Here is a 144,179-nt window from a genome sequence, read left to right as displayed (position 1 = left end):
CCCCAATCCTTTGAGGAGTGAAAAGCCAAGTTTCAAATCCCATAGGAAGGGAGATTCAGGTAAATCCAGCTTCGGCACTGGATACACAACATAGCATGAAAGCGCATGGTGGTAGGAAGCTTAATGCACTAGAACTTACCCTGACTGCTGAAGCGCCCAGGGGAAAGATCTCAACCCTCTACAAGCTCCTAGTCAGACCAGAGACCACAGAGGAGAGCTACATGTCCAGGTTGGAGGGACCCATTTCTTTATTTTGCATTTTTAAAGCACTCACACAGCCCAGGGGCATCGAGGCACTGTTACAGGAGTTATCTTAGTTGCATATTTATAACACGCTTAAATACCCAGAAGTTTCTAAGCGCTGACCCAGGGAATCAAACCTGTGTTGCTTTGTGTCGTCTTGCTTCCAAGGCGAGCACGTTGCCGCTGAGCTATCCTCCCGGGACCTAGGGAGAGAGGTGGGGGTGGCAGAATGGAACCAGATCTGGGCCTGCACATTCAGAAGCTCAGAATGCATCGCAATCTGGGAGAAGCAGCGAAAGTGTGCTATAGGTGGTACATCACGCCAGAAACCTTGCAAAAGAGCAACCCCTCGCTGTCTCCACTGTGCTGGAGGGGGGTGTGCAACCACAAGCGTGCTCTTCCACCTCCTGTGGTCTTGCAGGAAAGCTACCAGATTCTGGTATTGGCGCAGATCAAGCACATAACTGGGTTGACGGACCCCTGGAATACAGTGGTAGTACTGCTAGGTTGGCAATGTGATTGTTCCTTATGCGGTTTACTGACTTCACTACTTCTTTGTTCCTTGGTTTTGCAATACAAAGAAAACGCTGGGGAGAGAACAAAGTTGACTACAGTCAAGTCTGGCAGGATAGTGACCCAGACTTAATAGTTACTTTACAAACTGAAGAACAAGGGGAAGAGACCCCCATCCCCAATCCCTTTGACACTTGGGAACTGTGAGGAGTTAGTCGTAATTTCTCGTCAAGAATTGATTATTATAAGTCTGCATCCAGAATAAGAGCAGCTTCCCTCTGGATCAAGAAGCCCAGTTTTTCCTTAGTTTAGTGTCATGGACAAAAATAGGTTTGGCCGCTGGAAATTTTACTTCACAAGACATCCTGACAGAATGCTTCATGTTTTTGTTGAGGTAGGGCAACCATTCACAAAAATAGGGCAAGATAGTTTTTTCTTTTCATACAAAATAGGTCTTTGCCAACAAGCATGCCACCACTGTGTCAGACTCGTACTTCTGCATCCTTACCCTTCCAAACAGGACATACTGCCTGCAACCTCTAGAGTAGAAGCTCAACGATTGCTTGGCTGGCTGTGTTAGAGCTAGGCCCATGGAATTAGCAGCTAACTTGGAGTGCTTCCATTACTCAAAAGACTTGTTGGCTTTCTGGCTGAACAGGTGCTCACCATCAAAAACTATGTCCAGGAGCTTGGCTTGGCCATTAGGTGAGAACACTGAACTGTTGGGGGGAGGAGGGGTTGGTAATAAGCTGAACTTAAGTACTGTGGACATCCCCATGGCAAGGCCTATGAATCTGCAGTGTCATAGCACACCTGCAGGGCTCGACACACCACCTCCTTGCCATCATCATTCAAATAATAAAAATAAACATCCCTCATCTCTACAGCTGGGAGGTGATCTGCCACTTCTGCTATAATCCGCCACATCCCATGGGAGTATTCAGCAAAGGAGCACAAGACATTGACTGCCTTCAGGGCCAGGTTCCGTGATGCAAAGGTTTTCTTGGCCAGAGCATCAGTTTTCTTGGACGCCCTGTCCATGGGGAACTTGGAGGTGGCTGTGGAATGATGGGATATATTTTTCATTTATAGCGCACCTATACACAGGTGTTTCAAGGCGAAACGAGGGAGGGGGTCGGGGGGGGGGGGACAAGACAACGATCTTACTAGGCCCAGTGACATTGAGCTTGCGCGAGTGCAGGGGAGAGGAAAGGGGAGAAGTGCCAGGGGAAGGAGAGGAGGAGCAAGTGCAGGAGATATCAAAACATTGGAGGAAAAAAAACAAAATATAACAAAAAGAAGAGCAGCCGGCAAAGTGGCAGGGCAGAGGGGAGTTAAGTGCAGAAAGCAAGTGTAGGGTTAGGGGGGACTGTAGGGTTGCAGATACAGCCCAAAGTGTAGGGTTGCCAGGAGGCAGTGCAGGTGTGCAACTGGGAGAGCAGGGACCTGGTTACGAGGGTAGCCAGGAATCCAGTGCAGTATGAGACAGGAGATCAGCAGGGGAGAGGAATAGAAGGCGGAAGCAAAAGAGGAAGGTCTTGAGCTGCTTCCGAAACTGGAGATGGTTCTGTTCAAGTTTCAGAGGGGCAGGGGGACTGTTCTATAGGGAGGCGGCAGCGGAAGGGAGAGATCTGCCCCCAGCTCATTGCTTGGAAAAGCGATTGACCATCAAGGAGTTGGAGGAGCGAAAAGCTTGAGAAGGAAGATACCTCCGAAGAGAAAGCTGGAGATATTTAAGTCCCAGGCCCTAGAAGGCCTTGTGGACAATGCAAAGGGTATTTTGATCCTTGCAGCCACTGGAGAGATTTCAGTGCTGGAGAGATACAATCCCTGGGCTTGGGGCCAAGAAAAAGTCTTGCAGTGCTGTTCTGTAGGAGTTGCAGAGGACGGAGAGTAGAGGCGGGCAGAATTAAAAAGAGGCTGTTACAGTAGTCAACCCTAGAGAGTACCAGAGGTCTAGAGAGCTTCTGGGGGGTGGGGGGGGGGGGAGTGGAAAGGAAGAATACCTCCGAGGAGGGGTGCAGTTGGTAGTTTGACTTCTTAGAGACAGATGTGAGGAGAGAAGGAGAGTGTTGAGTCCAAGATAACCCTGAGGTTCTTAGCCTCACAGATGGGAGCAGGAAGAGGGAGGCTGGCCAGATAGTGAAGGGAAAGAGGGGATGCAGGTGTGCTGAGGAGGATCTCCATCTTGCTGGCATTCAAGTAGAGATCAATGGTGGCGCACCACTCTTGGATTGCAGACAGACAATCCGGAATGAGAAGGAGAAGGCAGCAGAGGAGAGCCTGAAACGAGCTGGTTGTCATCCCCATAGCACTGAAAATTGCAGCATAGAGCAGCAATGCAGAGGGCGAGAGGTGCAAGGGAGAATATTTTAGACTCCTGAGGAACACTGCAGTTGGGGAGAGAGGAGGAAGGACCAAAGTTGAACCCGAGAGGGTCAGTCAAAGGAAAGAAGTCAGCCAGGCCAGGGCCTAATCGGTGATGCCCAGGTCATCACAGGATGGCATGGTTGACCGTGTCAAAGGGCGAGGAAAGAAAGTAGGATGAGGACAGAGGGGACATTAGAGTCAAGGTTAGCAAGTAGGTCTTTCAAAAAAGGTAGCAGGTGCGCCTTTCCAGAAAGAACATGGCATGATAACCTGTTCTGAGATGAGTGCAAAACACACTTATTGATCACTGTACCGGATGCTCAGGAGTGCAGTTCCTGTGCTTCTGGCTACTATGAAGCCAGACTGATGGTCATGGAGACGCTCAACAGATTCAGTGTGAAGATTAAGCTGGGAGATGGCCAACTATTCCAGGAGTTTGCCTAGGAAAGGAGTGATAGAGATCGGGCGATAGTTAGCCGGAAGGAAGGGGTCTGCTGAGGGTTTCTTGAGAAGAGCGTGCACAAGAGTGCTTCAGGGGAGGGGAAATTCCAGAGGCAAAGGAAGAAGTCAGCTAAGACTTGAGCAACTGTGTCAATGTGGTCCTCTATGGTTCTGGAAGAACAGGGAAGAAACTGTTTTGATGGGATTTTCTCATGTTTTAAAAACATTTTTTATTATTTGCATTGAATCAATAAAAGATTTTTTACAAAAGACAGCGTTCTTCATGAAGAAGAAGTTCTTGCTGAAAAGTTCTGATGAGGCTACTTGGGACACGGCTCTCAGTTTCTTTTTTCAAAAGTCAAAAGTCAGTTTCTCCGCTATCATCATCACACTGATCTATGACCATTTGAGATTTCCCAGGTTTGCTTTTTTTAAAGCAATGTGCAAAAGTTTGGCTGCAGCCCTCGACCATCTAGCAGAGTCGCCAGAAATAAGCCGACACCAGCCTATCTCTTCGCTTACTACAGATGGATGAGATAGTAGCGGTGCCAATTACGCCTCTCTTTCTGAAGACAACGCAGAAGACAGCGCAGAACAGGACGTCAGAAGATGTCTCACAGTTTCAAATTGGGCAGGGTTCCCACATAATAAACATGAGGCTATTGTAGATTTTGATCTAATAGACAAAATTTCCCTTGTGTGTAGGGTATTTAACCATGCTCGCATGAACATTTTTCTCAGAGCGTTTTCAGGGAATTTTTCGCAATATTTCAGTGGGGTTTTTGGTTTATTGTGTCCAGGCGGAAGATCCTTCAATAGTTTATATGACAGAAATTTTTCATTTGTCACGATCCAGTCTTGCTGTACTATTTTTTCCTTCACTCTGCCAGGATTTGAGATTAGAAGCTCTTCCGTGCAGGCTCTCTCTTCCAGTTTGTCTTTCCGTTTCTTGACCCAAACAATTACAGGTTTACATCCTCCTCTTTGGATTTCTTCTGCTACCACCTGAAAGATGGGGAGGGCGTTTGGCGAGACAATTTTTCTGAAGAGTTGAAGTGCCCCTTGCTCCACTGTTGAGGCAAGGGACGTGAGACCAAGGTCCTGTCGGATCGCCGCCATGGGGGCTGATTTAGGGAGGCCCAATACAGTCTTCCACACAAAGCCTTCCAATTTTTGCCATAATTCTACAGGAAGGTTTAGATTTGCGCACATTCCATAAGCTAGAGCAGGAAATATTTTAGACTTATAAAAATTGAAAGCTGGTGTCCATGAGAACTTTCCAAATTTTCTATCAGCAGCTTTAGGTTGGGCAGTCAGATTTCTTGTTTTATCCCACAAAGCCTCCGTAGTGGCGTTTTCTCTCAGGGAATTGTCTATCCACACCCCAGGATATTTATATTCATTGACCACTTCCAACTTGTTGTTTTCCAGGAACCAGGCCAATGGGGATTTTCGGTCGACTATCGATTTGGTAAAGAGCAAAATTTTTGTTTTCCGAGTGTTGATTTCTAAGTTATTTTCTTTCATATAAGCAGAGAGATTTGATAATTGTCGCTGTAGACCTATTTTTGTTTGGTCCATCAGGATCAGGTCACCGCGTACTATAGCCTGGGTACTTGAGACAATCCCACTTTTGGCGGAAATGAGCGTATTTTTTCTTCAGTGTACTGGAAGTCGCCTATAAAGGCAATGAACAGAGCCGGGGTCAGGGGGGCAACCTTGCTTAACCCCACGGTTGGTGAGAATTTTGTTTGACAGGTGGCCTTGCTGGCTCAGACGAACTTGCATGGATGTTTGATTGTGTAAGGCCATAATTGGATCCAATATAGGGGTCGGGCAGTTCCAGGTTCTCAGTTTTTCCCCAGAGTTTCTCATGATCCACCATATCAAAAGCCTTTCATAAGGTGACCAGGGCCAAATGAACTTTAGGGGCACCCGATTTCACCCTTGCTTTGATGAGGTTTTGAATAAAGATGTTTATCGACATCCCTGTGCCCTTCTGGAAACCTGTCTGGAAAATATCAGTTGCAGGGGAGGCTCTTGCCCACTTCTGAAAGTACGCGAGTAGCAAAGTCGCAAATATTTTTCCCCAAAATGTCCAACAGAGCAATAGGTTTATAGTTTGACGGATTTTCCCTAGATCCTTTTTTAAAAACTGGGACCAGTACCGCCTCCGTCCAGGATGCCGGGATCTGTTTGGTTTTGTGGCAATAGATAGAGATTTCCCTTATGACTGCGGCCCAATCTTCTGGATGTTTTCTGATGTCTATGTTGGAGAGGCCATCAGGTCCCGGGGCTCTTGAGGTTTTTAGTTGTGTTATTACTCTCAAGATATCTTCCACGTCGGTCAGCGGGATCCAATGATCATCTGACTGCTGGATTTTCCGCTCTGCGGATGTAGGTGGTGGCTGAAAAAGGGCGCTGAAGTACGACGTCCAGCTTTGTTCTGAGACTGCATTTGCGATAGAGGGTGCTCTTTGCCCGTTGGTAGTTTTTAATAAATTCCAAAAGTCTCTTGTATTTTTTGAGGCGAGGGACTTCTGCATGGCTTCTGCGTCCTTCTGATACAAGCTCGCCACGTGATGTTTTATCCACAATTTATAGTGGATTGCACCCTTTTGGTACTAGGACCATGCCTCTGCAGTTTGGTGCCTTCTTGCAAAGTTTTTCGGATTTCTTACTTCACGTCTCTTGGTCACCACCAACCCGTCATAGGTACGATTATGTGCGGGTTTCTTACTCCTTGTTCCTGAGAAGGCCACCCTGTGGGGCGACAGTAGGGGTGTGTAATCTAGTCTTTTAGCAACTGTGCTAGTTGTTCTGAACTGAGGATCCGTACTCAGCCTGGCCTTTATGGCTCTGATGTTCTCAGCCGTAAGGCGCAGTCGAGATTGTTGCTTGTTTGGTTCCACTTCTGAAGCGTATATAGGCCTTTCCGGTCCATGTGCTTCCCAAGCTAATTGTAGCAGATTGTGATCGCTTTCCAGAGTTTTCACGACTTTGAAAGATGAAACAAAGGGAATCAGACCCTCAGTTACAAAGATATAGTCCAAGGTAGCAGAGGATTTGTCTCTTTCCCACGTAGGAATCTGGGGTTCGTAGTCTTTTAACATGGCTGCATTGAAAAGGTTTCTTGATTTCATCAACTTTGACCATGCGGAACCTCTTTTGTCTGCCAGAGTGTAAGTCGATAGTGGTTTTTCAGATATTGCAGAAGTTTTGCATTTAGCATTTAGGTCACCGCAGACTATGATGTTATCAATGTCGAAGTCTGCGGTGATGGTGTTGATTGCTTCTGCCACTGTACTGCAGAATTATTTTGATGAAGTTCTCTCCGGGTTCCAGTATAGGTTTATTATCACAAGGTCTGAAGTGATCCATGCAGCCTGCCCAGGGTCAAAGCGCTGCCATGAGGTCAGGGTTCCGAGCATACCATCAACGATTTTAGTTTTCGGCGTAATCCCTGAGCCTGTGCGAATAGCGGTTAAAAAGGACCGAAGATGGTCTTCCCAATAGCGATCTGTAAGCTGGAGAAATTTCTATTGTGAATCCATCTAATGTCGGAGGGTCTGTTAGCCAGGTTTCTTGTAAACACAGGATATCGAAACTCCCTAAGTTTATGTCGCTCAGGCGAGTAAGATGGTTGAAGCCTCTAGTGTTCCACAATGCCATAACCAGTTCTTTTTTGGCCAATTTGAGGGTCAATTTCTCTGTAGACGTCGGAAGCTCTAAAGGACTTCTTGTTCATTGCTATTTCTTATGGGATCGACCAAAAGTGTCCGCCAACCACTTCCACGACCCCTCTGAGACTTTTCGCTTTTGCTGACACGTTTGATTTTTCATGGAGTCTTCCCATTTGTCGATCGGGTTGTTTCTGTCTGTTGGGGTCCGCATAGTTTTATAGTTGTTTCGGTGATGCAGGGTCTGACCGGTGTTTTCCCATTTTGATGAGGATTCAAACCTGTTGTCTTCTTTTCTCCGATCAATGTGTTTGTGGCCATTGCTCGGTAACTGATGCCGAATAATTTTGCTCCTCGAGGAGTCTTGCTTGCGATTTTGATTATACAGTGCTTCAGTTCTTGAGATGTAATGGGCCCTTGCCGGAGAAGCCCTCTTCCTAATTTCCTTTTCTGGTTGCTTTCTTGCCTGTTTGGAAACTGAGAACAAGTCAAATCCTAATTTATGTAAGTCTTTGGAAACTTCTGCAAGGGCTTCGTTTTTTATATGAATGAATGCTTTTGCTCTATGGTCCCGATGATAAGGTTACACCAACTTGACATCATATGTTGTAAATTCTTAATTTTGGCTATGGTTTTGAGAACCATTTTCCTGTTTAGGACCATGTACCCTTCTTTAGATGACATTTGTTCAATTTTACAGACTGTAGTTCCTGAGAGTTTTTCATCAAGTTCCTTTGTGCCTTTTAACGCCCATGAGTTTTCTACGTGCTTCGTGTGCCTTCGGGCGATCTCACGTTCTTCAGTTTGTTTTTCTGGGGTCATCGCCTTTTTTTTTGTCTTTGATCTCTAAGGCTCGTTTTGTAATTAGTTTTGGGTTCCGTTTGGTCCTCAACAGCCTCAGTTCTCCGGTGTCTTTGTATGGGAGCTTCTTTGTCATCCTCCACTTCAAGGTCATTCGATAAGGTAGTTTTTGCTACAGCTGATTTGGCTTCTGGTTGGGGTGATATTGTCCTGATTTGGGAATCTTCTAAATTATCGTGGTGCTAGGACAGGTTTATTAGATCGCTATTTTCTTGAAATTCCTCAATCGTTTTTGGAGATGTAGGCATAAGCTGTTGAAACGGTTTAGCAGATGGAGTAATTTGAGAGCGTTCAGTTTTTCTTACTTTGGTCTCTTCATGCTCCTTTCCTTTTGTTCCGGAACCTAAAACCAGCAGTGAATGGGTTGACTTTTCTTCAGTTTTCTTTGGTTCAAGTATCAGTGCGTTTTTCGGTTGCTGAGTTTGAGTTGGATTAGTTTTTCGCAACACCTGCTCTGTTCGCTCTTTTTTGGTACTCGATTCAGATATTTCAGATGGGTTCCCTGATGGTTTCAATCCAAAAATGGGTGCCAAATCCTTATGGATAGGCCCTTCACCAGTCTGTGAGCCAATAGAGATTGAAGGTAATGGTATTTGAGCGGAGTTGTGCTTTTCCTTAAGTTGGGCTTCTAACTTGGCAATTTTTTTCTCCATAGTCGCCTGTGATAACGTGCTTTTTCTGTCCAGGGCGGTTATAAAGCCTTCAATGAAGGTCAATTTGGCCAGCATTGCCAGTGACATAGAAGTGTTATCTTTGAGAGTTTCATTGATGGACTCGTAGAGCTTAGCGAAGGGATTTAAGGCAATTGTAAATGACATTATTTGCAGCAGATCTATTTTATTCCTGGGGGAGTCCTTTTGAGCCGGCGCTGATATTTCACTAAGTCTTCGACTAGAGACCGGCGTATGAAAGCCCTTGTCACTAGTATGTACAGAGACTCTGTCCATACTTCTGTCTGTGGGCAGTAGTAAATCTTGTGTACGAAGTTCTTCTGCTTTGCGGCCTTGTGGGGGTTCTGGTATGTGGGCTTTAGTCCATGCGTGTCTATCTTCCATTTTGTCCCGCTGCCTGTTTTGGAGAACACCGTGCTTCTAATGGAGTATTTGGCAGAGGACGACTAGCTACACCCTGAGTCCAGGGAGCCGCTAATTTTTCCTTTGCTTCTAACCTAGGAGGCCTCACTGCTGCTATGAGGGCTTGAAGGAGCTGGTAGCTGAGAGGGCAGCTCCACACAAGGGTCCTGGGCTGTTGTGCTTGTTGTTTTTTCAACACTTTTTTCCTTTTGGCCTAATGCCTTTGGGTCCAGCCTTGAGAAACTTTGATTGGTCTTTCTGGCTTTGCTTACAGGCAAGGGGTCTTGTACCGCCTCCAAGATCTCTGCGTCATAAAGTTCCGAATCATGATCCAGCTTCCTTTTGTGTTGGTTCAGAAAGTATTCTTTAAGGGAGGACGATATTAGGGGAGTTGAAAGACACACTACACTCCCTTGGTTTTTAGGTCCCAATTTTCTTTGTTTTTTCGCGTACATTTTATTTGGAGTTGACTTTATTTTTGTCAGTCCTTTTGTGTTTGGCTCCATTGTTGCAGAGACGGCGGGCTCGTTTTCAACTTGATTACAGATTCCCTGACCCTTTAGGGAAGCCATTGCCAAGATTGGGTTTTTATCTCTAGGGGTGGTCACATTTGCCAAGTCTTCAGGTTTCTGGGTCTGATTCACCAACCGTGTGGGCGCTGGAGGTTGGTCCAGGGGTCTTTCTTTTTTTGACGAACAAGCACCAAACGCTTCCTCATCCGAGGTCCTAAGATCGTAAATTATAGATAAATCTTCTTGGTCCGAGGCCAAAGAGACGCTAGATGTGAATCTTAGAGGCCGGTTTGATGGAGAAAGTAGCATTTGATTTCCACTGTGTGGATTGGCACTTCTGTGAATCAGTACAGTCGTTTGGGCATTTATTCGTGGAGGTACCCAATTTTCAGTATCTCCAATTTTTGTTTCCACCCAGTTTTCCAATCAGGGGGTTTTGAGGTTGGTGTAGCCGGGAGTCTTCTGAAGCGAGACACACATTTTCTGACCCCCGCCGTTGAGGTTCCGGCCGAGGCCGACCTCCGACCGCCTCAGGCAAGAGACCACTCGTCAATACAGTGGAACGGATGGGGGTCTGTAGATCAATTTGATCGCTCATTCGCTCTTCTTCCGTGACGGCCGTTTGGTTTTGCCATTTGCTCTTACCGTCGCCCTCATCATCCGCCTGCCAGGCGTCCGCGGGGGGCAGAACCCCCCCCCTGGGCTGATCTATCCACTCTGCACCCCGGCGTTTGTCCCATTTTTTTCTTCGCCACCTAATTTAGAGTGGAGTGATGTAGTTGTCTGGTGGTGTTTTGTTGTCAATAAAGATTTTTGAGCCGCCGTTGTCTTAGGTGGATTCACCACAATCGGGCTTGTTTCCAAGTCATTATCCAAAGCAATCATGGGTACAGCTGACAGGACACTTTCACCCCCAAATTCATTTGTGAGGGTGTCGCTTCGGAGCCACCGTTTCTCAAGGGTTGCCTCAGTTGGAATGGGTAGCGCCATATGAAGTGGCAAATCCGGAGGAGCAGAGAAAAAGGAAAAAGGCTAGGTCCGAGGTACAAGGCTGCAGGACGTTGTGTTTATTTTTGTAGACAACCTGGCCAGGTTATTCTCAGGCATGTGCGAGTTAAGTTATTTGGACAGTACTGTTGTAGATTCACTGCACAAGGGGAGAAGCCAAAAAGGGGGTAGGACCCGCTTACCGCTACTCCCGACTCCAGACACCAGACACACTGCTTGCACACCGTGCAGCGCTCCGCGCATGCGCAGTGTTTTTGTAGATGGAAGCTGGAAACTTTTTCAGTTGCTGTAGAAAGCGAACTGTCCTCAGGAAGCAAAAGGAGCAAAAGCGCAGCGGTCTGTCCACCAGACACTGCTCGCACACCGCGCAGGATTTTCATAAGTCGGACTAGTCTAGGAAAAGGGGCGTGGCTTGGCGGCCATGCGGTAGGAGGCACGATTGAGAAGCTCCTTCGAGATCCTGAAGCAGATCCGATCAAACTGGTACCAAAACGTTGGGGATTTATCTGAAAATGACAGAATAGACGTCGGAATATCTGCATAACATTCAGATTCTCCCGAAGGAAATCTGAGGTCGGATTGCAGAGAAAAGGCAAAAGAAGAAGCTGCCCGCGTGAAACAAAATGGCGGGCGCGAGGAGCTGAACGGCCAGGGAGAACGCCAGAGCCTTGTGAGGGAGGAAAATCATAGGCGTGCAGCTGCGGGCCGGAGATAAAACATCCAGCTGGCCCAGGGGTCTGCCGGAGAGGGGGATCGACGATCGGCACAGGCGACCCAGCAACGAGCCCGGCCACTCAGACACGGAAGAGGTGAAAGCAGAGCGAGCACGCCGGGGGCCCCACCCTGATGCAGCAAGGCGGCGCACGGACTGTATCGCCCTCCCGCAAGCATCACAGCCGCAAGGCGGGAAGAGGCGGCAGCAGGAAGGGGACCCGCATAGACCAGTAATTTGCGGCAGACAGCAGGCGCACATACGGCCAGGAGAGCGGACTCTAACTCGGCAGATAGGACGCCGGAACATCTGCACAAGCGAGGAGTTCCCCAGAACAAAATCGGCGCTCGGGGAGGAGGGGAGCGGCCGGCCCGAAAAACAGGCAACACCCGGAGCAGCGGTTGGAGACCCAGGAAGGGAAACCGTGCGCACAGAGGGGGACATCCAGGAAGCAACGACCCCGGGCACGGTCGGATCCGGATTAACTGAGGGCCGGGCTGCACCAAGTGAGTCCCGACGATATAATGCCGAATCGAAAGACGGAGGGGAAGGCAAAGCAGATCAGCATAGAAACGTTCACTACACCACCTGGAAATAAACAACCTGCCCAGCCTACGACAGCAATGGCCTCCTCAGCTACTGGACAACAAGCAGGAAACACTATGGAAGGACCGATCCTGGAAGCTATAGCCGCTCTGCAAACATCCCTTGGAGCCAAGATGGACGCGGCAATAGGGGGCCCTCAAGGCTTCCTTGGAGAACAAACTGGACACTGTCATGGTTGACGTGGGCCTTCTTCGGCAGGACGCCAGAAACTTGACAGAAAGAGTAACAATGGCAGAACAAGTACAGCAAAACACCACGGATGTTGCGGCCACACAAACGTCGGAGGCAGTACAGAAGATCAAGATCCTGGAACAGAGGGCAGAGGACGCGGAAGGAAGGGCACAAAGGAATAATATCTGCATAAATCGGGCTTCCGGAGGGCGAAGAAAGCAGGGATCCCACAGAATATGTCGAATCTATGCTCCAAGAGATTGGTGCCGGATCACTGTCCCAGGGCTTTGCGGTTGAGAGGGCACATAGGGCATGAGAGCGATGATTGCCAAGATCATGAACTTTAGGGACAGGGAGAAGATACTAACATTCTCAAGAGAAGGGGGAGAGATTATAAGGAACTCCTCTAAGATCGCTATTTACCCTGACTATACGGTCATGGTCCAGCAACAAAGAGCAAGATTCAGCCCAACCAAAGAACGTCTCAGGTCGGCAGGAGTGTGATACATGCTCTTATATCCGGCCAAACTTAAGGTACCTACACCAAGGGAAATCATGGTTCTTTGACTCAACGGAAGAAGCCCACATATGGATGGACCGGCAGGGCCTCCCCCAGCAGGGACGGAGAAACCTGAACAATAACGAGAATCAGCCCCGGTGAAAAGGAGCACAGACCCCCAGGAACAAGACATCAAGGTGATTTGACCAGGCCAGATGTATAGCACGAAGGAGCGACTCGCTTTAACCCAGCTGGGATGGCACAGGAAAACCACCCCCAATTCAGAAAGTTCTACAAGTTCGGATGCCAGTTTGGAGGCATCACGCTGTGGCGACCCAGTCCCTCTTCCAGGGACAGAGGGAGCGAAGTGGCGAGGCCCGAGCAGGGGGAGGGTGGCTGGGCGTTAGTTTGAAAGTTATGGTTTATGTGTTGGTTGGTTGTAGGCATGGCCGGCTGGCACACAGCGTCAATGGTGGAAGGAACAATGTATATGTACATGAAACAGCTCGAGTGAGCAGGTACCAGATCGACAGACCGCAATCTAAGAAAGGAAATCACCCCAAGCGCAGAGGCAAAAAGGACATTTGGGGGGGGGGAAAGCACGCCCCGAAGACCGGACGGAAAGAGAACAAACAGGGGAAAACACTAATGGAAGGCAATAGGACAACGGAGCCAGAGTAAACAATACAAATATTGGCCTTGACGAAATAACTATAGCAACCTGGAACGTACGAGGACTCAATGCTTATGTCAAAAGACTCAGGGTGTACGCCTGGCTGAACAGAGTGAAAGTCAAGATAGCAATGCTACAAGAGACCCATCTGACAGCGGATAAACAGGCCATGGTGAACAAGAAATGGGGAGGACAAGTATACAGCACAACATACTCGAACTATGCAAGAGGAGCATTAATATGGATTGCACCGGGAGTACCGTTCCAGCTGATAAAGCAGGAAAATGACCAGGAGGGGAGAATGGTGCTGGTGTACGGGATGCTTGAAATCAGGGAAATATGCTTGATCAACACCTACGCCCCAAACCACGACGCCACCGCTTTTTTCAGGAATATAGCGCCCAAACTGGCTCAGTACAGGGGAGCCACGTTCATCTGGGCCGGTGACTTTAACTGCACCTTGAACCCGCTTCTCGACAGGTCGGATGACGAGCACAGGAAGCCAGCAGCCCCTGCCAGGGAGGTTCACAAGACCCTCTCACGATTGCAGCTGGTGGACGTCTGGAGGCAGGTACATGGAGACGGACGGGAGAGGGTACACACATTATAGCGCACCCCATGGGGTATTTACACGAATAGATTACCTATTCACTGGCAGCGACTCAGATAGAATTTACGGGAATCGACATTAAAGCACATACACTTTCAGATCACGCCCAGATACTGGCAACATGGGCGCACACACACAGGAAAACCCCAATACCAACATGGCGCCTCCGCGCAGAAGCACTAGGAGAGGGCGAATTTGAGGCAGATCTGCAGGAGGTGATAGATTACTTTGAACAAAATGAGGGGAGCGTGGCGAGCAATGCCACGCTCTGGGACGCCTTCAAAGTAGTGATAAGAGGGGCAGCAATGACAGGGTTGAAGGGTGCAATCGTGGCTGAGCTGGACGAAATAGAAAGACAGGTTAAAACAGGAACGAAGGGCGGAAAAGGCGGGCCGGGAACCCATAGTACTCTGGGACAAACTGAGGAAGCTGAATTATGGGAAATACACAGAGATTGCATGCAGAAGGGGATAAACCCAGTAGACTACTAGCGTGGCTTACCAAACAGGACAACAAGATGGACCCCATAGCAGTGTTAAATGATGATACAGGAACAGAGGTTAGGAATCAGGAAGATATAAATAACCTGTTCACCGGCTTCTATGAGCGGCTTTATGCTCCAAATCTGGAAGTGGAGCCAGAAGACATCCCAGACGCCCTAGCAGAGATTAGGTTACCGAAGCTGACAGCAGACCGGGCCCAACTATTGGACGCCCCGATTACCGTAGAGGAAATTGAAATGGTGATCTCTGAGCTCCCCTCGGGTAAAACCCTGGGCCCGGATAGGCTCCCAGGGGAGTTCTATAAAGGCATACAAAAGTACCATTGCCCCGAAACATATCAGGAGGCATACAAGGAAGCACAATTGCCAAATAGCAGGTCGGAAACGATAATAGTCCCGATCCTAAAGCCAGGGAAATCCCCAGTAGAATGCACATCATATAGGCCGAACTCCCTTATCAACCAGGACACCGAAATAATTACAACGGTTCTAGCGAACCATCTGTAATCGGTTATATCCACGTTGATCCACTCAGACCAAATGGGCTACGTCCCAGGGCGAAACACGTCATGGAACCTCTGCAGATTACACTATGTGATAGAACAGACGAATCAGAGGCGGGAGGAATGCGCAGTAGCTTCATTAGACGCTGTTCAGGCCTTTGATTCTGTGAGTTGGAAGTGGTTGCTGAGTGTCCTCGCCCACTTTGGTTTGGGGGAGGGATTTCTCAAATGGATTAGACTGCTGTACAGGGACCCTAGAGCGAGAGTAAAAATGGGAAGGCACATTTCAAAAGCTTGGAGGATATACAGGGGAACCAAACAAGGCTGCCCACTGTCACCGATGTTGTACATACTGGCTTTGGAGCTGTGGGCAGTCTTCCTCCGGGCAGAGTATGGGGACACAGGGATAGACAGACGGGGTGGTCCATCAGATCTCGCTGTACGCGGATGACATCCTTTTCATTGAAAATCCGCGCGCCAACCTAGCCTGCCTACTGGAGGCGGCGGACGCATACACCAGACTTTCAGGGATAGCCATCAATGGAGAGAAATCGGTCTTATTCCCCTTGGCGGACTTAAGACAGGTCCCCCGAGACAGACTCCCAGAAATGGGGCTAGCTTGGGCTCAGGGCTCCTTCCGATATCTGGGAATAGAGATACATCACAACACTGCAGAGTCACACGAATATAATACACAGGCAGCCCTAGATAGAATACAATAGGCCATGGGTTTCTGGGAGACACTCCCATTGGGGATGATAGGGAGAGCGGCCATCCTGAAAATGGCAGTACTCCCACGGCTATTCTACGAACATTCCCCATGCCATACCCAGAGCTTTCTTCATGAAGTTGAACAAAATGACACGGAGGTTCTTATGGGGAGGGGGAAGGTGTAAAATTGCCATGATGACATTGCAGAGGGACCACGAGGAGGGGGGCATCAGAGTACTGGACTCTGAAAGATACTATCTGGCAGGGCAACTCCAATACGTAGTTAAATGGCTGGGAGAAGATGAATCAATAGACAAAATACTCTTCCAACCAGCACCGAGATCCTTTTACCTACGGGAAATCCCATGGATAGACAAACCTCTGCTCAAGCCCCTACCCAACATGCTTAGGTTGGCAACAGAGCTCTGGTCGAGGGCGTGGAGACTCCAGGGGACCAAAGACCCTTGCTCGCTGCAGATTCCACTAGCAGGAATAATAGGCAAGGACACAAATACACTTGCAATGTATAGATCCCACTGGGAAGCCAAAGGAATAGCACAAATGGGAGACTTGAGGAGGGAAGGCCAATGGGCGGAGTTCCGAGATATGGTGGAAGAATATGACATTCACGAAGGCCAATTCCTCCTATATAATAGAATGATGCTGACAATAAAGAGGAGGTGGCCGGAGTGGCCAGAACAAGAGGACACAGGAGAACTAGATGCATGGTATGATATCGGGAGGGGGGACACACAACCTCCAGGCTATACGAACAGTTGTTAAAATCCAAGAATTCACAAGTCCTACAAACAAGAGGGAGATGGGAGGACGAACTAGGAAGACCCCCTCAGTGATCACGAATGGGCTAGAGTGCTGAGATACCCCAAAAAAGTATCAAGGAACGCAAGGTTCAAGCAAGCACAATTATACACTACACACAGGGCGTACCTCACACCTAAGAGAATGAATCGGATGGAGCTGGGAGATCCCTGCACATGCCCCCGCTGCCCGGAAGAGGACGCGGACATGATACACATGTTCTGGCCCTGCCCAGTGATACAGGTCTTTTGGGATGGACTCAGAAGCAAGGTGGCGGGAAGTGGACTCCAAATACAAGTGGGAAATCCAGAAATGTACCTGCTGGCCTCTTCCCAAGAGGAGGCAAGAATAGGTCGCACCTCGCAAAAATGAAAGACTTGATATGCATACTAGCCAAACTGCGGATAGCGATGGTTTGGAAATCGAAAGAGGGCCCGAGGATAGACTCATGGTGGGCAGATTTTCAGAAATGGGCGATGACTGAAACGGCAGTGTGGGTGAGGGCAGTGCAGAAAGGTGAAGGGGAAAGAGGACAAAAAAAAAAAAAATAATGGCATGGAACTCACCGATGCAGAGCTTATTTGAAAGCAGGGAGGAGAGCGGAGAGGAAGAGCCAGGAGGGGAGGAGGAGCGGTAAAGGGGGAAAAACACAAGTCAAACCTCCAAGTAAGGGTGGCCATGAACTAAGACACTTTCAAAACCACTGCGGGGAAAGGAACACCTTAAAGCGAAGAGATTCCCTGCTTACTCGAAGACGGAACAGGCAAAGGAATACCCGCGCTTGGGGCCCGACAGCCAGCCTTGTTTGTTTATGTTTGTTTGTAATGTTATCTAAAAACCCAATAAAGAATTAAAAAAAAAAAAGTCTGACAGTCTAGAAACATTGTATGGGGAGAAGAGAGGAAAGAAAGAAGGTAGGGGGGCTGGCTGCAGGGGGGCCGGCGGGGGAAAGACTGGAGGGAGAAGCTAAGAGGGTGGACAAGATGTCCCGGGTTTTAGAGATGAAGTGGGAAGCCAGGGCTGTACAGAGGGCCTGGGAAGGAACAATAGGTAGATATTGTGGCAGGATTGGCCAGCTCCTTGCAGATGGAGTTCAGCCGAGTTGTTAGATGCCGCAGACATGAGAGCCTGTATGCGAGCTCTCTTAGTGAAGACAGAGAGCCAGTATTGCTTTTCAAACAGGCGGCAGGCCAGTTTGTCAGAGGATGTACACGATGCCAACTATTTCCTCCCAGCCACCCCATATTTGCGTTTGAGGGCGACGAGATCGTAGTAGTACCAGGAGTTGCACTTGGCTTTAGGCTTCATGCGAATCCTCATGGCAGGGGCAAGTGCATCTAGAGTATGACCTCAGACATACTTCTTGGGTCGAATGACTGAGAAGGTGGGCGGCAGTGTGGAAGTAGGCTTGACCGGAGGGGTGTGTGGGGGGGGGTAGAAGAGAGTCGCAAAGGTCACAAACGATTCCTGTGGCGGCACAGGAAGCATCCAGGTGGATGTTGAAATCTCCAAGGAGGAGGAGTTCAGTGGTCGAGGCCAGGAGGGAGGAAGAGAGGTCCGCCCACTCGGAGAGGATAGGAATGATAGAGAAGGGAAGATCAAGGCTACACCCCCACCGTAACAGTTGGATCTGGGCAAGAAGAGGATCTTGTAGCCATCAGGAAGGCGCGTGTCAAAGCTTGTGACAGCTGTCCGTGAACCATGTCTCGGTGAGACCAAGGACATCAACGTAGAGTTCTTCCAGGAGACGGCAGATAGATAGAGTGTTTGACCGCTGAGCGAGAGTTAAGAGTGGCGAGGTGGAGAAGGTTACCATCCTTGAAAGACTTCCAGGAAGGGGTACAAATCAGAGGTAATCCGTGCATAGGTGTAGAAGGAGGGAGAGGAGAGGGCAAGGTAGCCAAGGAGGAAGAGGGTGCCAGAGTAGTGGCAGAGGGTGGAGGCAAGGATGCCGAAGAAGGGAGCGATGGGATAGCGGGAGAGGAAAGGAAATTGATGAGGCGCAGGAAGAGGAGTGGGTTGGCCTGAGGGCCTTGGACCAAGACGGTGCCATTGAGGTAAACATGGATGATGACCTTAGATGAGAGGAAGGAAGCCAGGAGGGCCTCCCACCGGGTGCCACCATTAATGGAGTAGGGCAAGCACAGAGACCATATGAGGAGTCCATAGGTCAAGCGAAGGAACAGAGGATGTTGACGAGGGTCTTTCTGAAGGAAGCGCTGGTGTAGGCATCAGCGGTAGGGAGGCCTGGGTAGGAGACCATATCTTTTGAACCACTTCCTACCAGACTTAGTGGAAGAGGGGTATGAGGCAAGAGAAGGTGGGTGGGGAATGAGGGAAGAGGGGGTGGGGACAATAGGCAGGAACACAGGGGAGACCAAGCAGAAGAGAGAACAGACAGGAACAGCAGAACAGATGAACACAATGCAGTCACTGGGCACAGCTAGAAGTAGTGAGGATGGAAGTCCAGGTGAGACGGAATGAGGGAGGGGAAAAGTCAGAGGGATAGGAAGAATTGGCGACTAACCCACAAGGAAGTGAAAGTGTCACAAAGTTTCCAGTGGGCTCAGAAGAGTGCAGGGTCACATCAGCCACCATGTGATTGTGCAGGTGTAGAGGCAGACCCCCAGAGCCTTAGATGTGGGCCAGCTCTCGCCTCCTGGTCCACGCTACTGGCTGATATTAAGCCAGGCACCCAATCAGTGGGTCACAGTGGCTCAGGACCAGAAAGGGGAGTGTGGGGGGCGTCAGACCATCGTGCAGGACGGCCATCTTGAAAAGGCCAGGCCATGCTGAAAATAAGGACGAAGTTGCAACGAAGTATTCTTTTAAATATTCTGTGATTGAGCAAAGATTCTGCATGGGTATGGGAGATGGTCTGTGCCACTAAAAAGAATAATGTGGATAATATGGATATCACTGCGGCAGCTTGAAACAGCAGACCTTCTGGTGTAGGGTGAGACGACAAGAAGGGTAAGTCTCCCGAAGCTGGTTTGTATTATCAAATGGTCTCTGCCACAGTGTACTAATGGGGTCAGATATGGTCGGATTCAATGGTAATGCCCTCTCAGTCTGCCATTCTTTGTTCAGAACAAACTTAGTTTGTATGCCGCAAAAGGTTTGGTCAGGGTGCCCAGACCCAAGCCAACAACCTCCTTTTCTACAGTGTTCCTGTACTGGGCATTGGGGTGACCATAGAGGGATGCCTGCTGCAAATAGGGGGTCATGAGAGGTTTGCTCCGCGCAGACCTTCAGCAGGGGACAGCAAATCTGCCTGGTCCATGGGGAGGAAAAAATAAATAGAATTCAGCGCCCACAATTGGCTCTAAACCAAAAGGGATCCGATTTCTCCCCCGCCCCCCATCGTACATTGATCTCATGGAGTCAAAGAGCATTGATCGAAACTCATGGACAAAAACGCTCTACCGTCAGTGGGATCGATGCCAGGCCTCTCGAAGTTGACTCCAGCAGCTCTCATGCACTGGCTCTAGTCTAGGTTGAGCTCGAGGACGTAGGACCAGACATGGTCACCTTGGTGCCAGAACATCCAAGGGAAACCAATGCCTTCCTCACCTGCGGCAACAAGGCCAGAGCCGTACTCACTACTGCCTTCTGGAAGAGTTGTAGCATTTGCTCCTTAAGTGCCTCCCACTGTCCTGTTGGGGCACCCATAGCTGGACAGGACTTACCCCTTCTCTGACAAATTGTGGCACCAACAGCGTCTCTTTCACATGGATAGACGAAGAATGGCTCGACCCGCTTCAAGAGTGGGAGCACTTTTGTTTTCTTGCAGTGTCTGTACTTCACAGGTGTGGGGCCTTAGGTGTTGGGGCCCAACGACCCAACAGTCATGTGCCAGAAACCTCGACGGAGGCTACCCGAAAAGTAGCTTCTTGGACTGTTCCGATAGACTTCTGGTTCATCTGCTGACAGGGACTGCACTACTCAATGTAGTGTTCCTTCCCAGAGACACCACACACGCGCATACTGTGCAGGTCCGTGATCGACATCTTGGAGCCACAGTCTTAGCAGCATTTCAATTCTGAAAATAAGGCCAGACATCGGCGACAAAAGAACAAAAGAAGCATCCGGAAAACAGCATGCTGAGTGTACAGAAAAAAGAAACTTATGTATGGGGTGTAATGACAAGTTACATTTTCACAGACATGTCCCGAGTCAAGACGTTGCACAGCAGCGTCAAGATGAATCGATGGTAGAGGTCGAGTCGTTCTACATCCCATGCTGAAAGGTTTCCAAGCAGCTGACACTGGAAGGTATACCCATCGGAGAATGCAATCCATTGAATATATCTTTACATAGAAAAGGGGAACAATATCATTGCAGTTCAGCGTAACTTAAGCAATAGTTCAAATTCTCTGGGCCATTCTGGAAAAGTTTTTCAGAGAATGGAGAGAACTTTTAAAGAGGTAAATCAGGTTGTCTAACTATTCAGAAAGGAGGTAAGGCAGCTTAATTTTAGTGGATGGGAAAAAGGCTTGGAGAAGGAACAAGTTACTTACCTGTAACTGTTGTTCTCCAGCATGGGTCTGGCATGGATTCACATGCTCATGAATATTTGGTTGTTAGGAGAGACAGTTCAGAAATCAAACAAACTGATTTTTTCTATACCGAAGATTCCCAGCCCGACGGGGAATGTTCATGAGCATGTGAATCCATGCCAGACCCCATGCTGGAGAAGCTCTCTCCTTAATAAAAAGTAACAACAGATGCAGTCCTAATGCCCCAGTTGGATCTGATCCTTGGATCCAAAGAGCAGACCCCAGATGAGGAAGAAGTCCTTCAGCAGCACCAGAGGAATGAAAGATGTGCTAGTCTCTGTGCAAGTGCATTGTGCAGTTCCAGTGTTCAGGTTCTCCAGAGACGCTTGAAGCTGCAGTGATGGAACAGATCCCACCATGAACCAGCACACCTGGTACAATGGTTTAAAGGCTCTCTGCTAACTCAGCTTGTCAGGACTTGAGATGTGGTTAGTCGTCACTGGAGATGCTGTTCACAAATCATCCAGTGGCTCAGGAGGATTCCAAAGATTGAGTCGGTGTTGAGAGGTCCCATGGAAGGTGAAGAATTTGTCCTTGGGACTACATCAGTTAGGAGTCAGAATCCTTGGAGTTTTGGGGTTACCTTTGAGCAACAGCTGACAATACAAGCCCATGGAGAGGGGAAATCTGATCCAGCATTTATGGAGGATCACCAGGTTATCAGCAGTAAAGGGCTCCCTCTTCTGGAACAGGTAATACAGGCTAAGCCAGGTGCTTTAGGTAGGGCCTTTAAGCAGGTGAAGTGATCAGCTATCCATGCCGGATCAGAGGGAAGGAGCACGAAAGGCTGTTGCTTCTTAATCAACGGACAGGCATAGATTCACCTCAGATTCCTTGGAGTGTTTGCGATGTGGGCACAGAGCTTCAATCTCCTTTGAAGAAGAGCAGTCCTTAAAGGAGTTTAGCTTTGGATTCCAGCAGCAAGGAAAGTGGGTTAAGATGGCTTCTTTTATCCCCACAGGTGTCTGGGACAAACAGCGGTCTCTGATCACACACCAAGCTGCATTCAAAGATTTGACAGCCAGCTAAAGGTTGGCCACCAACTTGGGCTTCCCCAAGCACTTAAGGAAGGGATTTAAAGAAAGGCTAACATTCACATTCATCCCAGACAGCCATCCACATATGCCAGTAAGGACAGATTCAAGCCAACATCCACAACTCAGAATGGCACAAATACTATGGCAAATAGTATGGCCAAAAAACACAAAGGGGCATGGCACACGACCCCTCATGACTGACAAAGCCAACCTTTAAGAACCTGGAGAAATGTGTTCAAAAGGACCGTAGCTAGACAACATGATTGAACTTGGGAGGGGCATTTTGCACAAAAGGCAGCGGCCACCAGCCTAGCAACAGGACTGCACAGGGGTAATAAATCCACGTTTGAACATTTTGGGGCACCCCTGCCTTACAAGTGTGAAGGCAGAGCACAAAATATGCAGGGACACTATCCCATAGAAGGATGACTACATCCTGGTTTTGAGCGAATTCTCAGGGGGGTTGGGGCTGCGGGTGGGGGGAGGGTAATGGGGCAGGGGAGCGAGCCAGGGAAGAAAAGCATTCAAAACAGTAGGGTAAAGTCTTATAGAGCAAGCATGAGCAATTTTGTCAAGCTGTGAAGTCTTTGGAAAACTCTACATAGAACTTCGGGGCACGAGCAACATCCAGCAAGTGCATGGCTCTTTCAGCCGGAGACAGAGGTTTTGGGGAAAAACAGGTAACAAAAGGTTCATTGAGGTGGAATTCCAACGGAACCCAGCATGAAAAAGGTGAGCGTCCGTAGCACCACCCTCGATTCGCAGAAAGTCAGGTTTGGCTTTTTGCAGGACAGGGCCTGTATCTCACCCACCCTCCTGGTGGAGGTGATGGCCAGGAGGAAGGCAGTTTTCCATGAGAGGAACGAGAGGGGACTGATGCATAGGCTCAAAGGGGCCCTCCCACCCCCATGAGCTGCATCAGAACCACATTAAGTTCCCACGCCAGGGCACGGGCCTTCAGCGGTGGGAAAGATCAGAAAAGTGCTTTGAGGAACTCCTTGACGAGCCGTTGACACCAAAGTGAAGACCTTCCTGGAGACGTGGTGCAACAGGCAATAGCGGCAAGATGTACTTTGATCGAGGCGTGGGTCAGTCCAGCCTTGGCCAAGGATAGCAAGAACAGAGGAATCTGCAGGGCCATGACCCTCAGAGGGGTGATCTTCTGCGACCAGCAGCACTTAGCAAAACGCTTCATGTGACCGTAGCACTTCAGAGTTGACGATGCCCTGGCAATGGCGAGGACCTCCTTGCTGTCCACCGGCAACTCATACCCTCCAAACTCTAGGGCTGCAGGAGCCAAGCCCTCAGGATAAGCGATCCTGGGTCGTGATGCACGTTTGTGCCTCCTTCTCTGGTGTGAAGATCCGGGACCACTTGTAGCTTGACAGGCTGATAACGTCTGTGTACCAAATCTGCCTCGGCCACGCCAGGGCGATTAGTATCATCCTGCACTGACACTGCCTGAGTGTGTTGACTCATAGCATAGCAGCAGAGGCAACAGAGTAAACACGTACAGAAACATTCCTTCCCACAGGAAGGAGAGGGAGTTCCCCCCCCCCCTCCCCCACAAGGCTCCTCGGCTGATGGAATCTGCTGGCGAACCTCTAGCATTAGAAATTTGCTGCCGTCGCAAACACGTCGATCTGGGGCCTGCCCCACTTGGCGAAGATGCAGTCCACCTGGTACTACCGTCCACTCGTGGCAGGAGTGCAACTCCCTGCTGAGGTAGTCCGCAATGGTGTTCTTGACTCCTTCTGGGTGAAGGGGTACTGGGAACATTTCTTGTCCGACCGCTGAGTGCCGCAGTTCCTGCACTTCCTTGGAGAGGGCCAGGGAGCGAGTGCCCACTTGTTTCCAGATGTAGAACATTGTGGTGATGTTGTCTGAAGATCCTCACCACCTTGCCCTTTAAAGACGGAAGGAATGACTTGAGGGCCCAGAACACTGCCCACAGCTCCAGGACATTGATATGGAAATCCTTCTCTAGCAGTCATAGGCCTCTGGCGTGAAGACATCCGGTGTGGGCTCCCCAGACTTCCAAGGAAGCGTCTGTTGGGACAGTCTCCTGGAATGGAGGGTCCTGAAACCCTGTGCCATGTTGGAGCGGTCGCCCCACCATCTTATCCCAGACGGAACGCGTCATGCCGAGTGATCTTGTTCGGGAAGTTTCCGGACACCTGCACCCAGCAAGCATCCAGTAACTCCTGAAGAGGTTGCGTCAGTAAGCTGCAGAGCCGGATGAGGTAGATGCAAGACATCATGCCGAGCAACGACGTGATGGTCCGCGCAGTGGCCGTCGCAGCTGCACCTTTCCCTGAATGGCCGCTACCTTCTCCTCCGAGAGTGATGCTAGGCAGGACACTATCGGTCCTGCCTCCCAGGAACAGCACGTGCTGCAATGGCGTCAAGCAGGACTTCGGATTATTGATGAAGAATCCTAGATCAGTCAGCAGCTTGACAGCCGCCGCTGTGTCCCCGACAACCAACTCCCACAAGCAGGCTAGAAGGATCCAGTCTTCGAGGTACGGGTATACGTGAATACCCCTTAGACGCAGAAGGGCTGCCACCAGTGCCAGACACTTCGTAAACACTGTGGGTCGATTTTAAGCCAACGGTTAGGGCCTTGAACTGGTAGTGCTGTCCCTGCACTATGAAGCGTAGAAACATGCAGGGTTTCCTGTGAATGGGGATGTGGCAGTAGGAGTCCTCCAGGTCCAGCGATGCCAAGAAAACATCCCTTTCCAGTTGGCCGAGCACGTGCTGCAAAGTGACCATCCTGAATTTCTGAAACTTCATACTTGTTTAGATGTTGCAGGTCCAAAATGGTCTCAGCCCCCAACCTTCCTTCTTACCAAGAAGAATATGGAGTAGACTCCAGAGCTCCAGAGTCGCTGGGCAACCAGCTCCATTGCCCCTTTTCGCATGATGGCCCGTACTCCCTCCAAGAGCTGAGGGACATGCTGCTCCTGACCGGCCACCGGCGGGATCCGCAGACTCCTATGCTGAAATTCCTGCCTGGCTTGCGACGCTGACCACCTCCTCTGTAGGCCTGGGAACAGCCTCTGCAGGCTTCCCGGGTTGCGGATCTGGAAGGCCGACGGTACAAGTAGGAGAAAACCTTTTGACGACCTGCCCGACTTTCCTCTAGAAGAAAAAAAAAACGAAGAGCAGTGCTGTTGAGTGTGCCCAAGGCACGGGCTTGTCTACGTATCCGCCTTGATGGCCTGTAGGGACCTCCATATGGAAATTCTTGGCCTTCATGCAGGCTTGGCGACAAAGGCAGACACTGTTCCCCATCTGGCGGAACCCTGTGTCAGCAAAGTACAGCACCACCGTGATGGCGTGATCAGACACTCTCCCCCTCCTGGAAGCGGGTGATTACCTCCATCCTCTTGTCGGGGAGGAAATCCAGAATAGGCTCCAGCTTGTACCACAGCTCCCTGTCGTACCTGGCAATGTTCGCCAGTGCGTTGGCCGCCTTGATGGTGGGCGCCGTGGTATAGTTTGCCTTCCTCCCCATAGAGTACAACTTCTTACCCTCGCTGTCCGGGACTGAAGACGAGCACTGGCTAGATGACTGGTTTCTTGCGGTCGCCGAAACCACCCAATCTGGCTATGGTTGCGACCTCAGGCACTGTGGATTCCGGTAACTGTTACTTCTTCTCCAGCCTCCCTCGATGAGCTGGAGCCATGCAAAGGTTCAAGAGGGCCAGGCCCTCCTCCCACACGTCGTCCATGAGGGATAGTCTTCCTCCAAGCCTCACGTCTTTGGTACAGGCAATCCTCCATCCTGGTCTCCTTGGGCACAAGCTGGAACAGGTCAGAGGCTTTGGCGATCATGGAATGGAACGATCCCACCTCATCTGGTGGGGAACACCCTAGGCTGTGGAGACCTGCTGTCGTAGTAGTCAGTTGTCGTGGCTGTATCCGTCCCCATAACAGTGTCTGCTGGGGGAGATGGGACCCGACGCAGGTGTGGGGGCGTCAGATGGTGCTTTCTTTTCTTCGTTAACGGTTGATCAGGGCCCCGTTGCAACAGGCCCTTGTGGCTTCCTCTTCTGGATCCCTGACACCAAGGTGTGGAGGGTTGACAGGCTGTCCAGAGACTCCATCTGCAGGACGGGTGTGATCAGAACACTGGGCCCGGCGCCCTCGTCCTCTTCCACATTCTTCGTGGACCGTGTGCAGGGACTCCATATCCTTGTCCTCTTTCCATGGCTTGAGCCCTGGCCTGGGACTGATTCAGGGCTTCCTTGTACCCCCCTCTTTTCTATCCTGAGGGGCTGGAACCGTGTTCTGAGGGGGTGTCCCCTTCTCCAGAGTGCCAGCAGACCGTGTCAAAGCAACCACTGTGGCTTCTCGTCTCAGAGGGAAGGATACCTTCAGCACTGTGGGGGCTACCCTCTCAGGGTCAGCCCCTTTAGCTTTCAAATGAGCAGCCACCACCAGCTCCATCGTCGACAAAGACTTTTCTTGTGCTGCCTGGGCCTTCTTGGGAAGCTCGGCCTTCCCCTCCGTCAACGGCTTGTCTGGTTTCTCCCGCAGTTTAGCTGGGTTGGACTTTCTGTTCGAGTAGGAGTACAATTGACGGCTGGCAATGGAGGCGCAGGGTGATGTTGATCGCGCTCTGCCTGCCATAGAACCCGCTTCTGCAGTGACCCCGGAGGACCCAAACTTGCAGTGCTTTGCCTGATCTTGTCCCCCACCGATGAGGTCCCCTCACAGGACTGAAAAGCCTGCTCCTCTGACCGACCAGTCTTCGGTGAGGCATGCCCCTGCTCAGGGCACCGGGTAGAGGCCTTGGGGTTCAGCCACGCCACCATTCTGCAGTGCATGTCCTTTGTCGTCGTCTTAGAAAATCCTCGGCAAATCTCATATTTCTCTTACTTGTGATCTGGATGCATGCAGTAGAGGCATTGTAGGAGGATTGTCCTCCACAAACTTGTTCAGGAGCCCACACTTGGTGCAGGGCTTGAAGAGGGATCTTCTTTCTTCTCCGTCATGGTCAGAGGGCGTGAAGTAGGCACGACGGCCTTTTGGAAACTCTTCGCCCTTGAGGGGCCCTGAACTACACAGACAACGGATGCCCGCTGTCGGCAGATGGAGAGAAGAGTACACAGGCTCTTTTGGAACAAAAATAGAATCTTTTGCCACGAAAAAACCTAGAAGTAGCTCGTAGAGCAACACTTAAGGACTCCCAACAATGACGCGTGCAGAAAAAAATCTGAAATTGGCTGACAGGAGACGCTTAGGGAGAGGGCTGTCATTGGCTGGGAGCAGTATGACCCAGAGGACAGCGATTAGAAGTGAAACATTCCTTTAAAAGAGGTTTCCCAGCCTGACTGGAAATCTACATGAGCGCATGTGAATCCATGCCAGACCCCATGCTGGAGAACACCAACACTCCCACCACTCCCCACTGGTTTAAGGTGTGATGCTAATATTGTCTCCCATGTTTTAGTTTAGTCACCCACCATGCATACATGAGGATTTTTCCTCGCTAGTGCCGTTGGTACCTCATTTCTCATTTTCACTGCCTATCTCTGCTCCTCTCACCATCCTTGTCATGTCAAGACATTTGTTACCTACCCTCTTATTTATCTGCATCTCTCACCTGTCTGGCAAAAGATTTGTGTAACCACGAACCACAGGGCCACTTTATAAGTTCAAATAAATAAAATAAAAATGTGGAATAAATTCTGCTTCCTGGTGAACACAATGGGGGGTGGTGGGGGAGGAGGCTGCTCCGGGGCCAATCTGCAATGCTGCACAGAAACACTCACACCACACTCCAAACAATGTCTCTTGTATTTCTGGATCAGTTAGTATGGAATTTAATGAGATTGCTCTACGGTCACAAAGACCCAGAAATTCCATATAAACAGGAACTCACAGCCAGGATGGACCCTTGTAAACTTACCACAAGAATACGTTTCCAGACCATTTGGAGGAACAAGCAAATAAGGAGGGCCACTCTCAGAATCCCCTTCTCGGATTGAAGAAAAAGCAGATCCAGAAACTCAATTACAGGTCCTGTAGGACTGTGGGGAAAGACTCTCTGGGATGCGAAGTACCATCCCCACCATGAAGAGGACAGTTCTGGAAAACCCCAAAGCACTCTCTCCCAGGAAGAGGTCCGATAATGATTAAGGTAACAGAAACATGGATCCTTTTGCAACAACTAAATGCACAGGATTCAAATCCTTTTCCCCACACTACAGTGCAACCCCAACAGGAAATCTCCTGCAGCCTACACCACTATTGGTCAGTGGAGAAACAATTCAAAATGGTTTTGCAATCTCAGTCCACAAAAAGGACTTTATAAAACAAACGAGCCTACTTAGTACATGAAATAGTTGGAGTGGACACCCTGGAAGGGAAGTCCAGCAGCTCCAAATGAACAGCTTGCAGCACCACACAAGAAAATAATCCAAGGCGTCAGCTGGTCTACTTCAAAGCTTACATCACAGACTTTAGAGCTACATAACACCTCTACCACTGAGCACACTCAGAAATGACAGTTGACCATTTCAGTCCGGTATCAGCGAGTTAAAGAACTGTTGGATATGAATCAAAGGACTAAGGAGTGGGGGAGGGGAGGGGGTTGATAGGAAATCGCCTGTAAGACTTGGCAGGCGGAGAGAGAAAACCCAGAGTGGAGGAAGTTAAAGGCTGGAGAGTGAAGGCAGGGAAAAACTGGTAACCCCAGAAATGGGGTTAAAGGGACAAAACATCTGTAAGTGGAGGAAGGTGGAAGAGGAGAACACTAAAGAGCAAATCAGCATGAACAGGGCAGCTTACCCTGAAAAGAGGCGATGGCGAGTGGGGCATATTACCCCCATGGAAGAAACACAGGCTGTGGCATGTGAACAGGCAAAGGTAGAAAAATACTGTGGTCATAGAGAAGGCAGACAGAGAAATGTTGGTACCTCAAGTCAGATGGTGGAAAGAGAAGGAGGAAGAAGACTTGCCCAAACACAGAGGCAAGAAAAAGGCCCAAGGAAAGGACAAAGGAGGTGGCAGAGAAAGAAAAACATTGGAAAGGAGACATGCCAGAAGGGTGGTCAGGGAACACACACAGAAAAGACTGGCAACCCATGAGAACTAACATGAAAAAAATGGTTTAAAATTTTACTCGTCTGCTTCACTTATTTACACCTTGTTACATAGGCAACCCAAAGTCATCCAGTTGATCACACATACTCCAAAGCGTAACGTTTCTGCCTGTGGTAGGTTAACACCAAAAACCATCTGCCTAACTATGTAGATGACTCTGGTTCATTGAACTATCATTAGATGGAAATTAATGTAAGGGTTGGAAAAATGAAATAAAGTATACGTACGGCAAATAAATTCTTCATCTCCAATGACAGACATTTGACTGATTTACGAATGGATTGCTTCCTTACACAAAATAAAAAGCAGACAGTTTGCCTCCAACATCTTTATTTTCCCCTGCCCCAATACACGCTAAAAAAGGAAAGAAAATCCATCTCCATTTAAAAAAAAGTTTTAAAAAAATCTTTAAATCCCAACTGGAATCTTCCACTAGGACCAGTGCATTCTTCTCTGACCTCCCCTAACTCCCCTCCCTCAACCCCAAAACAAAGAAAAAAAATGCACTGAAAGGAGACAGTCGGAGCCACTGCAGGCACAGCAAGTGTCTTCTGCTTAGCAAAACCTGTGAAGAGAAAATTCACAGCAAAGCAACATCACAACAGCAAAGAAGCACAGATGCACTGAATGCAGGCCTTCCCCAACAGCATGCCAAGCTTGCACTTCCCGTGGCAAAACATTGTGTGCCCTCAAGCATACAGTAAACCAGTCCCCAAGAGGGGCACAGGAGAGGAAGGAAGATGGGAGCAATAGCCAGCAACAGTCACAATGATGGGAAAACAAACGCAAGGAGAGACTGCCTGTAGGAATGGCTTCCAGAAAGAAGCAGTAGAGTCCCAAAAGCCTATGAGAAAGTGAGGCACATTGAATAAATAAATGCCCATTGACAAGGGCAACACTGGGAAGAATTAGAACAGGAAGCAGAGACAGAAGCTACCAAAACATAAACACAGAGGCAGTGAGTGGCCAGGTGGTGCTAGGCAATACAGGAGTGGGAAGGAAACCCACCTTTAGTCCAACACAGGAAACTCAAGGTGTTGAACTTTAGGGAATGAAGTATCAGCGCATAGGTAAAGAAACATGGAGAAACTGCAGAGGAAAGGCTGGGTTGAAGTGGATAAGGGCAACAGCAGTGAAGGGACATAGAATGCAGCAGGGGCAAGCACTAAGCATATGAAGGAGGAAAGGAAAACAAGACATTGCCAATTTATCCTTACACAGGAACCATTTTCACCACAAGACAGACATCAAGTACAAGAGAGAATTGTCCAGAAAGCAGCATCCAACATCTTACCAGCATATATTATGGCTGTGCAAGTTTACACTTTCCAATGGAAAAGGAGGACCTTGGAGAGGGAAAGGGAGAGGGGCTGTAGGAGACCGTCTAAAAGGAAGGTGGTAGGGCAGACAGAAGAAAGAAGGGATTTGGCACGAAGAAGAAAGCAGAAGAGTGGCAGTCAAGAGAAGGGGGAAGAGTAGGGTTGAGCATAAGGGAAAAGGGTTTGGGTGAAAAAACTAGGCATAGAAGGCCAATCATGGCGAGAAAGCAAATGGTCAAGAGATGAGTAGTAAGAGAATGAAGCAGAAAGAAGCTAAATTAATGAACTTGTGTTGAAGTGGTTCTCAAAGTAGACAAGCAAGTTAAGCAGAGGATAGACTCAGAAGAGGGAATTTACAAGTACATGAGAGAAGAGATGGGCAGAGGAAGAAAACTGGCAGGAGACAGCAGTGGTCTGGCAAAAGGAGCACCCTGGGATTTCCCCCATAACTTCTGAATACAGTTTTTTTTGTCTTTTTTCTTTTTTTTTTTTTAAATATTTCTTTCCAAGTCTTCTTTTTTTCTTATTTTTCTTTTTTGTTTTTTTTTTGTTTTTTTTTTCTCTTTTTTTTTCCACGTCTTCCTAACTTAATTTTAGTAAGGGGAATACCATGATGTAGTTCTAGCACGGCCCCTAAAAGAAAAGAAGCAGAATAGAAGGTAAGTGAATTGAAGACAAATTCTTGATTTACAACCCTACCTTCCAAGGATCTTGTACTTCCCTCAACTCCAACCCATCAAAAGCTGCAGCCCCACCACAGCCTACTCAAACTAATCCACTGTAGAAGCGCCATCCCGCTCCACACCACAAGTTACAGACACGGCTTATGTTATGGATAGATCCACTTGAGACTTTAGGTGGCTTTAATTCCACTGCCACACAACTCTCCCCAGAGTATGCCTCACAGCATAAGGTACACTTCTGCTACTAGGCAATGGTTTTATCAAGTTACAGTATTCCCAGAGAAAAGCCAACGACAGACAAAAATTCATCCCTTGAGCTGGTTTTCCAACCACAAGGACAATCCGTGCCGTGTCCCACCCTCGGCTCAACAGGTGTTGCTCTGCTTTAATACTGCACCAAATCACCACTGTAGTAGTTTCAGAGCGCCGATCCTTATCTGTGACTTATTGTGACCCTGCACGGGTCCGCCAAACCTTAATATGCTTGAAGAATAGGAAGCAAAATGAGGAACGCAAGAATAAGTGCAGGGAGAGAATAATGCCATTTGGGCAAAGGAAAGTACTATGAGGAAGAGATTTAATCTTCAAACATCAGAAAAGAACACCCCCCCCCCAATCATCTCCCCCACCATCATCACAGGATACCAATACTAAAGAGCTGAGCTACCTAAACCTGCAAAAATATATAGGGCTGTCACAATAACCTGCCATCCTACAAGCCACAGAGGCACCAGGTTAACATTGCCTCCCAACAAATGTTGCGCCAACTGACCACTGAATTGATTATCGTTCGTCATGTCCCACTTATGATACAAAAGAGGGGAGTCGGCTATTCAAACCTGTTGCCTCACTCTTGGGTATTCTCCGCCTCTGCTCATTCACAACAGCGTTCCTTCATGCAGGCACTGAGCAGGTCCCCAACACGATAACTGCAAGTCTACCCAACATTCAGCTTCTAAATAAAGCACACAGCTAATCAGAGTACACCTTTCTCTACAACCTTTACTCACTATTACACCCTATCTCCACAGCCCCAGTCAGCACAGCCTCTCTGTGCAGCATCTGGATAAGTCAGCCATTCAACTGGCACCCTGAGCCACCAGGGCTCAGGCTTCACCTTGTCCCATAAAATATTTGACCCCATTGCTCACAAAGTCTCTCAGTGGCCAACTGTAACCTTCACCCCTTGTCTATTAAGTACTGCTCAGTACCAACACTATGCACCATCACTATCCCTTAACATTGCTCAGCAAGTGGAAAAGAAGTTTGGCCCGCTGGGCCAAGGAGACCATCTAGTCAGACCTGTAGACTCTCCCTCTCGGCCTCGGTGTGAAGGCACTGTAGAAGCGGGAGCGGGAACTGTAGGAGGCCGCCCTGGCTCGGTACCGTGCTCGCGGGAATCCCCGGTCTGTGCTGCTGATTCCTGGACGGTTTGTCCTCTTATGCACAACCTACAATAATAAAACAATTAAAATTACCATACTAAGAAAAGTCAAATATGCAAATCAGACAAACCAAAAGTGAAAGCATGAACAAAGGTTACAAAAAAATGGCAATGACAGGTGTACATGGAAAACGTGCAATAAAATGAACTATATATTGGGACAAGAAACTGTGCCAGTAACATAGTATTTGCAGCTTGACCTCAGTTACATACTGACCTGTTGTACAATCTCCTGCCATGGAGGTGATATCACTATTTGTGGTGCAGCTGAGGGTAGCGCTTGCCCACTGATGCCACAAAGCATAATTGCAATCAGACTAGGATTGCTCACAGGTGAACCATTTCAAGTAAGCCTCTCTCCAGCACAAAAGGAGCAGCAACATCGCCCCACAACACTGCCTCATGAAACACTATTCTATGATCAGCTGACTGGGCCCGGGAAGTCACGTAGCAATAAGCAGTGCTCCGCTTTATTTCTGAACCTCACAGCACCATTTCTATCGTCCGTGCGCGTTGTGCGCACTGGTGCAGCAGTGGGCTGGAGGACCACCAAGAGCTCAGTTATTCGACCACAGTAAGTGGGGGCAATCTGCCTATTCAAAATGGATGCCCACTTCATTGGCATTTAGGAGCCTCCAGGGGTATCCATGGCAATGAGACACCCGATTGGCCACTGGCATCTACAACAGGCCAATGGGAAGCCAGCCCTCGATTCAAAAGCCCAAACTAAAAAGCCCCATCTGGGCGGCCCCCCTCTCCCCAAGCTTTGTGCTCCTTCAAACCATGCGGTTGCCGCTTGTTACACCCAGCTCCCGAATGAACTTGGCTCCTGTACCTCTTCACACCCTTTTGAATTGTGTGAGTGATGGCTGAACCTTTCTACCACCTCCTCTTCCTCCAACACCTGAACCTTTAACTATTGTCCAAGACCGTGTGAACGGACACCATATCCTCTTTGTCAGAAGAATAAATATCTGCCCTGTAGCATGGTATAGGCCTCCACTGCTCCCCCACCCCCTTTGTGTCCTGCAGAGTCGGAGCTGGGCTCAGGGCCAGCAGCCTCTTCTCCAGTGTCTTCACCACCGGTTTGGCCTAAGCTTCCCGCCTGGTAGGAAGAGCCACTCTGGTCGCCGCTGCGGCCCCCTGGGCCGCGTCAGCCCCTTTAGCCTTGGAGAGGGCGGCCGCCACCAGCTCAATCATCGAGGATGCTGTAGTCTGGGCCACCTGGGCCTTCAAGGGTAGGTCGGCTACATACCATGTGCCTTGGCCTGCTCCCCTGGGTTAGACGTCTTCCTTTTAGAGGAGGAGCTGGAGCAGTGGATTGAGAAGGAGGCCGATTAGCGCGCCCTGCTCATTGAGACCCGCTTGCGCTGCAACCCCAATGGACAGACTCAGTGCTTGGCCTTGTCTTGGACCCACACAGATGGGGCGACCTAAAAGGACTTAGAGACCCGCTCCTCGAACCGGCCAGTCCTGGGTGAGGCATGCCCCTGCTTGCCGCACAAAGTAAAGGCTTTGGCATTGAGCCACGCCACCAATCTACTGTGTCAATCCTTGATGGTGCGTTTGGTGAATCCATGGCAAATCTCGCAATCCGCTCCTTTGTGATCCGGATGAAGACAGAGGCACCAAGTTTTTGTCCTCCGTAAACACGTTCCTTAGTCTGCAGCTGGAGCAGAGCTTGAAGGACGAACCTCCGTTCTCCTCCGACATGCAGTGCAGGCCTGATGGCCTTCTGGAATCTTTGATGAAAACTCGACTATTCTTGCCTGTGAGGGGCCACAAAAGACGCTGACAAACGAATCCCTGCTTGCCGGTCTAAAGCACGAAGAGCACACAGGCTCGATTTGATATATTTTATTTCTATCGCGCTCGTACGCAAGTGTTTCAGAGCGCGACAAGGGAGGGGAACAGGGGAGAACAAAACAGTGATCTTACTAGGCCCAGTGACATTGAGAACACGCAAGTGCATGGGAGAGGGGGAGGGGAAAAGTACATGGAAGGTGGGAGAAGTGGAAAGTGTGAAGCAGAGAAACAGATAATAAATAAATAATAAAAGCAACAGTAGTGCAGTCAGCAATTTGCAAGTGCTAGGTTTAAGGCAGCAGACAGGGTAGGTCTAATAAGTGCAGGAAGAAAAAGGGGGGGCTGTATGGGTACAGATACAGACCCCAGTGTAAGGGTAAGGAGGCAGTGCGGCAGGGTGAGCAGGTACCTGGGCCCGGAGGACAGAGGGTGGCCCGGTGCACGGTGCCAAGAGATAACAGATCAGCAGGGGCAAGGGGGAGCAAAGGCAGAAGAAAAGAGGAAGGTATTGAGGTGCTTCCGGAACCAGAGATGGTTCTCAAGTTTGAGTGTGGCAGGGAGGCTGTTCCCGAGGGGGGTCCCAGCCAAAGACAGATCGACCCCTAGCTCGTTTCTTTGAAAAAAGACTGACCCTGAGGGAGTTGGAGGTAGAGGAGCGAAGAGCTTGAGAGGGGAGGTATTTCCAGAGGGAAAGCTGTAGGTATTTTGGACCCAGGCCCCAGAAAGCCGTGGACAATGCAGAGGGTTTTGAATGTAATCCTTGCATCCACTGGGAGCCAATGGAGAGATTTCAGAGCTGAGAGATACAATCCCAGGGCTTGAGGCCAAGGACAAGTCTTGCAGTCCTGTTCTGGATTAGTTGCAGAGGGTGGAGAGTCGAGGCAGGTAGATTTAGAAAGATAATAGTCCAAGCTAGAGAGAACCAGAGCTTGGGATACCATGAGCTTCTGGGGGAAGGCGAGGAAAGGCAGAGTACCTCTGAGGAGGTACAGTAGGAAATTTGACTTTTTAGAGACCTCAGATGTGGGCGGAGAAGGAAAGGGTGGAGTCAAAGATTACCCTGAGGTTCTTAGCCTCGCAGGTAGGGGTAGGAGGGCGGCCAAGGGAGGCCGGCCAGAGAGTGAGGGGAAAGGATGGTGAAGGAGTGCCGATGAGGAGGATCTCGATCTTGCTGGCATTCATACAAAGATCATTGGCGACACACCAATCTTGAATGGCAGTTAGGCAATCAGAGATCAGAGTGGGAGAGGAGGTCGCAGAGGGCAGCCTGAAAATGAGTTGAGTGTAGTCAGCGTAGCACTGGAATTTTGAGCAGAAGTGGCAATGCAGTGGGCGAGAGTTGCCAGTTATTGGTTGGAAAGCCAGGGTGAGAGGTTAGACCCCTGGGGAACACCACAGGTAGGGGGGGAAGATAGATGAAAGGAAGGACCCAAGTTGGACCTGGGAGAGTCGATCTGAGAGGGAAGCGGTCAGCCAGGCCAGAGCCTGATCAGTGATACCCAGGTTTTCACAGAGACGGTTGAGCAGACAAAATTTGGAAATTAAACAAACTCAAAAACGCAGAAAACATCTTACGGAGAAAAACACAAGGACTCCCAACACTTGAACTTGCAGTAAAAATCTGAGGATGGCTGCCAGGAGGGACTTAGGCAGTCAATGGATGGGTGCAGTATGACCCAGAGCTCAGTCATTGGTCTATAGGAGAAAGACAGTTTTTAAGTGAAAGTGAAACTTTTTTTCTTTTCTGAGGATTCCCGGCATGACGACAGGGAATATTCATGAGCACGTAAATCCATGCCAGACCCCATGCTGGAGAACGTTTGATGTGCTGTGAGGGAGGAAAGTTTGGCTCAAGCTTTCAGTTAATATGTCTCATCAGGTGTGTGTGTGTGTGTACATATACACAGAATGCCATTATCAAACTTTGAGAACAAGCCTAAACCGGGCAACCCTGTTGACATACATTGTGCTTGAGTATAATATTTGCCACCTTTCTGCATCCTCAGTGCCAAGACAGTCCGTTGCCAACTTTGCTGGCTGCCTTATAGTGTCAGGTTTGCAGGTGTTAAAGCTATCAGCGTTCATCTTTGTGCACGGTGTGTCTTTGGGGACTTGCATGCGACTGTTGCGCCGTTTTCGTGCCAGGCTTAATTGGGAGGTGGGGTTTGACTCCAAACAGTCAAGTTTTTGGCATGTCAGGGATTTATTGTTTCAGCTTTTTGCTTGGCATGCAGTTTCTTCTCCTTGGCTGCCTTATAGGTAATCCCACTAGAGATGAGATGTGACTGAAGGAGGTGTGTGTGTAATTGGGGTGGGACCAGTGTAATTCAACATTTGTAGAGCCTTAGGCTCACCCAAAATGTAGGAGTCCCCCCCTCAGATTCCCACACTTCAGAAGTGTCTTCCTACGCTCCCACAGAATATGCTGCCCAGCACTGTTGCTTGCATCTTTTCAAAGTTCTTGGTTTTAACATCCAACAGGCTCTGCAAGTTTCTACCACATGGAAAACAGTGAATGTAGATCTTGTGCGTCAATCCAGGGACATTAAGAATTGCACAATCGACAACATTTAAATGGAGGTTTTACTATGAGGCCCATCAATAGAGATTCAAGGCCAAAAATAAATTAATTTTAAAAGCTCACGCTTTCACACACAACCTGTCCCTATGCCAGCTCAATGACTACAATAGTTGTCTGCATCAAAGCATCAGCACCATGGTCCCCGAAACTTTCACTTTTGCACTTCCACTTCATGACCAAACTAATAGAATATGAGGGGTGCAGTCTTTGAACCTGGAGGGCATCTTACTTTTAGTGCAGGGGCAGTATCACCCCTGTTGACACCCACCGTTTAGTTTCAGTAAACGGTGTTGGCTTGTGTATTAAGTTGGAGGGGCATAAATGTTTCCCATAAATGTGCAGAAGCGACCCTGAGTGTAGAGCGGGAGCCGGAACCAACCAAGGTGACCATGCCACAATAAGAAAACACATCAAGACTGGCTGCACCAACATAGGCCAGTCTAGCCACGGCTGTGTCAGAATATATCCAGACTGATGCAAAGTAGGCCAGTATTGCCATGTCATATTGTGCTTTACTCTTGATGCCCATTAAACCGTGGTCATGTCACAGCAAGGACTTCCATCCAGACTAGTACACAAACACAGGAGAGTTAATACTAATCGCCCTACCCCACCCCCACGCATAGAGGCTAGCTCAACTGCCAACAACAAACAAGCATCCATCAATACACCTTCATTTCTCCCTTTCACTTGCACACAACTAGAAACCAACACTGGCAGGAACAGAGATTGGGAGATTTTCTTCTCCTGAAGCCCTGATCCGGACACCACCTTGCACCAAGGCCCTCTGGTTCCCACACAGCATTACTAGAAACCAGGAAGCTGAGCGCTTCCGGGTTCCTGAAGGCATGCGCAGTAGAGCCAGAGCACCTCAGTCATGCTGCCCAGGAGGACCTAATTGTGCGAGGAGGCGTGGGCATGCCCCTAGGCATATTTAGGCCTGCGGTTTCCCAGTCTGCATTCCCAATGGGCTGTGCACAGCTGGGAAAGCAAGAACACTGCCTGGGCCTTGCATGGCACAATGGGAACTTAAATTGTCAAAGGGAAGCCAACCCAGGAGCGCCTGTTATGGGCTGGCAATGGCTTGTCTATAATGAATGACAGTGGTGGGTGGGCGCCTTGACTCCCATTAAGGACGAGCCTCCCCCATCAGTAAACGTGTAATACTGGCGACAATTAGATGCTGCACTATGCATTGCAAGTCAATTGAAGGAATAAATGGATACTTTGCGAACTCTGCATGGATATATTCAGCTCCAAGACAAGTAAAGGGGCCTCATTGATGGGAAATCTGACAACCACCTTACCCCGAAACCAAAAAATAAAAAAAAAATTAATTGCCAACAGTAATGATTCTTGTATCAAAGGACGTTTCGTGTAAGCCATTCAGGCAGCTTATGGGAAAAGCTGCAAAACAGATTTAGCCAAACAAGCCCAATATACTGCTTCAGTTAAGACATTACCACAGTGCAGTGCTAGGTTGAAATGGCAGCATTGCAGGTAGTCTAGGGCCGTGCAGTCAGTTTCCGCAATGGTCGAGAGATTTGGTATTCACAGTAGTCTCCAATGAGGAACGTGCTACAGATGAAGATCCTCCTGAGTTATCAGGACTATTTTTGTTCCCAATTGTTTTGGCTTGAAAATAGTGTTACAGGTGTTAAACTCCTATTCGAACAGTATGTCAACCCCCGACGCTGCAAGTTAAATTGGCAGGTTACGTTTGGCTTATGACATACATTACTTACCGTAATAGAATTTCTGATTCTATCTGCTTAGATTCACATGCTGTGCATATAGTCTGACATCTAGGGGTAATCGCAGCGGAGTATTGCATCTCGTCTTTGGAGAATCGAAAGGGGACGTCGACATGGGCATGCTTGTAAAACTATCCCCAGCGTGATGCGTAGTGTACCCAAAACCCCTCACGCAGAGAGGTCCCTCTGGTTGTGTTTTTTCTGCTGTGAGGGAGCCTTATGATTAATGGGAGTACAGATAGAGAAAGGAGTAAGAAGTCTATGTTCCTTCTCCTGCGAGCAGGGAGGAAGGGTGGGCGCATGTGAATCTAAGCAGATACCATCATCAGAAATGCTATTACGGTAAGTAATGCATGTCTTCTGATGCTTGTGAATCTGCTTAGAATCACATGAGCATAGACGAGCGAGCAGTACCCAGAGCGGGTGGTGGGATGTGAGAAGGAACTGTAGTAAAGAGATGTCTTAGTACGCTTATCCCACCTGAGAATCAGACCTATAGTGTGTATCTAGGCAATAATGTTTGGTAAAGGTGTGTACAGAACTCCAGGTTGCTGCTTTGCAAATGTACTCGAGAGGAACATTTGCACTGAATGCTATGGAAGCCCCAGTGCCCAGAGTAGAGTGCTCTAGGCTTGAAGGGCAGATCTCTTGGCAAGAGATTAGCACAGTGATGCAATTTACAGTCCACTTTGAGATGGCTGATTTAGAGACAGGCTCCCCCTTCTCTACCAGTTGCTACTGAAACAAAAAACTGGTTGGTTTGCCTTAGTGGTAGGATTAAACTGTGGGATCGATCTGTTGGATGTGTGCCAATTACCACTCTGTGAATAGTAAGAAATCCAATATTAAGATTACAATACTAAACAAGAAATTCCGGGCACGGGTGGCAGCGAGTTAACCCAAGTCTCTCAAACCTCCCACAAAGCTTGCCTGGGCACAGCAAGTGTGTGGAGGCTTCTTTCTGACACGTTAGAGGGGTTCTGGAAGAAGGTGGGTAGTTCTATTGATTGGTTCACATGGAGCTTTGAAATGAATTTAGGCGCAAACCGTGGGCGAGTGCGCAGAACCACCTTATCTTTGTGAATTGTGACAAATGGGTCTTGAACTGAAAGCGGCTGTACTTCACTAACTCTTCTTATTGAAGTGACTGCCACCAGGAAGACGGTCCTGAGTGCTTTAAGGCTAGCCTTATGCCTAGGTTATGATATATGATATGGCATTTATAACATGTCTATACACAAGTGTTTCAAGGCGCGAAGAGGCAACGGAGGGGAACAAAGGGAGGGGGGGGGGGGAACAGACCACGATCCTACTAGGCCAGGTGTCAGTCAGATCGTGTAAGTGTGAGGCAAGGGAGGAAGGGAACGAGCAGTACACGGGAATAGATAATAGTAAAAAAACAGCCAGCATGTGGTAAGTGCGGACATCAGAGTTTGAGATCTGGTAGGGGGACTGCAGGGACACAGAACAGTCCCCAAGAGCGGGGGTTGCCAGATGGGCAGTGCAGGTGTGTGACGCTGGTGGGGGCAGGACCTGGGCCCGGCATCAGAGGGTGTCCAGTGCAGTACCGGTTTCAGCCAGGAGGTCAGCAGAGGAGGGGGGGGGGGATGGGGGCGAAAGCAGAAGCAAAGAGAAAGGTTTTGGAGGTGCTTCCGGAACCGGAGATGGTTCTCAAGTTTAAGGGAGGCTGTTCCAGAGGGAGGCACCCGCCGAAGAAAGATCTACCACCAACTCGTTTCTTGGAGACGCGACAGACCCTGAAGGAGTTGGAGGCGGATGAGCGAAAAGCTTGAGAAAGAAGATATTTAGGAAGAGCGAGTTTAAGGTCCCAGTCCACAGAAGGCCTTGTGGACGATGCAGATGGTTTTGAACTTAATCCTCACAGCCACTGGGAGCCAGTGTAGAGATTTCAGTCCTGAAGAGATACGATCCCTGGGCTTTAGGCCAAGGACAAGTCTTGCAGTCCTGTTCTGGATTAGTTGCAGAGGGCGGAGATTAGAAGCAGGCAGATTTAGAAAGAGGCTGTTGCAATAGTACAAGCTCTGGAGACAGTGAGCTTCTGGGGGAAGGAGAGGAACGGCAAATACCTCTGAGGAGGTGCAGCTTGTAGTGTGACTTCTTAGAGACGTCAGATGTGAGGAGAGAAGGAGAGTGTGGAGTCGATGACCAAGGTTTTTGGCCTTGCAGGTGGGAGCAGGAAGAGGACCAAGAGAGGCTGACTAGAGAGCAACAGGAAAGGAGGGAGCGGGTGTGCAGATGAGGAGAATCTCAGTCTTACTGTCATTAAGGCAGAGGTCATTGGCGGCACACCACTCCTGGATACCAGACAGTCAGAGATGAGCGGAGGAGGAGGCCGAGGGTAGCCTGAAAATGAGCTGGGTGTCATCTGCATAGCACTGAAAGTTGGGGCAGAGAGCGGCGATGTGGTGGGCAAGGAGTGCCAGGTATTGGCTGAACAGCCAGGGAGAGAGGTTAGACCCCTGGGGGACACCAAAGGTAGAGAAAAAGATAGTGGAGATGAAGGACCCAAGCTGTACCTGTGAGGGTCAGTCAGAGAGGAAAGAAATCAGCCACGCCAGAGCCTGACCAGTGATATCAAGGTTATCATGGAGACGGTTGAGCAGGATGCATGGTTGACAGTGTAAGGCAGATGAGAGATCAAGCAGGATGAGGACACAAGGGGTGTGGAGTCAAGGTTGGAGAGGTGGTCTTCACGGATGTTCAGGAGAGCAGTTTCCGTGCTTCCGGCAGCTCTGAAGCCAGGTTGATGGTCATGATGACAACCAACAGATTCAGTGTGGAGATTAAGCATTAAGCTGGGAGATGGCCAGTTTCTCCAGGAGCTTGCCCAGGAAGGGAGTGATGGAGACTGGGCAATTAGCTGGGCATGAGGGGGTCAGCAGAGGGTTTCTTAAGAAGGGGGTGCATAAGGGAGTGCTTCAGGGGGGATGTTATGTTGAAGGTACTTATATAGCGCACCGTCGCCAACGGAATTGGTCCCCAGGCGCTCTGGCGGATCTGTAAACAGGAAGGACTGGTATGGTTAGTCTGGAGGGGGGAGCAGGAGAGTGGGAGAAGTGATGTGCTGTTGGCAGCTTGAGCTCAGTATACACTGAGTGCTGGGCTTTGGTGCTAGTACCGGACCGGGCGAGACCACAAGTGCTGTAGGTGATGTTTATGTGTTGTTCATGCGGTGTGGTAAAGTGCGTGCGGATTGCTGAGCGAGAGATGGTTATGTGGTTTAAGTATGCAGAAGATTGAGGGTTGGGTTAAGTAGGGTCTGTGTCCTGATTCAGGTACTTTCTGATTCCGTTAGAGTTGTATCCCTGTCAGTTTGGTTGATGCTGGTTCCTCATGGGCCGACTCGCTTTGTTGGTGCTGCGCTGACCCTGCTGTATCATAGTGAGTTGTTTGGATCGATGGGTGCGTCTGAACCTTTCTTCAGGTGTGGGACCGAGTTGGTAATCTCTATTCTCTTGTTATCTGGCGTGACACTGGTCAGTTGAGGTTTTGAACGGTTCAGAGTGGTGTTGATGTGGCGTTCTAGTGATTCCATCTTGGTGAGCCTGTGTATTCAGTCGTAGTCTTAGCTTTTGTGTGATGGGGCATTGTGCATCCCGCTGTGTCGTAGGTGGACAGTGTGTATTGATGAAACATTCTGTTGCTCACCAACTGGATTGGGGCTTGTGGTGTAGTCCTTCCTTTCCCCCTGTCTGTTGTCCTTAGGTCTGTTGGGAGCGGCTATAGTTTAAGTTCATGGTCTCCTTGATGATTCGTCCTGGTGTTCGTCTTTGTCTTGCTATGTATACGGTCTTTGGTCATATTGCGGTTGTCTCCCGGTTAGTCGTTTAGTATGTTGTGGGATATTTTCCTGAGTGTTTGCCCCCCCCGCCCTCCCCCCATGGATTGCTTGGTGTGGATCCGGGTCTCTCTACGTTCATAGAGGTTTTGATTGTGTGCGTGCCCCTGTGGCTGGTCTTTCTAGTTACCATGTGAAGAGCCAGGTTTTGAATAGTAGGTGGTTTCTTGTGTTGCCTATATACTTTGGAAGGTTGGTCCAGGTTTTGGGGCTTGGAGAGAGAAGGAGGATCCTCCAAGTTTTCTTTTGTTGTAGGGTTTCAGTTCCAGGCGGATGTCAATGCTTGATCCGAGCGTTCTTGTTGATGTAGACGCAGTTTGTCGCTCAGGAACTCAGCGCCTTCGTTGTGTACCGCTCTGTGCGTGATGCAATGTTTTGAATTTTATTCTTTGTTTTATTGGTAGCCAGTGTAGTGTTTTCAGCGCTGGTGTAGTGTGTTCTCTTCGGGGTAGTTTCAGAAGGAGTCTGGCTGCCGCGTTTTGAATGCATTGTAGTTTAATAGTCGTTCTGGCATGCCTAAGTAAAGGCTGTTGGCATAGTCTACTCAGGACATGACTAGGGCGATGATGGTGGTTGTTTTGTTGGCCAACAATAGGAATGGTAGGATCCTCTTTGCCGCTCGCAGGAGGAAGAAGCTTTTCTTGAGAAGGGCGTTTACTTGTGGATCTAGTGTGAGATTATTGTCCATCAGGACTCCCAGGTTTTTTTTAATTTTTTTTATTTTTACAATCGGCGAGGGTGCTGGGGTTGTCCAGAGTTCCCTTGGCCAAGGGATGAAGTGGTTTTCTCCTCCATTTATTGTGACCATTATTTTGCCTGGGTTGATTTTGAGGCAGTTGGAGTTCATCCAGAGGAATGCATCCCGGGGGCAGTTTTCTAGCGTCAAGCTTATTTCTGGGTTGTTTTGTATGGAACAAGTTACTTACCTGTAACTGTTGTTCTCCAGCATGGGTCTGGCATGGATTCACATGCTCATGAATATTCCCCGTCGTCAGGCTGGGAATCCTCGGTAAAGAAAAAACCAGTATCAGTTTCGTTTCTGATCTGTCTTTCGTAGTAATAACCAATCACTGGTCTCTGCGTCATACTGACCACAGCCAATGACTGCCCTCTACCTAAGCACCGCCTCTGGCAGCCATCTTCAGATTTGGAAGCACGTGAAGTGGCAGTATGACCAAGTGAAGAGCCGCAGAGGGGTAGGCGGGAGGGTTCGCATGTGAATCCATGCCAGACCCATGCTGGAGAACAACAGTTACAGGTAAGTAACTTGTTCCTTCTCCAGCATGGGGTCTGGCATGGATTCACATGCTCATGAATAAAGAATACATAGCAGTACACACATGCACAACCACGGGAGGTGGTAAAGGCTCAACATTAAGCATCACATCAACTCAACATTAAGCATCTTACCTCCTCACCAGGCTCACCTCAGGCGAACAGATTGCGCAGCACTGCTTGGCCGACCCTGGACTCCTCCCTGGAATCCCGGTCGACGCAGTAGAATTTCGTGAAGGTGTGCGTCGACCTCCACGTAGCAGCCCTGCATATGTCCAGCAGGGGCACACCAGATAGGAACGCCGTGGTAGCTGCGATCGCTCTGGTGGAATGGGCTCTCGGACGGCCAGGCAGCGGTCGGTTTGCCAACCGGTGACAGCACATGATACAGCCGGAGAGCCATCTGGAGATGGAAGCCTTCGAGAGAGCCTTCCCCTGATTGACAGGTCCAAAGTTCACAAAGAGTTGTGACGTCTTTCGAAAACCCTTCGTGCGGTCCACGTAGAACTTCAGCACTCTAGCTACATCCAGCGAGTGCAAAGTCCTCTCAGCCGGCGACGAAGGCGACGGGAAGAACACAGGTAACACCAAGGGTTCGTTGAGATGGAAGTCCGACGGTACCTTGGGCATGAAGGAGGGGTGAGTCCTGAGCACTACCCTCGTGTCGTGGAAAGTCAAGTACGGGGCCTTGCAGGAAAGGGCCTGGATCTCTCCCACTCGTCGTGCGGAGGTGATGGCCACAAGAAAAGCTGTTTTCCACGATAGAAACTTCAGCGGGGCCGAGTGCAGAGGCTCGAACGGAGGTCCCATGAGCTTGGTCAGCACCACGTTGAGCTCCCACGCCGGGGCCGGAGCCTTCACCGGCGGGAACGATCTGAACAGTCCCTTCATGAACTCTTTCACCAGACGATGAGACCACAAGGACGTCCGCCCCGTGGTTCTGGTGTATCGGGAGATCGCAGCAAGATGAATCTTGATGGACGCGTGTGCCAGACCAGCTTTGGCCAGCGTCAGCAGGTACGGCAGTACTTGGGGAGCCGTAATCCGTAGAGGGTTAATCTTCTGTGCGTGGCACCAGACAGAGAACCTCTTCCATTTGTGTCCGTAGCATTTAAGAGTCGAGGACGCCCTGGCCTTTGCAAGAACCTCTCTGCAATCGGCCGGTATGTCGTATCCTCCAAACTCTAGCGCTGCTGGAGCCAGGCCTGCAAGTTCAGCGACTTCGGGTCGTGGTGGAGGATGGCGCCTCCTTCCCTGGAGAGTAGATCCGCGTCCGCCGGCAGCTTGATCGGCGGGGACGCTGACAAGTCCAGAAAGTCCGGGAACCATATCTGCCTCGGCCACGCAGGTGCGACGAGGATCATCCTGCACCGTGACCTCTTGAGCTGGTTGACGAGCCGGATTAGCAGAGGCAAGGGAGGGAACGCGTAGAGGAACAGGCCCTCCCAGGGGAACGAGAAAGCATCGCCCATGCTCCTCGTCTGGGGAAACCTGCTGGCGAACCTCCGGCACTTGGTGTTCGTCACCGTCGCGAACAGGTCGATCTGGGGTGTGCCCCACCGTCGGAAGAGGCGATCCACCAGATCCTGCCGTAGTTCCCACTCGTGGCACGAGCGCAGCTCCCTGCTGAGTGAGTCGGCGATGGTGTTTTTTATCCCTGCCAGATGAAACGGCACCAGAAAAATCCCTTGGGCGACGGCCCTATGCCACAGGTCCTGCGCCTCCTTGGACAGCGCTGGGGACCTGGTTCCGCCCTGTTTCCTGATGTAAAACATGGTGGTGGTGTTGTCGGTGAAGATCCTCACCACCTTGCCCTTGAGGGACGGAAGGAAGGACCTGAGGGCCCAAAACACTGCACGGAGCTCCAGGACGTTGATATGCAGGGACTTCTCCGTCGGGAGCCAGAGTCCCCTTGCGTGCAGATTTTCGGTGTGCGCTCCCCACCCTTCCAGGGAGGCATCCGTGGTCACAGTCTCCTGGTGGGCTGGGGTCTGGAAGTCCATGCCCGCCGTCAGATGCGCGCGGGTGCCCCACCACCATATCGCTCGTCGGAAGCTCTCGTCGAGCTTGATCCTTTCCTCGAAGCTGCCCGTCGTCTGGATCCAGCGCGCATCCAGGAATTCTTGCAACGGGCGCATCCGGAGCCTGCACATGGGAATGAGGTAGATGCAGGAAGACATCATCCCGAGGAGGGACTTGATGGACCTCACTTTGGCCGCGTCGGCCACCAACATCCGTTGCACCTTGCCCAAGATGGTCCTGGTCCTCTCCTCCGACGGGGAGGCCAGAAGGGACACTGTGTCGAGCCTCGCTCCCAGAAACAGTGCGACTTGCGCGGGCACCAGGTGGGATTTGGCGTAGTTCACGGAGAATCCCAGGTCCGTGAGGAGTTGGACGGTCCTTGCCGTGTGGACCACGGCGAGCTCCCTCGTCTTGGCGCGGATGAGCCAGTCGTCCAGGTAGGGGTAGACGTGGATCCCCTCGTGGCGCAGCTGCGCCGCCACCGGTGCGAGGCACTTGGTGAATACCCTGGGTGCCGACCGTAGTCCGAAGGGAAGGGCTTTGAACTGGTAATGACGCCCTTGGACCACGAACCTGAGGAATTTTCGGTGCCCCTTTAGGATGGGAATGTGGAAGTAGGCATCCTCCAAATCCAACGACGATAGGAAGTCTCCTTCCTCCAGCTGACCCAGGACGTGCTGGAGGGTGACCATCCGGAACTTCTGCGCCTTGATGAACTTGTTCAGACGTCGCAGGTCTAGGATGGGGCGCCATCCTCCCGTCTTCTTCTTCACGAGGAAGTATCTCAAGTAGACTCCGGAGCCCCGAAGCCTCTTTGGGACGAGTTCGATGGCGCCCTTCCTGAGCATCGCCTTTACCTCCAGGAGAAGTTGAGGGACGTGAAGTTCTTTCCTGGCCACCGGGGGGACGCGCGGGCACCTTCTTTGAAACTCGAGCGCGTGGCCCCGGGCCAGGGCGTCCAGCACCCAACGGTCGGTGGAGATGGACTCCCACACGCTGACGAAGCCCGCCAGCCGGCCTCCCACCGGGGTGCTTCGGTGGGGGCCCGACCCCACGGCCGGTTCAATCCTGCTTGGACGCGGCCTTGCCGCCTTGACCTCCTTGGCGACGACGGCGGGGTCCGCTAGACTTGCCTCGTCCTCTGTAGGCCTCTTGCGACGACGAGCGGGCCGCTTGACGGTAGGAAGCGAAACCGCCGCCGGAACCTTTGGAGGCGCCCTTGCCTCCGCTGCTCCGAAAGGGCGTCCGTCGTTGCTGCAGAACTCCAAGGGCCCGGGCCGTCTCAGTTTCCGCCTTGATGGCCTGAAGGGAATCGTCCACTGTCTTCCCAAACAGGTTGTTCCCGTTGAAGGGCATGTCCAGGACTCTGGTCTGGACGTCCTGCCGGAAGTCCGTAGCTTTGAGCCATCCACGACGTCGAAGGCAAACGCCGTTGCCCAGCTGGCGGAACCCAGTGTCGGCGATGTCCGTCGCCACGGTGATGGCGTGGTCCGAGGCCACCTCACCTTCCTGCAGGATCTCCAGGGCCTCCGCCCTCTTGTCGTCCGGCAGAAAATCGAGCAGGGGAGCTATCTTGTACCAGAGCTCCCTGTCGTAGCGAGCCACGATAGCCAAGGCGTTGGCCGCTTTAATCGTCGTCGCTGCCGACGAGATGACTCTACGTCCCATAGCATCCAATTTCTTTCCCTCGCCGTCCGGCGGGGAAGTCGATGTGGAGGCCGCCCCCCCCCCGCTTTCTTCCTGGCTGCCGCGGAGAAGACGGAATCCGGGGTAGGCTGCGCCCGGAGGCACAGGGGGGCCGTGTCCGGGACCCGGTACTTTTTCTCGTACCGGTCTCTTCTAGCTGGCGTCGTGGAAGGGTTCTTGAGGAGGGAAAGGCCCTCATCCCAAATGTCGTCCAACAGAGGCACTGCGAGGACCGTCTTCCTCTTGGCCTCGCGCCGCTGATAAAGGAAGCCTTCCTTTTTCTTCTCCTCAGGGCAGAGTTGGAAAAGCTCGGAAGCCCTGGAGATCATGGAGTGGAAAGATCCGATCTCGTCGGGCGGAGAAGCCCTGGCGGGAGGCGACGACGGAATATCCTCGTCGTATGCCTCGTCGTCCGTACCCGTCGCTGCCGTGTCAGTCCCCGTATCATCCCCTCGGGTGGACGGGGAGGAGGGCTGGACGGGGCGCGACGGTTGAAAAGGAGGTGGTGGATGGATCATCCTTTTCTTGGTAGGGGGAACACCAGAAGGTCCCGGTTCTGGATCCCCCGACGGGAGAGGTTCCTCCGTCGGTAACGGTAGCCTCGTCCTTATCTCGGAGCATAAGGACTGTATGGCCAACAAAATGGCCGCCGAGTTGTCTTGCGGCGCTGGCAGAGGGGAATCCGACGGGCGAGCAGGGGCCCCGTCGGTATCCTCGACGATGTCGTCGTCGTCACCTGCGTCGGGGTCCATTCCGACGGGCTGGCCTTCTTCCACGCCTAGGCCGTGGCTTAAGACCTCGATCAGCTCCTCTTCTGAGGTTGAGGCCGAATCTACGACGACGCCCTGCCCCCCCTTCTTCCCCACGGAGGGTTTCACGGGGGTCCTATCGATGGGCACAAAAGAAGACTCCCTCCGAGGAGGCAGGGAGATTCTGGGCCCCGAGGTCGCCACCACTGGTGCAGCCTCCACAGGCTGAGCCAGGGCCGCCGCGACCGTTTCGATAGAGGGCTTGGTCGGATGGATCAAGGCCTTCACCACCTTAGGTGCGCTCACCGCCTTATCCTTGAGGGAGGGGGCACTGCCACGCTCCTCCTCTGCCTTAGAGCTCGACCGGGGCCTCTCCAGGAGCTTCGCCGGGTGCTCGGCCTTCCTCTTACCCGACCCAGAGCGTTGGCTCGTGGTTGATGGTGCCGGGGAGGGTGCGCCCTGCCTGGCGCCCGTAGAGCCCGACCGTTCGGCGCTCCCGGTGCCAGCGGACTCGCAGTGCTTAGCCTTATGTTGGGCCCCCGTCGCCGGGGCGCCCTCAAAGGTCTTAGAAGACCGCTCGGATTTCTTCTTCTTCTCGCCAGACGGGCTCTTACCCTCCAGCCAGTTGGCGAGACGTTGATGGCGGTCCTTCATGGTCCGTTCCGACATGTTGCCGCAAAACGCACAGTCCTTCTCCACGAGCGTCTTGTCCTCATGAAGGCAGTAAAGGCAGAAAGAGTGTTCGTCCTCCTTAAAGACGTTCTGCAGCTGGCATCCAGGGCAGACCCTGAACAGCTTTCCGGGCGTCGAGCTTCCCTTCTCCTGGGCCATATCCGAGACCGGGCCTGAGAAGCTTCTGGAGTCCTCCGAAGTGTAGCTCGACGAAATCTTCACCCTTGAGGGGCGCAGACCACCTTGCCCTTGAAAAATAGCACTAACGCTCGAGAGCAATAGCACGAGGATCCCAACACATGAACGTGCGGTAAAAATCTGAAGATGGCTGCCAGAGGCGGTGCTTAGGTAGAGGGCAGTCATTGGCTGTGGTCAGTATGACGCAGAGACCAGTGATTGGTTATTACTACGAAAGACAGATCAGAAACGAAACTGATACTGGTTTTTTCTTTACCGAGGATTCCCAGCCTGACGACGGGGAATATTCATGAGCATGTGAATCCATGCCAGACCCCATGCTGGAGAATTAAGATTATTTGTGTATCATCAGCGCAGTTGTAGCAGGTGAGGCCGTGGCTTTTGAGGATTCCGATATGTAGATACAGGTATATGTTGAATAGTAGTGGGGAGAAGGAGGATCCTTGTGGGAAGACTCCAGTGGCGAAGGAGTGATTACAGAAATCAGTCAGGGCAGGAGCCAATGAGTCGATGTGGTCCTTGATAGTTTGGGGAACAGGGGTGAACCCGTCGACGAGTTTCACAGATCAGACTTGTCTAGAAAACTCATCTGCAGAGAAAAGGGGAAGGCAGAGAAGGAGGGATGGCTGCATAAGGGGCAGAGGAAGAGCAGGCAGTATGGGAAGGGAGGGGATAGGAGGAGAGTGAGGACAGGATGTCCAGAGTTTTAGAGACGACGTGAGAGGCCAGTGCCGTGTAGAGGGCCTGGGAAGGTAGAGACTGCGGCAGGATTGGACAGTTCCTTGTAGATTTTAAAGAGTTCAGCCGAGTTGTTATATGCCGCAGAGACGCAGGCTTGGATATGAGCTCTTCTTGGTTAGGACAGAGCCGGTATTGCCTTTGCAGCAGGCCAGTTTGTCAGAGGATGTACATGAAGCACGCCATTTCCTCTCGGCCACCCTGCACTTGTGTTTTAGGGTGACGAGGTCATCGTCGTACCAGGTGTTGCACTTGGCTTTGGGCTTCAGGTGGATTCCCATGACAGGGGCAAGGTGATCAAGAGTATCAGAGCTAGCAGAGTGGAGCATGGAGAGGGCTGTGTCAGGGTGAGAGTCAGCCAACAGGGGGGGGATGAAAAGGTGGCGGCGAAAGCCTCAGCTGACATGCGCTTCATGGGTCGGATGACCGAGAAGGTGGGTGGCAGTAATGGAAGTGGCTTGGCCTGAGGAGTAGGGAGGGTGAGGGGAGGAGACAGTGATCACTCCAGGAGAGAGGGGTGGAGAGAGGAACAGAGAGGGGATGGTCTGAGGAAATCAGAACATCCAGAGTGTGCCCTGCAGAGTGAGGCAGGCCAGAGGGGAGAATAGTGAGTGAGAGAGTCGCAGAGATCGCGAAAGAGTACAGAGGAAGGACAGGAGGTATCCAGGTGGATGTTGAAGTCTCCGAGAAGGAGGAGTTGAATGGTTGAGCCCACTCAGAGGTTGGGGATAGAGGGGGAGAGACTGCAGACAAGACATTCAAAAAGAGTAGGCCTGTGTAGGAGTGACAGGCAGGCATCCACTCGGGGAAGATCAGAGCTACATCGTCCACCAGAGTGATTGGACCTGGGTGCGGAGAGTATCTTATAACAGTCAGGTAGGAGAATGTCAAAGCTAGTGATAGAGCTGGCCTGTGAACCAGGTCTCGGTGATACCGAGGACATAAAGGTCAAGTTCTTCAAGAAGGCGGCAGATAGAGGAGTGTGACAGCAGAGCAAGTGTAGAGTGGCAATGTGGAGAAGGTTGCCATCTTTAAGGGCTTCCCGGGAGGGGTACAGATCAGAGGTACGGCCTTCGGAGGTGTAGAAGGAGCCCGAGAGGGAGGGAGAAGGCAAGGTAGCCGAGGAGGAGGAAGAAGGGGGAGGCGAGGTAGTCACGGAAAGGGGAGAGGAGACAGCAGGAGAAGAGAGGAAGTTGAAGACGCGGGCAGCGTCTATCAAAGAGGTGAAGGTTGGCCCGAGGGCGATGGACCAAGACGGTCCCATTAGATTAAACATTAATGATGACCTTAGAGGAATGGAAAGAGGCCAGAAGGGCGTCCCACCGGGTGCCACCATTAATGGGAGAGGAAGGAGAGAGCACAGACAATATGAAGGGTCCATAAGGCTGTCGAGGGAACGACAAAGAGGACGTCAGTGAGAGTTTCCTTGGAGGAGGCACTGGTGTAGGTGTCAGCGATAAGGAGGCCTGGGTTGGAGAGCAGGATGTCCTTTTTAAACTTCTTCCTACCAGATTTAGTGAGGAGAGCAGGATAGTCGATCGAGAAGCAGTTTGAAAAGATAGGGGAAACAGAGCACCATAGATTAGGTGGGAGAGGAGGAGACACTAGAGCAGGCAGACAAGACAGCGTGAGGCAAGCAGGTTGAGCAATCGGACAAGGCACGACACTCAGAATTAAAGATCACAGAATGCACATTTTAAAGACAGGAGGGAGAAAGGCCTAGGTTCCACAATGCAATTTTAAAAGGTACTCAAACAGTCGCATTTAAAACACCCGGTGGAAAGAACCACCTGTAGGTGGAAAGGGGGGTAGGCAGGGTAGTCGGAGGGAAGGAAGGTGACTGGCAGCTGGCGTCACCTGCGGACACCTGCAGGGAACCGCTAAATAGGAGCCGCCCTTAGCCGTGGGGTTCCGGACAAGGGCTGCCCTGGGAGGGTCTGGAATTAGGAAGGGAGAGCCAATCAGGGAGGGGGGGTGGGCGGGCAGGCAAGGAGGGTGGAAGAAACACTGGGAAACAACGAGGTAGAAAAGAGCAGGGGGGCAAGGGGGCACCAGAGAACATGATTTCTAACAAAAATATAGGCCCAGGAGGGCCTTACCAACGGATTCAAAGGCAGCAGCAGCACCCGCTCATGCCACGATGGAAAAGATTCAAAGGGAGTTCAAAGGGAGAGCCCATTAGTCTAGTTAATACCACATTGAGGTCCCATCCGGTCCCAGGGTTTGAAATAGGGGGAAGGAAGTCTTTTAACCCCTTCCATAAAAACCTTGATTACTGGTATCTTCCACTACACCTTTTTCAGGGACGTAGTAGAAGCTGAAAGTGCAGCTAAGTGGACCTTCAGGGAATTAAAAAGCAGGCCCAAGTCAAGTAGGCGAGTTAGGTATAAGACCATATGTGTCAGTGAGCAGTCTATGGGATTGATGCTCTTGGAATTGCACCAGATAACGAAGCGCTTCCATTTACTGGAGTAGCAAGGCTTGCTTCTCTAAGTATGTCCATGCATCTCTGAGGCAGTTGGCAGTGCCCGAACTATAGGACTTCAGGACCCAGGCCGCTAAGGAGAATTTTCCGGGCATGGATGGAGTGCCCCCCCACCCCCTCCCCGTCTTGTGATAGCATGTTGTATAGGCAAGGTAGTTTCCTCACAGGGGAGGCTGACATTGCCATGAGAGAACCAGGGTTGGCGGGCCCACATAGGGGCCACCAGAATCATCGCGACTGGTTCCTGGTGCATCTTGTGCACTATCTTGTTGAGTAGGTGAGTCGGGGGGCGGGGAGTGTAAACCAATTTCCCCGACCATGTTATCCAGAGACTGTTCCCCTTGGAGTGGTCCTGCGGGTACCTGGAGGTGTAATCCGGGCACTGTGCGATCTCCAAAGTTGCAAACAAGTCCATCTCTGGGAATCCCCATTCTGCGAAGACGTTGGAGACTGTCTTTGTGTAATCGCCATTCATACTCTGTGGGTAGTGGAAAGTCTCTGCTGAGCACATCTGCCAGAAGATTGAGTTCCCCTGGAATGTGTTGACAGGTGGAACATCTTTTGTTTGAGAGGCCACTTCCATATGTTCGGAAACAGTTTGGATAGCCCTGGAGAGTGCGTGCACCCCCGTTTGGTCGGGTAATATACGGCCGCGGTGCTGCCCGGGAGGACTAGTACGGTCTTTCCCTATAGTTGTCTTTGAAAAGCCTGGAGGGCTTTGAAGACTGCCAACAACCCCAACAGGTTTATGTGGTTGGATGCTATTGCCGGGGACCAACAATGTGCCCCGTGAGAGATGCATCTGGGGGGAGAGTGGCTTCTACTGCGGGGGTGGTGAGAGTGGCTTCTACTGCGGGGGTGGTGACGGTTTACCCCTGTGAGAGGTTTTCCCTCGACCACCACTGCAGAGAGAACAAGGGCTGCCGAGACAACCACTAGATCGTTCCATTGTCCGCTGCCCTGACACCATTAGCCGTTGAGCCACTCCTGCATGGGGCGCAAACGTGCGTTTGGGACTAGGTAAATGCAGGAGGCCAACATCCCTAACAGTCGCATGGCTTGGCGTAGTCACCTCGCAATTGGTGACAGCGAGGGAACTGGAACAGCATGTTCTGAACCCTCTCGTTGGAGGGTTCAGACGAGGCCGTCTTAACTAGAGCACCCATGGGCTTGGCTGGGTTCTAGGCTGGACTTTTTCTCGTTGATCGAGAATCCCAGACTGAAGAGTATATCTACTGTCTTCTGGGTATTTGATAGGCATGTTCTGTACTAATCCCCTGTTATTAGCCAGTCGCCGAGGTAAGGATAGACTAATGGACTGCCTGCGCAGGCGAGCCGCTACTACCGCCAGCACTTTTGTAAATATACTTGGGGCTGAGGCAATGCCGAAGGGAAGGACCTTGAACGGATAGGGTTTGTCCTCTATCATGAACCTAGGTACCCTTTGTGCGCTGGCAGCATTGAAATATGAAATTATGCTTTTTTCGCATTCAATGTTGCCATGTAATTCCCCCCTGTGTTAGCTGAGGTATTACTTCCTGCAATGTTGTCATTCTGAACTTTTGAGGCTTGAAAAACTTTGCTGGGCGCAAGTCTAACACCAAGCGCTTGGTGAGATCCTTTTTGGGTACAAGGAAATACACTGAATAAATACCTTTGTTTACCTGTAGAATTGGGTCGACTTCTATCGTGCCCTTTCCTTGAAGGATCTCCACCTCATGTAGCAGAATTTTCAGGTGTTCTGGCGATAGGCGTCTGGATACTGGCAGTCGGTATCGAGGTGGCCGGCTGAACTCGATACAGTAACCTCGAGTGGCGGTCTTGAGCACCCAATGGTCTGTGGTGAACCCCTCTGATGCATGAAGGAAGGATGCTAGAGTAGCAATGCCTGATGTTAGGTTTCCAAGCCTCCGAGCAAGTCCATGCATCTTTGAGGGAGCTGGAGGTTCCCGAACCCGGACTTCAAGAGCCAGGCTGCTAAGTTGCGGTCAAAGGATGTGTGTTTCCCTGTGGTCTTGAGACAGCATGTTATACGGGCACAGCAGCTTCCTGTGAGGGGAGGCCGACATTGGCATGAGGGGAGAACCAAGGCTGGCGGGCCCACATCGCCGGGGGAGGAGGGGGGGGGGGGGGGGAGGCGGGAGTTGGGGAAAAGCGTAGACAGCCCTAGAGTGAGTGTGCCCCCTTGTTTGCTTAATACAGGGCCCTAGTACTGTCGGTGAGGACCACAACTGTCTTCCCCTGGAGGTGTGTCTGGAAGGCCTTCAGGGCTTGAAGACTGCTAGCAGTTCCAACTATTTGAAGTGACTGGATGCTACTGCTGGGGACCACACGCCGTGCACTGTGTTGGAGGTGAGGGCCCCCACCCCGTCAGAGATGAGTCTGGTGAGAGTGGCTTCCACTGCGGGAGTGGTGAAGGTTTTCCCCTGCAGAAGATTCTCCCTTGACATCACTGCAGAGACCGAACTAGGGCTGCCGAGACAGCCACTAGATCGTCCCACTGGCCCGACACCATTAGGTCGAGAGCCACTCTTATGGGGCACATGCGCAGACTAGCGTAAGGAACTAGGTAGACGCAGGAAGCCATCATTTCTAACAGTCGCATGGCCTTGCGTACTGTCACCTGATGACTGGCTACATAGTGAGGGATCTGGAACAGCATATTTTGGATCCTCTCATTTGAGGGAAAAACGAAGCAGTCTTTGGTCCGAATTAGAGCCCCCCAGAAACTGTTAAACTTGATTGGGGTCTAGGCTGGATTTTTTCTCGTTGATAGAGAAACCAAGGTCAAAGAGAAGGTTCTGGGCATTTGCTTGGCATGTTCCGTACAAATCCCGTTATGAGCCAGTCACCAAGGTAAGGATAGAATGGGATGGACTGCCTGCGCAGGTGGGCAGCTACTACCGCCGGTACCTTCGAGAATACCAATGGTGTTGAGGCAATGCCGAAGGGAAGAACCTTCAACTGATAGTGGGTATCCTCCATCATGAACCAGAGGTACTTTCTGTGCACTGGCAACATTGAAATATGAAAGTATGTATCTTTCGTGGCCATTTAATCCCCCTGCTGCAGCAGTGGGATTACCTCCTGCAGTGTTGTCATCCTGAATTTGAGGTTCAACATACTTGTTCGCTGTGCAGGTCTAACACAGGGCGCATGGTGGGTACAAAGCAGCACACTGAATAAATACGACATGCATTACTTACCGTAATAGCATTTCTGATGATTGTATCTGCTTAGATTCACATACTGTGCATATGGTCTGACATCCAGTGGTAACCGCAGAGTATTGCATCTAGTCTTTCGGAACCAAAAGGAATGTCGGCATAGGTGTAACACTATCCGGATCATGACGTCTAGTGTACCCAAAATCCCTCACGCGCCGAGGTCCTTCAGATTGTATTTTTTCTGCCATGAGGGAGCCCAAGGCTTTAGTGAGTACATAAAGAGAGAAAGTAGTAAGACGTCTATGTTCCTTCCACCCAGAACGGGGAGGTAGGGAGGGCGCATGTGAATCTAAGCAGATCCAATCATCAGAAATGCTATTACGGTAAGTAATGCAGGTCTTCTGATGCTTGTTAATCCGCTTATAATCACATGCTGTGCATAGACTAGCGAGCAGTAACCAGAGTTGGAGGTGGGTTGTGAGAAGGAACAGTAGAGAAAAGATGGCTTAATACTGCTTGTCCCACCTGAGAATCAGACCTACAATGAGTGTCTAAGCAATAGTGTTTTGTAAAGGTGTGTACAAAACTCCAGGTTGCTGCTTTGCAAATGGACTCAAGGGGAACATTTGCAATGAATGCTATGGATGCCCCAGTGCCTCGAATAGAATGTGCTCTAGAGCAAGAGTGTAACCTAGTGTGATGCATTTGACAATCCACCTCGAGATAGCCGATTTAGAGACAGGATCCCCTTCTCTACCAGCTGCCACTGAAATGAAGAATTGCTCAGTGGTTTAGTTCTTTCCAGGTAGAACATGACTGCCCTGGGCACATCTAGTGTGTGTGTAGGCTTCTTTTGGCCCCGTTATTAGGGCTCTGGAAGAAAGTTAGTAGTTCGATTGATTGGTTCACATGGAACTTTGAGATAAATTTAGGCGCAAACCTGGGATGTGTGCGCAGAACTACCTTAACTTTGTGGACAGTAACAAAGGGGTCTAGAACAGAAAGAACCTGTAGTTCGCTAACCCTCTGATAGAAGTGATAGCCACTAGGAAGGCCGTCTTATAAGTAAGGTCTTTCAGATTTGCTTTATGCATAGGCTCAAAGGGGGCTCCCATGAGCCTGGTCAAAACCACATTCAGATCCCATCCAGGGGCTGGGTGAGAAATGGGAGGATACATTCTCTTAGCCCCTTCCATAAAGGCTTTAATCACTGGTATTTTCCACCACCTTTTGCTGTGATGTGGTGTAGGCTGACAGAGCAGCCAGATGAACCTTTAGGGCATTGAAGACTAACCCAGTGTATCTGTTAGATACAGCACAATGTGTGTGGGTGAGCAATCGATGGGATTGACGCCCTTGGAGTTGCACCAGATGACAAAACGTTTCCATTTGCTGGCATAGCAATAACATGTATTCAGTTTTCTCACTTCCCTGGGTATGTCCATGCACCTCTGAGGGAGTTGCAGGTATCCAAACTATGACCTCAGGAGCCAAGCTGCTAAGTTCAGAGTTTGTGGGCATGGGTGTAAGGTCCCCCCCCCCCCGTCCTGAGACAACATGTTGTACGGGCAGGGTAGTTTCACTGGTGGGGAGAGGGACATATCAGGTGAGTGAACCAGGGTTGGCGGGCCCACCTGGGGGCCACCAGTATCATGGTAACTGGTTCCTGGTGCACTATCTTGTTGATAAGGGGAGTCGAGGGGAAGGGGGCCATGGGAAGCGTAGACAAATTTCCCTGACCATGTGATCCAGAGACCGTTCCCCTTGGATCGGTTCTGGGGGTACTTGGAGGCGTAGTCTTGGCATTGGGCATTCCCCTGAGTTGCGAACAGGCCGATCTCTGGGAACCCCCATTCTGCAAAGACGTTGGACACAATGGGCCTCATTACACGGTAGGCGGTGAGCCATGGCGCTATTAGCGCCATGGCTCATGCCGGTAAAATACCGGCACCGCCTTGGCGGAAAGGGGATTTACCACAAGAAGCAGGCGTTAAATCCTCCAACCCGCAAAGGGACCTCGTAGTACGGCGGTAAGGGTTAACGGTCACCGTTGCCCTTACCGCCGTCCGTGTAATGAGGCCCAATGTCTCTGTGCAGCCGCCATTCGTATTCTTTGGGCAGAGGAAAATCTCTGCTGAGTACGTCTGCCAGAAGATTGAGTTCCCCTGGAACACGTTGGGACAACAAACATCTTGTGTTTGAGAGCCCATATCCAAATGTTTTGGGACAGCTTGGATAGCCGGAGAGAGGGGAGAGGGGAGAGGGGAGAGGGGAGAGGGGAGAGGGGAGAGGGGAGAGGGGAGAGGGGAGAGGGAGAGAGAGAGAGCCCCCCAAGGTAGTACATAGCTGTAGTGCTGTCCGTTAGAATCAGCACGGTCTTCCCTTGCAGTTGAACCTGAAAGGCTTTCAAAGCCTTGAACACCGCTAATAACTCCAGTAGGTTTATATGGTTAGACACTACTTGAGGAGACCAAACTGTGTGCCGTCTGCTGAAGCAGATGAGCTCCCCACCCTGTGAGAGATGCGTCTGTAGTGAGAGTGGCTTCCACTGCAGGGGTGGTGAAGGTCATCCCGTTCAAGAACGAGGGCTGGCGAGACAACTACCAGATCTTCCCATTGTCCGCTGGCCTGACACCACTGGCTGTTGAGCCACTCTTGCATGGGATGCATTCGCAGCCGCGCGTGGAGACCCAAGTATATGCATAACGCCATCATTCCTAGCAAGCGCATGGCCTTGCGCCCGGTCACCTCCCGACTGGCTACATATTGAGGGATCTGAAAAAGCATGTTCTGAACCCATGTTCTGGAAACCAAAACCGAAAAAGGAAGACTAAACCGGAAAGGACCTGGACATCGCAGACCCGAGAGGGTAACCCCCACGGCACCCGGACGGGTGACACCGGATAGATTGGAACACAGGCGGCACGCACGGAGACTGAGCCAACTACCCCAGACAATCCCACCAACACTTCGCCCGCCCTAGTTACCGCCAGGTACCACAGTGGTGTGGAATTGTCGAGATATTGGCAATCACCACACTACCTGAGAGGTTGACATTGGCAGGTGCACTGGCCACAGGAGTATGAAGGGAGGATAAGGGGAGCTATGAGAGAGCTAGTTAGAGGTAGGGGCCAGAGGAGTAAGGAACCTTGTATGCCAGTTGGACCCAGATCAGGACAGAGCCGCATCAGGGGAGACTAAGCAAGCCGTGCGCCTCAATTCAGGATAGAGACGCAAACTAACCAACCCTACAAACAATTTCCCTTTTTGCATACACCTCTCAAACTCCAGACCAGACAACCTACAGCACAACAGACACAAACTTCACTACATTGCAACAACAAAACAAAAACAGTCTTGCACAACAGTACACGACTACCGGCCGCAAACACCCCAGGCCGAGCCAACAAACCCACTGGGCTGAGGCCGCCAACAGCACATTGCGCCAGGGGACCACTCTGGCGGTGATAGTGCGTGGTACAAAGGTCCTTTAACATTAACCATCTCGCTGGAGGGGAAGGCGTGACCGTCCTTCGTCCGAATTAGAGCTTGCAGAACTTGTTTTATTTGACCAGGGACTAAACTGGATTTCTTTTCGCTGATTGAGAAACCCAGACTGAAGGAGATCTATTGTTTTTTGAGTGTTTGAAAAACATGCGTCGAACGAGTCCCCCGTAATGATCCGGTCATCAAGGTAAGGCTAAACTGGGACTGATAGTCTGCGCAGGTGTACTGCTGCCACTGCCAGGACTTGGTAAACACCCTCGGCGCCGAGGCGATGCCGAAGGGGAGCACCTTGAATTGGTAATGCCTGTCCTGGATCATAAACCTAGGTATTTCCTGTGCGCTGGCAACATTGAAATAGGAAAGTATGCATCCTTCATGTCCAATGTTGCCATGTAGTCCCCTTGTTCAACAGTGGGATTACCTCCTGCAGTGTTACCATGCAAAACTTCTGGGGTTTTATAAACTTGTTCGCTGGGCGCAGGTCTAGAACAGGGCGCATTGTGAGGTCCTTTTTGGGTACAAGGAAGTACACTGAATAAATACCCTTGTTACCTGAAGCATAGGAACGGCCTCTATGGCGACCTTTGCCAGCAGTGCTTCCACCTCTTTATTGAGTATCGCCAGATGGTCCGGTGAAAGGTGCCGGGAGCGCAGTGGTCTGAATTGTGGAGGTCGAGCAAATTCCATGCAGTAACCATGGGCGACCGTCTTTAAGACCCCACTGGTCTGAAGTTATCCCCTCCCATGCCATGAGGAAAGAGGTTAATCGCCCCCCGAATGGGGTGACATGGGAGGGGGCCTGGACTTGGTGGTCATTTCTGACCAGAGGCTGTGGCCCTCTGGGATTGGGGTCTCTACCTCTGCCGCGTCTGACCCCTTGAAGGGTAGTAAGTGGGGCTTCCAGATGTTTGTCCTGTGTGTAAGCTAGGGTAGTAAGTGGGGCTTCCAGATGTTTGTCCTGTGTGTAAGCTACCCGTGCTTTAGTTTTGACCAGCACGGGATTGTCCTCGAAAGGACCACCGAGAGTTATTACACCTCTGGGAGGAGGGTTTCTGCGTAATTTGCTGCAAAGACTTTAGCGTCTGATGCTCCTTCTTGAGGGTTTCCAAAGCCTCATCCACGGCTTTCCCGAAGGTTAGACTCCTCAATGGGTTTATTAATGAGGGAGGCCCGAGTTTCAAGTTTAAACCCTGATGTACGCCGCCAAGCGTGTCTTCAGTAGGGTCCCTTGGGCCAGGGACCTGCCCGCAGTGTCTAATGTTTTTGATGACATGCTGGTTAGCTCGTCTTCCCTCCATTACAACGGAGAGACGTTTTGACTTGGCAGGTTCAGGGACCTCTAGGAGGCCTTCCTGGAGCAAGTTCCATTGGGAGTCGGCATAGCTTGCCAACAGTGTAGTATTATTAGCAATCCGCGTAGTATATACGGACTCCGACGTGACACGTGCCAAGGGCATACAGTCACTTGGATTCCTTGCCCGGCGGTGATTCCCCTGTGGCAAGTGGTAGCCACTACCAAAGAATCTGGGACGGCGTGTCCTCTGATGTTAAATGTAAGGTATTTGTACCGTGCACCGTCACCACAGAATTGGTCCCCATGCGCTCTTGCGGATCTGTAAGAGATAAGGTGGGATGGGTTAGTAAGTTGAAGAGGGAGTAGGATAGTGAGAGGAGTGGTGTTCTGTTGGCAGCTTCAGCTTGTTATACACCAGATACTGAGCTTTGGTGCAGGTATTGGATCGGTGTCAGTCCGCGTGTGCTGTTGCTCCGGCTTATGTGTTGTTGCAGTGTTGTGAAGTGCGTGCGGCTTGTGGTGCGAGAGATGGTTGTGTGAGTTTGAGTGAGATAAGTATGCAGAGTTTGAGGTGGTTTACGGTTACCTGACCTTTAGCATGCCAACAACAGCTTTCTCCAAGTGTGGCACTTGTTGGCCTTCACAGTCTTATCTAGAAGCGGCGCAGGCCAATGTTCAGGGTTCCATCTACGTGTGGGCATGCTAACATTCACAATCTTATCTAGGAGCGGCGCAGGCTGGTGTTCACAATTCTATCCAAGTGTGGACATGCTAATATTCACAATTCCATCTAGATGCGACTCAGGCTAATGTTCACAATCTTATCTAGGAGCGGCGCAGGCTGGTGTTCACAGTTCCATCTAGGTGTGGACATGCTAATAAGGGAGGTAAAATGGAGTGGCAGGGGTTTTCTAGAATAGAGCGATTGCTCTACTTCCCACCCATGCCACATTTTTGTTGATGTCTGTTGGCTGCTGGCTTCCTTGGCGTCCCCTGCGGACACCGGCAGACACATCTTGGAGCCGCCTTTGTAGGAGCCGCCTTTGTAGGAGCCGCCCTTTGCCTTGGGGTCCTTAACCGAAGGGCTGCACGGGCAGAGGGCTGCCCTGGGAGGAGCAGTGATGGGGGAATCGAGAGGACCAATGGGAGCAGGGGGCCAGGAATGAAGGAGAATCAGGGGAAGGGCGCGGGTCGGTAACCAATCAGGACCGGTGTTGTGGGCCAAGATGGCCAATCACGGACGGTGGGAGGCGGGCAGAGGAAGAAGTTGGGAAGCGAGGGAGGGCTGGGGGACGGGGACCGAGGAGGGGCACCAAAGGGAATGGGGCGCACACAAATGCTGTTTCTCTGGTGCAGCAGAGGCCCAGAGGGGCTTAAAGCATAATGCTACTCACCACGGCAGCAGGCTTTGAAATCTGATGTATAAAGGGTTGGAAGGGGAGGGTCGTAATAATTTTTCGACTCTTGGGTTCACCGCCGGAGTTTGAGCTGGTGACACCAATGAGGGGGCCACCCTTCTCTTGATAGAATTAAGGAGGGTGATGGCCTGGCTAGACGGAGGCTTCTCCTTAAGGATATCCTCTACAAAATCCTGCTCAGGTACAGCCTCTTGAGTGGACATTTTTAATTATTCAGCTGCTTTTTTCAACATGGAGTTGAAGGCCATTTAGTCATCTACAAGAGGCCAGGCAAGCCGGGGTGGACGGAGGAGAATCCAGGCACAAAAAAATCAGTGTCCTGATCTTGCAATGCCCATGGGTCTTGACCTTCCTGCTGGGTTTCTTCCCAGTTCTCCGTAGTATCCTGTTCTTCCTCATAACTTTGTAGGAATGAAGCTTCCTCTTCATTATAAATGTCCCTATATGAGTCTGTGTGGACAATGTCTTCCTGCTGAAAAGTAGAAGACTGATCTTGAATTTGGAGGTTAGGGCCTACCCGAGCCCTTTTCGGGGAGGATGAGTAAAACTGATAATCTTCTCCAGCCGATCCATACATCCTTCGAACTTGTGTAGTCCATTGAGTGGACCCAAACGGGCCTACGGGTGGAAGATTGGTGTTCTCTGCCCTATGGCGTCAAAAAGAGCCTCTTAAAAGAGTGTCGGAAAGAGGCTCCCGACTATCTGCGTACTCATCGTAAGAATCGGGATCCCAATCCGTCACAACTTTTTTCGCGGCTTGTCCCATAACTTTAGGCGGGACCAGGGTACGACCCACCACCGCAGTAATTATTTAGATGCTGCTTTCTATAGTCGCCTAATCGGCATGAGACAGGTTACGATGGTTTATTGGTAGGCGTAGTACCTTCCGCGGCGCTAGAGGGCCTAGTGGTCGGTTTTTCGGGTAGAGGGCTAGCTCGGGCCTACCGCGGCCTTCGGGACCATCGAGGAGACGGATTTCTGCACTTCGATGTGTAAAGTTTTTGGAGCAGCGCCCTTACTTGATTTAGATTGCCAGAAGGGCCTACGGGTGGAAAAACATCTTCTGCCCCCTGGCGCCGAAATTTGTCACTCATGGTGTTGGAAAGAGGCTCCAGACTGTCCTTGTAGGTCTCGCGAGAATCGCAGCACCATGGCGTATCTATAGATTTGTCCGCTGCCTGCCCCATGTTTTTCGACTAGTAGGTGTCAGCCCAACCGCCAAAGTAATTCTTGCGATATGGTGTTCAATCACTGACGAATCAGCGTGAGTTAGTGGGTCTGAAAGTCTTTCGGTAGATTTACCGCCTACCGCAGCTAGAAGGCCTAGCTGTAGGTTTCTCGCCTTGAGGCCTAGTCGTAGATTTTGGGCCTACCAGGCCTTTAGGGACCGTCAAAGTCCGTACTTCGACATGTAAATCTGATTTAGGGGTAGCGCCCGTGTTTGTTTTCTGAATGCCCAGTCCCAAACACTGTCGCGGATGCGGGCAAGGCTGCTGATGTGAACAATCAGAGGAATCCGCCGAAATTTGACAGCCCTGCTGGCGCTTTCACCTTTTTCGACGTACCCATCGAAATAGGTGGAGGGGTTGTGTTTTTAGTGTGATGCGTTCTTTGTATGCCCCCATCGCCGGTTGTTGTCCCTGCAGCGAGAATAGCGTCAGGCCTTAAGTGTCGGGGATGGGCGTGGCAGACCTAGAAGTGTCTGTCTCGAGGTCTATAACAACCGCAATGGATGTTTGCTCATCGAGGTGCCCCCGTTACTTTCGGCGGGTGTGGCGGTGGGGGGAAGAGGGCCCGCGACATACTGTACGCGGCCCACAACTTTACATGGTGCTCCTTAAGGGTCTTAGGCCAAAGGAGTTTACAAGCCGCACATCGCTTCTCGTCGTGATCTAAGGGGAGACAAGATGTCCACATTGTGTGCTCTTCCTTCCACGGGTATCTGACCCTACACTTAGGGCAGAACCCAAATGGAGTCCTTTCCATAGCGATAGACCAGACCTAGAGGGCAAAGAGGGGGAAAGAGGAAAGACATAACGAAGATATGGCCACCCGACCCCACTCTCCCTACTGTGAAGGCCGGCCAGAGGGCCCGGCCACGTGGATGCTTCCACCGCCGGATCTTAGGTGCAGAAATCCACCGCCATAGAGAAATCCACCCCCGCAGTCTTCGAAGTTGTTCTTGCCATCGAAGTGACTTAAAGGGGAAATAACCGACAAGTCAGTTTAAGATACACAATGTCTCTTAGAACTCTGCTATAGGGCGAACAGTTATCTGGGTGGAAAAAAGCAAAGGGAAGACAGACAATGATCTGTGTCACCTGGCCTAGTAAGATCACGCAAGTGCACGGGAGGGGGGGCAAGTGCAAGGGGGAAAAGAGGGGCAGTGCACATGGGAATCACACAATAGAACAAGCAAAACAAATAAATAAAAAGGCCAGCTGGTGGCAAGGGTAAGTGCAGGCATCAAGTGTCAAGTGCTGGTAGGGGACTGCAGGGATACAACAGACCCAGAGTGCAATGGTTGCCAGGGGGACAACCAGTGCAGGAGTGCAACTGGCAGGGAGGGGACCTGGGCCCAAGATCAGAGGATACCCAGGTGACCAGTGCATTTTCAATTTCAACCAGGAGTTCAGCAAGGGAGAGGAAGAGAAAGTAGAAGCAGAGAGGAGGTGCTTCGATGGTTCTCCTCAAGTTTCAGAGAAGCAGGGAGGCTGTTCCAGAGGGAGGCCACAGCAGAGGAAAGATCTGCCACCAACTCGTTGCTTGGAGAAGCAACTGACCCTGAATGAGGGAGGTGTAGGAGCGAAGGGCTCAAGAAGGAAGATATTTACAAAGAGGGAGTTGAAGGTATTGAGGGCCCCAGCCCCCAGAAGGCCTTGTGGACAATGCAGAGGGTTTTGAACTTAATCCTCACAGCCAATGGGAGCCATTTCAGTCCTGGGTTTGAGGCCAAGGACAAGTCTTGCAGTCTTGTTTTGGATGAGTTGCAGAGGGCAGAGAGTAGAAGCAAGCAGATTTAGAAAGAGGCTATTGCACTAGTCAAGCCTAGAGAGAACCAGAGCTCTGGAGACCGGGAGCTTCTGGGAGAAGGAGCGAAAAGGAAGAATACCTCTGAGGAGGTGCAGTTGGTAGTACGACTTCTTAGAGACGTCAGATGTGAGGAGTGAAGGAGAGTGGAGTCGATACAACCCCAATGTTTTTAGCCTTACAGGTGGGAGCAGGAAGAGGGTAAACAGGCCGGCCAGAGTGACAGGAAAGGAAGGAGCAGGTGTGCCGATGAGGAGAATCTCAGTCTTACTGGCATTAAGGCAGAGATCATTGGCGGCACACCACTCCTGGATAGAAGACAGTCAGAAATGAGAGTGTCATCCGCATAGCACTGAAAGTTGGGGCAGAAAACACCAATGCGGTGGGCAAGAAGTCCCAGGGAGAGACGTTAGACCCCCGGGGAGCGAGAGTGAGAGCGAGAACGATCCTCTTGGGAGTTATGCATCAGTCAGAAAAGTCAATAAATTGGGCCATTTTGTCTATCTATTGCTCAAATATTTCCCTAGTCCATATGGAAGATGCAGAAGGGGTTGCCCAGAAGGGGGAGATTTTCCTAATAAGGCCTTTGAGAGAGGCAGGGGCTTCCGAATACTCCTCTCGATGAGAGGGTGTGGCTTTGTGCTCTGTAGCTGCCGAGATAACTGCAAGACTTCAGCGGTTGAATCGAAGGTCAACATGCCCGATGTCGCTGTTGCAGTCGGCCACACCGAGGCTGTAGGGGCTCGAGCGCCCTTGGATGATCTGTCGACGACTGTTTAGGATGAACACCCTTGCGAGAGGAAAGCCCAGTCGCATGTCGCAGACGCGGTTGCATGGTGGGCGCCGAACCACAGGGTCTGGAAGGTGCCAAAGTTTCACGCCCCTGTTGGGGTTGTGCGCTTCGACGACTCAGTCGAAGAGGACTTAGGGCTTTGGTATTTGTGGTGCGTGGGTGCCCTTGTCATGGCTGGGTTTGAACGATAGGTGCAGTTTTGAGTCAACTGGATGAGAAAGGCAGGGGACACCCCCCCATCTGCTTGATCAGTAGCAAACTGAAGGACCGTGAGACAAGGTGGGCAACTAGGTCTCTGAAGAAGTTTAGACCATACTTTTATGTTTCTACTTTAGTTATTCAGACAGACTACGAACCCTTGAGGTGGTTAATGCAGGTGAAGGGGGAGAATCCAAAATTGTTAAGAGGTGGTCAATCAGCCTCCAAGGGTTTGACCAAAATGCTGATGTCTTTCCAGAAAGTATGACTGACTGGATTAGGAGATTCACCCAGGAGTGGATTAAATCCTCCTGTCTTAGTCGGGAGAGGGGGGGCGTCTGGGGGGGGGGGGGGGGTCGAGCGTTAGGGAGAATTCTCATTTATGTGCCAATTCCCTTCAACCTTAGAGACTCCCACCTCTGCTGGACTTTAGGACTTTTTAACCCTGGAGCGAGAGACCCTTTTCTCACTCGCTCATGTATTTTGACCCGATTTGAATTATTTTTTGATTTTGGAGTCCGACAAACTCCATAGGCATCTGCTTTTTGTATGGTGACACAGCACCTTCAGGGCAGTGTCAGAAATCCTTTAGATTTTTCTAAAAGTTTAAATACCTTTTCTTGGGTGAACTAAGTTCCCAAGAATAGTAAAGTGAAATTGACTTTACTTACTTTTATCTTTGTAGGTCCAACACACAGCATCTTATGTGGAGTGCTGGGGGTTACTTAGTAGCCCCTTTTCCTTCTTACTCATGTAACTTTTTTATGTTACTCTCACAACATTTAATGGCTGGTGGCAGTTGTTTAATTTTCATACCATTGTGCTTTTCTACCAGAGGCTGAATCCTCAGCTGTAGTAAAGCACCCATGGATAACCATTTTGTCAAAATGGCCTGGTGGTCTTTTTTCGCAATTTGTTTGGTTGGTCTTTCTTGGGTTTTACTCTGCATGCCAAACCAGGTTTAACCCTTTTGTTCATTTTGCCTTTGCCGGGCTTCAGTACTAAAAACAGCCTCTGGCTTCAGTGTGCCTGGCAGCGCAGGAAGCTAGTGAGGTACCCGAAACTCCCTGTCCTTCAGTCTCCTTGGTAACCCGAATGCACCCAGTCAGGATTGCCTGGCTGGATGTCCTTCTAGGACAGCCACCCTGCTGTGTAACAGCTAGGCTATGCATGAATGGGAGAAACCTGCATAAAAGGCAGGCTTCTTGAACAAAGTCAGAGTCAACCACTGGAAGAAACATCCGACAAAGGAATCGTGAAGAGAAGCTTGCTGCATCCTCCTGGACCGTTGGAAGCCCTGCTGCTGTGCTGAAACTTTTTTTCCGTATAGACTAGAGAAGCTCTGGAAAGGACGACATTCTTCCCTTGGGTTGGTGGGACCAACAAAGCCCGAGACGAACTTTGCTGGAAGACCTTCCCCAACTGGCTGTACTTCTTTGCTGCTGCTGGAACAGAGTGCCAGGGGTCGAGAAATCCGTAGTCGAGTGCAATGTCTTTAAGCCAGACCGAAGCTCCAGGAAGATCCCGAGGACCCTCCCGAAATAGGACAACCCAAGCTCGAGTCAACTCAACAGAGTACTGACTCAAGGAGTGAAGGAAGCCCATCCAGTGTCCAAGATCTGCAGTGGTGCTATTTGCCAGTAGCTGAAACCGCAAAGTGCTGCTGACCTGAAGAAAGCCTGTAGCTGCCGCCGACCTTCGATTTGCTGTGCAGGAGTCTTCCAGACGTCCTTATTCTTGGCCGCACAACAGAGGCCCAGGAACACTATCTCCATCACTGCAACCAGACAGAAGCCAGCTGGAGCCTCTGCTTCTAACCTTAAGTACTGTTCTGACTAAGGGGTACTCTGTCTGTAGCTTGCTTGTCTCAATTGAGATTTGCAGTAGCTGCTCTTCTAGAGGTATTCTAACTCTAACTTAACAAGTGTAACAGCTTATGGCCCAACAGTGATTTTTTACAACAAACTCTCCAACTTTGTGCAAGACTTGTGTGCTATCCAAGAAGTGCCTCAGCTCCATAGACTGTTTCAAATTGGCTTTGGCTGTCCTGGCTCCATGCATACTCTTCTGACCCAGTGACTGATTCCAACTGTCCCTCATAGGTGATACATTGGTTTTTAACTAATACTGCTGAGAAAGGTTTTATCTAGACTTCTTTGGGAGATAAAGTGCTCACATGCTCAGTTAACCTGTTAACCTTTTTGGTTCCCTTAAACTTTCCTTTCCACAACCTCAGAATTCTACCAAGTACAAAAGTGATCTATAAATACCAATACTATCCTAGTAATTGAAGTCACCCCAGGGTGTAGAAGTGTGTATATGACGCATCTCCAAAGAGTATCTACTTGCTTATCTTGATTCTGAGAATGTGTTAGGAAGTATATTTTTATTGTTGCACATTGCCCTTTTTAAAGAATGCTTATTTAAAACTGACCGTTAATTATTTTACCAGAAAACCTTGAGTGCAAGTTGTTACTTGGATACTTGTGGATTTCGATGCTACAGCTCACATTTACCCCTATTGAGATAAGACTGGCTGCTCAGTCACACTACCAACATGTGTAGTATAGATCTATACCAATAGATGGGTTACCTAATACCAAGAGGACAAGACTGGTGTAGTCTCCCACAGGGTTACTGTACAATCTTGCCCAACACTCGTGGGTTAGGATGAATCTGGCTAAGAAGTGGAAGAGCAAGAGGCTGCCCTCTAAGAAGAAGTGGGTGGCAGTGGGGAGGGAGATCTTTACGATGGAAAACCTCTTGCTCATGCACCCTACTCGCAACTTGGAGCTGGAGTGGTTTCCCAATATATCACAATACAAGATTAGGGACGACCCCGAAGCAAAGGGAGGGAATGGTGTCAGAACCAGGTGGCTGAGCCTCTGGTGGGCAGAACTCGTGCTGAAGGTAGTAGAATATTGGGATTCAGAGGGAGTTATGCTACGTAGGGTGGGGTGTAGGGTCTGGGGGAGAGGAGCCCAAGATGCTTGTTGCGATGGTTTACCAAAAGGTTCTGTGGTATTATTCATAGTTGTAAAAGGGGGTATGGGAGGGAGAGTGGCTAGTATGTGAGGCTTTGCTGATGTTAATGCTTAATACAACATGCTTTTTCATGTTATTACTGTTTATTACTATTATTAAACACTGAAGATCATCTAAAATTCAGGAAATCACTAAAAACCTGGCTCTACAACACCACAGACTAAACCTGAAAAAGGAAACTGGTAAAAAAGGATAACTAAACCGAAAAGACACGGACATCCCAGACCGGGGAGAGTAAAGCCCACGGCAGCTGGACGGGTGACATTGGATAGACCAGAACACAGGCGGCACACACGGAGACTGAGTCAACTAACTCAGACAATCCCACCAACTCTTTCGCCTGCACCGCAATTTAATTACCGCCAGGTACCACGTTGGTGTGGAATTATCGAGACATTGACAATCCCCACTACTTGAGAGGTTCTCATTAACAGATACACCGGCCACTAGAGTCTAAATGGAGGATAAGGGGAACCATGAGAGAGCATGTTAGAGGTGGGGGCCAGAGGAGTAAGGAACCTGTAGGCCAGTCAGACCCAGATCAGGACAGAGCCGCAACAGGGGAGACTACGCAAGCCGAGCGCTTCAATTCGGGATAGAGATGCAAACTAGCCAACCCTACTAACAACTTCCCTTTCTGCATACACCTCTCAAACTCCAAACCAAACACAACCAAAACCTACAGCACAACAAACCGCACAAACTTCACTACATTGCAATAACAAAACACACATAGCCTTGCACAACAGTACACGACGACTACCGGCCACAAACACCCCAGGCCCAGCCAACGGACCAACCGGGCTGAGGCCGCCAACAGCACATCACTGCTCCCTTGCATTTTTCCTGCTTCCTCCCACTAACTCAACCCCCACTCTCCCTTTTCAGAGCCGCCAGAGCGCCAAAGGACCACTACGGTGGTGATAGTGCGCGGTACAAATGTCCTTTAACATTAACTGTGAAAAAAGTTATAAAGTACTATTTTGAAAGGGGGAAAAAGTGCAAAGAGGAAATAAGTGTCACAAATAGTTTGAGGGGAAAAAAAGTAAAACATCTAAAATAAATATATGTGGATTAATAGGTCAAACGATCAATCTACTTTGGAAGTGTGCTTGATATGCAGTTCCTCAATCTGTACACAACATTCTCGGCCCTCCCATCCAAAACAACTTCAAGAGCCCATCTGCATGTCCCAGAAAAAGTAGTCCCTTTCTGTGCCACACTAAATTTAGCAGATTAAGGAAGACCAACAATATCTTTCTAGCTAGGTCTATTCACCAACTTCGCTGCCCCACATGTACAGGGCATGGCTGCTTAATTATAAGCTGCAGTGATACCTTGTAAACAAACACTATAATCAGCAAGGTCACATACGCAAACATCTTGCGGGAAAAGTGAAAGGGGGTGGGTACATCCCCACATTACATTCCCTTATGGACTCTGCGAAATAAGTCTGCCTGGGACCTGCAGGACAGCCTTCGAATGAGTTTAAAGCGCATGAAGAGATCCACCTTAAAAGAGGAGTAACGCACCAGGCGCAAGTTGTGATGGGCACCGTCAAAAGCAAACAGCTCAGCAAAATTAGGTAGAAAAACAGTACAACTGAAATGGTAATCCATTTCTAGATACATCGCTATTGAACAGGCATCGGAAGAATTTGCGAAAGGCGTGCTTTGGTTTAGTGTATCACTTCCAGTTTACCTTTATCTGTCTCCCTCTAAATAGGGAATCATCCAGTGCCATTGAGGTCCTCACTGATTCCTTATCGGAGAACTCTATGTAGGCAAACCTGAAATGAGAAACGGATAGAGGTGGTGCATTGGCACAGAAGATGGGAGGCACAGTAAAAAAAAGGGATCAGTGAGAATGTAACATCAACTGGAACAGTGCATGCACCATTAAAAAAAAAACATTGTCCACCATTCTAACATACCCTGCTCCCCACTGTTTTTACTTTACGGTACACAGCAACTGCCCATTTAATTCTCCTCTTCACTCAAGCACACAGTTTTCAAACCATACCAGCAAAAAGCAGTCGACCTGACCATCCCCACTTCGACACAGTCACTTCAGCAGGCATTATATTAAGGCACCTCCACCCTTATGATCACACAGGTTTCCAGGTTAGAGCACAGTGGATGCCCCTTGAAAACCACCTTTCACCACCCCATCCCTGGCACATGTCCCATTTACACTTTCTGGACAGCAAACAGCAGATATTTAAACACATGAACCACTCACCCCTTCGGATGGCCAGTGAATTTGTCACAGAGTATAGTGACCCGGTTGACAGAACCGCAGCCATGGAAATGAGCCTCCAGTTCCTCTGCAGTAGCCCCATAGTCCACCTAATGAAGTGAAAATAAAATTACTAACATTGATATGGCATAGTCACCAATTGACAACTATCACAACTTCAGCATTGTAAAAGCTCGACTGAATGCATCTCCCATTATTGGCCACCCAGACCCCACCCTTAAATGGGCCTCATTCCACCTACCCAAGCCACACAATTTGGCAAATGAAAGGATGTTACTATGGCGTGTTAGACCCAGCACACACAAAGAGACAATGAACACAGACCAAAGCTGACTGCTTCCACAGCACTGGGAGGCAGTTATCAATTAAGGTTTATGTACCCACAAAAAGGTGGCAACTTTAAGGTCACATGGTACATGCTACAACAAGGCACAATCCCTGAACTGGAAAGAGTAGAGCACCATGCCACGCCTAAGCTCTATTGTCACAACAAAAACAAGTAGTTCCAGGGCAACGCTTCACACATTTAAACAGCAACAGAATAGGGAAGAGGTCGGTCATTGCAGTCTGTCCTCTTGAAAAAAGATGGGGAGGTGTGTTAACTAAAAGATTTCCTTTCAGTTTTTTAGCCTTTTGTTTCTTCCTGACCTTAGGCAAAAGTGAGTTGCTTTTTGCAACCTGCCCCCTGCCTGGTTCCTCTGCAACTCACTGCTCGACACCTAATGTTACACGCACAGGAGACAACTGTACCCACTTACCTCTGTGAAGCGCTACTACCTCCCTTATGGAGACTAGTGCAGGGGAACCCTCGACACCAGACTAGGAAACCACCAGATCAGCTATCCAGCTTGCAGCCTAACGGGGATGCCCGCAGATTTTTCAACTGTCACCTAAAACACCACCCACTATCTGCCTTGATAAAGACTACGGTCGAAACGTGCATCGGCTTTTGTTTCACCTCACATGTACAACGATAACCTCAAAGAAACTGGTCAACCACAAACTGCCAGCGCCCACACTCAACACGGGTTGCCTCCTCACCTAGTACTTAACCTTCCGGGAACCTCTGGAGTTTAGTTCCCCGACAAACCACGTGCCAGGCTGCAGGCCATACTACGATCAATCATTAAACCAATGTGCAGGGGACCGTTTATCCCTACAAAACACCAACCTTTTGAACCTGACCCTCTCAACCAACTCTCTAAAGTGCATTTCTCCCTTTTGTTTGCTTCTCCCAGAAAGAATGGTGGAAGTTTTATATATGCCACTAGTGCACTAATGTGCACCATGGCCAGATTGCTTCTAGTTGTTTAAGCCTTTTCCATCTCTGTAGATCACTGCCCCTGTTGCCGGCCTTCCTTGTGTTAAGTATAAGAAATGGCTAGATGTGTATTCCTCTTCGAGGACGATGTCCAGAGACCGGGAAGGGCATCTGTAGGTTTAGAACTTGGTGGCAGTGCTTTTTTTTTTATAAAAAAAAAAAATTAAGTACCTACTTACCATTTTGCAGCACAAACCGTTCTTGCACATGGACTTTGGTTTATACTAGCCTACCGGAGACCACTGTTTTTAGGGGTTGCTTTCCACGTGAACCACCCCACTTTGAGGCAACCTTATATGGTGAGTGGGAAGTCCTACAACACTGGACCTGTACAAGAAGGAGGGAGGGGCAGGGGGTCATTACTACCAGTGATCTGCCTCCTGAATCCATCTGTACAACAGAACACGGCCCCCGCATGCACGTTTTATGGTGTGCTTCCACCAACAGCATTCATGGGCTCTCAAAGTAACCCTTGGCAAGGCAGACAAACAAATACTCTTACATAAAACATTAGTCACAATCCTTTTATTTCCCTTCATCACAACAATTAACAAGAAACAAGGTAGAGCCTAACTATAAAGCTATATGACAATGCATTACTTACCGTAAAAGCATTTCTGATGGTTGTATCTGCTTAGATTCACATGCTGTGCTTAGAATCACATGTTGTGCATAGGTCCGACATCCAGTGGTCACTGCGGAGTATTGCATTTTGTTTTTCGTAGTCGAAAAGGGGACGTCGACAAGGCATGTCTGTAACACTATCCCTATAGTGACGTGCGTTGTACCCACAATCCCTCACGCGTCGAGGTCCCTCTGTTTGTATTTTTCTGCCCTGAGGGAGCCTTCTAGACGTGAGTACAGAAAAGAGATATAAAAGGAAGTCTATGTTCCTTCCATCCGAGCGGGGAGGAAGGGTGGGCGCATGTGAATCTAAGCAGATACAACCATCAGAAATGCTTTTACGGTAAGTAATGCATTGTCTTCTGGTGTTTGTTAATCTGCTTATGAGAAGGAACAGTAGAGAAAAGATGTCTTAATACTGCCTGTCCCACCTGGGAGTCAGATCTTGAGTGTGCATCTAGACAGTAGTGTTTTGTAAAGGTGTGCACAGAACTCCAGGTAGCCGCTTTGCAGATGGACTCAAGGGGAACATTTGCAATGAATGCTATGGATGCCCCAGTGCCTAGAGTGGAATGTGCTCTTGGCTTGAAGGGTAGTTCTCTCTTAGCAAGAGTGTAACAGAGAGTGATGCATTGTACAATCCATCTAGATATAGTGGACTTAGAGACTGCATGTCCTTCTCTTCCTGCTGCCACCGAGACAAAGAACTGATTAGTCTTTCTCAGTGATCTGGTTATTTCCATGTAGAACATGACAGCTCTGCGTACATCTAGTGTATGCAGACTTTTTTCTCCCAAGTTGGAAGGGTTTTGAAAGAACGTTGGTAGTTCTATAGATTGGTTTACATGAAATTTAGAGATGAATTTTGGTGCAAACCTTGGGTGTGTGCGAAGAACCACCTTATCCTTGTGAACTGATACGAAGGGGTCTAATACAGAAAGAGCCTGTAGTTCACGTACTCTCCTAATGGAGGTGACAGCTATTAGGAAAGCAGTCTTAAGAGTGAGGTATTTAAGAGTTGCCTTGTGCATGGGTTCGAAAGGAGTGCCCATGAGTCTAGAAAGTACCACGTTTAAGTCCCATCCGGGAGCTGGGCTAGCTATTGGGGGGTGTATTCTCTTTACCCCTTCCATGAAGGCCTTTATAACTGGCATCTTCCACCACGACACTTTAAGTTGGGAAGTGGCGTATGCAGAAAGTGCCAGCTAGGTGGATTTAATGGAATTAAACACTAGACCTGAATCCAGTAAATGGGTCAAGTACAGAATAATGTTAGTGGCAGAGCAGTCAACCGGGTTGATGTCTTTACTTCTACATCAGATGACAAATCTTTTCCACTTGCTAGAATAGCAGTGGCGAGTATTAGGTTTTCTGGCTTCCCTGAGGATGTCCATACATCTCTGAGGGAGATGTAAATGTCCAAATTCTATGATCTCAGGAGCCAGGCTGCTAAGTTCATGGTCTGAGGGCATGGATGCAGTGTCCTGCCCTTGTCTTGTGACAGCATGTTGTACGGGCAAGGAAGTTTGATTGGGGGGGGGGATAGGGACATCTCCATCAAGTGAGCGAACCATGGCTGCCGGGCCCACATTGGGGCCCTAGTATCATGGTTACCTGCTCTTGGTGCATCTTGTGCACCACCTTGTTGAGGAGGGGAGTCGGGGGAAAGGCGTAAACAAATTTCCCTGACCATTGAATCAACAGACCGTTCCCCTTGGACTGGTTCTGGGGGTACCTGGAGGCGTAACTTTGGCATTGTGAGTTCTCCAGGGTTGCGAACAGGTCTATTTCTGGGAAACCCCATTGCGTGAAGACGTTTAAGACGATGTCTTCTTGCAATTGCCATTCGTACTCTTTGGGTAGGGGGAAGTCTCTGCTGAGTTTGTCTGCTAGCAGATTGAGTTCCCCTGGTACATGTTGTGATAGTAGGAACATGTGTTTGAGAGCCCACTTCCATATATTCTGGGACAGCTTGGACAGTCCTGGAGAGTGAGTGCCCCCTTGCTTGTTGAGATAGTACATGGCTGTGGTGCTGTCTGTGAGGACCATCACTGTCTTTCCTTGTAAGTGTTCCTGAAAGGCTTTCAGTGCTTTGAACACTGCTAATAGTTCCAGCAGGTTTATATGTTTGGAAGCTAAGCTCGGAGTCCACACTCCGTGAGCAGTCTGATGGGATAGGTGAGCCCCCCATCCTGTAAGGGATGCGTCTGTGGTTAGAGTGGCTTCCACTGCGGGTGTGGCAAAAGTTTTCCCTAGTAACAGGTTTTCCTTTGTCCACCACCGTAGCGAGAGAACCAAGGCCTGCGAGACCACCACTAGGTCGTCCCATTGTCCGCTGGCCTGACACCACTGGCTGTAGAGCCACTCTTGCATTGGGCGCATGCGCAGGCGCGCGTGAGGTACCAAATAAATACATGACGCCATCATCCCTAGCAAACGCATTGCTTTGCGTACCGTCACCTCTCGACCTGCCACATAATGGGGGATCTGTAACAGCATGTTTTGGACCCTCTCGTTGGAGGGGGAAGACGAGGCCGTCCTTTGTTCGAATTAGAGCCCCTAGGAATTGTTTGATTTGGCTGGGGTCTAAGCTGGACTTCTTTTCGTTGATGGAGAAGCCCAGTCGGGACAAAAGGTCCCTTTTGGACTGGAGCCGCGCCCTCTTCCTTTGCCACGACGTTGGCCTCTTTGACTGAACTGGGTGCTTTGGTTAGAGGGCCAGTTGGTAGCAGAGTAAAATTGTTGTTGGCTTTGCTGCTGGCGTTGGCCACGAAAGGAGCGTCTATTGCCATAGCTGCGTCTGTTAGGTGGCCTAGAAATTTGGTCAAGAGTTTTGATGGTATCAAACTCCTTCTTCGCATGTTCTAGGGCCTCATCAACTGCTTTTCCAAACAGATGTGTTTGCTCTGTGGGCTTATTTATTAGGGAAGCCTGGGTTTCTGGCTTAAATCCCGAATTGCGCAGCCAGACATGGCGTTTGAGAAGTATTCCCTGAACCAGGGAACGTCCAGCTGTCTCTGCGGCATCCAGGGAGTTCTTTATGATGCCCTGGTTTACAAGAGTTCCCTCTGATATAGTAGCCAACAGGCGTGAACGCAGGGGTTCTGGTGCGTCCTCTGCTTCGCTGCGCAGCTTGCTCCACTGTGCATCTGCGTAGCTAGCTAATAGGGAATCGTTATTTGCAATCCTAGTTGAGAAGGCGGTGGAGGTTGTGATTCTCTTCCCAAGTGCATAGAGCTTCTTGCCCTCTTTGTCAGGTGGTGCCTCACTAGTAGATAGTGGTACCCCCGCTCTCTTCCTTGCGTTAGTAACTACCAGAGAGTCCGGAATAGAATGGCCCCTGATGTACAAAGGGTCAGAAGACGAAGGGCTGAAGAGCTTTTCTATCCGAGGGTTGACCCCTCTGACTAAGGCCAGATTGGAAAGGGAAGGAGTTATTCTTCTCTTTATAGAAGCCAGGAGCGGAATGGACTGACTGACCGGGGCTTTTTCTTTAATAACTTTTTCTACAAAGTCTATGTCCGGAAGAGTCTCCCCTGTGTCTATTTCAAAATGCGCTGCTGCCTTGCGCAATAGTGCATCAAGTGAGGGCTGGTCATCTATGGGGGAGGTGTTGCCAATAGGCGAGATCTTGGGAGGAGAAGGGTGAAAGACATCCGGGTCTGAGTGCACTGATGGGGATTGCCAAGGCTGCACTGATGAGGAGTGCCAGGGCTGTGAGGTAGCTGTATCTTCCTCAAAAGCTCCTGTGCTAGTGTAAGGTTCTTCCTCAAACCTCTCCTCCTCATGTTCTTCCTCTCCACCTAAACACTCCTCATCTTCCTGGAGGTATTGCTCCTCTTCAGTGAGGTCATATGCATCTGTAGAAGGGGGAAACAGCCTAGGAATCTTGACCCTAGGGTCATCCTGGGTCCATTCTCTTGGTCTTTTGGGTGTGGGTGGGTTTTGGCTACCCAAAAACCTCTCCATCTTTTCCATACAAGAATGGAGTCTTTCCATGGTCTCATGGGGAACCCCTGAATAGTCTAGAGGGGGGAAATCAGTGTTGTCACCTTCAAAACGCTTCGAACGCTCCCACAACGTCGACGAAAGGTTTCCGTCACCCTCAGAAAAGCCCTCCGGTAGTGCCTTTAGATGAATGGGGCAGTTCCTGGCTACTTGTGCTTTTTCTGCGTTTCTATTTCCTTGGGTGCGGTATTCGACGTCTGTTTCGTCGTCCGCTTGCGTTTGGTCCTCGGAAACAATTCTCGCCAGGCTCTCGACGACGAGTTCGTCGGTAGAGGGTTCTGGAGTCGGCGTTGTCTGCGTTACGCGCAGTTTCTCGACAGCCGCTCTATGGAGCCTTATGTCGGGTGTCTTTGAGGTAGCGCCCGTGTTAGATGAAAGCCCAATCGCTGGTCGCGGCTGCGTTTGCGGGTGGGGCTTGAGACCCTTACGGTCTAAGGTCGACGCCGGAGTGCCCTGCGTCCCCTTCAGCGCTGGTGGATCCTTCGTCCTCGACGAAGAAGAGCCATGGGTTGTGTGCTTAGGCCTATGGGGTCTGTGTGCGTCCTTGTCGCCGGGGTGTTCATCCCCATAAGCAGGGCGTGAGCCGAGCCCGTCGGGGACGGACGTCGAGGAGCGCGAGCGCTCCTTCTGGGGGTTAATGACTTCCGTAACGGACGTCGAGTTATCACCCTCTAAGGGTTCTTGGTTTTAAGAGCTTACAGGCCGCGCAGCTGTCCTCTTTATGATCGAGGGGCAAGCAACGATTACAGAGCTTGTGTTTGTCCTTCCAAGTGTATTTGCCCCTACAGCGTGGGCAAAACTTAAAAGGTGTCCTCTCCATAGCTGAGGCAATAAAAACTGGTGATAACAACCCCAAGGGAAAGATAGGGGAGAAAGAAAGACATTCGACGAGAAGAGAAAAGTTCGAACCCCCACTCTGCCTACTGTATGTTGGCCGGCGAGGCCTGGCCACATGTTCGGCAGCGCCGAAGGATCTCCTCAGTCTCTTCCTCTCCATCGAAAACTTGCTCGGCGGAGAAACAGCTTCACAGCTAACGTCGAGGGGAGGGATCTTTAACAGTAAGTATATATTAAGGACCGAGGTCCCTAGTACTTGTTTAGCAATGTCTCTCTAGGAGCTCCGCGTAAGGCGACCATAAGCTGGGCGGAAAAAAACAATCTGAGGGACCTCGACGCGTGAGGGATTGTGGGTACAACGCACGTCACTATAGGGATAGTGTTACAGACACGCCTTGTCGACGTCCCCTTTTCGACTACGAAAAACAAAATGCAATACTCCGCAGTGACCACTGGATGTCGGACCTATGCACAGCATGTGATTCTAAGCACAGCATGTGATTCTAAGCAGATTAACAAACATCAGAAATACTAATCCCTTGGAGCCATCCTCATCCTTTTCAGTTACAGCACAGATGTTTTGCAGCCCTTGCACCGGATTACTGCACTTGTAGCTCCCATTAGAATCTAAGGCATAGTGAGAGGTTTGAGTGCCCATGTACTTGCATGAGGGAAGACATGTCAAGTCCAAACAGTAACCGAGGAAATTATTTTAAGTTAATGAGGGTGAGGTGGGGGTACCACAGCAATTGAAAAATTTGAACGTAGAGTATATAGCTCACATTTATGTAAAACATTAAAAAAAATACCAAAAGACTGATCTGATCTCCTCCACAACAAGAACCAACCATTAACATCAACACAATCGACTAAAATCAGATTTCCAACAACCGACAGTACAAACAATCAGGAACATTGTTTCCCCCCCGCCCCCCTTCCCGCTCCCCCTCGCTGCGAGCTAGGCTGGGCCTCCCTTGGGTGGACCATGGAGCTCTCCTGGAGGAGACGCAGGGAAAAAAATAGGAACTCCACACGGTCCTTATAGGGGAAGTTAAGAAAATGCGATATACTAAGCAAAGGTACTACGAACGGGGAGATAAGAGTCGGGACCCTCTTGGCACAGAACCCAGGGCTGTAGAGTTGAGAGGTGTTGCTCACCTCAGGGATAGGACAGGCAGGATTCATAGTTGCCGGGAGGAAATTGTGGAATGCTTTGCCGACTACTACAGCAAACTCTACACCAGGCAGGCAGGTGAATCGCTGGACGATATCCGTTCCTACTTGGTCGAACACCCTCTGCCCAAGTTGTCAGAAGCAGAGCTAGAGGCCCTGGAGGGGGAAGATATCGGAAAAGGAGGTGGAGGGCGCCATCAAGAGATTGAAAGCGGGCAAGGCACCGGGGGGGGTGATGGCTACACGGCGGACTGCTATAAGCAGACCCAATCTGTCCTGCTAAAGCCATTAGCTAAATTATTCAACCAAATCAGAAGCCGAAATTCAATTCCGCTGACGTTCCTACAGGCCCTCATCACTGTAATACCTAAATCTGGCAAGGACCAGATGGAATGTGGGTCCTATAGACCTATCTCACTCCTAATCTTGGACGCCAAGATCTTTGCAAGAATCTTGGCCTCCAGACTGGAACACCACCTTCCTCGCTTGATACACCCCGACCAAGTGGGATTCGTCCTAAATAGACAGGGCTCTGATAACATGCGGAAGACTCCATGTGCTCACCTCCAGGGCGGTTCGGGACGAGGGCGCACTCCTACTGGCCCTTGACGCAGATAAAGCCTTCGACTGGGTCAGCTGGGCTTTCATGGGGAGGTTTTCGAAACTATAGGCATGGGCCCGAGGTGGCTTGGCTGGATGTCTGCGCTTTTTCTCCTCTCCCTCCGCCAGAGTAGTAACCAATGGAACAGAGTCGAGAGTATTCCCCCTCGAGCGCGTCACACAACACGGTTGCCCACTGTCCCAGTTAATTTACGCACTTGTAATGGAACCATGGGCGATCTCGGTCTGCAACGATGAGGCCATCAGGGGGGTACAGATAGGAGATACACATTGCAAAATCTTCCTTTTCACAGACGATGCACTGCTCTATATTACGACACCGTCCCTGACGGTCCCCAAGATGCTACAGGGTCTCTCACGTTACGGGGAACTATCAGAACACAAGGTTAACCTTGAGAAGTCGGTGGCATTTACAGGGGGAAACCTATCCGACTCGGAGGTAGCCTATGTGAAAGGGCTCCCCTTTACTTCACGGGAGGAGGGATTCCGGCATCTGGGGGTCCAGGTGACGCGTAACCCTGAAGGCTTACACTCGGCCAACTCCCCCCCCCCCCTGGGCAGCAATCAGAAAAGACGTGGAAAGGTGGGCAGGGTCGGGTCTCTCCTGGATGGCACGCCTTAATCTTATAAAAATGGTTGTTCTCCCGAAGTTCCTATTTCTCTTTCAAATGCTCCCCAAAACATTTTTCACGGAAACTAAGCGGGTCCTTCTCAATTTCTTCTGGTCGGGCAAAAAACATAGGATTTCTTATGGGGTACTAAAGGACGACGGCGGGGTAGGATATCCAGACTTGGAAACGTACCACAGGGCCTCCCAGCTGAGGATCCTGCCCGACCACTTTACACACGGTACATAAAAACAATGGGTGGCCATGGACAATAGGGCTCTCGCGCCTGTCACAATAGAAGAGTGGCTCTGGGTCCCCAGGAAAAACACCCCTAGAAGTGTCCTGAACCACCCAGTCTTGAAGGCACTGTGGTCCCTATGGCGGGAGGGAGGTTACTATCACTGGCTTACGACCTGGCCCTCCCCACTGAGCTGCATCTGCCCCCCCCCCCTTTTAGCTAAGATAGCAGAACCAGCGGCATACCAAAAGTGGTTCGAGGCCGGCCTTAGCAGGACCGGCCACCTCTGGGTGGGTGGGGGGGGGGGCACGTTCCTACCTCTGAGTGATCTGGAGGAAGCCCTGGGAATAGGTACCCTTTCTCCCTTCCGTTATCTCCAACTTAAAGGAGTTCTCACTGAACCATCATGGGGGATACCCTCAGGAGGGACCTTACAGACTGAGAAACTTGTCCTCTCTGCCAGGGGCTCCAAGGGGATAATATCTCACCTCTATAAGCTCCTTCTGTTTTCTGTCCCAAGAGACCCACCACCGGCACGCACACAATGGGGAAGGAACCTGGGAGAGGAAATCAATGATGAAAGATGGACAGAAATGTGCAGGCGGGCTAATAGATCCACGGCCTCACTCCAATATCGTCACCAAGCACCCAAAGTGCTCCATCGATGGCACTACCCCCCACAGAGGATTGCTAGACTGAGGCAGGATATGATCCACACTGCTGGAAATGCAAGACCGTGAGGGGGGAGGGGGGGGGGGACTATATTCATATGTGGTGGGGTTGCCAGCGGTCCAAAAATACTGGAGAGAGGTGTTAACTTGGATTAAAGGGGTTGAACGAACTTTTTGCCCCTGGCTTCTCCTCTTCGGAATAGACTCCGGAGATGGCCAGGAGGATACCCAAGACCATATGCTGCAGACTATGCTGGTGGCGGACAGGTGCTGTCTCGCGCAGAAATAGAAAAGCCCCGGAATGCCGGGGAAACAGCATGGGTCACCAAAGTGCGGGCCATCTACGATATGGAACTCCTAACGCATATACTTGACGAGGCTAAGTCGAACATTGAAGAGAAATGGCTGCCCTTTTTTGATAAATACGGAAGCCCCGCCTAGTGTGACACACCCCGCCCGGGGACCCCTCTCTCAGGGGATATAGGCGACTGCCCATTGACTCGAATGCGAACTTTCTGAAACTGGGCTCATGACCTTGGCGCGCAAAGTAACACATTACGACAACACCACTATGCTCTTCAAGAACCCCAAGCACGAAATGAGAACTTGAACTGGAGGAGGGAGGGGGGGGGGAGGGAATGTTATAATTGGTTCTCTTGGTATTTCGTCTTCAAATATGTTTGTGATATTATAACACATGCAGAAATTAATAAAATATGATTTTCAACAAAATAAAAAGTACTTTCAAGCGTTTGGGAAGGGGGAACGGAGGGGGGGTTGGGGGAATGAAGTCTCTTCCCAAAAAATGAATTTAACATGCAACTGCAGTGATATAGTTTGATGGTGCACACTTCGAAATAGTTCAAGGCACAACAAGCTTCACCTTCCTTTTTAGACTCAGTCCTAAAGGTGAAGATTGATGCTGCAGCCCACAGGTGCCAGGTTCCTCAAAATAGCAAATCAATGCCAGACACCTCCGGCTGACGCACAGGGAGCTCAATTCTCTTCCGGTAAGCAGACAGCCTCATAGTCTGCATTGATGGGCTTCAATGTGCTTTATAGTACATGGCAGTTTTGACTGTCGCTCAGGCGTCTACACTTGAAAGATAATTTTTCTGGTGTGGTTATTTGTTAAGATGGATTTTCAGAATTAGCACTGTGGGCCGATTCAGGGAAGCCACTTTATTACGTTATGCAAAAAGTATAAAAATACAATACATTAGGCCTGAAACTCTCAATGAAAAACCACAGTAACACATTTGCTATTATATACACATTCACCTTGGTGTGTTCGGCACAAACAGTTCACTTAAATACAGGCAGATATATTGGCAGATATATGCACATATACATGCATACAGGCAGATAAGTGGAGTGACAGGACAAATGGTTTTGCCTCCCATGTCATTTTTGTAATTTGAACATGGGGGGGGGGGGGGGGGGTTCTGTTCCAGAGCATGCACACAACGTGCACATAGGTGCCAAGTACAGGGGGGCAAAGAGGGCAATTAGCCCCTTCAGCACTGGCGGCAGGAACCCCACTATGCCCATTTCGAGATGTTTCAGTTTCTGACCATACATGCTAAGTGATATGTATGTACTGTGTGCATTTACATAATTAGAATTATAATTTTGCATTGATATAGCGCTACGAACCCTCAGGCATTTCAGCGCTGCTTATTACCCACGGTGTGTGGTGCTCATTTATCGACTTCGGAAGGATGAAAGGCTGAGTTTGGTCCACATGCTGCTGGAGAAAAAATGTTTTGGGCTTAAAGTAATATACATGAACTGCATGTGGTGCAGTGATTTTGAGCAGTATCAGGGATACACACTGAGTTCTGTAACTGTTGAGGGATAAGTGCAAACCAGAAATCTGCAAAGGTATCACAACAGGTACATTTAACCAATACAGATATGTTATAGGTTCAGTTCTGCCTGTAGATTTTTGGGCATTCCCCCCACTCCCTGAAAGCAGTCAGAAAAAATAATAAAAGTTTGAAATGCGCCGTTTCGATTCGGATATGGGTCGTGCTCCCTCAATGCATTTGCTTCCTTGCTTATATTTAGGGCAGGGGAATTTCTTCCCCTATAATGAAAATCAAAAGTTACCACTCGTGGTTGGGGGTGCTCACTTCACTGGCCCCTTCTGCAAGATCAGAGACTGATTGCCAGGAGGAAAGATCCAATCCCATGCCTGAATAACGTGCTTGCCAAAGAGTAGACTTAATCTCAGAGAGAGAAAGAGTACTTTCTTTTGTTGCAGCGAGGGTTCAGAGCAGCCCAGGTGTCCATTTACCCTGGTGATGCTGAGAAGAGTGAGAGTCAGGTGTGCGGTGCTGCGTAGTTTATTGTGCAACATTAAATAAAGCCATTAGTGTGCATTAAGTCCGGCAGCCTGTGCAAAATATGTCTGGTCAGTCAGTTGATATTTTTTCAGATTTATACAGCATGGTGGACACTTACCGATAGAGTGTAAAAGCCATGTGGGGGAATGTAGTGCGAAAAAGCTATTCGTACTTCACTGACAAACATTTTAGAGCATATAAAAATCATGACTTTTCCTAGCAAAATATTTAAGGCAATGGTTAAACGTGTGTGCTATACCGCGATAACCATGGTATACCATCATTTCATAAGAAGGTTATCATACCGTCATAAAATCAATACCGTGAGACCCCCAATTCCATGACACACGGTCATTGAGCTCTAGCTCCATCTTCACGTCTCTGCACCCTTGAGATCCTTTGTACGGAAGGTACGGAAGGTAGTCAATTGCCTGTATACTTCCATCATACGTGCTCCGCTTGCTGTTCTACCCCCCCATGCATCTTTAGCCGAAATCTGGTAAACTTACTGCGCCAGACCCTGCGCTCGAAACGGCAAGTTGATTACAGCACAGTTAACCGACCGTGTTGTCCTTTGCATGACAGTGCATATCCTCATGGGCCCATTCTAATATTATGTATGTACTATTCTACGGATAAGGCGGCACCCCTTTATTTACTAGGCATGGTCTTGATTTCCGCATCTAGCCATACCCAATCATTGCTTCCTTCGCTATCGTACCATCCTGCCCGTCGCCGCTTTGGTTCTTCCTATTAGTATGAATCTGCATGCACCTTTTATCCCCACCCCTATCCAGGTAACAACTAAAGTTGCCCCTCCTCTGGAGCAGTACCTAAACTGTGTACTTAGCTGCGACCCATCTAATGTTAAACCTACTGATCATGCATCTAGCTGCCCTGCTATATTGCCTCGGGATGCTCTGCTATAGGGCAGCAGTCACTGAATGCTGGGGCCCCTATAGATTCTGCATCTAGCTGTCCCAGTTTTATTGTAGCAATCATTGATTCCTGCATTTCCACAGGGCAAATTCACCCAGCTACTTTGATATGGTAGACCTACTTACCTTAACCTGTTCACATAAATATTACTACACAAGATTACCCGTCTCACTATTTGAATTGCTCCACTGTACCATTGTGACCACCAGCGCCATTGCTATGCCAGGTAACATCTTGATGTTGATGTTCCCATTATTGCAACTGCTAGCCCAATAAGACTACAGTCTGGAAAAATTTCCATACCTGAATCCCCTCATGGAAATCTTCACTATAAAAGACTTGCCTTGTACTGCAGGTGCCTGCATCCATCTAGGAAAGTGCCTAGCCCGCCTACGGTGTGCCGGTCACTATCCCACTCCATGTCCCACCAATTTCCTTAACACAACTGTGCCTTTCCTGCCCACCTCCCCTTTACACAGTAACTCCCCCCACTCCCCTCCCAGGACATGGTGAGGCCATACCAACACGCTAAGGCCTGCCCCCTAACCACTCTCCCACCGGACGTACCTACAAGATCTTCTCGTCTATCGGCACGGACAGCCCAGAAACATTCCCTTACAACCCTAGCTCACTCGTCACCGGCCCGCTCTTTTAAAGGTGCGCTCATCAATGCCAGGTCCATCACCGCCCATGCCTTGGATATTACAGACGTCATCAAAACTAACGACTTAAGACTTCATAGCAGTCACTGTAACATGGCTCTGCACAGCCCCAGACCCTCTTCTCTCTCTAGCCATTCCAGAGGACTATACTATAGGAAGGACAGCATAACTACTAAAGGAGGCGGAGTAGCCTTACTAGCCAAGAAAGCCTTCAACATAAGAACCTCTACTGAACCCCCCCCCTTCACGGCAGTGAAGTTATCACACTAAAAATCTCACTTACACACTACATATCGTCTGTAGGCCCCCCAGGTGCAATCTCCACATTTGAAGACAATGTCACCTCACTTCTGGCACACAATATGAAACCCCACTCCAAAGTTATAATTCTGGGCGACTTCAACTTAGACATGAATGACCCACAGGATACTCACTCCTGGCCAATTCTATGAAAGGCCAAGGTTTGACACAAAGAATCTGCTCACCAACACATGATAAAGGGCGTACCTGAGACTGGATAGCTGACTGCGTCTCCGACATCCTCTCCAACACCCCCCACGCCAGAACACAATCATCTTCACCACTACTCATCACCCGCCACTTGTACCTACGGCTCCATCCAGAAGTATGAAAAATATCGACCGAGATAACATGCTACCACTAACACCATTATTCCGACAATGACCCACCATCAGCACTGATCAGTCAATACAATAAAGTCATGATTGCGGCTATTGAAAAAGTAGCCCCCCCCCCTAAAAAGCAAAAATGCCAAACCTAATGCACATATTAACTCCTGGTTTACCCCCGAGCTCCATACCATGCACGCTACCAAAAGGACCGCAGAAAAGAATTGGCTAAGTCACCAACACCAGTGAACAAAATTATTTTCCAGACATTAGCCAACAACTATAAAAGAGACATCGAAATCATTCAAGCAAAAAGTGAAGTCTACTTTCGAACGCCCAGTCTAATACCAGAGAACTATTCTCCATTATCTGTGAACTGGAATCCCCAGCACCAATCCCAGACCATACTATCAAAAGATGAACAATGCTGCTCAAAAATTTTAAATGCCTTCGCAGAAAAAAATACTAAAAAAACTAAAAAAAACAAATACGACAACAAAAAAAAAATCTTACCCCCCAACCCAAACTTCCCCAACTTCACCACCCTCCCCGAACTCCTCAAGGTGAGCAAGTTTGCCTTTACGCCACTGTCCACCTCGGACACCATTAATATTGTTAAAGGCCTAAAACCCTCAAGATGTAAGGACACCTGCCCTGCAACCTTGGTAAAAGAATGTGCGACTGAACTTGCATCCATCGTTACCACCCATTGTTACCAGCCTTGTCAACAGTTCTTTTGCTACAAACATAGCAGCAAAAGATCTAAAAGCATGGGTCCAACTATTACTTAAAAAACCTACAGTAGACCCTAATATCCCCATTAATTTCCGTCCTATTACCACATCTACCTTTTCAATTGAAAATCCTTCATCGTGCAGCTTACCTGCAGATCCAGAAATTCTTGGAATGCAATAATCTTTTGGGCCTAAGACAATCAGGATTCAGGTCATGGAACAGAAAAAGCCCTCTTAGATTTGAAAACGCAAATGAACCAATATAAAGACAAATGTGACCCATGTATCCTCCTCCTGCTAGACCGCTCTGCTGCTTTTGATTTGGTCAATCGCGATATTTTATGCCAACCCCTATAAAACAGCAGACCACGTCTCTTCTGAAGCCATCAAATGGATTAGATACTCTTTCTAATCAGACCACAAGGGTCTACTCTGAAACTGCAGCAGCCTCCACCTGCACTGGTAACCTATCGTCTACCTTATACAATGCTTTTACCAAGCTCTTATTTGATAAGCCTGACAATTTGGGTATCACATATACAAACTATGTGGATAATCACTCATAACGATTACTGGATGCTATGACATGCCCAAAATCTACCTTGAAATCCAGGCTTGATGGCTCTCAATGGATTTGGTCTCAATGATAAGACAGTTAATTCTGAAATAAATCCAAGCTAAGGAATCTCTCACAACAGTACACATCTTTTAACGTCAACAGCAATACTATCACGGTTGCCAACGAAATAAAAACTGAGTCTACCTTGACTCTTCCCTGACCTTAAATAGACAGGGCTTGGGAGGATAGCTCAGCATCAATGTGCTCGCCATAGAAGCAAGACGACAGAGCAACGTCGGTTCGATCCCCTGGCCAGCACTTACAAACCTCTGGGTTAGGCTTGTTATAAATAAGCTATCATAACATATCATATATCATATCATAACGCTATAGTGTCCTCTGCAGCCTACACAGCGAAATTGATTAGAGCCAGTAGACCATTCCTTTCTACGGACAACTCCATCACTCTGGCCAGAACCTTGATACTTTCCATGATTGGAGCTAGTAGCAGAAATATCAACAAAAAAAAAAAATTACAAACTGTACAAAACAATGCCATCAGAGCAGCACTGAATATTCCCATCAACGAACACATTTCAACTATTAAGTAGAACATCCACTGACTCCCAGTCCAGGATCAAATTAAAAATTCTCATGCTCACACACAAATGTAACTCGCGTAAGGCGCCACTTACCTTAGCAACCTGATCAGCAAATCTCAATCTAACACAGACCTACCCGGTCTTCTTACATTAACCTCCTCACTGAGCTACAGAAGACAAAGCAGGTGGCTCAAGCTTCCCGGTATTGGCAGCCAAATTATGGAACGCCCTCCTCACCCAACTAAGGAATGACGTTTCCCTCTGGTCATTCAGGAAAAACTTAAAAACCCCCAACTATTTAGGACTGACCATACACCTCAGACATCTTGCAGCTCATAGCACATATGCCGACTACACACACCGCCACTACCAGGACAAACACTGTGCACACATAGCCCTAGACATTGCATCTGCCGCTGCTCTCTGTCCCTAACTCAGCACGCAATTTTCTGTAGGTGTGATGCATATGTGTACGTATAATATAATTTACAGCGGGGGATCAGTTACTTGCCGTCATTTCAAGTACTGTATATACGATGTAGGCATGTTCTACTGCACTGTGGCGTGTAACTAAGCCACGCTGGTCCTGGCCAACCAGATTGCCAACATAGAGAGCCAACAAGACTTGGACGAAGAAAACATCATTCAATAAAGTGATAGACTGATATAAATTAGTCCTTACTTCCTAGCCTCCTTTAGGATCATTTCTTGCCTAGGTAGGGGGCAATCTGGAATAAGATTTCTGCAGTTCTTCTGCCATATACCCATATTCTGAGCCCTATCCATCCCAGTCCCCACACCTTGAGGTGCTGAAGAAGAACACTGCATGGAATATGCGCCCACAGAAACGTACTAAATGCTATACAGTGTGTTCCAGTGGTCTAGTCGATCAACAAAACGAGGTCCAATCGAGCCCACAGAAGGAGCCAGTCTGAAAATTCACCTAGAGTATGCATGCTAGCTAGTAACTCTGCACACACACAAACACGTGTGGAAAACGCACTTACATTGCCTACATAGATAGACCTGGCATCTGCCTCCATTTTCTCTTCTACAGACATAATGACAGGACCAGCTGCAAGAAAGGAAAAAACAGAAATGTGATTTGGGCCCCTGGAGTAGCAATGGCATGGCAAATGTATCCTTATACCGAGTAAACTAACTCACCATTGCCTGGAGGAGGGCTCATGTTCATTTGTTTCTCCACCTCATTCTGTAGTTCCTTCAGCTTCTCCGCTTCCTCCTCCATCTCCCGCACACGGGCTTTGATGGCCTCCAGCTCCTGGGGAGAAAACCAGTCACAGCAAATGAGAGGAGGGGGGAGAATACAAGCCAGACAGACAGACTGCACAACAGAATGGAGAGGATAAGACAAGCTATGGCCCTGCGCTACCTCAAGGCAACCACAAAAGCAGTAGCTGAGCTTCTCCTCCTACTCCCACCACTATGTAGTTGTCCCGAGGGCCTTGCAAAAGGTCTGTCTTGGGCTGCTATGCATAAAGTAGCACCGCCCTAGGAGACAGAATCTCCTGGAGAAAAGGTGGTTTGCATTTTGGCTCATTTGCATGCTCAGAACTGGAGGTGAACATCCAGCGATGACGTGGCTCAAATAAACTATCAGACTTTCACATTTCAGGCAACAAACACAGATCTGGCCCTTCATATATATGAAACCCCACAAGTTCATTAGATGATAAAGACCAGGAAATAAGAGGGGTAATGGGACTCACCCTTGCTGTTTTCCAACACAACTGGCAGCCAATAACACACAAGGAGTCCTAACACTAATTGTTCTGACATTCTAGGGTGCAGAAGCGCACCGATGGAGCCAAGCCCCAAATTGCCATTCAATTAACCCAACAGTTCTTGAGGTGGACGAGGTCTCCAGATATACAGAGACAGTGTGGCATTTCAAAAGCGACCAGGAGATGAAAGCACAACGGTATAGCACTGTGCCTTGCAAAAATAACCCAGGAGCACCTGGGGCCATCAGCACTAGTACACCTCCATAAAAAGGTACAAGAACAGTCACTTTAGGTTATGCTGGAATCCTATTTTGCGCTCGCCATTGGCTAATAAAACAGAGTATTGGCGAGTTAGAAGTGGTGCGCTGTGGGCATGTGGCAATTGAGGGAGTGTCCTTTCACGCCTGGCAATTATCTTGGTGCCAGGAGGATAGCTATGGGGTGATGGGTTTGCTATGGAAGCAAGACCACGCAGAGCCACACAGGTTTGAATCCCAGTGCCACTCTTGGAAACTAGTTCTATGTTGATACATCATTTTTATTGATTTTTCTTCAATGGATGTTTTGCCGAATTTCCCCCCCCTCAAAAAACATACAGCTCATACATTTGTGTGTTGGGGAGGCCGCAGGACCGCTGCCCCCCAGTTGATAAATTGCCTACCCATGCACCCCTTCCAAACAACCCAAACAAAGTTTTCGGCAACAAAAACACCTAAAAAAGCCCACAAAAAAACAAAACAAACAAGGCAATGAATTAACAATATAGCTAGATACCGGACTTAGTATTGAAGCACATTATAAAAGATGAATTAGCTTGAAACTTGCATTTTGTGGCCAGTCCTACATTATCTGGTTACTGACAAATTAGGTGTGGGTGCGGGGGCAGAAACCTGTACCATTAGAATAGCTTGATATGCTTCTATGCCACTGGCCATTTACTTCAACGTTATGTAGCTAGATTGGCATCTGCTGGCAAAATAAGATGGACTAAGTATGGCTGGGGCATTTCTTGAGACAACCCCAAAATATTTTTCCCAGTGAACAGACTTCTCCCAACCTACCGCACTAGAAAGCAGATAATATCCATCTGTACTTTTATCTGGAAGTGGGATGAGCCACAGGAGTAGTCCTGCTACAAGGTTACTCCCCTAACTATTACTACATAGGCTACCGGTCACTACCTCCACCCAAGGATTTCACTTGTGGAGAAGTGCTCGAAATAGCCAGGAGCTATAAAGCTCCTGGTTAAAGCGAAGTTAGCTTGAAATCAACAGCAACTTATGAATCCTGTGGCACGTAGTGCCAGACAAACATAACTATGTGATATTACCTGCATATATTTGGGAATGCATTTTAAAAGGAGAATAAAGAAAAGACACGAGGGACATTTAGAGCATATTGGAGAACATAAAACGGACAAAGGGTTTGCATTTTTTGCAAAGTTAGATATGCGGTGCACCATCTACTAGCTCCCCAAGACCCCCAGGGGAGGTAACTCCTGCATAAATGGTTAAACTGCTTTTTGCTCCCGGTAATCAAATCCCAATTTCAGTCCCTGTAGTGTGTCAAAATCCTCTCAAGCCATTAACTGAAATTGGCAGATGACTCACACCAAGGCGTGTCCTCTAAAGCAACATAATTCGGCAGCACAGCCCTGCCCCCTGAAGGATAAAATGCATGGCCACATGATACAGCAGCGGACCAACAGGATGAGGTCACTGCTCAAACCAAGAACAATGAATGAACCGAACCATATGCTCTCCAGCAACATTTCCCAGGGGAAAATACAAAACCAAATGAACACAGGTGGTGGACTGTTACAAGTAGAATTTCAGTGAACTTCACAATGGCCAGTTCTAGCTTTTGAATGCACTTGCTGGATAAGGGAAGGCTCTTTGCAACCCATCAAGACCCATGTGGACCAATGTTACACAGGGTGGTGGTTTGCAGGTACTGTGGCCCCTTGTCTACCTTATGAAGAACATCTTATGAAGAACATCTGTCCAGCATCCCCAGAGTATACCTTCAATAACTTGACCATACTTTGCTACACAGCTTACCACACCCTGCAGGTGAACCAAAATCGGGTGAGATTTTTAGGGAGATTGGCTGGGAGAGCAGATAAATTGAAGAGACAGAAGGGGGTGGAAAGTTCAGCCGACAGATGAGCAAGTGATTAATTGGCTGGAGTTGTGCAGTGCAGAGGGACAAGATTTTCCAGGTAGCAGACTGAGAAGACTAGCTGTAGTTGGGAGGCTGTATCCTATATGGATTGCCTGGGTACAGGAGTTGTGATACTGCTGCATGCAGAAATCTCACTCATACTAAACGCAAGTATATCTGTGATAAGTGAGGTGCAAATGTATTCTGAGACAGCCAGGGGGGAGGGGTGTTTTCATGGAAAAAGAATTCAGCACCTTAATTGTTATTTGGAGAATGTAATTATTTACACTAACCATGGTTCCTGTCAAAAATTGACAACACACGGTCTAAGTGGGTGAAACACATGTGTCATTGAGCTGAGTTCATGTTGAAATTTTCTTTCTTGCTGCTTATTTTTACTGAATCACATTCACATGGTTAATTGTATCGCTATCCAATGTTGCCTTTCGGTCGTTAAGTTCATTTGCCAAGATAAATGCACAATTTAAAAGTTACTGCGTGTTTCGATACATTCTTCATGGTGTTCAGGTTGTGTCATTTGATTTACTGTGGGTTCCATAGATGGAGTGTGACTGTAGCGTTTCAGCTGTGCACGATTACAGCAGAGCAGATTGTCAAAGGCAGTAGCCCAGAATTGTAAATAAGTTGCTGGGATGACAGTTAACACTGTCAATATTTCAAGTGCACAAAGCCTTATAATCTGTATTTAGAGTTGACCCTAAATAGAGTACAGGAGAGATTTGTCACACTGCATAGGGCATTATCACCAAAAAGCAATACCACCATAGGAAAATACCACAAGATTATGTAATAGCCCTCCGACAAAATCCCTAAAAGACCCCTTTCATGAAGCTCCAAGTCAAAACCATAACCATAGTGCATTAATGGGCCTTTGCTGCACCAGCCTATTCACATCTGCATCTTGATCTTCAGTGGCATGGGGCAAGTTTAAAGGTCATGTGTACTGCCAATTGCTGATGTGACCCAAAGTCACTGCAGAGGTGGGATTTTAACCTCTGCAAACATGAATTGTTGGCTCATCAGTCTGGTGGCAAAGTAATCTCCAAGAATAAGCCGTACACAGAAAAAGTATGGTGACTGATAAGCACACAATTTAAAGACCCTCTAACTTGATGATATGCAAGTTTCCACCCTGTGATACCAGGTCAGTGATGAAGGACGATGTATATTCATGGCTGGCTTGGCTGTCCCCACTGCTCCAAGTGAAACAATAGCCAGGAGGATACCTTCACTGGCCTGTTTCGGGACCATAGTTAGGGTATTTATTGAGCACTGCCATGGCTTCGGAAAGCAACAGAGCAGTTTGCAAGTCATGGGGGGAAACGCGAGTACACTGAAGACAGCAGAAATATAAGTGAGCGGTGAGCTAACGGGGGTATGATGGACTTTGATATCAAGGGTTCTACAACCAACCTGGGGGGATGAGGGGTTGGCAAACCATCCAATCTCGTGTTGGGGAGGAGCCATTCCTTGAAGTGACGTGAAAGCCCCGTTTCAGCTTACTCTTCAGCAACAAAACAGGGACATTGCTGCAATTCGTTTTCTGATTACCTTTGCACGTGTACCCAGTGGCATACTGTACCAGTTCTGAATTTTTGGGATACAGAAAATCAGAAGCACACCGATTGAACAACACAAACCAAAAGAAGGTACAACAAATAATCTAATTAACGCACGGTCAATGTCCAAATATGCCACCAAAATATACGACTAATGTGACGGAGGCATCAACATCCTAATTCTATCTGAAACATGGCTAGATGACAATTACAAGATCACCCTCAACAACTGCCCGATAACTTCAAATGCATCCAAATGTGGTGGACTGGGAATCATCCACAAATGCATCCAAACGTGGTAACTGGGAATCATCCACAAAGAACACTTGGCTATCAAATTGGAAGACACAAACAGATAAATACGAATCCTTAATCCTACGCCCATCAGTAAACCCCAAAACAAACCTGAAATTCATATTGACATACAGACTGCCAACATATGATGCAACTCTCGTAGACACCTTCACAGATCACCAACCTAGCCATCGAGCATAATCATCTGATCGCAGGATCGATGATGAAACCACAACCACACAAAAATCTCAAACCAGCCAACTAGCAGCAACAAATCTACAACAACTTGTCAAAAGAGCAACACACACGGCAGGGCATACACTTGATGCAGTCTTCGCCAATAAAAAAGTAAACCTCATTACCACAGCACCACCAATTCAAATACTTTGGAGCTACCACCTCATCATTCCCTCCTTCATAATGACACTGACCACTCCAATAAACAAGCAACAAGACAAACCACTGAGGTATGAAAAGAAATTGGAGAACCATGAAAAACTCAAACCTAACAACTTCTGGACAACAAAATAGCTCTACTCCACAAGAACGATCGGCGAAATGGCCAAAGAAAAACCTTTCACCCCTTCACGCTAAAAAGTGCCAGCAAAATGGTTTACCCCACAAAAAAAAAAAACAAAAAAGAATGGAGGATCTAAACGACTGCGAACATTTTTTTGGGAATACCACAGGAATGTCTTCAACCTTGCAATCTCAACAGGGAAAGTGCCACAATCCTTCAAATCAGCGTACATCAGGCCGCTGCTCAAAGATACAGCAGGAAATATAGAGGACCTCTCCAATTACAGACCCATCTCCAACATCCCATATCCAGCTAAACTGCTTGAAACGTAAATCTACAAAATGATCCAAGAATTCATAGAAGAGCACCACTTACTAGACCAGGCACAAGTAGTTTCAGACCAATGAGGGGGAACACAATCAGCACTCCTATCAATATGGCATGGCCTAAAAGCAAACGCAGACTCGGACAACAGTACGGCCTTGATACTTCTAGACCTCTCTGCGGCATCCAACACATTTATCAAAACATCCTCGTCACGAGACTGGAAATTACCGACAGTGCCCTATTGTGGATCAAATCCTTCACAAATAAACAGACCACATGGATGAAACGTTTCAATTCCAACCCAAGAGAATCCACATGTGGAGTACCACAAGGATCATCCTCCCCGTTATTATTAGTCTACCTATCTCAACTAATCAAGATCATCAAAAGAGACGGCCTCATCTGCTACAATTACGCTGACAATACACAAATAGTCTACAAAATACAAAGAAAAAGAAAACAACATTAGAGAACTGCCTTCATGATATATACACAACTGGATGAACTCGGACTACCTCAATCTCAACCCAGGCAAAACAGAAATAATGATCATCACAAAAAAGGAGGAGACAACACTACATGCCTTAGCCAAGGGAACTCTGTACAACCCCAGCCCCATCAAACCTGCGTGTCCTGGTGGACAACAAATTTACTCTAGAACCACAAGTAAACGCTCTACTCAAGAAATGCTTTTTTCTCCTACGAGCAGTAAAAAGGATCCTACCATTCCTGTCATTCGCCAACAAAACATTTTAACGTCATCGTCATGTCCAGAGTAGATTACATCAAAAGCCTGTACCTGGGTATGCCTGAACGACTTGTAAAAACCCCACAAAGCATACAAAATGCAGCGGCCAGGTTGCTCCTCAAACTACCCTGAAGAGAACACATTACACCAGCGCTAAAAACACTAGATTGGTGGCTACCAATAAAACTTCAATGTCCATCACGCACAGGAGCAATCCACAACCAAGGCGCAGAGTTCCTGAGAGGCAAATTAAGCCATCATCACCCAACAAGGACACTGAGAACAAGCAATGACATCCGCTTGGAAACTAAACCTTGCCACAAAAGAAAACTGAGGATCTTCTTTCTCGCACCAAAAATTTTGGGACGACTTACAAAAGAACATAAGTAACACAAATAACCTACTATTCAGAAAACTCCTGGCTCTTCACTGCATATCTAAAAACGCCCACAAGGACAGATACATAGCTGAAACGATAGCGAAGAAACCGATCCCGGATCACAGTAAGCAACCTACTACAAACAGACATTCTACGACATACCAAAATCAACTGAGCGATAGTTACGACAGGACGAAACAAAATATTGAATACACAGCTAGACCAGGACCAGACCACCGACAGAATAAATAGCAAGGGAGTAGGGAACTGCTAATCTACAGCACCTAATACCAGAGGGGATTGGGGGGGGGGGGAATTAGACACACCTGCTCGATTACACCGAGTTCAAATACAACACAGCCGTGAACGCGCCACGCCGTCAATCACAACTATTAGATAAACAAGAAAAGAAAGGAAAGTGGCAATAAAGCCTACCTATAGGAATGCTAGATAAAAAAAAGACCTGCAACAACTAGGATATATAACCTACTAACCCAAGCTCAAATCTCTGCAAAGCTAATTCACTCGAAAATCACCACAACTTTCTCGCCCAGCAAACGGCACGCACTTCACCACACTGCAACAACAACAAACACAAACAGCACACGATGTCCCGCATTGGTCTGATACTCACACCAAAGCTCAGCACCCGGTACAAACCGAACTGAAGCCACCAACAGCACACCACTTCTCTCACTGTCCTACTACCTCTCCACCTGACTAACCTAACCCTTCTTGTTTTACAGATCTGCCTGAGCGCCGGGGAGCAATTCCGCTGGTGGCGATGCACGGCATTAATACCTTTAACATATTTTTAATGGGCGCTTGGGCCTTTTATTTTCGGGTTGGATTACTACAGTTCGCTTAAAACCCCTCCTCGGAGGATAGCCTGCCCTTAGCCCAGTTACCACAAAAGACAGAGGAGGTAATACCCATCAAGCTATATCTTTACCTTAATGATGGGATCACTGCCAATTTAGTGGTAGCGTGGAGCTCAATAGGCGGTTTTGCCACTACTTGTGGTGTGTCCCTTTAAAATTACTGCAGCCAGCAGTCATGTGTGTTAGGCGGGTCCCTTGGCACATGTGCCAGTTGGAGCAGGGACACAGCAAGACATCTTAGTTCCTCACTCTTGGGCGTGACCTGGACCAGGCCCCCCCACACAATCGTTAAGGCGGGATGCCCCGCTTGTGATGGCATACCTCCTTTCCTAACCGTGGGCGTTTCCTGTGTCTGCTGGCGAACCCGGTGAGTTTGTGGCCCCGCCTACATCTCCCCTGCCTCGCAGCCAGTGCTGCACGCCGGGCATGCAAAGGGAACCGAAGGGGAGGGGGCGCATTACCCTGCCTCGGTCCACAGAGCAGGAACATTACCCTCCCCCCTTCTGCTTGAAGAGGGGGATATTGACGTGGGGTGGCCTGGTACCAAGCACTCCTTGCAGTACCCTATGTTTCTTCTCCTTGAGGGGCAACCCCTCCCCCACGCTGCACCTCGTGCCACCAGCTCCCAGGAAAGGTCAATCCCGCCCCCAAGATAGTGCCATGCACTGTCACCGCCATAGCGGGTTGCGGCTCCTCCGAGGAGCGCCTGTGCACCCTGGCGAACAGCCGCCGCCCAGGAGGCCAACATTGGGCAGGGTTGCAGCTCAGCTGGTGAGCGCTTGTGCGCCCTGACCCCACATCGGACCATTTCGCTGGTGCATCCCTCGCCAGAGTAGGCCCATGGCCCGATTCTATGAAGGAATACTGCAGCAAGTAATCATGGGTGGGGTGATTACTGCTGGAGTACTTTGCGCTCATGGAGAATGTTGACTATGAGATGACCCTCATGAGGACTACTCTGTAGAAAGAAGGCAAATCTCTTTGACGCCTTTCTCAGCAGGCTGCGTAGCATGTCAGTGACACGTGCCTGGCCTGACGTGGAGCATGAGGTGCGCCAACAGGTCATACAGGGTTGCCTCAGGATCAAGCTGCAGCGTCAGATATTGCACGAGCCCGGTATCCCGCTCATCTTCGTGCTTGGACACTCCCACGAGCTGGCAGATGTCCGGGCGAACATGATGTGCTCAGCAATGAAGGCTGTCATTAGAGGATGCACATGCAAGTAGGACTGAGGCAGTTTCAAAAGAAGCGACCAGCAGTGGAGCAGAAAAGGGGGTGGGAGGTGCACATCCCAATGCCTCAACTGCGGTTATGACCTGCCCCACCCCAAAGACTGTCCAGCGAGAGACCACGTGTGCAGTCACTGTAGTATAGCAAACCATGTTGTGCGTGTCTGCAAGGCACTCTCTACTCAGTCAATAAGCCAGGTGTCCTAGCGACCGGTGACGCAGGTCACAGCGCAAGTCAAACAACCAATGGCAGAGGACAAGCCAGAAGGAGGATGAGGTGTTCAGTTGTTGCAGCAAAAGTCAAAACGGCGTCAGCCCACGTGCGTATTCGCATCTTCGTCGATACCCGTGTAGATAGACACCAGCGCCTCTGAGCGCCATGGCGGAGGACCATTACCGACAGCTAGATAGCGTACCACCCCCCCCCTCCCCCAAGAAAGACAAACGTGTGCACATTTTTACATTCAGCGGAAACAACCATTGCCCATGGAGGCGCGTGTTACTCATGAAGACATGTCAATCGGGGCCCCCTTTTTTTTGTCACCACGGTGAGTCAGGTGACTATTGATGTGCGCTGCTGCCGAGGCTTTACACATTGTGAACTTCGTGTTTGGAGTGTACCTTGAGAATATCCAGACGATGCTAGCCAGATATACGAAGCTAGCCAGATATACGAAGCTATTCAACGGAATTGGGAAACTTGTGGGGGACCCGTTGCAGCTGCACATCGACAACACGGTCCAACCGGTTGCTTTGTAGCATCACAGGGTCCCATTTCACCTGAGGGACCACGTAGAAGAAAGGTTCGACAACCCGATCGAACTGGACATTACTGAGAAGGTGGAAGGTCCGACTACGTGGGTTTCAACGACTGTAATTGCAAGAAGGCCCAAACAACTGGACATTATACGCATCTGAATGGACATGCGTCTCCCGGACAGAGCAATCCGTTGGGGAACGACATCACACCCACCATTACGCATCTGCATGGACATGCGTCTCCCGGACAGAGCAAACTGTTGGGAACGACATCACACCCACCATGGACAACAACTGGCTCTAGGGTGCCCGTTATTTCTCCACGTTGGAACTCCATGCCGGAGACCACCAGCTTGAGCTGGATTCGGAATCGTGCTACATTACCACTTTCAGCACCCATAAAGGCTTGTACAGATGACAAGCGCCTGAGCTTCGGGATATCCTTGGCTGCAGAGCTATTCCAAAACACATCAGAGAGTCGCTAGCAGGACTACAAGGAACCATTAACATCAGCAACGACATCATGGTATATGCGAAGTCGGAGTACCTGGAGGGACTGGAACGTTCTCTGCAGTGCATTCAGCATCTATGCCTCATCCTGCACCGAGACAAATGCGCACTCATGCAAAGAAATTACGTTGTTTGGCTTTGTTTTCCAGGGGGGTGCCATATCCCCAACAAAAGTAAAGGACAAGGAAGTCTGTACCCCGGTAAATGTGTTGGAGGTGCGTAGCTTTCTAGGGATGGCCTCAAATGTGGGAGGTTTATATGGAACCTAGACATCCTTGCCACACTGCACATGGAGGTGGACAGCGCTCGAACAAAGGGTATTCAACGACATCAAGGCGGCTTTGACAGCAGAGGACAATGGCCTTTTGTGATCCGGAAAAGAGTTCAGAGATCAATGTGGATGCCGGCCCGTTCAGCTTAGGGGCCTTGCTCATGCAGCCAGGCGAGAATGGTGTGGACCATCAAGTGGCTTTAGCCAGCTGGGCGCTCTCAGTGACTGAGCCGGTGTTACTCAGAAAATGAAGAGGAGGTATTAGCGGTGCAGGCATTACCATATGTATATTTACGGCAAACCCATGAAGGTCATCACTGACCATAAAACCCTGGTACAGATCATGATCGGCTCTTCTTCCAAGCCACCAGCGACGGTGCCCGTGAGGGCTTCTCCCAGACGACACGCCACACACACCCGGAGTCAATCGATGACGCTGCAGTATCTGAAGGAAGGGGAAGAGCAAACAAGAGGGAGAATGACCAGAGGAATCTGCGGAGCGACCGCCTTGACCTGCCCCACGAGCCAACTCCCCTCAGGGTGATGGGCACAAACGGATCAATGGTGACCTCATTGGATGCCAACACGGCAGCAACCAGGAATTCCTGTTTCTTCAGAAAGACGGAGCAGTCCCCAGAGTCAAGCCCGGAGCAACGCCAAGGTACTGAGTGAGTCCCTACAGAGATGGTCGAGCATACAGTGAAGACAAGATGAGCCAAGAGAGTATGTATCCAGCGACGGGGGAATATTGAACTTGCCAGAGGATGACCCAGGAGTGGGAAGGTGCTACCCTGTAAGAGCGCCGCAGGCAGCCCACCTACCTGCGCGACTTTGGAGCGATGCCAGAGGGCACATGTTGGTGCAATTCTTCAGTTGGTATCGTTGAACTAGCATATGTGCTAGAGTTAAGAATGTTGGTGCAATGCAATAAGCAGCAAGCAGTCACGTATGTTTGCCTAATCAAGGCCGTTCCCTGTCGCACATACACCAGATGGAGCGGGGACCCAGTAAGACATCAGACCAGTGTCCGTGTCTCTTTGTTCCTCGCTCGTGGGCCTGACCTGGAACAGGCCCCACACACACACACACACACACAAAACTACTCATCCCTGTACTTCTGAAGAGACATTATATCACAACACCTGATAACTACATGCCTATAGGGTACGATATGTTGAAAGCAACTATTACACCCACCCTGACAGATGCCTCGCGGGTGGCAGGGCAACTGCCTTGTAAGGCAGAACAAGCGCACATCCCCACCTGCTTGTGCTCCACAACAGCAGACCATCACAGGAAGCTTGGCATTGAGATGCTGGACGAACAGCCAACATAGATTACGGGAGAGTAGGATCAGAACGCAAAACCACTGATCAAGAAGCTTGCTGACAACTCTGCAAAAACATTTGACAACCACTCGCCCCTATGGAATCACCCCAACTGTGGGAAGTAACAGCTTTAGAAACTCACCAAAGAACTTGGGAGTGATGAGGGACACGCCTCGTTATCCAAAGTCAACACTGACACATTACATTTGCTCACCATACAATAATTCTCCCTTGGGATCTTTAGTTCAGATCTTTAGTTCACACCGAACACAAGATGTGGCATCCTCCAACCATCAAAGCAACTAGCAATATTTCAGGAGGGGGTGGATCCTAGACATCACTATCGGCAGTAGTCACACAACACATACATGTCGTTTTATTAGCCTCTTCCCTCAACACAAATTGGGCTCCGCAAACATCTATCTGTGCTTTTTGCACACAGCTTTCAAATGAACACACTTGTTTTATTGCAGTCAACAACCAATCGTATTTAACGTGGAGTACGGTAGACGTGTTACACATGTTGTATGTACATACGCAAATCACCCCGATTCAAATATCCCGCTAGGTTGCTGATGGTCCTGCTCGCGCCCCAAACACAAGGACCCGATGTTCGCATTAAGTTTCAGATCAGCCATGCACCCGAGCAACAATGCTGTACTCCCTATTAACCGTCTTACCGGATCTTCGATGCTCGGTCCCCCCAGCTCTCCCGGCTCCTCCTCTTCCAGCTCCTCTTCCTCAAGCTCCTCCAGGCCGGGTGGTGCAGGGTCGGAAGATCCGCGACCGCCCCGCCTGCGTGCGCCACGAGGCTCATCCTCCTCCATGGGCCCCGGACCCTCATCCAACAGCATCGAATCGTCCGATGTATCGGCCCCGTGCAATCCGTTCCCGAACTCCGAGCCAGCCGCCATCACGAACCTGCAGCCACACACTGATACTCTGAAAGACGGTCAGTGGAGGGACGCGGCCAATGGGAGGGGTGCGACGCATGCCAGGCAACCAATGGCACTGCAATAGCGTCAACACGCAGGCAGCAGCGTGGAGCACCGAACCAATAGTAGAAAAGCAACCGTAAGCACGTAAAAAATGGGGCAGTAGTTGAGCAGGAGGGCGACGGCTAGTGACCAACATGATCTAGGCGCAGCCAATGACAAATTAACTTAAAAAAATGGCACGCTCGGCGCTTGCGTGGAAGTGAGCGTTACCTATCTCAGCTCGTGACCACCTTTTCACTTGGTTATTTAATTTTTGATTATGTTGTATTAATTGTATCTATATTAGTACAGATAGTCCCTGCATTCAATACGCTGACCTGTTTGGTGATAGTGTTTTTTTGTGACTTAAGCGCGCCACCAGAGCAGGGTGCAAAGCTGGCTAAGTGGGAGGCAGGCCTATAAGTGTAAGAAATTGAGGGGGGGCCTTGTGTGGGGGCGTGGCCTGAAAAGTACACAAACCATAGTAATAATAATAATATTACGCAAGGGGTCACCAGAGGAAGTTACAGTGACTGACAGCGACGCTGTGGCTGGCTGCCACTTCTGTCAGCTTGCTTGACTCAATAGCGGGTGCATCTCCCGTCGCGGCTGCGGTGGGATATGTCCCGCTGTGATCTGGAGCCCGGCTCAGCCCCACTTTTTGGAGACTGCCAGGACCTGGTGGCGAGTGACACGCTCCATAAGCACGTTAGTCGAGAGGTACGTGCACATCAGCCTCAATGGGGAGGACCATCAAGTAGGAGAGCAACAGCCGTTACCTCAGTGTGACCTTAAGACAGCCAACTAAACTGGTGAAGCCATATGAAGTAGACGCAACAGAAGGCATCAGGAAAGCTGGCGGTGCTGTACCCACTTCTGAAGACCATGTCCATACCCCTCTAGACAAAGATCAGTGTCTACAAGGCAATCATCAGACCTACCCTGATATATGCCTCCCCAGCATGGATGATCTGCCAGGAGCATGCCTGCCTACATTTGAAAATCAAAAACCCTGAGATGCACAGCTTTCAACCATTTGTGTCGCAAAGATGGGTGAAAACACCCGATTTTATTTTTGGCGGGTGAGAGGCCCATTGAAACGAATGGGCATGCAGGAAGCTTGGCGGGTGAGTCAGCTGTTTACATGGCGGGTGACACCCGCCAAAAGCGTGAGAGTTGAGAGCTATGTGAGATGGATGCCCCGCCCATAACCACACTAGACTCCTCCCAATTGCACAAGGCACCACTGACATGCCCCTCCCACATGTTAAAACAAAATGTTGACCATATGTGCTAATTAAATAAAACAAACCAACTACATTATATACAACCAGTATTCGAATACTAAAATAATCGATCATTAAGAGCGTGGCTATTGGATAAATCTCTCTACTAATAACATATAAAACCGTTTCCTTGAACAGTTGGCAAACTGTACATATAAACTTACACATATTAGCAAAGTTCATGTCTCACCTGGTGCTGTACTCTCATAAAAATGCAGTTGTAAGTGGTTAGGGAAAAAACAACCACGACTTTAATAGGCTTTGAGGAGAAGAAAGTCTATAAATGGGGACTGCATATTAGTTACAACATGCTATACAATTCACAAATTGTATTTGTCATCTGATGTCCAGGCATATATACACCCCCTATCTTATTGCGATTAAATCAGAGCAGCTCTATAAATTGAGCATCTGTGGGCAAAGCTCCCCCCTCACTCCCCATAATAGAAGTTAACAATGCTCTGTAAATTCATTTAATTGGTGATAATAGCAATATTAATAGACAGTGTTCCTGCTCCGGAACGCACTCGGGATGGCATCTGCATTTTTCACATTTCCTAAGTGCAGCAGTGCCACAAGGGTTGTGGTTTAGCAGGGAAGCCCTGAGGCCTATGGGTGTGTGGTGCGATATACAAACTATATAGATAGGTTGGACTAGAGACTACCCACGGTGGGCAGTGAATAAGTCAAAAACATTATGTCGAAAGACAATGTCGAAAAAAAATTCGTTTTTTTTAATTTACATTTTCTTTGGGTTCCGGAGGTAAAAAAAAGGGATAAAACAAAGCAAAAATGACTAAAAAAGGAGGTTTGGGGGGGGGGTTCGAACAAAAAGCAACCAAAAAAAGAAATTCAACATTTTTTTTCAACTTTTTCTTTAGACATTATGTCTTTCGACATAATGTAATTCGAATTTATCACTATCAACCACTACCCACAGATATATGGGAAGCTCAATGCCTCTGCGCAAGTAACGTTTACAGGCACTACACCTTGCAAGCCCATGGAAGGGGGAAGCGAGAGTGGCTTCTGTGTCTCTGTCTTAGCCACACCTGGAGCAGCACACCTGAAGGTAATCTGCCTCCTCCCTCCTGATCTCTAGGGATTCTGGGGATTGTGGTTCCAAGACTGATGCATAGGAATAACCAGGGAATGAGAACTGCCACGAGGTGCATTATGGGAATTGAAGTCCATGTTTTAGGATATACAGATTTCTGAAAGGAAATGTTAAATACTGATTTAGAGCCTTCTCTCAAGATGGTAGAAAACACCCTGAAGGTCTGCAGACAGTGCCACCCAGAAGCACAGATGCAGAAACATTACAGGGCCGCGCCTTTTAAAAGAGTCCCAGCTGCTGCCCTGAGCCTGCACCCCGCTTGTGTCCAGCGCCTGTGGTGCCCCGTCTCTCTACTCTATGTAGCACTGACCTGCAGTCTACATTCCAGTTGGAAGCAAAAAGAACCTTGTGGGGAAGGGGGAGGCTGCACCGCCTGTCCAGCCTAACATGCTGACCATCGCGGGGAGTCAGCATTGCATGTTATCTTGCAATGCACCAAAGCAGTTCTGGAAGGTGGCCATCTCCTTCTGCTCTGTGGGGGGGAACCTAAATACTGGTTACTATCGAACTCCTCCGCCCCTCTTCAGCAACACTAACCCAGTGTTAGTCTCACCAGTGCCCACCCACCGAATGCAAGACTGTGTCTGGGCGGGCCTGGCTGCTCTGGGCTCTATAATGGTACTGGAGGAACCCCAGCTTCTGAAAAGGAAACCCGCGAGCAGTGTGACAAACATTGGCTTTACTCAGAGATCTCACAATGGCATAGAGCAGGCCACAAACTGGATGTGTGCAATACTGCAGCTTGACAGCAGATGGCAGTACTCTCAAGACTCGGAGACTCCATGCTCTTCCTCAGAGACCCGGAGAAGAGCTTAAAAAGAGTCTCCGGGGTTAAACACAGAGGTTAGGCAGGTATGGCCAGGAGTGACACCTGGATGAGTCTTCAGATAGCTCAGAACAAAGCCCTGCGGATAGCAGCTGGAGCCCCACTACAAGGATAGCTGACCTTCACAGAGACCAGGACTGGATCAGAACCTGAAGCCTCTGATCATAATACTGACTGCACCCACGGCAAACCCTTTCGACTGCTACCCACGGCCCTTCATGGTGTAGAACCTATGAAACAAGCCTTACGGTGACAAGTGCACACAGACCATGAAGAAAGCCAACCCACGACTACACACTCAACCCGAGAGGATGGAGTAATGAGGCTCAAGACACGGTATCCAATAATCACTGCTGATAGATAAGATCTGTCAGCAACAAGAAGAAAGAGTGCCACTCGCCAGTTGCAGCCCAACTCCCTGTCTGATAATGTGTTCAGAGGCGCAGCCTATACTGGCCGATCACCTGGGAAGGATCACCTGGGTGAGGGGTCTTCGGGGAGTGAAAATGGGACACCGAAGGGTGAGACATGGTACCCCCTTCCTTATGACACAATTTCCCCATCCTACCCCATAGGATATCTAGAAACTCAACCCCCCTTTCTTGACACAATCACTTTCTCACAGACAGATTACCATCAAAGGAAACAGACTAACACCAGAGCCGTATACCTGACATGTCCCAAAACAAGGGCCAGGCAGAGTCAGGCAATTGCAGATAATTACATACACCTCACTTCCCTTCCCTTTCCCCATAGGGCTTAAAGGCGAAGCACGAAAGCAGACTCTGAGCAAGGCCTAATGCATGAGGAAGCAGTTATTCCAGGACGGCAGTTCAAATGGAGGAGAAGGCAGCGAGACCTAAAAGGATGACGAAGAGGGAATTGCCCTTGCCCTTTTCAACCCAGACCCGCAGAGCCTCAGAGAAGGGAAACGTAAAACCGGGAATTGCAGCTGGCGAATGGTGCTAAGGATGTCAGCGGTACATGGGACCCTCCCGCACTAATAGCCAGGATGCAGAGAAGCGGTTGCCATTGTGGTACCGTCGTTGACTCCAGAGACAGGAGACGCCAACAGTGTTCGGCACAGCCGGTGAGTCGTAAAGAGCTGATAATAGATCGGACTGTGTTGGGCTCAAGATTGCGAAAAGCAACATTGTATGAAGAAAGAAGACTAAAGTACAAAGGTCTTTTGTGAGTAAAATTGGCATCAGAGTTAGAGTGGTAGGCGCCACGTGGGTGCGCATTCCAAGGACTCTGACTGGTGCCCCGCTCCTGAACAAGGAGAATGTGTTGAACGGAGAAATCAAAGTGGTCCTACCGCAGGTTATGTTAAATCCTGTGCATAGTCGAATATCTTCGGTTGTTGTAGAAACTACAAGTACCAAGAGGCCTTCGGGGAGGCTGGCATAAGGTGTCAAAGTGGTCATACGAGAACAAGCCAAACCCCTTGTACAGTCGAACATCTTTGGCACGTTGTGAAGGCAAATGTGAACCCGACTGAGAATTAGGGTGAGCAGTAATACACCCGTGAACATTGTGACGACAAGTATGAACCCGACTGAGGGATGTGCACAGTGAGTGGTTGGTCTGAACCCGACTGAGGAAGGCTAACGTTGAGAGTGCTAATTGAATTTTAATGTCTGTCCAATGCGCCAGCCACTAAATCTTTAACACAAACAATTACTATAAGTCATTAATTCATCAAACCCTGTATTTAATGATATTTCCATAATGTGCTTGGTCTTCCCAACATGTGTTTCGACCACAACAAACTTAGGTCTTCATCAGGGGGCATTAATACACCAGAGAATATAACGAAAATACAGAGCTGTTAAGCTTGTGAGCATGTTCTGATTAAGCTTTGGCACTACAGGCTTTTATAGGTGGATGTCGCAGTGAATTTGAGAGAAATGGTTTGATCACTTTCCAAGAAAACATATTCCATTTCTAGCACTGCACTCAGCCTAAATGACTATCCGAGTGCTTACATAGAGGGCTATGCAACAGCTCCTTTTCTTCTGTTTTTTTTATAATTCAAATTATATAGTTTAATTCTAAACTTTTCATTTATAGAGGGTTTTAAATGCTTGTCTTTCAGACAAGTGAAAGGATTGATTCTGTCTCTTATTGCTGGGCGCATCCAGGTTTCTTAATTTTGTTCCCTTGTCCAGTTCCAGTATATTTTAAAGAAATTCGGTGATTGTGAAGATGAGCTTGTTCAATTGGCCATTCAACATCATTATCCATCTTGTTTCGGCGTCTATGTTCTGCGACGAGATCTCAAAAAACGCTCCAAATCGGGCTCTCTGGGGGCGAGCTCTGTGCGTTCCATCAAGAGATGGTATAGTATTTCTGGTTTCGCGAGGTCTTGACAGAAACAACACTATTGCTCCGAAAAAGGAATCAATTTGGAGTTGGCTAGGTTGAAGCGTGTTGATATGGTGTTCAGCTACATTTGTATGTAGAGTGTTCTGATCTTATTATCTGGGAAAATTGCCAGGTATTTTGGTATCTCACTGATCGCTTGTGTGTCCGTGTGGCATTGCAAATTCATGCAGTACTTTTCTTTCTGGTTGCGGGTCCTTATCCAGTCGTTTCTCATCAGTTTTATTTTTGCATTTTGTGAACGCATGGTTCACATTTCGAGTGAGATCTCCTCGTTTACGAGTTCTTGTTTTAGGGTATCTTTCCATGCTTGTAGAACAGAGTTGTTCATAGTGTTCGGGTGGAACCTTAAGATTTGGATGGCAGGAGTTTTCTCATCTGATAGTATCTTGCGGAATATATTGAGTTGTTTCCATAACAAAATTGAGTCGATTGATTGTACCACTGTTTCGTACCTTATTCTCGCCATGGTATAGGTCGGCGAGAGCTGCAGAATCTTACGGCAAAAGATAGCTTCAAGTTTTGTCCAGTTAATGGATCTTGCGTTGATCATAGCTTCGGTTCCGTAAGTAATGGTTGGGATGACGTTTGCCTGTAATAGGAGATTACAGGTTTAAAAAAAAATGTACCATACTTGCGGTGTAAAACGCAACCTTGTCTTGCTAAGGATTGAGTTTTCTCTTCGAGTTTGACTGTCCATTGTTTTTCCGACTTGGATTGGTTGATATTGATTCCTAGATACTTGAATGTATTGACTTTGTCGAGGGGCTTTCCGTCAAGGAACAGGTTTAGTTGTTTTCTTTCTTCAAGCGCTGTTTCGCTAATGACATGACTTTCGTTTTTTTTGTGTTGATGGAGAGTTTGTTCAGTTCCATATATTCACCCAGCCGTTGCAAGCTGTTTTGTAGTCCAGATGTCATTTTATCAAGTAGAATGATGTCGTCTGCATACATCATATCTGGGATTGGTGTGGAGTTGATATTCAGAGGATTCAAAGCGTTGTTTGGGAGATGATTCTCAATGTCTGCAGTGCACAAATTATAGAGCCTGGCGGCCAACGGTCATCCCTGCTTTAGGCCGTTTGATGTCTGAATGGCAGGAGTGGTTATGCCTTCCTTGGACAGTTTGATCATTATTGAGGTATTCGAGTAAAGGTGTTTGATGGGCCCGATGATGTTCTTGGGGCCATTCCATGTCTCCAGTTTGGTCCATAATTTCTGTCTGAAAATTGCGTCAAAGGCCAAATGAAGGTCAATGAATGCTGCATAAACAGTGCTGTTATTTTTTATGTCTTCATGTTTGATCAGGTTTAGTAGGAGCAAGTTGATGTTCATGCCAACATTTTCTGTGAAGCCTGTTTGTCTTGTGGCAAAGCGCTTGTTATCGATGGCCCATTTCTTCAGCTTTTGTAAAAGGATTGAGGCAAACAGTTTCCCTAAGGGGTCGGTTAAAGCAATGGGTTGAAAATTTGCTGGGTCGTCCCGAGGACCTTGTTTGTGGATGGGTACTATTATGGTGGTCTGCCAGGAAGACGGGATTAGCTTGTTAATCAGAGAGAAAATGTTTCACATCAAGGTTGCCCAGGTTTGGGGGTCTTTCTTTAGGGTCGCGTTGGAAATCCCATCTGGGCTGGGGGCGCGGGAAGCATTTAGTTTCTCTATCATCACTATGATGTCTTTCTTGTGCCAGTGGACGTGCCACTTTTCTTTCTCGGCTATAACATCTGGAACAGTGTCCGAGGGCCGGGCCTAATACATGTTAGAATAGTTCTGAATCCCTCTTTGTTGTGTGACATTTGCATTCAATTTGTGTTGATAATGAGAGTTGTTGTTCAAGAGGTTCCATAATTCTCTCAGATTGTGTGTTTTGTAGGTTTTTGTGTTGGTTTTTCTTAGTAGATAAAGCGTCTTCCGTGGTGTCTTTTTCTCTCTGCTATTTCTGAATTATATGCATGTGCATGTACTTTTCTGGGATGCAAAGGACTCTTCTGGTAGAAGTGGATGAGAAGCCATTGGTAATTGAGTTTGTCTGAATCCTCCATAGTTTCTTGTTAAAATCGATGCAGTAAAATAACGGTCTGTGTTTGACTTATGCGTAGTCTTCTGCTTGTCACAGTAAATTCTAGTTGAGTCGTTTGTTGGCTCGGTATTTGTTGTCCCATGCCTCAACCTTGTATTACCAGCTGGTTGTGGTTGCTTTTCGTCGTTGGAAAAGTGTGTACTTTCTCTATGGACGCTTTAAGTTCTGTGGATAAGTAAATGAAATCAATTACGGCCATTCAATTCCCTCGTGACCAAGTCAGTATGATATTAGTTTTCTCGGTTGCATGATCGGTTAGCGTGAGATTACGGATGTTTGTTTCCTTGAGCCATCTCCGTGCACGTGCTGGCAGGTTTTTGTGGTCGATTAGTTGGCCATCTGGAGCGGGGAGGTGGATGTTTAAATCTCTGCAGATGATAAATTCAGTGGAGTTATATTTGTTGATTAGCTTGTCAATCGATAGGAATACTCCGTCGAAGAAGGTTTCATTATTTATGGCTGTCGGATTCCAGTATCGGTTCATGATGCATATTAGTCTTTCGTGAGCCTGCTGGGTAAGAGGGGTATGTTCGATGGCCCCCTTGGTTTGGATTTTTATAACGTTTTTTAGGATCCAGGAGTTGATGTTCTCTGAATATATTGTGCTCCATGCGGGGTCTATCTTGATCAGCGTGAGTAGTCCTGAAGATGGGTCTACCCTGGGTTCTTTCACGCGCTGCATTGAGGAATGCTAAGAATCCGTCACAGCATGGTGGTTCCGTAAGCCATGTTTCTTGGAGGCAGATGATTTGATGTGATTTGAGTTCAGGTGATGGGTGGTTGAACAGGTGCGCGTTTCCTCTTATGCTCCATGAGCATCAGGACCATTTGTTTACAATTTGAATTAATGGTTATGATACGTTACTTGGATCATGGGAAGTGTTCTGCGGGTATCTGTTATGTTAGTTGTATTCTTGTCTAATTGGCCAATTTTTGTTGTCTGGGAGCTCCTGGTTCTGATCGTTTTTCTGGATGGGCGATGGATGTCATGTTATTGATGACCAGTTATGCTGTGTGGGGAGTGTTCTGTCTTGACTGTGTGCTTTCAGATTCAGGTTTTTGTGCGAGACTTCGTACCTGTATGGTTTCGAATTGTTGCGGTATTGTAACGCTCACCTTGTATCCAGAGGGACGCCACCCGACTGGCCTGGAATGCTTCTGGGACCGCTGCACCTTCTCCGGGACTCGCGCTGCTGAAGGCCAGTTCTGGAAAACAGGAGTTCGGTTTAGCTACAACCCTCTCTCTCTCTCTTAGCCTACCTTCCCTGTGCTCCCCTGGTGATGCCTCCCTGGGAGCCCTTCTCACCTTGGTTTTCGTTAAGGTGCGCTCTCCGTCCTGCCGTGTAGAGCAGGGGCGCGTCGTCGCTGGGCACCGATCCACCGAGTTACTTCACTGGCGTGGCCCTGGAGTCCAGACCGGCTGCGACTCCACTCTTTAGGTAAGTCTCTCGTATGATGGTTAAGAATGAATGTCCTTAATTGTGGTTGCCCTGAATAACCTTCGCCTTCTTTCTTGCAGATGCGGAAGGGATGATGGAGACGTCGAGCTGATGTGGAGGGCTAAGTTCGAGAAGGTAAGTAAGTGCAAGGCGTGGCGCTATGAGCGTCCTTCGAAGGGGGCTAACCTGTGCTGTTTTTTCTTGCAGGTCACCGAAGACTCCTGGAAGATTGTGTCCAAATGGAACAAGATGCCGGATGGACAGTAGTAGTACTGCGGTAGACTTCCAGGAGAGTTTGGTAAGTAATTGAAGCCTGGCGATGATGGAGCAGATGAATAGTCACTTACTAATTGTCTTCTTCTCGTCTCTTTTCCTTAGGATGTTGCTGGATGAAGATAACGAATTCCAGGGAAGACTCCGGATTATTAGAGGAGCTGGATGCTGAGCAGGTAAGGATAAATAACGTGGTTCTTCTTCTTCTTCTCTAGCCCATGCAGGCCAAAGATGCTGAGCAGGAGGTATCAGGTAATATTGTCCCCATTTATATGGTCGCCGTACATAATATCGCTGGAAAAGGTTGTGGCGATATTATTTGGGTGACCATATATATGGGGATAGGGGCAGCCAAAAAAAAAAAAAAGGTTGGGGGTTGCGGGGGTGTCCCTCGCATGTTCCATGCAATAATGTCCCTACAAAAAACGGCAATTTTTCGGCAATATTTTTGCATGGCGATATTTTTGTGGGGACATTTTTACATGGAACCGAGCAGGACCCGGTGAACGTCACGCTGCAAGAGCAGAATAATGCGAAGCGCGTGCCTCCAGTCGGGCGTGTTTTAAATAGCCAGCAGGTATCCCAGGTGCCTTCGGGGCAGGCCACGCCCAGGATGCTAGACTGCATGCTGCAGTTCCACGTTGATCCTTGTGGGGGCAGCCATGTTGGTCCACTGCCCAATGGAAACTACAACTGCCATATGAGCCTGGAGCCAGGACTGGCTCCAGGGCACCTGAGAGGGGCAGGATTGGGCCCTTGGGGCTTTGTTGAAATACTGTGGCGAGGGCCAGAGGCCCCGAGTGCCCTGGCCAGGGGTTAAGGTCGTGACAGCACTCCCCCCTAATGCCCCTCTCGAGGTGCTTCTTCTGTCCGGTCCTGGCTTGGTGGGGTATTCTTGATGGAAACGCTGAATCAGGCGCGGAGCATGAATGCACTCACTGGGCTGCCATGTCCTATCCTGCGGACCATACCCCTTCCAGTCCACTAAATAATAGAGTATCGTCCTCACGTACTTGGTGTCCAGGATGTCTTTCACTTCGTACTCTGGTTCCCCATGAATGATTACGGGCCCTGGTGGGGTAGTTACCTGTGTTCCAGGCTGCACTGGCTTCAGAAGGGATATGTGAAACACCGGATGTATCCGCATGTGGGTTGGCAGCCTCAGCTTTACTGCGGCTGAGTTGATGATGGATTCAATTGGGTACAGCCCTAAAAACAGTGGTCGAAAATGTCCGAGTACCTTTTAGCGGTATATGTTTTGAGGCTAGCCATACCATATCCCCTATCTGGTAGTCCGGGGCTTTGGTGCGATTCTGGTCCGCATACTTTTTCTGGCGCGCCTTGGCCTGATACAAATGTTCCTTGGCTCTCATGAAAGCCTGCGAAATGGTCATGTGGAGGTTCGTGACGGCCAGCATTTCCAGGGTCATAGGGATGTCCAATTCAGAGGTGCGTGGGTGTCTTCCATATACCGTAAAGAACGGCGTCTGCCCAGTGCTGCTGTGCAGTGAGTTATTATAAGCATACTCAGCGATCCATAAGAGATCCTTCCAATCCCCTTCTACTTGGTGAAGCATGCAGCGCAAATATTGCTCAAGTGTTTGATTCGTCCTCTTGGTTTGACCGTCTGTTTGGGGGTGATGGCTGGTGGACAATCGAATGTCTATTTGGGCCAACGAGCAACACTTTCTCCAGAAGTTAGACACAAATTGGGTACCTCGATCCAAAATGAAGACTGATGGTAACCCGTGCAGGCGTACCACATGTTCAAGGAAGGTTCTGGAGAGACCGGATGCGTTAGGTAGACCTTTAAATGGGAAGAAGTTGGCCATTTTGGCAAACAAGTCCACGATCACCAGAATGGTGTCGTAACCTTGACAGGAGGGTAGATCGGTAATGAAATCAAGCGACAACGTGTGCCACGGGGCCAGTGGAATGTCCAAAGGTTGTAGGAGTCCAGCGGGTCTTTGCTTTGAGGATTTGTTCTGAGCACAGATACCTCAAGAAGTGATGAATTCAATTACATCCTTACGTCACATTGGCCACCAGTAACTTCGTTTCACCTTAGCCAAGGTTTTGGCATTTCCCGGGTGGCCTTCCATGAGGGAGTCATGATATTCAGAAATGACCTGTTCTTGGAGTTCTTTTACCGGCACGAATAGCCGATTTCTGTAGTAAGGCAGTTGGTCCTTAACACTGTAGTGGTCTCCTCTTGAATTCCACTCTCGTAGTTGCTCCTGAGTTAACACTTGCCGAACTTCGTACAGGAGCTCGTCCTCAGTCATGGTAGTTGTGATGCCCAAGATTCTGTCCCCAGGAATGATGGCTACGGGGTCAGGAAGTGTATGCACGATTTCTTTGGTGCCCAAGCGTGAGAGGGCAGCAGCCTTGCCATTTTTAACACCTGGTCGGTACGTGATCACATAATCATACTCCGCAAAAAAAAGAGCCCAGCATAGTTGCCGCGAAGATTGAGCCTTTGCATCTTTCAAATATTGGAGATTTCGGTGGTCCTTTATCACGGTGATAGTGTGTTTGGCTCCCAACAGGTAGTGTCGCCAAGCCTTTAAAGTGGCCTTAATGGCCAGCAACTCCTTATCCATGATGGCATAGTTGAGCTACGGCGGCAACAATTTCCGTGACCAGAAGGCCACCGGATGTAGCTGGCCAGTGTGCGGGTCCCTTTGCGATAATACAGCACCCACCGGCATACTGGAAGCATCCGTCTCCACGACATAGGGGAGATCTGGGCGTGGATGTCGCAAGATTGGTGCTGTGGTGAACTTCGCCTTGAGTTCCTGAAAGGCTTTTTCAGCCTCCTCGGTCCATCGAAACGCCTTGTTGCACTTCCTCAGTAGTGAAGTGATCGGCTGCACTATTTGAGAGAACTCAGGGATAAAACGGCGGTAAAAGTTTGCAAAGCCTAACATGCTCTGGACTCCCTTGATTGAATTCGGAGCTGAACCAGTTCAAGACGGCATCGACCTTGTGTGTGTCCATCCGTATGCCCTTGGGTGACAGGAAAAACCCCAGGAATTCTACTTACGTAACGTGGAATGAACATTTCTCGAGCTTGGCGCAGAGATGATGTTGACGGAGCTTGGTAAGAACAGCCTGTACATGCCTAACGTGATCTTGTTCGGATGCCGAATACACCAGGATGTCATTGATGTAAACTAAAGCACAGACATCAATCAGCTCTCTTAGAAAGTCATTAATGAAGGATTGGAATGCAGCTGGGGCATTGCAAAGACCGAATGGCATCACTTGATACTCGTATAAGCCGTACTTGGTACGGAACGCCGTTTTCCCCTTGTCCCCTTCTTTAATGCGCACCAGATGGTAGGCACCTCTAAGGTCCAACTTAGTGTAGATTTGGGCTTCCTTGACCTGATCTAATAACTCCGGGATCAGGGGCAGGGGGTAGTGGTTCTTGACGGTGAGTTTCAATGCACGGTAGTTGATGCACATTCTCAATTCTCCTTCCTTCTTCAGTATGAAGAATAAGGGAGCCGCTGCCGATGACTTCGAAGGACGAATGAAACCGTTGGCCAGGTATTGCTTCAGGTACGTCTTCAGGTATTGGTTTTCAGGTTCAGTGAGCATGTACATTCGCCCACATGGAATTCGGGGTCCAGGTAATAGGTCAATCTGGCAATTGTAGGGCCTATGGGGTGGCAAAGTGTTTGCCTGATCCTTTTGGAATACGTCTTTAAAGTCCTGGTACTGCGTTGGTAGGGTAGCGACCACCCCTAGGGCACTCATAGTACCTTCTTGAACGAGTGAACTAGCATGCTTACCCTTCCGTCCGTTTGGATAGCAAGCGTACGAGCGGCTATGGGCGCAGACCAACTAGCGGGCGCGCCAGTTGATCCGTGGGTTATGCACGACCAGCCACGGCATTCCCAGGATTAGTCGGAACTGCGGTGCTTTGATAAGGTCGAAGGTGATGATTTCGCGGTGACCAGGAGGGTGAGTTCTGTGGTGCATTCGGACACGGGACCAGAGGTGATCTCGGTGCCATTTACAGTGGTTACAGTCTCTGCGGTAGGCTTAGGGCAGAGTGTCAGCCCCATATTTGCTGCAAGGTCCTGGTCAATATAATTCCCCACTGCTCCGCTATCAATGTAAGCTTCCAGAGAATGCATATTTGATGGCTGTTGATGGGTAATTAGGATCACGGGTAGAGCAAAATGGGAGGTCTGTAGTTGGATCTCTTCGATCGAGTATTGGACGCCTACAATTGCCGGGCTTGGTAGTTTTCCGACTCCTCACTAGGGGTCTCCTTGTCTGTAGCTCTGACGGTTCTTCTTGGCAGCTTGACAGGGCAGTCTTTAAGGAAGTGGACGGCCTTACCACAGTACAGGCATAACTGCTGTCCTCTCCTCTTATCTCGCTCGGCTTTGGTCAACGGAGGCCTGACCCATCCCAGTTGCATGGGTTCAATGGGGTTTTCTGATCCCCGCTGGGCTTGGTCTTTGGCACGCGCAAACATGGGATGTGAATCCGGTTTGCTTCGGTCTATTCTCCTATCCTGCAATCGCCAGTCTAGTTGCACAATCAGGTTAATGAACTCGGCACAGTCCCTGGGTGGATCCACTACTTGGGTCAATACATCCTTTAACTCCCCTCGTAAGCCCCGGTGGAACAAAGTGGTTTGTTTTTCCTCCGGCCATTCGGCTTCAACCACCAACCTGTTAAAGGTGGCTATGTATGCCAACAGATCCTGATTCCCTTGTCGGAGGGATAAGAGCTCATTGTCCAAGGCCTGGCCATGAGAGCGACAGGCGAAAAGTTTCTCTAGCTCCAGCTGGAAGCCCACAAAATCATGTAACAGCGGATCGTCCCATCTGATGAATGGCACCGACCAGTCCGCTGCACTACCACTCAAGTAGGACAAAACAAAAGCCACTCACGATTGGTCATTGGGGAACGCCCCAGGTCGACACAAAAAGTGGAGGCAACAGTGATTCATGAAGGTTGCATATTTTCGGGGGACCCCGAGAAACGCTCCAGTGGGGCTAATGGCACTGTCCCCGGTAGATTAATCTGAACCGGATTACTCGTGGGCGTTGGTATTGGTGGGTTAGCTCCGGGCAGCGGGGCCTTTCCGGCCTGCGATTGAAGGCGTTATCTGCCAAGATCATCAGTTCGTTCTTTGGCCATCATTACTTCTCTCCGCAAGGCATTGGTTTCTTGTCGGGCCGGATATACCTCCGCACGTAACTGCCCCAACAACTGGGCCAACTGGTCAGTCTCCGAGGTTTCCATGCTAGACGTCCGTGTGGATTATTATGTTTTTTGGGCTTTGCGTTCTGTAACGCTGACCTTGTATCCACTGGGACGCCACCCAACTGGTCTGGAATGCTTCTGGTACTGCTGCACCTTCTCTGGGGCTCGCGCTGCTGAGGGCCAGTTCTGGAAAACAGGAGTTTGGTTTAGCTACAACCCTCTCTCTCTCAGAGACCATCTTCCCCGTGCTCCCCTGGTGATGCCTCCCTGGGAGCCCTTCTCACCTTGGTTTTCGTTAAGGTGCGCGCTCCGTCCTGCCGTGTAGAGCTGGGCACCGATCCGCCGAGTTACTTCACTGGTGTGGCCCTGGAGTCCAGACCAGCTGCGACTCCATTCTTTAGGTAAGTCTCTCGTATGATGGTTAAGAATGAATGTCCGTAATTGTGGTTGCCCTGAATAACCTTTGCCTTCTTTCTTGCAGATGCGGAAGGGATGATGGAGACGTCGAGCTGATGTGGAGGGCTAAGCTCGAGAAGGTAAGTAAGTGCAAGGCGCAGCACTATGAGTGTCCTTCGAAGGGGGCTAACCTGTGCTGTTGTTCCTTGCAGGTCGCCGACGACTCCTGAAAGATTGTGGCCAAATGGAACAAGATGCCGGATGGACAGTATTCGTACTGCGGTAGACTTCCAGGAGAGTTTGGTAAGTAAGTGAAGCCTGGCGATGATGGAGCAGATGAATAGTCACTTACTAATTGTCTTCTTCTCGTATCTTTTCCTTAGGATGTTGCTGGATGAAGATAACGAATTCCAGGGAAGACTCTGGATTATTAGAGGAGCTGGATGCTGAGCGTGTAGGGATAAATAATGTGGTTCTTCTTCTTCTTCTCTCGCCCATGCAGCCCAAAGATGCTAAGCAGGACCCGGTGAACGTCACGCTGCAAGAGCAGAACAACGCGAAGCGCATGCCTCCATTCAGGCGTGGTTTAAATAGCCAGCAGGTATCCCAGGTGCCTTCGGGGCGGGCCACACCCTAGATGCTAGACTGCATGCTGCAGTTCCACGTTGATCCTTGTGGGGGCAGCCATGTTGGTCCACTGCCCAATGGAAACTACACCTGCCATATGAGCCTGGAATTTTGTTGCAGATCCTTTCGTGTCACGTCTTGGAGACCTTGTTGGTGGAACTGCCATTTGGCTCTCGTTTGTTTGGAACAGAGTGTGGAAGGACTCCTCAGATTTGTAGATGAAGTGGTTTCCAACAGTTTCCTTTGGATTCACTGGTTCAGCTTTTATCTGGGGTTTGTAGGTTGTTTGTGGTTGGCTGCTCTTCACAAGAGGGGTTGAAGTGGAGTTTAGTTGGCTTGGTTGTGTGGTTTCTCCGAATATTTCCCTTCTTCTTTCCGCACTGTTCATAAGGGATTCTATTTCTGTGATGTCCAATGATAAACGCGCACTTTGTTGGTGGTTCTATTCGGTGGATGTGATATGGCTTCTTTAGCGATTTTTTGGGCTGTATGCATGTGAAGCCATTTTAGTTTGGCCAGTTTGGCTTTTTCTTTCTTTGTTGTCTCTGCTAAATGAGGTCGTATAGTTAGGTTTTGGTTTGTTGTTTTACGTAGATTGTCAACCGGTTCTGGTAGCAGGGCTGTGTTGTCCAATGATGGTTGGTCTGTTTGTCCCTTCTCTGCCAGTGTGTTACATGCCAGCGAGTGAGGGTGTGGTGGTTTGTGCAGTTGTGTGCCCGGTTGGCATCAGGCAGCGTGCGAATAGAAATATCGATTGCATTCAATGCCTCATGTAGTATATCGTCTTGCAACCCAGCCTGCTCGTGGTAGTATGCGGTTGCAACGGCGACGACTCTGGTGTCTTTTGAGTTGGTCTTCACTCTTAGTCTCAGCTGGATTCGGTATTAAATGAATTGTCAGATTTTGATTGAGTATCTTAGGAACTGTTTCTTTGAAGTCGCTTTCTTCTGTGGCGACGGTTGATTGTGGTTTAAGCGTTTGGTTGGAGTGTGCATCAGTCTTTTGTCAGGACGACACCTTCTGGCAATATCGAGCTGTGGATGTCTGCCTGCTTGTGTTGTTGTTGGTGAGGCTTAGTTTCTGTATTGGCTAATTCGGGCTATATGGAGTCATTGAGGTTATCCAAAGTATCTTTCCTTATCTTGCGCTTTTGGATAGATTGTTCCAGCGTCAGTTGTGTTGGATCAAAGATTGGGCCCATCTTTCCCAGCTGCCTAGTTTTCGGGCCAGCTGTGTGGGTTGTTTTAGTCTGATCCATAGAGGTCATCATTCAGTCTTTAGTGCAGGGGATGAGAAGGCTGGAGGGTTTGGATCAGGGCTGGGTCTGTAGAGTATACGGGATCTAAGGGGAGGATCCCCCCGCAGTCTCCCGTGCTCTCTTTGTCTGTTGTGTAGTAAACAGGATCAAAGGGCAGGTGCCCTGCAGTTTCCTGTGCACTAGACCTTGTTGGTTTGGAGGGCTGATTCCACATTATAACGTTGAGGACTTTACCAGCAGTGACGAGCGGGGTGTCAGGCAGGTGGACGGGATCCAAGGGATGAGCCCTCTCTGTCTCCCAGAGCTGCTTCTTCTGTGTTTCTGATCGGGTACCAACTGAAGCACACCCAGAAGAGGTCCCTACCGCCGGAGCTTGTTATTCCTTTGTTTTTCCTGTGCACACGCCGGCAGACAGGTAAGTTGAGGCACCGCTGCAATTTCTTGTGATACGGAGGAGTGGCGGGAGCCGAGGGGCAGGTCCCGGTGATCTCCCGTGTAGGGGCTTCTGATGGCTTTCCCTGTTGGTTCGCGCTGGTGCTAATTGTGGACTTTGTCACAGGTATATCAGCGAATGTTCTTGTAGGTAAGGGTATGTTCTCTCAATGTGAAAATGCTGTGAGTATTTTCTTTTTTGGAGAGCGTTCAGGGCACAGTTTGCGTGGAGGGGAGCAGGGATGGGCGGGGGTGAGCATTCAGGCCGCAACATATGGTTGCTGCCAGGGGTTAGGTATGGATTCAGCTAGTAAAGTAGGTTGAGGAACGCTTACCTCTGGCAGTGCTGAAGTTTGTTGGTTGTAAACTGTTGAATGATCCAGCTGTCAGGATTGGGTTGGAAGTGCTCTAGAATGGTGTTGAAGCCTTCTAGTTAAAGCACTGGGCTGCGGAGCCTGCAGATCCTAAAGACCGAAAGACTCTGCGGCTGACTCTGCGGCCAACTCCGCAGCTTCTGAAGGTATTTGTGGTTATTGGTTGCAGTAGAAAGAGGACAGAACGCATAATGTTGATCCAAGAGGCAAGTCGCAGTAGCTTCTCTGAGTGAGACCGAAAGACCCTGCGGCCGACTCAGCAGTCCGTTCCGCGGCTTCTGAAGGTATTTGTGGTTATTGATCACAGTAGAAAGAGGACAGAACGCACAATGTTGATCCAAGAGGCAAGTCGCAGTAGTTTCTCCCAGTGAGACGGAAAGACTCTGCGACCGACTCCACGGACCGCTCTGCGGCTTCTGAAGGTATTTGTGGTTATTGGTCGCAGTAGAAAGAGTACAGAACGCACAATGTTGATCAAAGAGGCAAGTCGCAGTAGCTTCTCTCAGTGAGACCGAAAGACTCTGCGACCAACTCAAGGAATGAAATACCTGCTAAGAGTATGCAGCCAGCACCAGCCACGGAAACACGGCAATACACTCCCCACTCACCCTTTTATATGCTGCTTTCCTGCACTGAAACCTTGAAAGTGATCAAACCATTTCTCTCAAATTCACTGCGACCTCCACCTGTACAAGTCAGCAGTGTCAAAGCTTAATCAGATCAAGCTCACCAAGCTTAACAGCCATGTATTTCATTATACTCTCTGGCGTATTAATGCCCTGGTGAATACCTAAGTTTGTTGAGGTCGAAACATGTGTTGGCAAGACCAAACACATTATGGAAATAGCATTAAATACAGAATGTATTAATTAGTGGCCTGCGCAGAAGAGTAAGAGTCCCATGTCCCCTTTTTCTTTTAATGTTGAGAGTGGTTGGTCTGAGCCCGACTGAGGGAGGCTAACGTTAAAAGAAGGATCGGAGCCCGGATGAGGGGGATCCAAGGGTGAAGAGTAATCACCTGACGGAGATTAAAAGAAGGAACTTTTGTTTTGTTGTTAATGGCAAATCAGGCCCTCTGAAGCAAGATACTTTACATGAAAGAAACTTGGACACAGAAGGCCCTAATATTTAGAAAAGGAACTGTAATCTCATGCCGGAGAAGCCCAGGAGTGTGCTGGGCTCAAGAGTACCGCCTTGTCCCATGCTAAAAACGTGGGGAAGGAAGACCCCAGCCATAACATTCTGACTTATCTTTTTGTGAACACTTCTTTCTTTTCTTGTGAACATTATCCCACACACTTTTGTAGCATAGTGATAAGGATTGGAAATATGTTATTTTAGTATAGGCCCTGTTTATTTGACTAGACTCCACTAGGACTGTATTATTATTATTTGATGGTCGTAGCTTGCTCCAATCTTAGATTTAGGTTTAGATTAGGCGTTTATCTCACTCAATTTTACATTTTAATAAACACCCTTAAACTGTGATCACTTGTGTTTGCCTTACTTTGATACCATGCCTTCCTTACACCACCCTGCCTCCCAGAACAACCTCATCACCTGAGGCCGGGCTGGCCGGCCCCGGTTGCCAGTCAAATGATTGAATCTAAAGGGTCGACAGGTCAAAGGATCGACACCAAAGGGTCGACAGGTCAAAGGATCGAATTTTTTTTTTCTTCACATATTTTTTTTTGGGGGGGTCCCCCCAACCCACTTTTCTTCCCTAAACGAAAACCTAAAAAAAATATATAAGTACAAAAAAAATCGATCCTTTGCCCTGTTGACCCTTTGGTGTCCATACTTTGACCTGTCGACCCTTTAGATTCGATCCTTTGACTAGACACCGCCGGCCCCATAACAACTGGCAACGAGGATGGGATCATAGTCCTGCCGATCCCGACGAAGTTGAAACAGCCTGTCCCTGCCACACCGCTGGGGCACAGCTCCCTCATGGGGGAGTCAGAGCACGGATCCAAGGGCAGTTACGCCCTCCTGCTGCGCCGGCCACCCTGGCCAGCCATGGTCTGCTTCCACATGGGGGAGTCTGGTTGTCGCATGCATTGGGCCGCTGCGACATTGGAAAATGAAAGTAAGATCCTGCATGGGGAATCCTGATCGTTGCCACTGCGACAAGGAAAACGAATGAACTCCCGCACGGGGGAGCCTAGTTGGCGCCACTTCAACAAGAAAAAAAATAGTACACTGCGACAAGAAAAAAAAGTATTCCCGCCTGGGGGGCAGAGAATGTGGCACGACCTGGAAGACTGCTGCCTTCTTTGTCTCCTGTTGGGGGAGAATGGTCATGGGAAGAAGTCCCGCATGGGGGCCTGAATATGGCGTGCCCTAGTCGCTGCCTGCAGCTGCCTCCCTCCACACAAACACTCCTGCCTGGGGGAGAGAGGAATGTAGCACGGCCCAGATGACCGCTGCCTTCTTCATCTCCCTCCTGGGGGAGCATGGTGATTGGAAGAACTCTTGCATGGGAGCCTGAACAAAGCATGATCCAGACCACTTCCTGCTGTGAAATACCTGAAGGCATTTCCACACCTACATCCCTTGGGTCCTCTCCTCAGGTGGGAAGTGAAAGGCCATCGGTTTTGGATCCTGACACTGGGGATGGAGATGCGAGGGAGGATTACCTGGGTGGAGGGTCCTTGGGGTGTGGGGAGAGAATGTGCTTGTGTGAGGTATAGTATCCACCTTTCCACTGTGATAACAAACCCTCCCCTCCCCTTACCTTTATAGGTTGTTGCCAGTCCTTTCCTCTTATTTCCCCTCGGTCATACCACTCTAGTACTGGGATGAGCAAGAGGCGACTAGCAGTTGTGCACACTAACATTCAGTTACACCACTCTGGTACTGAGACGAGGAAGAGCCCTAGAAACTATTGCAAGGGTCAGGCATGTCCCAAGAACGTGAGTAATTGGAATCAGGCAATTGAGTTGAAGTGCTCGCACCTGCAACCTGTTAACAGGTCAGAGGTGCATAAAAGGTGGAGCCACCAGTGGAAAAGGAGAGACCAGCAGAAGAAAAGCCGGGCCGGATGTTACGGGCTGAGAGTGAAGAAATTCTGCTAAGAAGGAGGCTGTCAAGGAGGGTCCTGACTCGAGGCCAGGACGCCGGCAATTGTCAAGGAGGGACTGTGACACCGGGGGCACGAGCGTGCGGTGAGAGGGTCAAAGCAGTCAGAGTCTCATTGGTTGGGTGCCCACAACCGGAGCTGTGGAGCACGGAAGAGACCTCAGTGCTGCAGGCCACCGGTAGTGTCTGCGAGTGATGGGCGACTGGCAATCCACAGCAAGATTTCCAAAAGGTGAGCACTGCTCACAAAGCAAAAAAGACGCATGCGTGGAGGCGAGTACGAAGACATAAGACACCCGAAGGAGCCGCCAAGGACCGGTGAGTGAATCAGAGGGAACACGTGTACCGGTACAATCCTGGGGCTACTACAGGGCAGATGTGACTGCCAGATGAAAGGAAATGGATGTGCAATTGAAAGTGAACCCAGAGAGAGGGGTTTTATTGAATAATATGAGCAAGTTAAACTATAAGTGAAAGAATGTGATCAGGTATTATTGAATACTGAACTAAAGGAAAGCTTTGATGAGCGTACTAATGGAATGCAAGTATGTGCGAAACACACTTAATGAATACTGAAAGACAAAGAACGAATCTTACTGAATAAAATAAAAAACAAGTAATAAACATTGCTGAAGATTGTGAAAGTAAGGTGGTGAAAGAGAGTGAGCACCACAGAGTGAATTGTGTGGAAGAACACATTGTGGCAAAGCCAAAAGACTGGCAAGGAGGAAAACACATTGTGGCCAAGCCAAGAGACTAGCAAGGATAAACCAAAGTGAATGTGAACCAGAGCACAGGTGCTGTGACAGAGAAACCTGTGTGGGCCGGAAAGCCTAAGGTTATCGGTTGCGTGACCTGTAATGGGTGGACCACGTGGTCCGACAACTGCGCCTAGACTGAGGATACCCTGTCTGAAAAAAACAAGGAAAAATACAGATAATGAAACCTCACTTATGAAATAGATTGCTGAAGTGAATACAGAAGATAGCAATCTGTGTAAAAGATTGAAAAGTCTGAAGGAGTGTAAAGTTGACCTGGAACTGGTTTTGAGTATTAAGAGACGGGAACTGATTGTGAGTTGGTAAGCTGGACAAGCTGAGATCTTGGGGAACAAAAACCTAAGACCTTGTTAACTGTGTTGTTGCTTTGGTGAAGGGAACCCCAAGGCTTTGTGGAACTCATTTGAACTTGGGGAAGGGGAGCTGGAAAGTAGCCTAGAGCTGGAAGAAGCTCAAAACTTTATTTGGAACACTGTTTTGTTGCTGAAATCCTTACACATTGGCTTTAGTTGTGAGGGCAAGTATAGGTTTTGGACACAGACAGACATTTAAGTTGAACTTACTGACTCGGGCTACCCTTAGTTTCTTAATAATAAACATATTTTTTTTTAACTTTGAATTTGTTGTCAGTGTCTTGCTTCATGATGCCTTCAGAAATGGAGTCAGGTGGGGAATGCGACTCAAATGATACAAGTTGGGGGACCATAACATTTGAGAAGTTAAGTACTAGAGCATCAGACTCATTAGTAACCACAAAGGGCTTTATTGGGTTTGACATTCGTAGCATTTGGGTATGAGACTATTCCCCCAGGTGAAAGAAGACTGATACCCACTGATTTGATTATAATTCCAACCCCTGATACTTATATTAGACTAGCACCCACATCCGCGCCTGCATGTAGGTCTGGAATTGATATGTTAGCTGGGGTCATATAACCAGACTTTAGAGGTGATGTTAAAGTGTTGTTACAAAACCACAGGAAGGTTCCTTTCAAATGCAACAAGGAGATACAATTGTTCAAAGGGTGCTTGAGAGGGCAATGTTCCCTAGGGTTAAGGGAGAGTCTGGGAAAGAAATAACAGATAGAGGTAAGTGAGGTTTCGGAGAGCCAGATGAAACACTTGACGCCCCTCTGAAAGGAACAACCCCTTATTGGCTGAATCATTTTTACAACTCCTATCTGAGCCAGAGGGTCATGAGAAAGGGGGACCTTTTTTCATCCTGAAACATGCACTATTGTATAAAGGAGACATCACTTCAGAGGGCTTAGTTAAAAAACAGTTGGTTGCCCTAAAAGTCATAAGCAGGTGGTCCTAGAGATAGCCATTTACATCGGACGGGAGGCCATTTGGAAAAGTCCAAGACTCAGGCCTAAATACCTAATAAATTCTACTGGCCTGGAATACATGCTGATATTTAGAACTTTAAACAGGCTAGTGAAATCTGCCAGAAGACTAGCACTCATATACCACCGCCAGTTCCCTTAAACCCATTACTAATCATTGAAATTCCAGTCTCAAGAATTGGTATGGACATTGTGGGGCCCCTAAAAACTTCCAAGCTGGCAAATAAATACTCTCTGGTAATTGTGGACTAAACAACATGGTACCCAGAAGCCTTTCCCCTGAGATCTCACCACACAACACACTTTTACCGTTTGGTAGGTGGGAGCTGACCAGAAGCGTCAGAAGCAGTGGTAGCTCTAGTCTCTCTGTGCGGCTTGGTATAAGGTTAGGGTCCTTTCTGCTAACCCTCTACATCCACTGTTGGCGTCCTGGCTACTTGGCTACCGCAGCAGCAGCAGTAGCGGCCGAGTCGTTGGGGCCCCTGACTACGCTGAACTCTCTCTTCTTGTCCTAGGGCTCCCAGGCATCTCGGCAGTCCGGAGGGGCGCCTGGTAGGTGCGTGGAATGCCCTTGTGAGGTGTCCGCAGGTTCCGCCGTGGGCCGCATGGTGCAGGGTTTCCTGAGTTCAGCAGAAGACGTAGCTTTCTAGTGTAGCCTTTTGGCCCAGCTCTATTTTCTCCTAAGTTTGCTGATCATGATGATCATGTTTTGAAAGTGACCATTAATCTAACTGTTTGCATGGCAGTTCATAAGAAGATAGGGGATAAGCAAATCATGGGGAGGGCCATAGGTAGTCTGGGAGATTCTAAGGACCTCTCCCCAATGACTAACATAGACCGCATCCTGGAGGTCCAAGCGCTTAGCGAGCGCAGAAGATTACGAGTGAAAAATAAACAAAGCAAACCATTCGTCACAAAAATGCTTTTATCTGAAGATCCTGCTTCCACATATAAAGCACCAATTTTAACACAGGCTTCCGATAGTCCTTCATTTGAGGCTGGCTTTAAAGCACAGGAAACCCTGGTTAGCTTACACAGCACCACGGATTGTACGGTGCCAGTGCTGACCTAAAATGTTCCACTATCGACAGGGTCTCAGATACCTACAACTTTACCATCTTCTGCCCTCGAAGGAAGGGGTACATCCAATCTAGCTCAATTGGAGTACACAGACCTCTCTCAATGGCCCGCGCTCATGGCCAATATCGCCCAAGAATTGCTATTATGCAAGGAACCATTTGACCTAGGCCTCTTGGCGGATGCTCTGAATGAATGGGCATCGGATTTACGTCCGCTTAAAATGAATACCTCCTCCCAGACACACTGGCCTTCTAGTGTTGGCGTTTTGCCACAGGCTCCTAGAGTGAACACTGCCTGTCAAACTCCCATACAAAGGATAATGATAGAGCAAGCCACTCAAACTGATTCCTGTAGTAAGGAGTCCTTGGGCTCCTCTGAGCCATCTCTGGCACGTAAGGATAAGGTAAAAACATCCGGTGTAGACTCACCACAGGAAATTGTTCCATCTTCATCATTAATTGTGTCGAACGCTGGCCATACAGAGGCCTGACAGCCCACAGTTACGAATGCCAAACTTAAGAGGATATCTCTGCGTAACCTACAACTAAAAAAGTCTCAAATGCCAATGATAAAGGATATGAACTCCGATGACTTTGTAATGGACCAGAGAAATGTTATTATAACTAACGTTTGGAAAACTAAAGATAAAGAGACTAAAGAAGCCTGGTTGCGTCAGAGAACAGGCCCGGGGAGGGTCAGACTTACTGACTTAACGATCATTCGGAGGTTGGACCTGAGCGAGTGGTGCTCTCAACCCAATAGTGATTGGCCCTCATTAGGACCCAGGCGTTAAGGGGTTTACGGCGCCGTAAACGGCGCCGACCCTTAACGCCTGATTCCAAGGTCCCTTTGCGGGATGGTGATTTTAACGCCTGCTTTTTGCAGGCGTTAAAACCCATGCCGCAAAGGGACCTTGGTGCTAATTACGCCACCGTAATTTACGGTGGCGTAATTATCGCCTTTCCCCATTCCCATTATGCCCTAAGGGGCGAAAATGGGAATGGGGAAGGGTAAAATGGGAAATGGGGATTTATCGCCCCACTCACCTTGGAATGGGGCGGTAAATCCGCCAACCACCATGGCGTAAACATAGTTTACACCATGGTGGTAAGGGTACGACCCAGGCGGTAACTTACCGCCTGGGTCGTAATGAGGGCCATTGTATTTTAGCGGGCTGCGGGTTTAGCACCTTACTTGTTTTTCTTAGACTATGTAAATATTTGCCTAAAGGGACATCGAATCGTAACCTGATTCTCTAGTAAAGGATTTCTGTGCCTCTCCTTCTGATTATTGTCTATTCAGTGATTCTGTATGTCCAATATTTTGATTTAGGGCTCTGAGTGGCTGTTGATTTTTTTGTCTCATTTTATCCTGATTTGTGTCTGCCTTAGGCTCTTACATGTTTCATGTTGTTTGTTTTTGTCTGCGCCTTCATGACTTTGGGTTATATGGTGCACAATATAAATGCAATAAACTAAACTAAACTAAACCTGCTCTCTTTCTTTTCACGAGTGGGGTTTCCAAAGAAATATTGACCGACCAGGGCTCTACTTTCATGAGCAAACTCATGAGTGAAGTTAACAACTATTGCATATTAGCACATTACGAGCATCAGTATATCATCCGCTGACAAATGTTCTTGTAGTTAGATTTAATAAATCCTTAAAGACCATACAGCGAAAGCGGGTGGAACCGTATTGGCAGTATTGGGATCAAATAATTCCATGGGCTTTGAAGTTAAAAAGACCCCTCATGTTTCCACAGGATTTTCACTGTTTGAATTATTTTATGGGCGGGAGCCCAGGGATGTCCTGGATATCTTGAGGGAAACTTGGGAGGAGAAAGAGGAAGCCCCAAAACCACTCTCCCAAATTGCAACTAGGATTAAAGAACACATGACGGCTGTTAGATCTTTGGTACAAACCCATATGGTCAAAGCATAGGAAAACAAGGGGGTTCTGGGAGTTTTTCTACTACCAGCCTATATCTCGGGTTAGAGTCTCAACCAGAGTCTTTAGCTCATCATCCGTTCATAGAAGAGAAATTTCCACTACATATCAGTCTTTGTCTGCCCAAGGGCAGTACAGCACCGAAATGCCTGGCAATTCTCTTCTGAACAAGAGTATCAACAACAACCACAGAGACGTGTTTCGGCCTGATTGGCCCTCGAAGTGAGGTGGAGCTGTGCCTCTCTAAGAACATTGAGCAAGGGTTCCACGTCTGGATTACCCTAGTAACGTAGGGTGAAAACCCAAAGCTACTTAATATGCCAAAAAAGAGGGTGTCTGGGAGTTTTTCTACTACCGGCCTATATCCCGGGTTAGAGTCTCAACCAGAGTCTTTAGCTCACCATCCTTTCACAGAAGAGAAATTTCCACTACATATCAGTCTTTGCCCTGCCCAAGGGCAGTCCAGCACCGAAATTCCTGGCAATTCTCTTCTGAACAAGAGTACCAACAGCAACCCCAGACACGGACAACAACAGAAAATCTCTTATGACAAAAAGGTCTATTTGAGATCCTTTTCCATAGGTCAAAAAGTACTGGTGTTATTGCCCAGTTCTAAAAATGAATGTATATCTAAGTGGCATGGACAATATGAGGTGATGGAAAAAATGGGACCGTCACTTAAAAACCCATTTCTGCCATATAAATCTGTTAAAGGAATGGAGAGAAAATCCTTCAGAGTCCAATGCCATTACATTATCTTATCTGTTACCAGAGGATTCAGATAATAGTGCCTTAATTTCCCCTGATCATAGTAACAACCAAAAACAAGATCTGTATGATTGTTGAGTGAGCCTGCAACGCACACACCAGAAACAATACAACCCACTAGGGAAAAAGGCCCAGAACACCTCTTGCAAGGAGAACAAGGTTTATTCTCATAAAATATAAGTACGTGCCAACAAAGAACTCTGCTGCCATGGAGTGCTCTGACAAAAACAGCAAAAGCAATGGGTTATAAAGGTACACATCGTCACAAGTGACGCACATTACAAAGGGTACAAATCTGTGTAGCTGGTTGGTGCAAACATATACACATATAGCCTGCTCCATATCGGATGCCAGGAGATTGGTCCCAGCATCTTCTGTCCATCTTCTTCCACATGGGGATCTTCTTCCATCATTGGGTACAAAGACTCTAAGTGGCAATTTCAGTTACACAAATTACAATTTCATAGCTCTATCATGCACCTGATACATGAGTGAGGCGGATACCACTGAGGTTGCAATAACTTCTCGAAACTATGCGAACCCCTGTTCCTATTCCAGACATGCTGGCGCCACTACAACTTTCCCACCCACAGGGTTGCATTTGTTCCCTTCTCCCCTGCCACCTTGCAGCACAAATCACATGAACTGATGGTAGGGGCAGCCGTCGCCGTTCTCTGATGTTCCTGATCGATTGGCCAGTTTATTGATTTATGGCCAGTGGTCGTGGTTTGGTCAGTGCACTCAGATGCTTGAGGCTTGAACTCAGGGGTCCCTGACTGATATAACTTATAGGATTGGAAAGGTGAAGGCCTAAAGCCCCCAACCTCCTTCTTGAGGATCAATTCCGGCCCTCCCTTATCCTCGCAGGGTGCATTCCTTCTGGGATACATGCACTAACACTAAGACACAATGGAGAGCTATGTGTGTGTTTTCAGTGAATCAACCTTCTACAAGGCTGCCAGTGCTTACAAGGAGAAGATGAACCCACACCCTCCTAAAACTCGGGACAGGATTGGGCGTATCAGCATAACTATAGCACTAGGCCTCAATTTCAAGATGGCATCTACCTTCTAAAATAAAAACCTATAACATCTACGATATTATTATCAACATTCGCTATGTTTCCACTACAATCCAACTTCTATGGATGACCACCCCTCCCCCTTCAGTCTCTTGGTTCCCCTACAACGTCTCCGTCTACAATCGCCTTGTCCTAAATCGAAGAGGGGCCTGGGACTTTTGCTCCTGCCCACCTCTCTCTGGTCCAAATCCCCTCCCTTGGGGTTATTGCTCACCTTAGGTTTTTGTGCGTTGAACTCTCTGTCCTGTGTCTCTGTGCAGGGGCGCGTGGTTGGTGCGGGCGTTCCGTGGACCTAGTTGCTTCACTGGTCTGTGTGCCCTTATGTCGGGTCCAGAAAGGCTGTGACTCTGACTCTGCTTGCTGTCTTCCAGGTGAGTTATAATGTCTTTTCCGTCTTTATTCTGTCTCTTTCTTTCCCTCCGTTTTCTCTGTCTTCTCGGCGTCTTGCTCCACTACGCTGTTCCCTAACAATGTCTCTTTTTGTTTTCACAGGGATGGTTGCAATCTCGGAATTGCCGCGCCAATGGCGAAGACCACAGTGAGTTATTGATGCGCGGAGCGCTGCGCTGTTTATTGGTATTCATTGCTAACCTTTGTTCTCTTCTCTTTGTACAGGTTGCAGTGATGTTCCGGAGTGATGAGCAATCGAAGCGCTGCTTGCCCAGGTAAGTGCTTTGTAATGCTGACCTTGTTCCTTCTCCCTTGCAAGTTGCGGTGAAACCCGGAGATGGGCGAGGTAAGAGAAGCGCAGGGTGCGGCCAGGACTTGCTGCTTGCCCAGGTAAGAATTGTTATTAATGCTGTTCTTGTTTCTTTACCTTTGCAGGTTGCGGTGAACTCCTGAGATGGGCGAGGTAAGCGAAGCGCAGGATGGATTCAAGACCGGTTACTTCACAGGTAAGTGTTCTTGCTCACTAATGCTGTTCTTGTTCTTCCAGGTTATTAATGGAATCCAGATCTAGGGCTTCAGGATCGGGCCGCCGGAGAAGCAGATGAGCAGGAGCTGGACACGGTAAGCGTTACGCTGCAGGAGTGCAGAATAACGCGAAGCGTGTTCTGCTGTTTGGGTGTGGTTTAAATAGCCCAGATAAAGTAGTTCCAGGCCAAGTAGTTCCAGGTCCAGCCACACACAAAACACTAGACTGCATGGCTTGGTTCTAAAGAACTGAGCTGTGTAATAGGCCTCCATGTTGGATTAAGGTCCAAAACTGGTATTGCTTTATTCCTGATAATGAGCCTGATGCCAAAGGCGCCAGGACTGACTCCATGTATGTTTCTGATGGAGTTTTAAGGCCCTTGGGGCTAGTGTGAAGGGCTTTAGCCCCACTGCCGCCAGTGGGCTATTATACCTGAGGGGGTCAGGGGCATGGATCATAACAAGTTTTTAAATATCCTACTAGACAGGATGGGGAAAAGGTGTCATAAGGAAGGGGATACCGCATCTCACCCTTCGGTGTCCCACTTCCACTCCCTGAAGACCCCTCATCCAGGTGATCCTCCTGCACTGGTCGACCACCAGGAACTGGATCCAATAGCGATGGCCATGTCCTGACCACCTGGATGACAGATCCCTGAGGACTAGTGAGTGAGACACCTTCAGGTTTCTCACACCCCCAACAGTCCCCTCATTCATTAATTCTATAATAACGATCTCCCTTGCCATACTCTCAGCCTCTTCATACCTCCATGTTCATTTGTTGGGTACCAACACTCTACAAACTGAATGCAAACGTTCTCCCGCCTGAGCGTACTTCTCTGAAGTGCAGGTAAGCTATAAACAGCCGCCATCTCTTTCTAGGTCAACCCAGTGTTTACATGGTCAGGAGGGGGGTGCCATAGTAACTGTTCCAGTGGGGTAAATTCGCTGCTCTAATCTCACCATCCAAGGCCTATTTGGATCTTCTGTTTGTACCTGTCAATCATTTGTTCCGCAAGGCGCATTGCTTACCCCAATTGAGACCATCATCATCGCACTATTAGGGATTGATTTAGCACAACATCAAAGTCCCAACTGGCACGTGCAAAAAATTACCAGCACAAACACCACTGGCACTAGTATCTTCACAACTGCTCCCATCTACGACGGTGCCCATGAGAAGAGGTAATCAAAGCAATCACTCTTATGAATCCCTGCTTCCATCTGCATGTGTTCTCCGAGGGTGTGTACGGCCTCTATTATCTGTGTGAGAGACCCATTTGTGGCATCGTTTGGGGGAAGTACAGCAGGATTCACCGATTTATTTACAAATGCCCCACTCCATGGCCGTCAGCGGACTAAGCACATACCGATTCTTCAATGTCATTAACCGGATGGCTCTCAGTTCAACCTTGATTGCATTGAATCCTTGTTCAGTATCGTTCTCCAGCTGTAACAATTCCCACCTGACAATTTGCAGCCATTTAGCATTTGCAGCTGTTTGTACTCCTGGCAGCAACAGAGAAGCAAAAAAAATTATCTTCTTTATTGTACAGTCTATATTGATCAGGTATTTCCTCAAGCAGTTCAGCTGTTCTTTTCATCAAAAGATAGTTAGACCTCTTCTTCCTTTCAGGAGTATGTTTTCCTTTTTCTCTGGCAGGATCTGGAAGACAGGGGGCTGCAATTGTGATGCAGAGGCAGTTGGTTATGGCAGTGGCCTGGGGCACCCAAACTCCCTGGTCTCATAGTTAAGTGCACTTCAGGGACCACGAGAAGGGCTGAGTGCAGCGTGATCAGCGAGCATATGGCTCTCCATGATGGTGGAAGGTGCAAGAATGCCTGCTGGCCACAGACCTCCTAGTACATATCCATCACTGCGGCTGTTACCCCCTTTAGGTCTGGAATGTTTATTGTCATGTTGCACTTGTCATTTGTACTCCCGGGGACATCTCCTGTATCTTAGAAGCACAACCGATATTCTTCTTGTTTTTGCACCTTCACTGGCTTCTCCTTTGCTTCAATCCATGTTAGCTTTGCCATGTGCTTCCCCCAGTACTCTTGACATGCTTCTTTTAGCCTCTGAATCAATTCTTTTTTATATCCTACAAGCCCTCCTGCCATACAACTCATCACAGTCTCTTTCCACTGATTGGCCACAAACTTCACTCCTTCCAGTGGCATGTATGGTCTCTGTAGGCACTGTGGGCTCTTGGCATTACGGGCACGCTGCTGCTCATCTGGATTCATCATGACGAGATGTATGCTGTGCGCTTGGAACTTGCTTCACAACTTATATAATGCTAGATGGACAAGACATTGAGCATCCAAGAGCGGAACCTCTTCCGGTATTGGTACCTTGGGGGCCCCCGACGCGTGTGGTATTAAGGAGCAAATGTAACAACTCCCATTTACCCTGTGTTCTCCAACAAGCTCATATCCACGTACCAGCTATTACTCATCTGTGGATGGTGCATGTCCTCTATCATGTCAAAACCTAAACCTCTATATTTGTTGTATTTCCTAGTTCTAGTTTGCTTTCTAAAACGCTTCAATATGCTGGCATATTGCACATATAACTTTGCATCTGATAATATGTATATTTATTTTTAATTTAGTTTATAGTGCAATTGGTTAATTAAAACCTTATACACTTTCACATGAACATACATAATGAAACCAATACATTTACATACAATTCAAATAATAAAAACGAGCACCAAATTAGTCCTATGCTTATTAAATCAAATCAACAATTAGCAGCATTCAATCATTACAACAATAAAAAGTTAAGAAAAGATATTTAAAAGAAAAACGAATCACTATCTTCCTTATTAGAATTAAAAAAAAGTACACATTATACATCACTAAAAACCCTGTATAATTACTAAAATGATTGATATTCAAAGTAGTAGAAAAAGTTCTAAAGTGCATTGCATAAGTCACCAATTTTCTTACCTACCTTTTTTTTCTATTTCATTCCATGTATAGTATGCCGCTCCCACATAAACCAGGGTATCCGCTGTGTATATAGCTGACCAAAATTGGTCAGTCATTACCATTCTCGAATCACACACCAGATCCCCATAACCTTTATTATAATATTCTTAGCAATCCATACAATTTGTAAATAGATGTCTACTAGTTTCCATCTCCTTCTTACACAAACAACATCGTCTATCTTGATGCGGGACAGCTGACCCGCTCCCTGTAAATTCGTAGCAAGGTAATATGTTAAGCCTGAGCAAGAGGATAAAACGTAAAAACCCCTGGTTACAAATGTTGGTAATATAACTTTTTGGTTTCCCAATTTCGTATTCCATCAGGGTATATTGTGTATGCTGTTTCTTTCCACTGGGCCTCATTACGACCCAGGCGGTAAGTTACCGCCTGGGTCGTACCCTTACCACCATGGTGTAAACTATGTTTACACCATGGTGGATGGCGGATTTACCGCCCCATTCCAAGGTGAGTGGGGCGGTAAATCCCCATTTCCCATTTTACCCTTCCCCATTCCCATTTTTGCCCCATAGGGCATAATGGGAGTGGGGAAGGCGCTAATTACGCCACCGTAAATTACGGTGGCGTAATTAGCACCATGGTCCCTTAGCGCCATGGATCTTAACGCCTGCAAAAAGCAGGCGTTAATATCACCATGGCGCTAAGGGACCGTGTAATCAGGCGTTAAGGGTCGGCGCTGTTTACGGCGCCGTTAACCCCTTAACGCCTGATTCGTAATGAGGCCTGAGTTTTAAAAAGTTATTGTACATATCCCACTCCATGGCTCTCGTAGCATCCCCACGTATTTGGATGCCAATATCATGTATAAAGGTCATCACATTCTTTTGTAAGCTTGCCATAAATTAATTAAAATTATTATTCTCATCCATATTCATGGCTGCCATACTCATTGAACTCTCCTGGTTCAGTTCCGACAGTTTTATTCTAATGAACTGTTTGCAGCACCTCATTTTCCATAGAGTACTGAGGGAAACCAAACCCAGTTTGCATCTTATAGCTTCAATAGGGACCATGTTAGAGATCTTAAGAACAGGGCACCAAATCTTGCCTTCTAATCTATCAAACCTAGACAGAAATTTTGCCTCTAGCATTTCTAGGGCATAAAGAACCCCCGGTATAAAGTTGCTTTTATAGAATTCGAGGAACCCCTTCAAGGAGTATCCCCCCTTTCTACCCATATAATGTTTGATAGCATTCCATTTTCCCAGCATCTTGTTTTTTATGGAGTGTTCATAAGATCTCTTAATAGGCTTATTCATGATCGGAATACCTAGAAAAGGGTACATATTGACCACTCCAATTACCTCTTCATTTTATTTCCTTGTATAGCTCTGCTTTTTCTTCCAATGCAACCGTGAACCCGTTATCATTATCTTTGTTTTTTTTACATTGATATTCAACTTATTTATCTTTGAATACGCATCAAGAGCATTAAACATATGCTGCTGCCTGGCAGGCATTTTGTCCATGATGACAGTGTCATTGGCATATGACAACCAACTGACACCAGCACCACTGATTTTAGGTGGGTAGCCGTAAACATTACCAAAAGCATTCTTCATCTTAGCTACATATGAATTGTACAAGACCGGGGAAGCTACACAACCCTGTTTCAGGCCCTTGTGTGTACTTACCGAAGGGGTGATGATAGCTCCCTTGTCCAGGCAGAGTGTCACATTAGTATCTATGTACTTGGATTTCAGAAAATGGAATGCCCTCGGACACAAACACCATTTCAACAATTTACTCCAGAGCAAATTCCTGTCCACACAGACAAACGCTCCTGAGTAATCAATAAAACATACATACTGATTTGACCCTTTTCCCTTATATTTACCTGATAAAACATGCTTCAAAAGAGTCAAGTTGTCCAAGGTACTAAAACCTTGTCTAAAACCGGTCTGTTGCGTGGCGATTATTTTCTCTGCACTACTCCATTGAGTAATATTTTTTTATAAGAGAGTGCAGAACATTTTACAGCAGGTATTTGCCATAGCCAACAGCCGGTAATTACCAGGTTTAGTTACCAGGTCTTGCCGTTCTTAAATATCGGGACCAGCACAGCTTTCTTCCAGCTGTTCGGTATCTACCCTCTGTGCCAGATGTTAGAGTACAACTTCCATAAATAGGTTGCCCACTTAATGGCGTTACGTTTAATAACCACATTTGCTAGTCCATCGGGACCCGGTGCTCTGAAAGTTTTCATGTTGTTGATTTTCTTACAAATGTCTACCTCATCAAATGGGAAATTCGTTGGATTATGCTCCCCAACTTCCATATGTAGCCTATTCACCTCATATTTCTCATAATAAAGGTGGCCCACATAGGTTTGCCATTCCTCCACTGGTATGATATTAATATCTATATCATCAGATTCCATCAGATGTTGTCTATAGAGGTACCAAAACGTCTTAGAATCCAAAGTTTTACACAATTTAAAGACTTTCCTCCAGTTGGCATTGCATATACTATGATGATAAACATTAAGCCAATTCTTGTATTGCATCCTGAGGGTGCCTCCCTTTATACGGTTTTGTTCACCATCGAGATCCCTGTCTGATTTGATAGCCCTAATACCCCCATTTAGTTTCTTTTTTGCATTATGGATTGTCTGATCATATAGATTGGAATGTTTCTTCCCTGAAGCTTGGGAAATGCAGATCCTTTGTGTGGCCTTTAGGATCAGTTCAATCATAGCACTCAACCCTGATATACCGACTCCGGGATATCCCCATCATCAATTGGTAGGCGGTTAATCGTCTCGTCAAATTTTATGAGATTTCTTTCCATCCAATAGATCCTATTTCCACCCCATGTGGTTTGAATATTCATAACCTTGCCAGTTGTGTATGTTTTTGACACTTTGTTGCTTTAAGTGTGCACTTAAGTACAGAATGATCACTTTGGCTCACATGGATGTGTTCAAATTGTTTCACTTGCACCCTAAAACCCTTAGAAGCAAACATGTAATCCAGGCGGTAGCTAACAATCCTGTTTGTCCAAGTCGTTTTTGTGTGTCTTAATTATCAGCATTTAGGTATAAAAGGTCCCAGTTCTTAAACAAATTTATCCATATCATTCCATTAACCTTTCTTACCTGTGAAGTGGGAGTTTTACCTTCCTTACCCAAGATTGGATGGATTATCACATCAAACTCACCACATAGATCTTCCCATTCATTCGAAACTATTTGTGCTTCATCACAGTGGGCATTTAAGTCCCCCACCACCAGTATATTAGCACCGGAGCCTCCAACAACCATCTGTCGTATCCGTGATAATGCTGGCATTGACATCCACATTTGCCCCTCCAGGGTGAGGATACACATTAATCACCAGTGTCTCCTTAAATATGCCTAGAATTTTTACAATTCCACAAAGAACACCTGTTTTATTACACTCTCTAATGGTTAATGGGCACCTAGCACCAATACATAGTCCCCCCACTGGGCGCACAACCCCACTACAAACCACAGGGTTAACAAGTACATAGAACCCATTAATCAGGATTTATCCCCCAACCCAGGTCTCCTGGAAAGCAAACACATCACATTTATCCAGGCAACATTTACCAGCGCCGTGCATGAAGGAATGGAAACCTCTATGTCAGAATCGGAAACTACCACCCCCGAAGACTCCTCACCTGACTCCTTAGAGGAATCCTCCTTAGTAGATGTCTTTGGTCTTCTTCTCTCCTCCTTCTTGATCTCCTGCGGGTCTTCGTCTGTCTTGGTGCTCTTCCTTCCCTTCTTGTCCTTCTTGCGCTCGTAGAGATAGGGACGAGCTCCGCTTGAGGCCACCCTGACAGTGGTAGGAACAAGCTGTCAGGTGGACCCAGGGGAGCCAGTCCCGTAACGTCAGGGAAAAAGCCAGTGACGGCAGAAAAAACCCTGTTAGATGGTGAGTCCTTGCTGGCAGGGAGTGTGTCGGAAGTGGAGGGCTGATGTCGAAAAGGATTGGAAGAGAGTCCACTGCGATCCAAGGAAGGCTAAGCGGAGGCTGTACATGAGTAGTCAGGAGGAATGGTAAGGCTATAATGCAGGTAAGAGTGAGAGAGGGAGAGAGAGAGAGAGAGAGAGCTGGTACAGGAGAGCGAGAGAGAGAGAAGAAGGAGAGCGTGAACAGAAGCGGGAGCGAGCAAGGAGGGGAGAGAGCGAAATAGTAAGGAGAGTGAGCGGGAGCGAAAGCGTATGCACAAGAGCCAGGTATCTAGCGAAAGCGAGAGAGAGAGGAAGCGGAGCGAAAGCATATGCACAAGAGTCAGGTATCTCGCTTAAGCGAGAGAGAGAGCAGGCGGGAGCGAAAGCGTATGCACAAGAGTCAGGTATCTAGCGAAAGCGAGAGAGAGAGCAAGCGGGAGAGAAGTAACAGAGGGGCACAAAGGATGGCTTTACAGTACGGAGCCCGAACAAAAGGAAAGAGCCGAGAAAACAGGGAAGCCAAGGCGGGCTGAGTACTAGGTAGATAAAGTATCAAGGGACCGAGCTCAAAGAGCGGCACTGCAGGCGATGTTAGCGAAAGGCTGACAATGCGAGTTGCAACGCACAGCGTTGTGGGCGTGGCTACCTTTTAAAGGAAAAAGGACCAAAAAGACTAGAACGGTAAGGACCGCAAGGTGCCTAAGTAAGCCTCCATCTTTTCCACAGTGTCCAGGGTCGCGTTGTGACAGTATGCCCCCTTCTCATCTGGGGTTCCCCGGGCTTACCCGGATGAAGGCGGTGAAAAAGACGTACCAAGCGAGGGGCATGGATGTGGCTTCTAGGTTCCCAGGTACGCTCTGCAGTGGAGTACCCCTTCCAATGTACCAGGTACTGAACTGTACCATGTCTGTAGCAAGAGTCCACCAGCCTCTCCACCTCGTATTCCTCAGGTTCTGGATTATCGGGAATTGATGAGCGTGGCACTGTCCGACCATGCGGATCTGATAGATAGTCCTTGAGAAGGGACGAGTGGAACACAGGATGGATGCGCTTCATAGTGTGAGGAAGCTTCAGGCGAAAGGCCACCGGATTGATCTGTGCGGGAATGGGGAAAGGCCCAATGAATCTGGCAGAAGGAAAGTTTCGGAACCTCCTCCTTTCTTGTCTTCGCTCTTGAAGTCGGTATTCCAGCTGAAGAGTCAAAGTCACTAGTTCTTGGAAGGAGGTCGGACGAGCCACTCTGGCTAGCTCGTCTTTGAGATCGTCATGGAGTCCCCGGCGAAAGAGGGTTTGTTGAGCAGAGTCAGGCCATCCTGCATCCTTTGCCAGTCTGATAAAAGCAGAAGCAAAAGTTTGAACATCTTGATTCCCTTGACGAATGTCCAAGAGGGCTTCATAAGAGGAAAACTGAACCTCAGGTCTGTCGAATCTGGCTCTCATCTGTTGGGTAAATAGGGAATAATCGTTGATTGCTGGATCGGATTGGGATATCAACGGGGTGGCCCAAGCCAAGGCGTTTCCGACGAGATTAGCAACAAGGAAACCAACCTTGGACCTGTCCAATTCGTAGGCCTTCGGTCTAAAAGTAAAATAGACCATGCAAGCATCCAGGAATTCCTTCAAATGCTTTGGATTGCCGTCATACTTTCCAAAAGAGAAAGACTGTGGAGGCAAGTCGCCACGAGTGTCATCTCGTACTTCGATCTGTTGTCGTAGACTGACGTTTTCGGTTCGGAGATTCTGTACTTCAGTCTGAAGGCCTTGGATAGCAGCTACCATCTCCTGAAACTGCTCTAGGGAGGCCATGTTGACTTGTGGGCGTTGCAAACTGTCAGAATCGGAAACTACCACCCCCGAAGACTCCTCACCTGACTCCTTAGAGGAATCCTCCTTAGTAGATGTCTTTGGTCTTCTTCTCTCCTCCTTCTTGATCTCCTGCGGGTCTTCGTCTGTCTTGGTGCTCTTCCTTCCCTTCTTGTCCTTCTTGCGCTCGTAGAGATAGGGACGAGCTCCGCTTGAGGCCACCCTGACAGTGGTAGGAACAAGCTGTCAGGTGGACCCAGGGGAGCCAGTCCCGTAACGTCAGGGAAAAAGCCAGTGACGGCAGAAAAAACCCTGTTAGATGGTGAGTCCTTGCTGGCAGGGAGTGTGTCGGAAATGGAGGGCTGATGTCGAAAAGGATTGGAAGAGAGTCCACTGCGATCCAAGGAAGGCTAAGCGGAGGCTGTACACGAGTAGTCAGGAGGAATGGTAAGGCTATAATGCAGGTAAGAGTGAGGGAGGGAGAGAGAGAGAGAGAGAGAGCTGGTACAGGAGAGCGAGAGAGAGAGAAGAAGGAGAGTGTGAACAGAAGCGGGAGCGAGCAAGGAGGGGAGAGAGCGAAATAGTAAGGAGAGTGAGCGGGAGCGAAAGCGTATGCACAAGAGTCAGGTATCTAGCGAAAGCGAGAGAGAGAGCAAGCGGAGCGAAAGCATATGCACAAGAGTCAGGTATCTAGCGAAAGCGAGAGAGAGAGCAAGCGGGAGCGAAACCGTATGCACAAGAGTCAGGTATCTAGCGAAAGCGAGAGAGAGAGCAAGCGGGAGAGAAGTAACAGAGGGGCACAAAGGATGGCTTTACAGTACGGAGCCCGAACAAAAGGAAAGAGCCGAGAAAACAGGGAAGCCAAGGCGGGCTGAGTACTAGGTAGATAAAGTATCAAGGGACCGAGCTCAAAGAGCGGCACTGCAGGCGATGTTAGCAAAAGGCTGACAATGCGAGTTGCAACGCACAGCGTTGTGGGCGTGGCTACCTTTTAAAGGAAAAAGGACCAAAAAGACTAGAATGGTAAGGACCGCAAGGTGCCTAAGTAAGCCTCCATCTTTTCCACAGTGTCCAGGGTCGCGTTGTGACACTCTAGTATTCCAAGATATTACTACCAGTTCCTCCGACACCCCAAATACTAAATGTTCCTCCAGATGAACCTGCTCCGTAACCCACATATTACGCCTGCTAATGTCACCCTCTGCCTGTTGTCTCCTCAGCCCGACACTAACAAATCCTACCTTTTTATTGTTATTTTCCTGGACTTCATTGCATATTACCATTTTATACCTATTGCTCCAAAAAGCCTCAGCATGTATGCAAATAAGTTCCAAAATTGCCGGGGTTACACACTCTACAATTGCCCAGTTCTCAAAGCTCCCATGTTCAGGGAGTGTCACCTTCACAATATCAGTTAAGGTAATCCCCCCAACTGGGGAACCTTATGCAATTATTCCAAAAAACAGTTTTGATTCAAATAAGGGCTTTCCTCATGGGTATTAATTTCAACAATGTTCAGTGATTTCCCCATGCTCATGTTCTTCTTTCCATCACGCTCACATTCCAGACCACTAATCCCTATACAATCTTTATTTATAATATGCATGGCTAGTCTCTCCATTTTGGCCATATAGATCTCCCTATCCTTAGTTGAAAGTGTGTCCACAATTTTATTCCACCTATATTCACATGTTTCACACACCCAAAGCCCTGTACCTCACCTTTTGTTCTTACCTCTGATGTTGTCAATTTCTACTACGTTCCCATGGTTGTCACGCAACGTTTCAATTTCTACTACATTCCCCTGGGTATCACATGGCATCACATTCAGCCAATCATCCAATAGTCCTTGGTCTTTGTTTACAGACAACCTTAGTAATTCTCTTGTCTTATTAACCTTTTTTATATTATATCTATCACCCTTCAACTCACATGTGACATCCTTTATTACTGTCTCTAACAGGGAAACACCACTCTACTCACACCCTTCGTTCTGCTTTTCCCCCTCTTACACCTCTGCTTTTCGCCTTTTTTATAATTGCTTTTCCGACATGGGTGCATCTTTTACATCCAAAGGAAATACTATGTTCACCCTTTAGCTCATTATCCACATTCATACATTTATCCACCAGTTGTTGACCACTTTTAACAATTGTTATCCTATTACCGCGGTCCTCCTCTGTTAAGGCTTCACACAGATCACTGAAGTCATCAACCTCATCACGCAGTTCACTCACTTCAATAATCCCCTGTGCTACCTCTTTTCTACTTTCTTGATCATTAGTTACAGCAAGTCCTATGACAATGGCATTGAAATCCTGCTGCTCTTTCATAATATTAGAGCACAGGGCAAACACGGCATCCAACATAGCTGCAATAGCCTCAAACTTACTTGCCACGTTCAATGATCCTTCACAAATTTCTTCACTTACCCCCCAACTGGTACTTTCATTCTCGGTATGAGATTCCTCATGTACCAGTAATTCAAGGTTGGGAGTCGCAGATAGATTACTTGCAATAATATTATCCATATTAGCTACAGGTTCCGTACTACCAATCAACAGACCCTGAACAGGCGCCTCTTTCGCTATCAAAGATTGATGCAGAAATTCACGGCACATATTTAACAAAGAGTTATTATCAATCATAGATCAATTGATTGGCATAGATAGAGTGACTTCATTTAATGCTTCACAAGGTCCATCAAGCTCCCCCCATCCCCCAGATTTTCACCCTCAATAGGATTCATATCCAAATCCACTTGGTTTCTACCCACTCCCACTGTTATAAAACTGGATATTTTTGTTTGTGTATTATCTAGTTTTCTGAACCCACTGATCACCACAACCCTCCTTTTCTTTTGGGCTCGGGCCTGGTTGGTAGATCTAGGGGTGTAATACTACGATTCCGTAGCTTCCTTTTATTCAATTGCGAACGGAGCTTAGGCCCCATTATTTCAAACTACGATGTGAAGCAGAGACGCCGCAAAAAACACAAGGTGGTAGATACAACAAGGATTGCAGCGAAACCTATCTAAAGGTGAACAACTGGCCACAGGAGTATTAGTCAACACAGTTCCAACAAGAGCATTATAATGGAGAGAGTAACTTGCAGCCCCTATCAAACGCTACGTGGCCTGCAGACATTTGCCCCAACCAAGGCTAGAGTCACACTTCGGAAAACAATATCAAACTGACCACATTTGTGAAATGGGTTACATAGTACAAACAGTGCAATTGATCTATTCCCAAAGCCAAATGGAAGTGCAATTGAAGGAAACGCCCGACAGCATGGGGAGCAGCCAGAGTCCATCTATCCCCCCCTGCACTGGAAAGCCCTTTGTGAGATATGGATTTAAAAGACTAGAATATACCTTTGCTCAAACCATCAAGCTCTGGGTTTGTAAATGCAATGCTGCAGTGCTATATAATAATGTTTCCACAGTTCACCCAGTATATGGCAGTAAATAACTGTGCACCCGATATTTGGACAGAAGTACAATCCGTTCTTTCCTTTTCTTTTCTGCTAAGAGCGGCGATGCTGCTGTAGCTTGTAAAGAAAGTACCTGCCCCCTGGATCAGCAGCCGGTCCAATCCACAGAATCTGGGAACGTAGATGCACCGGTAGTAAAGGTTAACAAGTGGAAAAACGGGAAACACCTACGCGAGCAGCGAGTCCAGCAAGGACACTGCGCTCCAGCGTACGTTTTTGTAAGGTGGCCCACCTCCAACAATTAGCACAAAAAACAGACTGTAGCAGCAGAGCTACTCCAAAGGACAACAAGCACTCAGCTGGACTCTGATAATATACTTGTATTCATTTTTCGTGTCATTGCATCCCTGTTTGTTGGTGTTTTGGTGTCAATTTCAATTATTACGTTATCGTCCCTATTCTGATAGGTACACCCACCCATGGTACACCTCGCTCGACTACCCCCGCCCCCCTTTTATATGCTGTGAAACAAGCATGGTATCAAGAGAGCCACAGACTCAAAAAAATGTCAAACCTTTATTTACTAAGATTCCTGGGTTGGTAGAATGCCTGACTGGCCCTAACTCTAAAGGGAAAGTTACCTTCACTGATGTTTCTAATGGCCATTGTTGTCTAATAGTCCAAAATAAAAGTCTCTCTGTGTCCAAACCTATGCTTTTCCTTACGCTATACAAACATGTGAGAGGAATTGTTTTCAAAAGGAAAAATGGTGGTCCAACAAAAAAATGGCAAAACCAGAGTTGGTTCCATGTGGTCTTCTCACCAGGTTCAATTTGGTCAATGTCACAAGGATGATTCCTCAATAGGCCTCTCAGGGTTCCCTTCCCCAAGATCAGGCCTCTTCTAGCTCTCAACACAAAATACAAAGCCAGGCTCCTTGATAGGTCCCTCAGGACTCGCTTCCCCAAGCTCAGGCCTCTTCCAGCTTTCAAAACAAAACACCATATAACACAATTCCTTTTGGTTTCACAGGGTACCTTTCTACAAGCTTAGGCCCCTCTAGTTCCAAATACCAATTCAGCTAGTCAGAATATGCCTTTACTTTACATATAGGGCCTCATTACGAGTCCGGCGGTAACCGAGGCGGTAAAACCGCCTGGTTACTGCCGGACTCGTATTACCATTCCGCCTCCGTGATTCCCGGAATTACCGGGGCATTACAACCCCGGTTTTCCGGGAATCACGGAGGCGGAATGGTGTTAATCCCCATTCCCATTGAGTCCTATTGGACTCAATGGGAATGGTGATCATGGAAACTCCGGCAGCATCTCGTAATGCTGCCGGTGTTTCCTCGTCCGCCTGCAGGCGGGCGGTGTTAAACCCGCCAGGTCAAACCTGGCGGGAACATCACCTCCCGCCTACAGGAGTCGGGATCAGGCGGTCCGGAAACAACGGTGGCGGCGGGTTTACCGCCACCGTTATTTCCGGACTGCCTGATTTGTAATGAGGCCCATAGTCTCTCTTACACATCACTCTGTCATCGGGTAGAATCAGAGGCTTTCGAAAACGCCAGGCTTTTTACTTTTCCTCAGCATGGCCACTCTGACCCTTTGCCCCTCTCTTGATTTCTTACTTCTTACATGTTTTATCTTCCGGTTCTTCATGCACCACTATCATACATCTCTTTTCTTTTGTTGTGCACACTTGCACTGTCCTTTTTAATCCTCCTCTTGGTCGTGCCCCTTGCACGCCTCTCCACAGGCTTCTGGGCCCTTTTCCACTTTCTTATGCTTTC

At 48.7% G+C, this 144,179-nt stretch overlaps 1 protein-coding gene across 1 annotated transcript; it reads right to left on the bottom strand.

Annotated features, from left to right (window-relative positions):
* Window positions 1-29,532: 29,532 nt before the first annotated feature.
* On the bottom strand, window positions 29,533-101,542 carry PABPN1 (poly(A) binding protein nuclear 1). The gene is made up of 7 exons (XM_069634023.1): window positions 101,190-101,542; window positions 88,943-89,057; window positions 88,783-88,850; window positions 71,184-71,290; window positions 70,644-70,731; window positions 32,524-32,672; window positions 29,533-31,171 (listed from the first exon to the last, which is right to left on the bottom strand). Exons 1-7 carry the CDS (start codon window positions 101,421-101,423, stop codon window positions 31,132-31,134), a joined length of 801 nt encoding a protein of 266 aa, XP_069490124.1. The 5' UTR covers window positions 101,424-101,542; the 3' UTR covers window positions 29,533-31,131.
* Between the last annotated feature and the right edge of the window lie 42,637 nt (window positions 101,543-144,179).

This window comes from Ambystoma mexicanum, chromosome 13 (genome assembly GCF_040938575.1).
Source record: "Ambystoma mexicanum isolate Mex_15411 chromosome 13, UKY_AmexF1_1, whole genome shotgun sequence".
Taxonomy (NCBI): domain Eukaryota; kingdom Metazoa; phylum Chordata; class Amphibia; order Caudata; family Ambystomatidae; genus Ambystoma; species Ambystoma mexicanum.
The sequence above is the reverse complement of the archived record's forward strand: the minus strand, read 5'-3'. Positions and strand labels throughout refer to the sequence as shown.

Excerpts from the sequence above, each read along its gene's own strand:
- PABPN1 (XM_069634023.1), bottom strand. The coding sequence starts at position 101,423 with ATGGCGGCTGGCTCGGAGTTCGGGAACGGATTGCACGGGGCCGATACA. Across the intron at positions 71,291-88,782 it reads GGTCTATCTATGTAGGCAAT|GTGGACTATGGGGCTACTGC; the intron begins GTAAGTGCGTTT and ends TCACTTCATTAG. Across the intron at positions 31,172-32,523 it reads CCGAGAGGGAGAGTCTACAG|GGGCCGTGCTAGAACTACAT; the intron begins GTCTGACTAGAT and ends CTTTTCTTTTAG.